The sequence below is a fragment of the Anser anser genome (assembly GCF_964211835.1).
Source record: "Anser anser genome assembly, chromosome: 23".
NCBI lineage: Eukaryota > Metazoa > Chordata > Aves > Anseriformes > Anatidae > Anser > Anser anser.
This window is the reverse complement of record NC_139744.1, coordinates 779,915-915,138: the sequence shown is the minus strand read 5'-3', so window position 1 is coordinate 915,138 and position 135,224 is coordinate 779,915. Positions and strand designations below refer to the sequence as shown.

At 57.3% G+C, this 135,224-nt stretch overlaps 7 protein-coding genes across 20 annotated transcripts in view; 4 read left to right on the top strand and 3 right to left on the bottom strand.

Annotated features, from left to right (window-relative positions):
• ARHGAP23 (Rho GTPase activating protein 23) overlaps positions 1-6,146 on the bottom strand; it is a 36,858-nt gene extending 30,712 nt beyond the window's left edge. For 2 of the 3 annotated variants that reach the window (XR_014574857.1, XM_083809092.1), the window contains exon 1: positions 499-707. Coding sequence is in view for 2 of the 3 variants with exons in the window: in XM_083809092.1 (XP_083665218.1) it covers positions 499-543 (45 nt within the window). In the remaining variant the exon portion in view is untranslated. Of the gene's footprint in view, positions 1-498; positions 708-6,045 lie in introns of those variants that run through there. The other variant, XM_083809094.1, reaches the window with a different exon arrangement.
• Positions 6,147-7,827: 1,681 nt separating this feature from the next.
• On the bottom strand, positions 7,828-28,174 carry SOCS7 (suppressor of cytokine signaling 7). Of its 3 annotated transcripts, XM_083809459.1 has the most exons (10): positions 27,176-28,174; positions 22,536-22,600; positions 19,865-19,969; positions 18,997-19,098; positions 18,022-18,152; positions 17,444-17,612; positions 14,720-14,848; positions 12,076-12,211; positions 11,632-11,789; positions 7,828-11,338 (listed from the first exon to the last, which is right to left on the bottom strand). In XM_083809459.1, exons 1-9 carry the CDS (start codon positions 28,096-28,098, stop codon positions 11,669-11,671), a joined length of 1,881 nt encoding a protein of 626 aa, XP_083665585.1. In that variant the 5' UTR covers positions 28,099-28,174; the 3' UTR covers positions 7,828-11,338; positions 11,632-11,668. The 3 variants fall into 3 exon arrangements, with proteins under 3 accessions (XP_083665585.1, XP_083665586.1, XP_083665587.1); XM_083809460.1 differs by lacking the exon at positions 18,997-19,098 and having other exon boundaries at positions 27,176-28,173; XM_083809461.1 differs by lacking the exons at positions 18,997-19,098; positions 19,865-19,969.
• Positions 28,175-29,444: 1,270 nt separating this feature from the next.
• GPR179 (G protein-coupled receptor 179) lies at positions 29,445-42,764 on the top strand. 6 transcript variants are annotated; one of them, XM_083809048.1, is made up of 11 exons: positions 29,445-30,404; positions 30,872-30,980; positions 32,031-32,133; positions 32,266-32,474; positions 32,667-32,735; positions 33,246-33,355; positions 33,431-33,669; positions 34,112-34,250; positions 34,421-34,526; positions 34,641-34,787; positions 35,144-42,764. In XM_083809048.1, exons 1-11 carry the CDS (start codon positions 29,608-29,610, stop codon positions 39,767-39,769), a joined length of 6,654 nt encoding a protein of 2,217 aa, XP_083665174.1. In that variant the 5' UTR covers positions 29,445-29,607; the 3' UTR covers positions 39,770-42,764. The 6 variants fall into 6 exon arrangements, with proteins under 6 accessions (XP_083665174.1, XP_083665173.1, XP_083665171.1 ...); XM_083809047.1 differs by having other exon boundaries at positions 32,031-32,474; XM_083809045.1 differs by having other exon boundaries at positions 32,266-32,735; positions 34,421-34,787.
• MRPL45 (mitochondrial ribosomal protein L45) lies at positions 42,274-46,704 on the bottom strand. The gene is made up of 8 exons (XM_083809050.1): positions 46,575-46,704; positions 46,132-46,327; positions 45,585-45,702; positions 45,109-45,207; positions 44,505-44,553; positions 44,111-44,260; positions 43,854-44,027; positions 42,274-42,933 (listed from the first exon to the last, which is right to left on the bottom strand). Exons 1-8 carry the CDS (start codon positions 46,620-46,622, stop codon positions 42,829-42,831), a joined length of 939 nt encoding a protein of 312 aa, XP_083665176.1. The 5' UTR covers positions 46,623-46,704; the 3' UTR covers positions 42,274-42,828.
• Positions 46,705-50,650: 3,946 nt separating this feature from the next.
• On the top strand, positions 50,651-86,890 carry NPEPPS (aminopeptidase puromycin sensitive). Of its 3 annotated transcripts, none has more exons than XM_083809456.1 (23): positions 50,651-51,093; positions 59,452-59,536; positions 66,452-66,529; positions 67,905-68,026; positions 68,935-69,042; positions 69,977-70,177; positions 70,647-70,743; positions 70,849-70,882; positions 72,329-72,443; positions 74,732-74,896; positions 75,290-75,394; positions 75,767-75,827; positions 76,618-76,727; positions 77,451-77,514; positions 77,925-78,064; positions 79,626-79,760; positions 80,944-81,163; positions 81,757-81,899; positions 82,492-82,548; positions 83,039-83,146; positions 83,367-83,522; positions 83,625-83,672; positions 85,508-86,890. In XM_083809456.1, exons 1-23 carry the CDS (start codon positions 50,971-50,973, stop codon positions 85,658-85,660), a joined length of 2,628 nt encoding a protein of 875 aa, XP_083665582.1. In that variant the 5' UTR covers positions 50,651-50,970; the 3' UTR covers positions 85,661-86,890. The 3 variants fall into 3 exon arrangements, with proteins under 3 accessions (XP_083665582.1, XP_083665583.1, XP_083665584.1); XM_083809458.1 differs by lacking the exon at positions 50,651-51,093 and adding an exon at positions 52,297-52,424; XM_083809457.1 differs by lacking the exon at positions 70,849-70,882 and having other exon boundaries at positions 50,725-51,093; positions 70,647-70,748; positions 72,306-72,443.
• A 3,380-nt stretch (positions 86,891-90,270) lies between these two features.
• Positions 90,271-113,528, top strand: KPNB1 (karyopherin subunit beta 1; the record flags this gene model as incomplete). Of its 2 annotated transcripts, XM_083808911.1 has the most annotated exons (22): positions 90,271-90,428; positions 90,711-90,769; positions 92,570-92,752; positions 94,491-94,691; positions 96,648-96,800; positions 97,896-97,955; positions 98,359-98,448; positions 98,886-98,996; positions 100,221-100,322; positions 101,433-101,657; positions 101,877-102,068; positions 103,316-103,446; positions 104,625-104,772; positions 105,047-105,118; positions 107,405-107,549; positions 109,233-109,315; positions 109,934-110,041; positions 110,299-110,442; positions 110,550-110,655; positions 110,997-111,111; positions 111,723-111,884; positions 112,441-113,528. In XM_083808911.1, coding segments are annotated over exons 1-22 (2,631 nt in total). In that variant the 5' UTR covers positions 90,271-90,388. The 2 variants fall into 2 exon arrangements, with proteins under 2 accessions (XP_083665037.1, XP_083665036.1); XM_083808910.1 differs by lacking the exon at positions 112,441-113,528 and having other exon boundaries at positions 111,723-111,888.
• A 4,863-nt stretch (positions 113,529-118,391) lies between these two features.
• TBKBP1 (TBK1 binding protein 1) lies at positions 118,392-131,677 on the top strand. 2 transcript variants are annotated; one of them, XM_083808917.1, is made up of 11 exons: positions 118,392-118,573; positions 119,408-119,639; positions 120,981-121,329; positions 121,407-121,529; positions 121,606-121,710; positions 121,975-122,128; positions 122,226-122,404; positions 122,480-122,529; positions 128,353-128,471; positions 128,733-129,472; positions 129,692-131,677. In XM_083808917.1, the coding sequence occupies exons 3-11, from the start codon at positions 121,108-121,110 to the stop codon at positions 129,818-129,820; spliced, it is 1,821 nt and encodes a 606-aa protein (XP_083665043.1). In that variant the 5' UTR covers positions 118,392-118,573; positions 119,408-119,639; positions 120,981-121,107; the 3' UTR covers positions 129,821-131,677. The 2 variants fall into 2 exon arrangements, with proteins under 2 accessions (XP_083665043.1, XP_083665042.1); XM_083808916.1 differs by having other exon boundaries at positions 119,408-119,643; positions 121,093-121,329; positions 129,692-131,676.
• Positions 131,678-135,224: the final 3,547 nt, after the last annotated feature.

Here is a 135,224-nt window from a genome sequence, read left to right as displayed (position 1 = left end):
CCGTTCGCCGCAGCAAGGGGCCTGCTCCCGTGCCCCCGCTCCCAGCGGTGCCCAGGGCGGTGCAGGGCACGCTGCAGACCCCGGGCCCCGGTGCCGGGGGCAGGAGACGAGGCTTTGCCCGCGGCCGGGCCGGCCTGCCCTCCGCCCGCCGGGATGCCGGTGCCGGCGCCACGCCAGCGGCATCGCCCCGCTGGGCTCAGCCCCGAGCCAGGGGCAGGATGGGGCCCGGCCGCAGGGACGTTTGGGGACCGAACCCCCCCCGGCCGGCGGCTCCCGAGGGGGAAGCCGGAGCCAGGCGCCGCGGCCCCGCCACGCCGCCGCCCTCGCCGGGCACCGGGGACGAGCCCCGCAGCCCAGCCCCGGGCTCTGCCCCGCTCCCGGTCGCGGTCGCGGTCCCGGTCCCGTCCCCGAGGCGCCCGGGCATCGCCAGCACCCGGCCCCGGCCCCGTTCCCGGTGCCCCCCGGTCCCTCCCGGCGCCCCCGCCCCGAGCCGCTCACCGCGGGCGGCGGGATCCCGACCAGGCAGAAGGCGATGCCATTCATCGGGGCGCGGCTCGGCCCGGCACGGCTCGGCCCGGCGCGGCCCAGCGAGTCCCGGTCCGGCTCGGTACGGCCCGGCACCGCGCGGTCCCGCTCGGCTCCGCACGGCTCGGCTCGGGCTGGGCCGGCCGCGGCCCCGGCCCCGGCCCCGGCTCCGCCTCCTCCGGGCGCCAGCGGGAGCGGGCGGGGCGCGGCGCGGCTCGGCACGGGATGCAGCACCGGGACCGCGACGGGCACAGATGGGGACCCGCGGGGGGCTGGGGTGGGCAGGGACCACCCAGGGAGCGGGACCGGGGACACCCGGGACAGAGGGACCGGGGACACCCGGGACGCGAGGACGGGGACCCGGGGCAGGGCGGTGCAGCGGGAACGGGCAGGGGGTGGCGGGACAGCGGGACAGGGACAGCCGCACGGCAGCGGCAGGGAGAGGCCGAGGCCGGGCGATGCGGAGGGACAGACGGACAGGAAGCACCAGGACAGAGGGGACGGGACCGCCAGGGACTGGCACGGGCCGGCACGGGGACGGAAACACCGGGCTGGGGCTGACGGAGGGCCAAAGGCTGACACGGACCACGGGGAAAGGAAACGGCCAGGACGGGAAACAGCGGGACAGATGGACAGAGCTTCGCCCAGCAGACAGAGGGACAGGGGACAGCCGGACAGGGCCTGGCACGGCTCCGACCATTTGGACCAGAGCAGAGCATCCTGAAGCCGTCCCAAAGCAGCCACCGAGCACATCCACCCCACGCCTCAGCCTCGGGGTGCCCACGGCTCCGCAGAGGCTTCAAGACCACCACGGGCTCGGCCAAGGCACGCAGGAGGGACCCGGGTCTGGCCCGGCCGCCTCCCCAAACCGGCCTCCCCCCCAGGGACGTGGGAAGGCATTTGAACAGCCTCGTGGGGGAAATTTAGCAGTTACCCTCCCCGCAGAGGGGGGAAGCCAAGCAGCTTTGCCAGCTCCTGCACCCTCGCCCTGGGGTGCTGCGGGGCGACGGCAGAGGGGAAACGGAGCCACACGTGACGGGAAAGCGGGAGGAGGCGCAGGAAGCCGGGGAGGAATGACGGCCACAGCCCGCGGGGACGCACGGACGCTGGGTGGGGAGGACGGGCAGAGCCACGGGGCTGGGGCTGGGCTTCAGCTGGGGGCAGCGGGGCTGAGCCCAGGGGCCTGGCACGGTGGTTTTGTTCTCCTGGTCTTACCACGGCCTGAGAGCAGCCCCACAGGGGGCGAATCACAGCAGCACCCTGCGATGGGGCCCCTCAGCTGCTGGCGGGTGCCACCGTCCTCAGCCCGGCAGGGACATCGCTCGGTGCCAGCCCTGAGCGCTCCCCAGTCCCCCCGAGCTGCGTTCCCTGCCCACCCCCCCGGAGGTGCCAACCTGCGCCCTCCGTCACACGCGCCTGGCGTGAGCACAGCCGCTGAGCGCGAGTTTTCCATGAAACAATGAAGAAAGTCTGCATCAACAAGGATTTCCTCTGGGCACTCAGCGAAACCTCAACACCACTAGGAAAAATAAATGGCCCAGACGTCATCTTCCACCTCAGAAGCCCCCGGATGTGGAGGAGCCGCCGCTCTCACCCCCAGGAACCCGGGGCTGGAGAGGCCATGGGGCCGGATCCTGCTCCCGGGCACATCCTGCCCACCCCCAATCTGCCCCCTGCCAGCTCCCCGTGTGAGCGGCGCCAGCTTCTTTGGGCAGCCACCAGCTGCATCCCCTCGCGGGGACAGGGCCCAGGAGCTGCCCCCAGCCGAGGGGAGGGGGCAAGGGGCAGGGTTTGGCTCCAGGCTGAAGCTTTTGGGACGCGGCCGGCAGCAGCTGGCAGTGCCAAGGCCACGCGGGGCCCCTGCCGTAGGGACAGACGTTCCAGCCCTTGGCACCGGCTCATCTGGCCGAGAGCCAGCCCTCGGGATGGAGCCACAGCGCCGCTAGGTGCCAGCGGGTATTTGGGGGAGCAGGGGGGACCCCTCCTGGGGGACCAGTCCCAGCACCCAGAGACATGAACAGCATTTGAGGGGTGTGTGCCAGCTCCAGAAGCACGGCAGTGATGCCGGGAGCACGGCCTGTGCCTGGCCGCAGTGTGGGCAGGGGGCCCTGGGCGGGCTGCGACGCAGCGGGACCCCCACTGCTGGGCGGGCAGCACGGATGGTCCCCCAGGAGCAAGGAGGGGACAGTGCCTCGGGACCCGTCCCAGCAGCCAGAGGGGACGGTTGGATGCCAGCAACAGGAACGCGAGGGGATGTTTCCACCCCGTGAGGGTGCAGCCGGACCCACACCCTGGAGCCGTGCCACAGCTCCCAGAGCCCCCCCCCGGACACCTCCCAGCTGAGGCCGCGGGGGAGCGGGGCAGGGTTGGCCAGCCCCGCGGCTCTGCCGTGGCCTCTCCCCAGGGACCTTCCAGGAAACCTCTCCTCCGAGCTGGGCTGGCACCGAGCACCAACCGGACTCCGTCCGCGGCCCTTCCCAGCAGCTGGCCCACGGGACAGAGCAGGGCAGGTCCCGGCCGTGCCCACCCACCCTGCTTGCACTTCCCATCCTGGGCGTCCTGCCCCCAGGAAACGAGGCCACATCCTGCCTGCAGACCCCCCCATAGCCCCCACGGTGGGGCCGTGCTACCCAGCCAGGAGCCCAGCACAGTGGACGTGCTGCCAGCAGGACTCGGACACAGACCCTGGGGACCCCGCGTACCCTTGCCAGGGCAGGGGGGGAGACCCAGGCTGGCCACAAGGGCCCTGACCCCCCCACACACACACCCTGCTCCATGCAGGGCTCAGAGACAGGGGAGGATCCTCAGGGAGACGCAGCCGCCCCCAGAAAGAGGTGGCCCCATTCTGGGGCGCGCAGCCTCGGGGGCTCAGAGGGTCCCCAAACACCGGCCCTGCTCCTGGCCCAGATTTTCCAGGTGGGTTGCCGAGGAGCGCCACCGCGCCCCCACCCAGCTGATGCCCCCCCCGCCAGCCCTCTTTGTCTCCCCCAGCACCGCAACCCCATCTGCAGGGAGGGGGCGGCACACACCGCCCCCGAGGGCACCCCCAAGCCTGGAGCTGCCACGGCCGCTCACCCTGCACCCCAGTTGACAGCGATACACCCCAAAATGCCCGTTCTGGCCCCAGCCACCGAGGCAGATGCCCTGCTCACTCGCTGTTGCCGTTTGCCCAGTTCATCGGGGCGGATCCGCCCATGCCCCTAATCCCCCCCCGGCCCCCGCCCGCAGCCCAGATCCCAGCAGCTGGAGAACCGGGCTCCAAAACCCGGCGAGAGCGACCCCCCCGCCGGCACAGGCTGCCGCTCCCTGCAGAGCCGCTTACGCGCCGCAGACAAAGGGAACGAGAGGGGAATCACAGCTGGGCGATATTTTTTTAACCTAATCCCATGAATTAAAACGAAGAAAAGCAACCGCAGGGCACAGGAGCGGTGCTGGTGTGGCTGGGGCAGGGCATGGCGCTGGCAAATCCCTTGGCCCCCAGCTCTCCCCAAGCCCGGAGCGGGGCCGTGCCCACAGCAGTGGGGCTGGGGACAGGGACACGTCCCTGGGGGACAGAGCGGGCTGGGCGCTGGGTGCCTCCGTGGGGCTGGGTCCCACACGGACCCCCCTGGCCCCGCACCCAGCTCCACGCAGGCACCTCCCGGCCAGGAGCTCCTCTCCCCCCGCAGCAGCCGCTGCTGCGCGAAGCCATCTTGAGCCGGCAGCAGAGCGGCGAAAGGGTTACGGCCCCCATCGCTCCGTCCCCGCCGTCCGCCTCCAGGTCGGGGACAAACAAGAGCCAGGCGGCTGCGAGCGAGCGATGGATGGAGGTGCGTGGAAGCCCGGCAGCGAGGCTGAGCAACGCGGGGCGGTGCAGGCTTGCATCGACATCCCCGCACCAGGGAGGGGCCGAAATCCTGCAGGGAGCCGGGGTACCCCGGAGAGCCCCGGTTCCGTGCACTGCCCCGGGCCCATTGCAACCGGTGGGAGAGCGGCCGGACGGAGCTGCCCCGCCGGCCCCTGCTATCCCTGCCCGGGTGCCGGCAGGCACGTGCCAACCTGCTGCCGATCGCAGCCTAAAATTACCACGGTGCCGCTGCCAATCAGGGCGGCGAGGGAGGCGTGCGGGCTGCTGCTCGGCAGCTCCTCTGCATTGCAGCTGGAGGTGCGCGAGGGGGGATTCTCCAGCGGGAGAGCGCACCCTGGGGCGCAGCGGGGCAGGGGTGCGGCGGGGCCCGGTGCTCACGGCCCCGGGAGGATGCAGCCCCCGCAGGGTCTCAGCGCATCACGTGCAGACCGCACGTTGGCGTTGGCTGCTCCGGCGGGGCGGATGTGAGCGAGGTCCTGGGGTCCGGCCGGACTGGCGAAGGCACCAGCAGGCACTCGCCCACGCCACGCACGTGCCCGCGCGCTTCCCCGCCTCTCCTGCCCATGGACCTGCCCCAGGCTGGGGGGGGGGGTCATAAGCACGCGGCCCCCAACGTGCAACAAAAGCTCGCCGTGCACTGAGGATGCCTCGTGCTGGACCACTTGGTGTGGCCCCAGGCCTGCCCACCCCGGGGGGGCACAGCAGCATTGAATGCTCAGATCTGGGCCGAGCCAGAAGGATGGCGCTGGTGGCAAAAACAGGAGGCAGAGCCTGAGGGGCTGCAGGGAGGGAGCAGAAGCCCCTCGCCCTGGTGTGCAACAGCAGGGCCAGGAGATGCTCAGTGGAGAATAACCCCTCCGGAGGGGGATGGGATGGGAAAGACCCAGAGCCCCAGCACGGGGACACCGCGAGCACCCACAGCCCGGGGTGGGCACCAGGGAAGGACGCAGCATCCCAGCACGATGGCCAGAACGGCTTCCAGAGGCGTTGGCTGGTAAATAACAGGGCTGGGAGACATGGAAACACCAACAGACGCAGCCTCATCAGAGCCCCCCGTGCTTTTTCCGTACCCAGGCAGGGGCCCCCTCCCCAAATCCTGCTGCTCGCATCCTTCTGTTGCGCTACTGGGAAACACCCAGGCACACCTGGGGCCGCAAAGGAGACCTGTGGCAGAGCAGGGACCGTCCCTCTGGCCACCCGCATCAGGTGAGGAGCCAGAAACCATCCCAGGGGCAAGCACCTGGCCAGGGCGAGCACCCATGGGTGCCCAGGGAGCTCACGCGGGGGGCCACGCGCCGAGCATTCCCGTGCCACAGCTGGGGGAAGCGCTGCTGTCAGCGGGGCAGGGATGGGACAAGGGGACAGAGGTGCCGGGGGGTGGGCAGGGGCTCGGCCCCGGGGCTGCCGACGGGGTGGGGGGGTTGCTCTGGGCAGAGCAGGCGGGGATGCTGGCGGGGGTCGGGGGGCTGCAGGCTGGGGGTCTCGGGCAGCGATGCTGGGCGTGGGAAGCAGCGATGCTGGGCAGCAGGTGGGGGCCCGGGGAAGGAGAGGGGGACCCCCGGCCGAGGCTGCTGAGGAAAGCCTCGTACCGGCCCCCCCCCCAGGACCGGCACCGCGCCCCCGGGTGCGGCCCCGCACCGGCCCCTCCCGGCCCGCCCCCCCCCCGCTCCTACCTGCTCCATGGGGCCGCTCAGGGCACGGCCGCGGCGGGCCGGCCGGGGGCCATGGGCCGCTCCCGGAGCCGGTGCCGGTGCCGCTCCCGGTGCCGGTGCGCCCCGGTGCGGCCCCGCTGCCGCCGCCGCCTCTCGCCGCCGCCGCCCACGCCCGGCGCCGCCCGGCGCATCCCGGGAGCGGCGTCAGCTGAGAGCGGCGGCGGGAGGGGGCCGCGCCCGGCCCCACCCGGGGCCCCGCCGCCGCCCGGCCCCCCCCGCATCCCCCCCCGCATCCCCCCCTTCCCCCGCCGTGCGCTCATCCTCGCCTCCATCACGCCGCCCGCATCCTCCCTGCCCCTCCCCATCACGCCCCCCCCCCCCGCCCTCCATCCCTCCAGCCGCCCCCCACCCAATTCGCCCCCCCCCCCCATCACAGCGCTCCCTCACCCCCCTCCCCGCTCCCTCCATCCCCCCCCCAGCCCCTCCCCAGCTCCCTCGGGACGCCCATGGGTGCCCGGGGGGGTGCCCGGGGGGGTGGCTGCTGGCGGCGCCGCCCCCCCCCCCCCCGGCCCGGCTGCGCCCCCGCGGGCGGGGGGTTCGCGGCCCCGGCGCGGTGCCCGGGTAAACGCGGCCTCGGGGCAGCGCCGGTGCCAGCCCCGGAGCCCCGCCAGTGCCAGGGCCCCCCCGCCCCCGGCCCGGCCCCCCCCCGGGCCTCAGTTTCCCTCCCGCGGCCCCGCACGGGCCCCCCCCCGCCCGCCGGGGAGCGGCGCGGAGGCGGCCCCGGGGGGGCTCGGCCGGGCTCGGACCCCCCCCCCCCCGCCCCGGGACCCCCCGGGACCCCCGGCCCCGCCGAGCCCGGGGGGGGGGCGGGCAGAAGAACGCGGCTTTGTGCGGGGGCCGCCGGCGGCTGCCAAGGAGCCATGTTGGGGCGCTGCCAGCCGGGGGCCGCCGCACAAAGGCGCCTTGTGGGGGCACGGGGGCGGCCCCCCCGGTCCCGGCACGGCCCCCCCGGCCCGGGGCTTCCCCGTCTGCAGCCCCGGAGGGCGACCCCAGACCCCCCCCCTCCCCCATCTCTCCCCCCTGCGGCCCCCCCGGCTCGGGCAGAGCGGGGCAGGGGGGTCCCCGCTGCCAGCCCAGCCCCCCCGGGCCGCCCCCCCCCGCCGCCCGTTGTCCCCACGGGCTCCCCCCGGGATTCCTCTCCCCCCCCACCCCCCCCCGCCCGCCCCAGCCCCGTTCTGTCGCTCCGAGCCTTTGATCGGCAGCACGGGGGCGTTCAAAGCGCCCCAGCACCGGGCGGGGGGGTGGGCACGGGGCCCCCATCCTGCAGGTGTCCCCCCCCCCAGACAGCCCCAGCCCCCCCCGGGACCCCCCCGTCGGGCTCGAGGCACCACGCAGCACCGAACAATTTCCAAATCGTTTTATTTCAAACCCCCGCTCTCTCCCTTCCCGCCCCCCCCCCCCCCCCAAACCAAAAACCCATCGGTCCAAACGACGATAAAAAGGAGTTACAAACACAGAGGTCAGCCCTCCCGGCCTGACAGCTTACAAAAACTGGGAACTTCACACCAGCTTCCCCACGGGACCTGCAGCAGTCACTAACGGCTCCACGCGAGAGGCCAAACATGCCTATTAATACAATATATACAGACAAACCCCCTCTGGAACGACCCCCAGGTACAGCCAGGCTCCCCCCCCCCCCCCCCCCCCCCCCCAAAAATAACCAAACACACCCAAAGTGCATTTGTCATGTTATATCAAAAAACATTTCTTCTTCTGAAAGATTGGCCTGCAAGTCTGTTCTTCTTTTTTTTTTTTAACCATTTAGTAACTTTTTAATATAGTTTATGAAAATAAATTATACAGCAACTATTTTAATAAATTAAGCGCGCACACACAAAAAAAAAAAAAAAAAAGGAAAATTAAGCAAAGCTGCATTTCTACTGGAGGTGGTTCCCGGCCGGGAGCCCCCCCGGCCCCGCGCCTCCTGCTCGCCGCGCTGGGAGCCGCTGCCCTTCGCTCCTCGCCCCGGCTCCGTTTCCACCTGGGAGCCCCCACCCAGCACCGGGCGCTGCCCCCCAGCTTCCACCAGGGATTTCCCAAGTAAAACCAGGGGGCGGGCACCCGGCCCCCACCCAGCCGCCGAGGGGCAGGCTCAGACCTCTTGGTGTAAAGCCACGCACGTGTCAGACGTTAACTGCACGGAAGCGAGGCCGAAGGCTGGAAGGTGCCTCCTCGGGGGCCCTGCTGCCGGGGAGCCCCCCAAAGGGCTCCCCCCTAAAGGGCTCCCGGCCTCGCACTGCCCCGGAGCATCACCGAGCCTCCTGGGGGGGGCACGGCCTCGCACTGCCCCCAGCTCCCCTGCCTCCCTGCACGTGCTCACACGGAAAACACTTCCATGAGAAAAACACCTCCGGGGTTTAAATTCGGACGGATGTGTGAGGTGCCGCGTGCCCGGCCGGACAGGACGAGGTTTCGGGGTGCTCAGCCCCCTTCTGCTCCCGCCCCAGCAGCACTGGGGCTCGAGGCTGCCCAAACCACGCCGAACTCTTCCCCTCCCTCTGGCCGCGAAAGGAGATCGATGCTGAGCTGAGAACGCCCACGCAAACACAGCGCCCTGGCACAAGGACAACCGCACCAGCACACCGAGGCAGCCCCGGTCCGTGCTTTTCAGGACTCGGGCAGCGCCCAGCAGCTGCCCTGAGCTCGCTGTGCTGTGGGACCATCAGCCCCCCCACACCCAGGGCGTTTTAGGGACACGGGTGGCACGGAGCTCCTGATGGACACATGGGGGCTCTCCCACCCTGCCGCCGCTGCGGAGCGGGTTTGTGCGTTTTTGTCCCCAGCAAGCCCAGCGAGGGCACAGCCGGCCCCATGCCCCATCCCAGTGCTGCTTCTCCCCCCAGGCCGGCCGTCCCCCTTCCCAAACCCAGGTGCCGTTATTACACCAGCAATACCCAGTCCCCCCCGTACCAGACCAGGGATGGAATGAAAATAATGCTGCCACCGCCACGCCTGGGAGACACCAGCCTGTGCCCGGCTGCAGCAAGGGGGCATTCACAGCTCCCCCAGGTCAGGCAGCTGGCCAGCAGGTCACAGCCACGAGGCCATCGCCTGCCCCATGCCATCGTGTCCTCATCTCTGGGGTCTCCTTTGGGGGGAAAGCTTTGCAAGAGACATTTGCATCGGGCACACTCTTGCTTCGCTGGCACGGTGTAGGACACTTGAGGCATCAGCCCAGCCACGGCTGTCGGGAAGATTTTCTGTTCCAGCATACGGATAAGTTGGAAGATTCAAATCCTCAGCACATGAGCAGCTGAGATGCAGCAGGGCCAGGTGCGCTGATATTCAGGTTTCTGATATTCAGGTTTCCCGTGCACAAGGACACGGGTGCTTCCCCCCGTTGTGCTGTGCGTTGGTCGGAGCAGCTGCACTTTCTGCAGGCTGATGGCTTGGAAGGAGCTGCGGGTCTGCAGTGGGGGGGGAACATGGCAAGGGCTGCAGAGGGACAAACGCAGCTCCCCTGCGCAGGGAGGACGCGGTAGCTGTAGACCAAATTAGTTCACATTTCACCATGGGCTGAGTGAGATATGCCACCCGGCACGGTGTGGGGCAGCCACCCCGTCCTGATACCCGACAATGCAATGCAAAGTCAGCAGCGGGTAGCGTCCGATGAGGTATTTCTACAGATTCTGAAGATTAATTATTGGTTTCATCTAGAAGCCAAATCTTGTAAAAACCTTTTTTTCCCAAGACTGAAAGCGAGGCCAGAGGTGGTGGTTAAGAAAGGGAGACCAGGATTAGTTAGCACCCTTTGCAGCAGCACTTGGCATAGGCAGACAATCAGGATTTTTCAAGGCTGCTTTAAGATCCACAGGACTGTGTCTAATTCAAGGACATAGATCATTCTGCGGGGCACGAACAAAGTCCCAGCAGCTCCCGAACAACTGCATCCGGCTCACAGGGCACTGACCCCATCTGCAGACCCAGGCCACACACAGCATCGCATTTTCAGGCCGCACGGTTGCAGGATGGGGTGTTTCTTTCGCCCAAGAACACAGCCATGTTTCAATACCAGAGGAAAGCTTGAGACTTCTCAGCATCGCTTCGGGCAAACTTTAAACTTCACCATGAAATGCAAACTCTTTGCAGTTGCCGTGACGGATGAAGCAGCAGACCAGGACTGAAAGGGACACGGGTGCTGCAGCCAGTGCTAAGCCCAGCAGCTCAGCAAGAGCTGCCGCCTCTCCTGGCGTCCTGTTCCTGAACCGCTGTGGTTCCACGGACATCCCAGGAAGAGGAAGCAGCGAGCTCCAGAAGAACCCTCGGCTGTTCCTTGCTCCGAGTCACCCCAGAGATGCCTCCGTGCCCCAGCAACCACCGATCGGGATCCTTCACGCCTCAGTAGAAAGCCACTTCATTCACAGCTTCTAGAGACAGCCAGCAGAAAGGCTCAAAGTGCACGTCCCAAGGCTCTGCCAGACCGAGGTCACTTCAAGTACCTTTGGTCCACAGGCTGCTGCCAAAGTCACAGCGACAGCTTTGCCAGTGAAATCTTCCAGTGTTTGCTCAGGGGAACGACGCCTCCCCAGAGGGGCAGCCCCTGCTCCCCGGTGCAGCAGCAACCACTCCGTGTGGCAGAAGGCTCCAGGACATCCAAACGGCTCGCAGGCTTTTCCTTCCTTGGGCCCAGCTTTACGGCCATCCTGCAAGTCCAGTAGCAAAGCTCAGCTGCCCAGGACGAGGCCCGGCCCTCTTCTCCAGATCCTAGGGAGCTGGGGAGCCGTGCCCCGTGCTCTCCAGAGGCTGCCCTGCGGAACTGCGTGAGATCCTGGCTCGGGCTGCCTCCCAGCAGCTCTCCGGCTGCCTCACCTCCGCAGAGCAGTCCCACCAGTGCCCGGAGCAGGAGATCTTCCCAGAGAGTCCCCTTCTCTCTCCTCACCTCGAAGTTTCCAAGGGAGGATAATAAAATTCAGCCGATGATAAGACAGTATTTCTCATGCTGAAAATAAACTCAAAAAAAAAAATGAAGACATAAAAAATAAAACTTTCAAAAACTCGTACATAGTGCCGTGACATTCTTTGTTCTGCAAGGAGTCCGCGAGCTGGGCTCAGCTGCCTCCGAGACCCCCTCGCCCTCAGCCAGGAGCCGAGACCCTTGGTCCCCTTCTGCTGTGCTTCTTAGGAGTCTTGAACCCTCTTCTCTCTACAAAAGAGCTTGAGAGCAGAAGTCACGCTGCAGAAGCAGGCTTCACCTTCACGTGCCTCGTCCCCACCACCGCCTGACTTGGGCTACTGGATGGCAACAACCAAATTCCTAGTGGGGGAGAGAGAGAGAGGAAAGGGATCAAACAGCCCGCCCGACGTGGCCGAATCTGCCCCAGAGCACTGGGGGTTTGGCACAAGAGCGAGCACAGGCCTGTGAAGGCACGAAACAAGCACAAGCAAGCGGCAGAAGCCTTGCTCGTCTCCCCGGAAGTAAAGGAAAAAAGCTGGTGGGAGCGAACAGCCTCCTTAGGGAGGATTTCGTCTTTCCCTCGCAATCAGAGGAACAGCCTGATTTAGGCTGGACCCCACGGGACAGCGCACGGACCAGCAGCACGCACGTACCATCAGTGACAGCAACACGATGGGCGAGCCGGCCTCGCTACGTAGAGGATTCGGTCTCCTGCTTCTGTTTGGAGATGAGCTGAGCTTCCTTCAGCGACAGGTACACCTCCTCCTGGGGGTCGTAGTAGTAAAACTTCCGGATGTAGGAGATCAGGGGCCTGGGGAAGGCACGGGCAGGAGCTTCAGCCCCGAGCCACAGCCACGCCAGCCTCCGCAAAGGAACGGGAGCCCGCGCTCCTGGCAGCGGCAGCGGCCGTAACACCTCACCCAGCCGCACCCCTGTGCCCCGCAGGACGTTCATCCTGCTGACCCAAGGCCAAAAGCAAGAAGTCAACCACTCCCTCCCACAGCCCTTGCTGCCGACACACAGAGGTCTTCTGCCTGCCACGGCGAGCGGCAGACGAAGCCAAAGCAAATTCTCCCAGCCCAGCCCTCGGGACTTACTTGGGCAGCGGCAGCTCGGGGATGTGGTCGATCCGGACCAGCTGCCGGATCCGAAAGCGGCAAAGGTGCTGAAGGGATTTGACATTGCTGAACCTGGAGACTGGATACAGGAGCTGGACAGGTGTTGGAGGGAGACCTTTGGAAGAAAGAATATTGGAGAAGAGTGTGGTGTCAGACACGAACTGCAGCCGGTCCCCAAAGGAAGCGCTGGTCCCTGGGAACCGCAGCTCTCTGCGAGGCTGTGCCCAGGCAGCTCAGCACTGGCCAGGCAAACACGGGCGATACCATGAGCTATCTCCAGCCTCCCTCACAAGGCTGCAACAGCTCCCTCCAGCTCTCCCCACAGGGCACCTGCAGCCACCAGTGGTACAGCAGATCCAGGACACTGCCTGCTCCTAACCGCCTCGCCCCCAGGACCAGTGGCGAAGAGCCCCCTTATACCGAGAAGCAAAGTGCTTTAGAAAGGACGCAGAAGAAAGCCAAAGGGAAAGGCAGGCAGCGTGACCGGCACGTACGCTTTGCTCTGCATAACCCCTTGGGTAGCTGTATCGAGGCATTAAAAGGCCGGGGATTTGGACAGCTCAAGCTGCGCAGGAGTTGCTCATTCTTGGGGTCACGAGGCTGGGCACAAAGGCAGAGGCGGGAGCAGCCTCGGCAGAGCCAGCTCCCCACGCAGGGAGCAGCCCGGCACGGCTGGAAAGGAGCTGCATCCGGCTGCCCCCCGCCCCACAACCTCCTCCCCCCAAGTTAAGAGCAACAATCAAGCCCACAGAACCAAGAGGTCAGCAGGAGCACCAGAAAGGACCTACGGGAGCTGGGCTCCTTCACAGCGTAAGGTTTTATCTGTCTTTACAGAAGGATTCAGAGCTAGTTACACTCTAACCCCCTCCTGCTGGCCTGTCTCTGAGGGCAGTGGAGTGAAAGGAGAAAAGGGAAAGCTCTTCACACTAAGATGGGCTCAGAACTGCTCCAGGCAGCTCAGGAAGCTGTGAGCCAGCTTTTGAGAAAGCAAAGAACAGGAATCAATTGAAGGCTGGGTTCCCCCCCCCCCTCCTTATTCTACCAAAAAGGAATTAGCCTCCGGGAGCGCAGCCAGCAGCTACAGGGACGCAGCACGAGCTCTGCACGCTGTGCTGGCTGCGTGCCCCAGCGCCAGGAGCCCGCTGGAAACATCCCCCTCCTCTGGGAGGCCGTTAGCGCTTCAGCAGGAGCACAGCACTAACGAGCACGCCGGGGGGATGCAGATCCTAAATATTCTCCCAGTAAAGATCAGGGATCAGCGTGAGACTTGGGTTTTCAGGGATCGAGGCTCAGCACGCAGACGGAGGGGCGCAGGAGCGGCCGCAGAGCCGGCCGGCAGCTCAGGGGGCTGGCACCAGGCGGCGAGGGGACCCCCCGGCAGGTGCACGGCGCCGCTCAGGGGGACTCCTTTTCTCTTTGAAAGATATTTTCTAGAGCAAATCCTTTCTACTAAGGCATTTGCTTGTGGAGCTGGCAAGTCCACGAAGCTCTGTTCTCAAGGGGAACAGGTCTTAGGATTGGGAAGGTAAAGTATTTTTGTATTTTGAAGTTGAAAGAATTTCTTGGAGGCAGGATGCACGGCAGCAGTAGCTTTGCAGCCTTCTCCTCCCCGAAAGCGTGGCCACGTCATAAATCAGCTTCCCAGTTATTGGCCATCTCTGCAGCAGGGGGCAACACTGAACAGGTCTGGGCTACGACTCCAGCTCTGCTCTGATCCCATGGGTGAGCCAGAGCCAGCCTGGAGCCAGGAACATCCCATCCCCTCCCCACCTGCCCCCACCAGGGCCTTGGCCATCTTCTCGATCCTGCCCCTCTCTGCTTCACCGCCGTGCCTTGCTTTACTGCAGCCGCGTTCCCTTCTGCTCTGGTGCTTTCCTCCAAGCATCACCTCTCATCCTCCCTCCAACTCGGGCTCCCCACTGCTGCTCTCTCCCAAGTAAGGGGCGTATTTGTTCAGCTGGCAGACTCTTCCCTCTCTTTCACGCTGAATTTTCAGCTAGCTTTCTGACATGCAATGACAGCTGAGTCAAAACCAGAAAAAAATTGATAAAGACACGGACCCAGTTGCCAGCCTGGCTCTCGCAGGAGGCAGATGTGAGCCCGTTCCGAAGGACCAGACTTTGCCGGATGGGAAAACAAGCACTCTGCAATTCCAGCATCATGCAGTCAAACGTGCTCCAACAAAGCTTCTCAACACTCCCTCGTGCTTGCAAGCACCTGCCTGTGGATGTGCCCTGGCACCACGGTCCCCCCGGGGACTCTGAACCTACAGCATCCATCACTCGAGGCTCACATTTAGCTCCCCACTTGGAAGCGCTCCCACACGCTCGGTTTAATGCCTCTCCTCTCGGCAGCCCCAGGTGGGTCTCAGCAAAGGGAGAACTGGGAAGCTGCAAAGCACGGAGAGGTTTCTCAGCAAAGCAGCCCCGAGACTGGGGGAGGGAAGGCAGCTGGGCTTCAGTAGCCAAGTAACTGGTAGAGGGAGCAGCTTTTTTTTTTTTTTGTAATAGCCAAGCAGCTGATTGAGGGAGTAGACAAAAGCTGAACTAAGCTGGCTCTCTAGAACACGCCAGCAGCTAATCACGGAGCAAGAGTCATCCCCCGGACCCAGCAGGACACTCACCTGGGACCCTGGATCGGAGGAAGTAAAGAAACTTCCCGTTTTTGGAGTGCATGATCGCTCTCTTTATGAACTCCACCACAGACTGGCAGCGGTCTTCGAACTTGGGATGGCACCACAGGCTGAAGGTCCCTTCCAACAGAACAGAAGGGTTTCACGTTACAGGGGTGCTGGTGGCAGGGAGAGACGTGGGACCGATGTTTTAAAGGCCAGGTGACAGCCGCCGAGAGCTGCAGCCCGGCTGGCACCGCCACCTGACGCAGGAGGCACTGCTCGAACGGCAAACCATGGGACTGGAGAGGGCAGCCCAGGGGAGGCAGGGCCCCAACCTGCTGAGAGAACCCTAAGTAGGTTAAAGCCTCGAGTCAGACTGCTCTCACGCTCTCGGTGCTGCAGACACTGCCCTTGTTGTACCGGAGAGCCACCCTGCCTGTTCCCCCGCTTGCCAGAGCGCTGCCCGTGGTCCCCCCGTCCCCTTCTGCCCACAAAACCTCGCCCAAGCCAGAACGCCCTCGTGACCGAGGAGCTACCAAGGGCATCAGGCAGTGCTTTGGCAGAACAGAGCTTCACCAGGAGGAGCCCAACAGGATCCTAGGAGCGATCCCACCAGGCCCGCAGGGGGCAGATCCCCGCAGCGGGCGCGTTGCATCGCTCGTCTGCGGGCACCCTGGAACCCGGAGCCACGAGGCAGCGAGCGACTTGTGTCCCTGCACCCACCCTCGTAAAGCACTCGTGCCAAGGAGAAGGTGTAGCTGAACCAGAGGTACCCAAAGTTGTGTTCCAGCCCAGGGACTTTTGGGATGAGCAGCTGCCCCAGCAGCGGCACAGGAAACCTAGAAGAGGCGGTGCTGGAGGATGTCCAGCAATCACGGCCCTCTGTGGGGTGGCCAGCAACCAGCAACAGAGGGCTTACACACTGCTCACAAACCTACAATGCACTTCCTCTCCCCACAGCTCAGTCTGGTAGGATTTACTGGGAAATGGCATCCTCTCAGCCCTACCAGGGACCAGTGTGAGAACCAGTGATCCAGGTTAGCACCTGCTAAACATTCGGGCACCAGCAATCTCTGATCTGAATGAGCCCTTACGAGTGGCAAGTAGATGCAAAGGACAGACGCTGGGGGGTTATTGCACAAACACCAGCCTCCGCAGGCTGCCTACTCAGCTCTCCTAAAAAAAGACAAAAATTATGTCTTCTTCCTCTCGAGTACCTGAAACCTGAAGGTCAAGCGTTTATCTCTACCATTCCCTCAGCCCCACCATTTGTCATCTTCACGGTTTATCAGAGTGCGCAGGTCTGCAGTTCTGCACGCTGCTGCAGCACATTCAGCACAAGGCAGGCAGCCCAGGGGCAAGCACAGAGCCACTGATGCAGACAGAAGCACTGGACCCAGGAATGAAGTTCCTGATGCAGTGCCACGGCTGGAAACGCTGCTCCGGGGATGGTGGCAGCACCAGCCTTCACCACGTGCAGCAAGAAATGCAGTTTGAGGGAAAGGAGGGAAGGACACCCGGCTAAGGGAGCTCTGAGAACAAGGACCCCAGCCCCAAAGCAAGAAACCGGACCGGCAGCAGCAGCGGTTTGATCCAAAGCTCAGTCATGAGCAAGCATCCTCTGTGCAGCCGACCTCACATCTCCCCCAGCTGGAAATGCTGCTTACAAGTTCTCTAAGGACAGGGTGATGAAAGCCAGTCCTCCTTATGCAATGGGCAGGACAACTGGCTCTCGACAGGCTACAATTAATGCTGGTGCACTTCCCACCGGAGGGATTCAAGACCAGAAACTCTGCTGGGTTGTTTAGCACTAGCAATGCTAACGGAGGGGGAAGACACAGCGACATCCCCAGAGTAAGGGCAAAAAGGTGGAACAGGTGAGCTGTGCCCTGAAAGGTCACAAACCACTGTTTTCTCCAGCAGACTGCCTGGGAAGCCTCAGAAGCCATTATCTGGCAGCACACCTAATGACAATGCTCTGCAGGCAGCTGTTATTACAGCCTGCCCACCGGGTACAGGGCAGGTGCCGGAGTCCTGATGATGCCCTTCCCTCCTGTGCTGAGCCTTCTCAGGCTTTTTGCTCGGCCTGAGGGCAGCTGCCTGCGCTGGGGTTCGATACGGAAAACCACATCTGAAGACGAGCAGAAAAAGCATGTGGGCGAGGTGAGACGGACCCCATGCACGACAGCGAGCGTGGCAGGAAGAAAGGGTGCAAACACCGCAAAGTTCTCAGAACAAACGCCCACAACAGTGGAGCTAAAACTTTCGCCTTGCACAGAGGGCAGCTGGCACCGCTGCTGAGCATCCCCCGAGCAGAACAAAGCAAGGTGACGAGCAGTGATGTCAACAGATCGCTTCTCATTTCACGGGGAGAGTTCAGTTTGGGGAATCGGACAGCTGTGAACGATGGCTCTCGCTATATCACACCGTCGTGATGCGGGATCTCAGATCTCCCCATCATCATTCTCTTCAAGTTCAGTTTTCCGAAGCAAGGCCTGAGGAGAGGCACGGGGAACTCTTCTATTCCCCGGTTTTTCATTGCTTTAAGGAAACTTGTGCCCAAGGCATAGATAGCAAGGTTAAATGCAGGACACAGAGTGAGGACACATTGCTGCTGCTCCCTCTTTTCTGCCGCATCAGCGCTCTGGGCAGAGATTTGGGACCTTGAGACCAGACTGCCCACAGCCACGGGCCCCAGCCGTCAGCACCCCCAGAGCTCCCCGTGGCTCTTACCTCTGTAGTGCTCCATCCTGGTGTGATGGGTGATGCCCTGCGACCGAAAGCTGAGGCTCAGGATGTAACGGGGATCAGAACTGTCTCGGACCAGGAAGGACCCGTCCGGCTTCCCTTTCAGCTTCATCTCCGCGTCCTCCCAGTTCATCGGCCCCCAGTACCACCCGCACTGCGGAAGCGAGACACGGAACGTCAGCAGACCACGAACAAGGAAGACTGCGTCACCAACTAAAGGCAGCAGTTTGCTATTGTTAATTCACTTTTAATGCCAAAATTTAAGTTTTTGGTTACATTCAGCAGGAAAATAGATGGTTACGACTCGGTGCTTTCTCTTCCAGGAGCAACATCACATCCAGCACCCAGAAGTAGTGAAATACCAGATCTAACCATGACAGTTCTTCCACGCATGAGCGATGCTGTTCTGCACTCACCAAAGACCTCACTGGGAAAGAGGCAGGTGGTTTTCTGGTCCCGCCTTAAACTTTTGTTCCTGGTCAGTCCCAAAAACCATGGCCTAGACCTGCAGCCTTCCCCTCCCGAGGTCCTGTGCTGCCAGCACCCCCCCACGAGGACGTTACCTTCTCCAGCTCCCGCAAGCTGGCTGCGAAGCTGCTCGAGTCCGGCCGGTAGAGCGGGCACTGGAGGTGCGGGGCGGGCTGGCTGGGCGCCGTCTCCATCGGCCGGAGGGGCACGATCCGCGGGAAGGCGTCTGCAGAGGGAGAAACGGTCCGGGCCACGGTCACCCGTCGGGAGCTCGCCCCAAAACCCAGCCGCCCCGTCCCCCGGCACGCCCGGCTCCAGAGGGCAGGGCAGGAGGAGATGAGGAAGCAGGACTGATGGACAGGAGGACAGCGTCCTCGTGAAGGACACGGCAGGAGTCACCACCTGGCTCCTCCAAGGTGACTCATTCGGAGCCCTCGTCTGCTATTTCCTTAAGCCAGCTTGGAGGGAAGCCAAGGGAAGTGCCAGGTGGCACCAGCTGGAAGGAATTAACCCATCCCAACACCTTAGTTCATAACAAGGGGGCAATTAAAGCCCCGCGGGTCCTGAAGGGCAGGAAACTGAAAACCAAAGGGGAGTTGCATAAGGAACATCCTCACGTGCTGTTCAGCTGGACTGCACAGCAGGCGGGCAGAGCCCGGGCTCCTGAGCTGAGCCCTGCTCCTACGGCTGCTGTCTGACACTGCTGACACGCAGAGCACACCCCAGTCCACAGCCAGGGGCCGTGCTTCTGCTGAACCCAGGAAGAAGCAGAGAAAATGGGAGATGCTGCACTGAGAATAAAGCTGGCGCAATTACAAGCTTCGGGAAAACAACTGGGGGCAACAAAAGAGCCACAGCACGTGGAAAAGAGACAAAGGACCAAGGCCAGGAAACCAGAGCCGTGACACAATGGCACACCATCAGTAGCACTGCACGTCCCTAAGTGGGCAGAGGAGGCAGCACTGCTGCTGTTAGAGTCTTAAAGTGCAGCCTTAAAGTTAACCAAGAAGAGCTGCAAAGTCCAAAGCCCCGGAGAACTAAAGCCTTGCTGCTGCTAAAGCTAAGCTGACCTGGGGCATGGGGTGGAGGAGGCGGAGGCAGAGGGAAAGACTGCAGGGAAGACCCCATCGGACCCACTAGGACAGATGTAGGCAGCGTCCCACTGATATCATCTAGGAGAGAACAGAGGCAAGAGACATTCAGAAAACAGAAAGCGAGCGAGCCCTGCACTGCTGAGCAAACCAGCACCGAGCGCTGCCTGGAGCAGGAGGTGGAGCTCTTCTTGGAGAGCTCACGGTGCTCCGCCGGCTCCTGAGAGCAGGGCACTGCTGCGGTGCCAAAGCGACCCGTCCTCAGCACGCTCAGAGGTTTGTGCGCACACACCTGGAGCGAAGGAGTTAGCTCTCCAGCCCAGCTCCCTCCATGCACGCAGCCTGCAGCACAAGACAGGCATTTACAGACGACTTCACAGGCACAACGCTGCCCCGGCACGCGGGATGCGCACGTCGGGTGCTGCTCACCGAGGCTGACTCGTGCTAAGCTCAGAGAGGAGCCTCCTCCAGAGGAGGGTGCCGAGCAAGCCGCGCCGGGCTCCCGGTGCCATCCTCCCCAAAGCCTCCCTGCCACAGACTGAAGCAGGGGAGGGAGCCGGCCTGGGCAGGCAATGGGAGGGAGTGAGGGATGTTTTTGTGGGCAGCCGTATCAGAGGAGACACCGCGAAATCAGCACATCACGTCCCACCTCGCACGGCTCCGCCACAACCCTCCCCTCCTGCCCGATCTACAAGAAACACCGACACCACCAGCAACAGCAAGAAATCCTGCTGGGGCAGGGGGAGCAGGCAGCGAGGCCCTGCTAGGGCTCAGCAGGGGCAGACAGACAGCTTCTGTGCTCCTGGACAGACACACGGACGGGCTCTCGAGAGGCACGGCGCCGTACCTAGCAGGCTGAGGCTTCTTCGCGGAGGAGGCGGCGGAGTTGGAGGGTGAGGGGAGGTCAGTCCTCGCTGGGAGATGTCCACGTCCACTAGTGACACTGTTTCACCTGCAGGTTGGCGGAGCGAGACTGTTAGTGCTGCACCTCCCGGGCACGCAGGGGGAGAGGGGAAGGGGCTGGGACCCCTGCCCACGAGGAGTAAGGGAGCGACGGACACCGGTCCAGCAGCAGGCGATGGGGAAGCACGGAGCTCCCGCAGCGCTCCTCACCGACGTCCAGCACTGGCACTTGATGGGAAATGGTTTCACAGCCCTACCCTGCTGATACACAGCTACGAGATAATGCGCCTATTAATTCCAGTTGGAGTTTGCCTACAAGCAGCCAATCTAACAGAAATACCTTTTATCCGGCAGGCCACGAAGGTGCCACCTGGACAGGCCTCTACATTAAATTGCTGGAATTCACCTAAAGGCTCCAGACCCAGGACACTGGTTTGGGAAAATGACGATGCAAACTGAGATGTCTAACGAACTAGTAAAGCCTAAAATTAATCTAAATTCATGGGAGAAAAATGAAGCCATGAAATCAAGGTTAAACCATCAGTATCAAACCAACACAGAAGTGAAAGGAAACCAGCTAACTCCTGAAGAGAGGACTGAGCGGTGTTAGCACAGCCAAGGAACTTTCCAAAATAAAAAGTCTAACCCAGCTGTCACAAACCACTAACCAACACCAGAGCACCACACACACCTGAGCCATGGTCCCAGGGACCACAGGATTCGGCTGTGTCAGGCTTCGACTCCTGGGGTTAGGGCCCCAATTCTGCCTCAGATGGAAAAACTTCCCCGGCCTCTCGGTCAGTACCTCCAGGTATTTACCGCACAGGGCAGTACTGACTCAGCTTCCTCCTGCCCGTAGAAGTCCTATCTACTAATAAGCCGCGTTACGAGGGTTATTTAGGCCGGGTTATTATCCGCGGCACCTTCTCCCTGGGGGACCGATGGGTGTGGGTGCACACGCATGCATGCAGCCACCCTTTCATTTCCACGCCCTACAAATGGAGCAGCCACGTAGGCTGGGAGCCTTCGCCTCGCACAAACAAAAAGCGACGGGACCAAGGCGGGCTGCAGGAGCCCAGCTTTCAAACCGTTCCCAGCACAGCAGCGATGGCAGCTACGTGCACCTACAGCCCAGCACGCCTGTGGAGGGGGCACGGAAGGCAAGCACCTCTGCTGGCCCCAGCTCGGCCCTCGCGCTGACCTGGAAGCAAGTCACCAAGAACCCCAAGCAAGCTGGGCCAGGCATTTGAGTCCTACTTTGGCAGCCCCAGCCTCAGAAATCCTCCACACGGACCCCAGCTGGGTCAGGCCGAAGTCACCAACAAATCAAAGCGATTAAAGGGCAGGCACGCTGACGCTGGGGATGCTGGCACGGCCCTCTGCAAAGGAAAAGCTCCTGGAGGACACTGCCACCACTCCACCGACTTGCAAAAATTGACATGAGCCATTTTAAGAACGTTTAATAGGATAAGCTAGCAATTAAATCAACCTCGCAGATTTGGAGCAGGAACTCGTCCACTCCATGCTCTCCTCTCTGTTAAATATTCATTTGAAGCCAAGACACTCAGCACGCACGGCCACGTAACGCCTGTCACCGGGAGGCACAAGAGCCACAGATCTCTGCCCGCAGCTTCCCCTAGTGACAGCTGACGGTGTAGGAGCAGCTTTTGCTTCAACCAGCCTCGATTTGCTGAATAAATGCATGTGACACACACAAAACCAGTCACATCTCGCAGGGAGCATCCTCCGCATGCCGCCCCGCTATCGGGACATCAGCCGAAGCAGTACGAGAACGGAGAAGACAGCGGGCACCGGCACGGCCCGATCGCCCCCGAACGTCTCCATCTCTGCAGGGCTGAAGGAGCCGCACGGAGCCACGAGACCCTGCAAGTCCTCAGCCCTGCAACAAGCCTCTCAGCGCGCGTTCGCTTTGTTCCTGAGCTCTGCGACACCGCGGTGCAGCTCTGCACACCCGACTAATGCTCACTTGTGCCCTTAGCCCTCCTCTCCGCGAGCTTTAAGGCAGGACTCGCCCACAGAGGTCCTGAGCCCCGCAGCTGGGGGGGCTCTCGCTGCCGGCCCACACCCACACCAGGCACATGACGGTGACAGAAGGCTCTCGGTATCAGCCGCCGGCAGAGCAGGACTTCCCCCTTGTGCCATTTATAAAGCAGCCAGCTTCCCCCGGCAGAAAGAGGAAGGTCAGAAAGCAGCAGGAAGCGGGGAGAGGGGAAGCACGCAGAGAACAGACGCTGCGCGGGGAGGCGCTGCCCCACCGAGCGGTTTCAGCCCCCTCGGGCCACCGGAGGGGAGCACAGGCACAGCCCCTGCCCCACAGGGAGCTCCCGAACCGCCAGCGCAAAAAGCCCCCGTGGAGGAAGGAGCCTCGCCTCTAGCACAGCTCAGACCTGTGTTTCAACAGAAGAAACTGCAAAGTGCTGACGTGAAACGTCCCCGTTCTCTACAGCTCCTCTCGGTTCGGGTTTGAGGCCACGCAGGACACAGGAGCTGCCCCCAGGGTCGCAGTGGAGGAAAGGGGCAGGCTGCCGTTACACGCACACTGCTCCATTCGTAGCAAAATGGCAAACCCAACCGTACACGACTCAATTCCTTACCTGTGAAGAGGGGGCTGAAAACAACCGGGGAAAAGGCACTTTGAGTTCTTGTCAGTCTGTGTTTCCTGTTGGAAATTAAAAAAAAAAAAAACATCATGAATAGGGATGGGGAGACTCGGTGCATCCCAGAAGAAGAAAACACCGTTTGATCTCCCAAACTGGGAGAGCCTTCACCATGATTTACAGAGGTTCGAGACAGCTCAACGCCGCGTGTTTATGCGACTCCTAGAGCAGCGTGTTGGCTTAAGTAGGACAGTCAACCAGTAAAGCTAGGTCTCCATCCTGCTACTAAGCAAATCTCTAACTAGGTAATTAATAAAGTCTTTGGAAAGGAAAAACCCCAAGCAAGTATCGTAACCGGAGCCAAGCGGCTGTTTCACAACAGGCACCACACCATTTCTCCGGACCGGGCATTGCCAAACGCCTCAGACAAACAGGTTGGGGCCCTGCGCAACCACGGGCTGTGCCTACAGCCAGCACGCCGAATGCCCTCGCGCGGCGTTTGGAGGATGCCGCCTCCCCGAAGCGTTCCAGGAGGCGGCGAAGGGCAGGGAAGCTGAGCCTGGAGCATCAAGGTGGATGGAAACGGCTGAAAAGGCGCCTCCGACGGGCATCCGAGAGCACCTGTAATTCCTCCAAAGCCTCCTTCCCAAAACAGCGATTTTATAACGAGGCTGGAGCCACCCCTGTGCTCTCCCCACGCAGGGAACCAGCCCTTCCAGCACCCTCCCTGCTGCAGCGCCAAAGGGCTTTGTACAGACCTGGGCAGAGGGAACGCCGGGGGGGGCACAGGGCACGGCAGACCCAGGGCACGAGCCCACAGCTGGGGCCAGCAGGGCAACGCGGCCCGCTGCCGGGCCTCGGCACGGAAAGCGAGACAGGAGCTGTCCGACCTCCGCTATTTCAACCCAAAAACGCCGCTTAGGGACCACTCCGGGGCTGGAAGCACCCTGGGGCCAGAACCTCACTTCCAGACGAGGAAAAGTGCAAAGCTGAAGGCAAGGGAGGCTCCGGTGCCGCCGATTCCTGCCCAGGGTCCTCCCAGCCCCCCGGTACACCGGGACGCGTCCGTGCTGGCTCGGACAAGGTCACCCCAAATTACACAGCACGGCCTCACTGAGCCGGCCGGAGGAACCGGTCCCACTGCACGCGGTTGGAGCGGGGACCCAGGGGAGCTCTGAGACCATCCCCATCCCCTTCGACGTCGTCCCAGCGGGCCCCACGCCCCAGCCCCGCTCCCGTCACGGCCTCCTGAGCAGGCCGGGCACGGCTTCAGGGAAAAGCAGCTCTGAGCAAGGGCTCGCAGCGCTCGGAGGGATTGCGCTGACCTGACACAACTCAGCCAGCCTGCAGGGAGCAGGAAGGCGAGCTCCGGCCCCGTACGGCCGAGCAGCACGGCGCCACGTGAGCGCACCGCGGACGGGTGCGCCCCGGCCCTTCGCAGGGCACCCCGAGTGCTCCTCGTCTGCGGCTGAGCTCCAGCAACGTCACCGGGTCACGCAGCTGTGAACAAACAAGTAACGCTGCAGGACTGCCAATAAAAGAGCTGAGAAAAATTCGACATCTCGATATACAAAATCCCACTGAAATGCCTGGAAGTGTTTCCATTTCAAAGCTCTCGCACCTACTTGAGGGGTAGTTTTTTCGCCCTCAAAGGAGAACAATTCACCAGTCACCAGCCACACGCGCTCACAAAGTCACACTGCGGGCTAGCAGCAGCTAACCCTATAATACAGCAACTGCTCTGCTCCCACATCCTAAAACAGAGGGGAAGGAGCACTGCCGGCACTCCGCTGTTACCAAAACAGCCACATTTTATGCCAACATCTTACGGCCAGTGACAGATTTCTGCGATTTCTCATTTCTAGCAAGCTCACATCTGCAGCAGGGTGAGAGCAAGAAGCAATTCACGTGGACTGAACACTCCACGGACAGACACGGGACCGGGAGCGCCTTGAGCGGCAGCAGACGGGGATTTCGGGGTCACCCGCCGGGCCCAGACTGCAGCAGGGAACACGCTGACGCGGCCCGTCCTGCAGCAGTGACTGCAGGCAGCCTTTTAGCATGTCACAGGTCTTGTCCACCAGCCGGCTACGTGCTACTTGAGGTGTATTATATGGAGACATTAATAAAACCAAGGTCAGGCCATCGATACAACCATGGATACACCACCACCTGCAGCTCAGGGCTGCCTGCCCTGCCCCCTGAACTGCTGCAACCCAGCACTGTCCCCCAACCCTCCGTTTACCTCTGCGGTACAAATTGCTTCAAGAAGAGCAGTTTCACAGCTGCAGCCTTGAAATCCTTACACCCTGGGAGGGAAGCCTCATGTTCCACGTTCAGTTTCCAAGCCTCTCGCATCTCAGAGCCCGGCCACTGACTCCAGCCAGCGGGGCCGCTTTGCTCTGAATTGCGTGTGCACGCAGGAGGCAGAGCTGCCCAGCGCTGCCTCGAGGCCTGGCACTGCGGGATGCAGCTCTGCACGCCGGGAGCTGGTTCTCAGCGACGCCTGGGCACAGCCAGACTAACCCACTGCAGGCCAAGGGCAACGCTCGCCAGCAGCACCCAGGGGAGAGCCGCACGCGGGGAGCGGGCGCTCAGCAGCACCCAGGGGAGAGCCGCACGCCGGGAGCGGGCGCTCAGCAGCGCAGACTGCTCCTTGCCGACCTTGTTCCTGTTAACAGGCGGGGGACGGCCAACGCCGAGCGCAACCTCCAGGTCCCACCAGTGCTCCGCAGAACAGAAAAAGCGTGGCTCAAGTAACCCGGACCTCTTCAGCAGGAGGGGGGCTCCCAAAGCTGGAGGCAGCGGAGAAGTCCCTGAACCACAACAGCTGCTGCATCAGGCACCTTGAACTAACCTTTGTTAAAATCCTAATTAGCACAGCAGTTCCACGACGCTGGAGCGTGAGAAGTCAGCACTTCCCCCAGCAGTGACCATGAAACTCTCCGACAAAAGGGAAAGCCCAGGCAGCGCCACGGCTCTCCCCTGCTCTGAGGAGAGACGTAACCGCCAGCCTTCCACCGCCCGAGCCCAGCGCGGGGAAGTCCTGAGGACTCCTCGCTCTTGTCGACGAGAAGAACAAGGACTGAAAAAACCACAGGCGTGTTAGCAAAATACTATGTCGTTACAGGCAACCTGGCACACCGCTGGTGGAGGCACGTTTAGGCGTTCGTGGGAAACGAAGCCGTGTATAAAACCAAGGCACCCTCCCACGAGGCAGGAGGTCACACTCGGATGCTCCGAGCAGCTGCGGGCCAGGGGCCGGTGCGGACGGGGCTGTCCCACCTCGGGAGCCACCTCCCCTGCTGCAACGGGGAGAATTTCAGCCTCGCTGCCCCCACAACGGCTTCACGGCCGAAGCACCCGGTGAGCACAGACCCGAGCTCGGGGCCCAGCCTGGCTCCGCGCACGCCTCGAGCCCACACCAGAGGCACGCTGCCCCAGGAGCCCCGCAGGAGGAACGCCAACCCCGAAGTGCTCCAGGTCCATTCAATCATTTAACGCTGCTTCCAGGCCGGCCAGAAGCAGGCGTGCAGCCCTCAGAAGGGTCCTTTCTCCCTGCCTCCCGCAAGGAGTTTCACGCCAGCTGCTGGAGGTGCTGCGGGCAGCAGGCTCTGCGGCAGGGCCGGGGCTGGCACAGCACCAGGGCACCTCGCCCTCTCCCATTGGCATCGAGCAGCTCACGGCCTCCGCAGAAACGCTCCCCTTCGGCCTGTGCCACCAGGCTGGAACCGGGAGCACACCACGGCCGGGCTCACACACCAGCGTGAACGACTCAGACCAACGCGATCCAGAACCCGCGCAGTCCCCACGCGCGGCAGGACCGAGCCACGCGCCCTCGGCGCCTCGAGAAATAGGGGCCAGCTGCTAAAAGCAGCCACAGGACGGAGGCGCTGCTGCAGAAGGTCCTGGCGGTGCCAGGCAGCGGCTCAGCGCCCCGCGCAGGGCCAGCTGCTGGCGGAGCCCACGAGCCTGGTGGCTCCGCCGCGCGGTGACGTGCCCTCCCGTGACAGCGCCCGTGCCAGCCTGTCGGAGGAACGGGAGCCACCGGCAAAGGGCAGCTTTCAAACCCCACGCTGGACGAACGCTGCGGGCTCTGAGCCGCGCAGCTGGAGCCAGAGCAGAAAATCCAAGCGAGAAGCCGCCGTAAAGCCCCACGGCGCGGCCAGCCCCGCACAGGGGTGCCAGGATCAGGCCCCCAGCACCTCCTCGGGCCTCATCCTGCACAGCGGGCTCTGCCCACCAGCACCGAGGCTGAAGCCTGAGTGCCGGGCTCGTGAGGCTCAGGAAACCAGCAGGGAACGGGGGCTGGCACCGGGAGCCCCCGGGCTGCGGCTCAGCATCCCCAGAGGCCGCTCTCGGGGTGCACTTCCCGGGGGCTGAGGTCCCCCACACCAGCACCGCCTCCACCATGAGCCCAGCCGGCCCGGTGCTGCTCCCCCAGCCCGAAGAGCCCCGCTCCCCCCCGGGCCCGCCTCTGTCCCGCTCCCCCCAAGAGACCCCCCCCGACCTCCCCGGTCCCGCAGCCCGGCCCGGCCGTGAGCACCGAGCCCAAGTCCCCTCCGGCCGCCACCAAACCGTCGGGAGGCCGCTGCCCGCTGCCCCCCCGGCCCGTCCCGGCCCGGCCCGGCCCGTACCTGCCCGCCTCCTGCTCGCGGCCGCGGGCCCCGCACACGTCGGTCAGGCTCCCGGCCGAGGCGGGCAGGTCCCCGGCGCGGCGGCTCCCGGTGGCGGCGGCGTCCCCCGCGGCCGAGCCTCCGCTGCAGCTCTTGGTGCGGAAGAGGCGGCGGAGGCGGACCCGCAGCGAGCCCTTCCTGCAGCCCGCCCCGGGCGGCGGCGGCGGCGGCGCGGGGCCGGGGCCGGGCCCGGTCCCGCTCCTCCCGTTGGCGCGGGCGGCTCCGCGCGGCGGCTCCTGCCCGTCGGGGCTGCCCGGTTCCTCCTCGGAGCCGCTGCCGGCCTCGTCGGGCTCCAGCGCCTCGAGCACCAGCAGCGCGTCGCTCGTCTCCTCGGCGGCGGGCCCGGCGGGCGGCGGCGGCCCGAGGCACGGGCAGCCCCCGGGGCCCTTGGGGCCCAGCCCCGGCGGCCGCAGCCCCAGCGCGGCCAGCTGCAGCTCCAGCCCGCCCGGCGGCCCCCAGCGCCCCGCCGCCGCCGCCGCCGCCGCCTTGGGCTCCAGGGCGCAGCGGTGCCGCGGGCACAGCAGCTCGGCGCCGCCCGCCGCCGGGCCCTCTCCGCCGCCGCCGCCCGCCGCCGGGCCGCCCTCCTCCGCCTCGCCGGGCCGCCCCTCGGCCGCGTTGCGGAACACCATCAGCTGCGGCGGCGGCCGGGGCCCCCGCGGCGCCCCGCCGCCCGGCAGCGCCACCGCCGCGGCGGGGAGGGGCAGCGGCAGCGGCAGCCGCCCCCCGCCGGGGCCCGGCGGCCCCGCGCCCGCCCCGCCGGTAACGGCGCCGCCCGCCGCGCCCGCCTCCGGCGCGGCCCCATAGCCCAGCAGGCGGCTGAGCACCCGGTACGAGGCCGCGGCCGCCGCCGCCGCCTCCCCGTCCCGCAGCTCGGCGCGCTGCATCGCTACGGCCGCCGCATGGCCCGGCCCGCAGCGGGACCCCGCCGCCGCCGCCGCCGCCGCCGCCGCCGCTCCCTCCTCCGCGGCGACGGCCGCCGCCGCCCCGCCCCCGCACTTCCGCCGCCGGCCACGCCCCCTGCCCTCCGAAGCCACGCCCCCTGGGTGAGGCCACGCCCCCTCGCGCCCCCGGCACGTGCAGGCGCGGCGGGAACGGGGGGGGGGCCGAGGCGGGTGCTGCGCGGGGGAGTGCGGGGCTGCAGCGATCTGCACCGATTTGCACCGATCTGCACGGCTCTGCACGGCTCTGTACAGCTCTGCACAGCTCTACACGGCTCTGCACGGCTCTGCACGGCTCAGTGCGGCTCTGCGTGGCTCTGCGTGGCTCCTGCAGAGCTCTGCGCAGCTCTGAGCAGCTCTGTACGGCTCCTGCACGGCTCCTGCACAGCTCCTGCATGGCTCCTGCACGCTGCTGCACGGCTCCGCGCAGCTCCTGCACGGCTCCTGCACAGCCCATGCGTGTCTCCTGCACAGCTCTCCGTGGCTCCTGCACAGCTCCTGCACGGCTCCTGCACGGCTCCTGCACAACACTCACACAGCTCCCGCACAGCTCTGCGCACCCTGCACGGCTCCTGCACAGCTGCTGCACGGCTCTTGCATGGCTCTTGCACAGCTGCTGCACGCCTGCTGCAGAGTTTTTGCATGGCTGCTGCACATCCTTTGCACAGCCACTGCGTGGCTCCTGCACGGCTCCTGCACGGCTCACCCAGGCACCCGGGACAGCCCCAGCCCCCCCCCCGCTGGACGAGCAGAACCGGGAGCAGCTCCCGTGCGCCTGCCTGGAGGCCAGGGAGAAGCCGCCCTTGCTTTGCACCAGCCTCCTGTGCCTCAGTTTCCGCCCTGCAGGCAGGCAGTGCTGCGTGACACCCAGGACACCCCCAAATTGGGGGAGGGAGTGAGGGGCAGGCTTGGAGGCACGGGACCCCTGCCCACTGGGACCCCCATGTGCCCCCATCTCCCTCCCTGCCCCAGGACAGGGACTTTGGGCTTCCTGCCGGTGGGAGCCCAACCCCGGCCCCCTCCCCAGGGCCTGGGGCGCTGCAGCACCGAGCCCCCGGGGCTACCCGGGGACCCGCGGGATGCAGGATGTGGACGCAGGATACGGATGCGGGCTGCGGATGCGGCTCGCAGCCCGGTTGCCATGGCTGCCCGTCGGGATGCGCTTGCATCACGGGCAGCCCGAGGGGCCGGGGAGCGGGGTCCCGGGGCCGGCCGGGGGCTCCCCGCAGCGGGGCCGGGACCAGCGGCAGGCGGGGGCGGGCGGGGGGGCTCCGGGCGGGCAGCGCCAGCGGCTGAGCGCAGTTTGGAGCCGGTGACGTCTGTCGAGGGAGGAAAACAGGCGGCGGAGCGCGGCTCAGCGCAGCCCAGCGGGCTCCCGGCCAGCTCGGGCGCCGTGCCCACCATGCCCCCCCCGGGCCGGCCGCGGGGTGCCGGGGGGCTGCGCTGAGCCCGGCCATGGGGCTGCGGCGGTGGCCGCTGCTCTGGTGCCTGCACGCCGCGCTGCTCCTGGGGGGGGCACAGCGGCCCCCGGCCTCGCCACCCCCCGGGGTGCCCACGTCGGAGCCAGGGGCATCGAGGGACGCCGAGGGCTCGGCGGCGGCGCTGGCCTTCCTGCGCTCGGGCGATGCGCAGCGCCTGGCCCGCGCCAACTGCAGCCGGGGCGTCGCGGCGGGGGCCCCCGGCCCCGGTCCCCCCCCGGCTCTGCGGGCCGCCCTGCGTGCCGCCCCCGAGGCGCTGGCCCAGGCCGCCAACTTCCTCAACATGCTCTTCCAGAGCAACGACATCCGCGAGGCCAGCGTGGTCGAGGACGTGGAGTGGTACCAGGCGCTGGTCCGCAGCCTGGCCGAGGGGCACCCCTGGGTGCGCCGGGCGGTGCTGGCCCTCGACGCCCACCCGCTGGCCGCCAAGCCCCGGCTGATGCTGCAGGCCACGGCGGGCGACGGCGAGATCCGGCTGCGGGACGTCTCCGCCGCCGCCCCCGGCCTGGGCAACCGCAGCTGGGACAACGAGTGGTTCAACGCCCTCCGCTCCCAGCGCAGCCCCCAGCTCCGCAAGAGGGTGCTCAGCAACGACCTGCGCAGCATGGAGACCCCCAAGTGGCAGCGGGGCGACAGCTACGTGGGGGAGCCGGGCCACGTGCGGTGGTCGCCGCCGTTCCTCGAGTGCCGGGACGGCAAGTTCCTGCCCGCCTGGGCCGTCACGCTCTCCTCCGCCTTCTACGGGCTCAAGCCGGACCTCAGCCCGGAGTTCAAGTGAGTGGTGCCGGCGGTGACGGGGTGCGGGGGGCCGGGGGTGCACCGTGGAGGTGATGGGTGCAGCTGGAGGCATCGCCCCCAGGCGTGGGGCACCGCTTGTGTGCGGCAGGGTGCAGGCTGTGGGGTGGGGGCAGCCCTCCTCCCTGCGGCGTGTGTGCGTGTCTGTGTGCGTGTTGGGGGGAATGCGTGTGCAGGCGTGTGCACGTGCGTGTGCACTTTTGCGTGTTCGTGCATGTGCACACACGTGCGTGTATTTGCACATCACTGCACCGCGCTGCTCCCCGGCCCCCTCGGCTGTCCGTGCCCCAGCCCTGAATCTCCCAGACCCAGCTCCCGGGGGCACAGCCCCAGCCAGCGTCTGGCACCACGAGTGTCCCCCCCCCCGGGGCTGTGCCCCAGCTCCCCCGCAGCTGCGTCCCCCCAGCTCCCAAATGTCCCGGGGCTGACCCCGTCCCCCTGCACAGGGGCGTCGTGCGGGTGGACATCGAGCTGCGGGACGTGGGCATCGACCAGTGCGCCAGCGGGCCGGGCTGGTTCGCGGGCACGCACCGCTGCGACCTCAACAGCACCCAGGTACCCGCCGCGGGCACCCTGCGCCCAGCACCCCGTTGGTCCCAGCACCCCGCTGGTCCCAGCATCCGTCCCAGCCCCTGGGGCACCGTGGGACTCCGTTCCCTCATCCGTCGGGGCTGGGGCTGCTCCGCTCCAAACCGTCCCCGTCCCTGTCCCCGTCCCCGGCCGGGCTGTCCCCGCCGCCCGTCCCTCCGTGCGGGATGAGCTTTATCCCCCGCCAGCCGCTCCATCTGCTCCGCTCAGCTGCTCTCGCACCGTGCCCAAGGTTTATTGTGCAAATCTTCCGCCAGCGCCAGCGCCAGCGGGGCGACCCGGCTGCCGCCCACCTGGGGACAGCGGGGACGGCGCTCCGGGGGCTGGGAGCCGATGGGCGCAGCATCCCCACGGGTGTCCCTCAATGCTCCTGCAGCTGTGCCCACCGGGAGCTCACGGCAAACCCTGCAGAGCCCCAGTTTGGGGCGGCATTCGTGCCGTGGAGCTGGGCTCTGGTGCTGCCGGGGTTGTGGGGTGACAACTCGCCGACCCCGTCATGGGAAACACCGGCCAAAAGCCGTCCCCTCGCAGGCGGCACCTCACCAGCTTCTATTTCAGACACTTTTCCTCCCTGCAAGTAACTCCCTCGGGAGGGACGTGACCTGATCCGTGCCAGGCGTCTTTCCAGCAACAACAATACCCAGAAAAGCTCCCGGCCGGCCTGGCGGCGCGGGCAGGGTCCGGCCCCGGTGCTGGGCAGGGGGGGATTAGCGGTGCTGCCGCGGCCGCTGCCGTCACGGCCGAGCCGCGCGGCCGGATTAGCGCGCTCTGCTGCATTAAGTGTCCATTTAGGTTTTAGGGAGGGATTTGGGGGCCAGGCTTTGGCTTTTAATTCTTAAATGTTTAACCACTGATTTCCAGGCCCAGGCGTGGGGGAGGACAGCGTGGGGTCAGGGAGCCGGGGGTGCGCTGGAGCCCCTGGTGCCAGGGGAGCTCGGGGCTGGGGGGAGGCCAGGGCCAGTGCAATGCACGGGTGCAGGGCGAGCCCTTCCGTGCACCTCTGCCTGTCTCCTCCAGTGTGTCCCCCAGGAGAGCCGCGGCTTCGTCCTCGGGCAGTACGTGTGTCGGTGCAAGCCGGGCTTTTATGGGGCCGGCGGAGTGGCCATCGGCACCGGGGCAGGTGGGTGCAGCACCCAGCTGGGGGCCCCCCCCCTCACCCTACGGCCCCCTGCAGGGTGCCGGGGCTGTGGGGGCTTTGGGATACCCAAAAGGGGGTTTTGGGGGCCTCACCTACCCCCGGCTCCATCCCCAGGCGTGGCGGGGAGCCCGGTGCCGGTGGATGGGGGGCCCCAGCTGGCGTGCCGCCCCTGCCGCGAGGGATGCGCCACCTGCGTGGACGACACCCCCTGCCTGATCCAGGAGGACCGGGCGCTGCGGGCAGCCGTCCTCTCCTGCCAGGCCTTCTGCATGCTGGCCGTCTTCCTCAGCATGCTCGTCTCCTACCACTTCCGAAGGAGCAAGGCAAGCGCCCGCTGGGCTGCGCCGGGTCCCCCCGCTGCTGCTCCCCTCGGCCCGTGTCCCCCCGCCCGGCTGCCTCCTGCCGGGGGGCTCTCGAGGGAGGGTGTTCTGGGGTGGGCGTCCCAGCCCTGGGCTCCATCCCTCCCAGCACCCTTGGGCTCCCGGCTGCGCCCTCACGTGGCCCTGTCCCCGCAGAGGATCCGGGCGTCAGGAGTAGTCCTCCTGGAGACCATCCTCTTCGGGTCCCTCCTGCTCTACTTCCCCGTGAGTACCCACCCGGCCCCGTGCTGAAGCCCCCCCTCCACGGTCAGAGCGTGCCGGGGCAGGCGGCCCCGTGGCCCCACGTTAAGCTGCGGACCCCAAATACACAGCCACGAGCCCCGGCATGGGGCTGCCCCCCACCTGCCCCCATCCCAAAACGTGGCGCCGAGCCCCGAGCAGCCGTCCCACCCATCCGGCAGAGCTGGCACCGGGCAGGGCACGGGCACGGCTCCACCTAATTGTTAATTGTGCTGGCACAGGCTCCGAGGGCTGCAGTACAAACCTTCTCAGGAAACCAAATCCCTTTTCTCCCGCTGGCCACCAGAATTAATCCCTACCCAAATCCCCTCTCCCTCCCGGAAGGTCTGCGGTGGCTGCCGCGGAGCAAGGGGGAGGCGGGGGGGCCAGGCTGCCCCCGGTCGCTGCTTCCCACGTCCCTGCCCTTTCCCCCCCCCCCCGTCACGGTGAGCGGGCCCCCAACGCCGCCACCGACGCCTCCCTCCCACCGCCCAGGTCTTCATCCTGTACTTCAAGCCCAGCATTTTCCGCTGCATCGTGCTGCGCTGGGTGCGCATGCTGGGCTTCGCCACCGTCTACGGCACCATCGCCCTCAAGCTGTACAGGTAGCGGGGCCGGGGGGCTGCCGGGACCACGCCGAGGACACCCAGCCCGGGGCTGACCCCCCCCACGCCTTGCAGGGTGCTGAGGGTGTTCCTGGCCCGCACGGCACAGCGCGTGCCCTACATGTCGAGCGGGCGGGTGCTGAAGATGCTGGGGCTGATCCTGCTCCTGGTGCTGTGGTTCCTGGCGGCCTGGACGGTGGGGATGCTGGAGAACATCGACAAGAACATCCCGCTGGTGATCCGCACCCAGACCACCCGCGGGCTCCACTTCTACATCTGCGGCCACGACCGCTGGGACTACATGATGGTGGTCGGTGAGCGCCGGCAGAGCCCCCCCGGCACCCCCACGGCCGTCCCTGCCCGCACCTCTCCCCTCCCTGCTCCCTGTATCCACAGGACCCCGTCCTGTTAAGACAGCAGGCAGGATTTTAGTTTCCTTGTCCATCCAATCGAGCCTGCAGCAGAGCCGGGCGTCCGAGCTGCCTCCCTCTCCCCGAGCACCCCCAGCTCATGCCCTGGCCCCAAGCGAAGCACCCAGCAGCAGCGCATCCCGCTGCCAGTGCCAGGCTGTGCCGGAGGATGCCGTGGGCCTCTCCTGGCTCCATCCGCAGCGCACACCAGCAGCACCTGGGTGAATGTGCTGGGCTGGATGCGACCCAGGGCAGGGAGGGCCCAGAGGGGAGCAGAACCCACCAGGAAGGTGTCCCCGCAGCAGGGTGTCGGGGCCGGGCGCTCAGCTCCTGCTCTCCCCTGCAGCCGAGATGCTGTTCCTGCTGTGGGGCAGCTCCCTGTGCTACGCCACGCGCGCCGTGCCCTCCGCCTTCCACGAGCCCCGCTACATGGGCATCGCACTGCACAACGAGCTCATGATCTCGGCCGCCTTCCATGTGGCCAGGTAGGGCACGGGGCTGGAAATGGGGCTGGAAACAGAGATTCCTAGCCCCGGCGATACAGAGCAGCAGCAGCAAAGCCCTGCAGCCAGCAACTGCCCACTGGGGTCCCCAGGAGGGGCCAAGGTCGTGAGTGCCCCCGTCGGACCCCACGCTGCCCTCCTGCCCCTTCCAGGTTCGTCATGGTCCCCTCGCTGCACCCCGACTGGACCCTGCTGCTCTTCTTCGCTCACACCCACAGCACCGTCACCATGACCCTGGCGCTGCTTTTCATCCCAAAGGTAACGCCCGGCCCTGCCCCTGCGCCGCCTCCCCCCTTGTCGGGGGCCCGGGACATGGGGCGGGGGCTCCCCAGGCTTTTGGGGCCCCTCGGCGAGCTCGCCCCTCGCCCCCAGTTCCTGCACGCCAGCTCGCCGCTGCGGGAGGAGATCGCGGCCGAGGTTTACGAGGACGAGCTGGACATGCGGCGCTCGGGCTCCTGCCTCAACAGCAGCATCGCGTCTGCCTGGAGCGAGCGCAGTCTCGACCCCGATGACATTCGGGTGGGTGGCACACTCAGGACCTTCTTTTGACGCTAGCTATGCAGCCCCACGCAGAGTAAGAGTTGCCTTTTGCAGTCTTTCTCCTGATGCAAAGCAGAGGGTGGAGAAGGGGATGCAGCAGCCGGGAGGGGGCACGGGGCGAACGGCCACGGGCCTTGGGGGGGGGGAGCCCAGCCCATCCCCCGCAGCCACCTCCTCGGGGGGACGGGCACCGGGCAGAGCAGCAGCACGGGGACATGGGCACAGCCCGGCCCCGTGGCTCCGGGGGCCAAGGTGGAGAATTGCAGGGTGGTCCCGTTGTACGTGCTCTCCTCTCTCCCTTCTCTCTGCCGTGTCCCCCGTCCCGCGGCGCGCAGGAGGAGCTGAAGAAGCTCTACGCGCAGCTGGAGGTGCTCAAGACACGGAGGATGGCAGCCAACAACCCCCACCTGCCCAAGAAGCGCGGGTCCCGACGGAGCCTGGGCCGCTCCCTCGTGCGCCGCCTCGCCGAGCTGCCCGAGGCCGTGGCATCCCGGGGCAGCCGGGAGGAGCGGCTCCGGACCCCCGGCAGCCGCCGCGCCTCGGCCAAGCGGCTCCCCAGCGCCGGCAGCGCCAGCCTGAGGGTGCGGGATGGGGGCTCCCGACACCACGCCGCCGCCCTGCGCAAGTCCCGCAGCTCCGAGAGCCCGGCGTGGGGCCCCCGGGGCGGCTCCCCTGGCCCCAGCCCCAGCGGGGACACCGTGCCGGGGACACCAGCGGCGACCGCGGCAGGCTCAGAGCAATCCGACAGCGAGTCCCTCGACGCCGCCCCGCTCGTGTGCAAGTCGGCCAGCGCCCACAACCTGTCGGGGCACGAGCAGCCCCCCCAGCCCCGCGCCCTCCTGCTGAAGTCGCTCAGCGTCGTCGCTGGTGCGCGGGATGAGGCCCTGCTCGTGGCCAGCCGGGCCGCACGGGACGGGCGGGATGCTGAGCGGGATGCTGAGCGGGATGCTGAGCGGGATGCTGAGCTGCACGCCAAGCAGCACCCGGCCGCGGGGCGCCCCACGGACCAGGGACCCCCTGAGCAAGCTGGGAAGCCTCAGAGCCCTGCTGCAGCCACTGGGACTGCCGGTGCCCCCCTGCCAGCTGGCTCCGGCCACACCGACGGGGGTCCCTCGTGCGATGCGTCCCCCCCAGGGGATGGCAAGGCGCAGAAACACGTCACCTACGCGCCCACCAAGAGCATCAGCGTCGACAGCTCCCACTTCTCGGGGCGGGTGCGGGTGGCGGTGAGGAGGACCCCGCCGCCGCCCCCCGTGCGGTACCAGAGCCTGGTGCACCACACTGCGGCAGCTGGGGACAGCAGGGAGACACTGGAGCCACCCGTGGGGACACCCGTGGGGACACCGGGGCGAGCATCCCCCACGTCAGGGCAGGGCCGGCTGCAGTCCGCCCGCTCCATCCCCGCGGAGGTTTGCCCCTGGGAGCTGATCCAGGAGGAGATTTTGAGCCGGAAGCAAAAAGCCACCGAGCCTTCAGCCTCAGGGACCCCTGGTGACACCCCAGTGCCCCCCACAAGCCTCAAGCCGTCCTCACAGAAAACCTTCAAGAGCCTGGGGCTGGCCATCAAAGCTTTGAACCGCTCCAGAGGGAAAAACAGCCTGAAAGGAAAGAAGGAGAGCGAGGGCAGCCTCAGGGCACGGGGCCGAGACCGAGACGGGGGCAGCAGGAGGGAGAGGCCCAAGCTGGCGGGGACACCCACTCTTTCTCCAGGGGGGAGCAGCCAAGGTCCCACAAATGGAAGCCCCAAGCCCAGCCCGCAGGAGGGGGACGCGGTGCCCTGCCAGCACAACAACAACGCCGGCTCCACGTCGGAAAGCGCAGCCTGGGGGGACAGCGGGGGAAAAGCAGAGGGACAGGAGGACGGCACGGCCGTGCACACAGGCGGTGGTGAGGAGCTGGCAGAGGAGCCCAGCGCTGCCGCGGGGAGCGCAGATGCCGGCGGGGTCCCGGAGATGCCCTGGGGGGCACACGAGGTCTCGCCCAGCACCAGCCGCCAGGACACCGCCGAGCATCCCCACCAAACCCCGGGGGCAGCCGGGGCAGCGCAGCCTGGCCCCCGGGCAGGGGCTGAGCCCCCTGCAGCGGGGCAGGGGCAGGAGGCCCCCAGGCGCCCCACCGAGGAGCCACCGCCGCCACCGCCACCACCACCTGCGGAACCGGGCACGGGCAGCCCCCGGGTCCCCGGGCACAGCGCGGCTGCTGCGGGGCCGAGGGCTGAGGTGTGTCCCTGGGAAGCCCGGGGTGCCCTCCGGGGGGCTTTGGCACTACAGGAGGCAACGGCTGCAGGGGGGGGCTCACCGAGAGGGGGAAGCCCCATGAAGGTCTTGGGGAAGGGGGGCAGCCAGCCCGGCCCCTGCAGTGCCAGGGAGGGACGGGGCACCGAGGGGCTCCCCGCGAGGAGCAGGAGCACGGAGGTGGCCCAGGCGGGTGGTGGCCTTCGAACGGAGATCTGCCCCTGGGAGGGGAGCGGGGGCGAGGCTGGTGCCCCCCATGGGGGTCCTGGCAGTGCCTGGCCTGGGGCAGAGCTGGGGGAAAAGCCCCCAGAGCTGCCGGCAGCGGCTCCAGGGACAGCAGGCAGGGCGGGGGGCAGGATGGCCGAGGTCTGTCCATGGGAGAGTGCGGAGGGGGAGACGGCCAACAGAGCAGAAATTTGCCCCTGGGAGGTGGGGGAGCCTCAGCCGGAGAAGGGAAAGGTGCAGCAGGCCGGGGGGAGGCTGCCCAGGGGGGGCAGGAGCATCCGCCCCCAGTCCCTGGGTCTGCTGAGGGCACAGGAGAGCGGGGGCAGGCAGCCAGCGGCCAGGCGGCCCTGGGGCAGCGCCAGCACCGAGCTGCCCCCCCCTCGAGCGGCCCCCGGCAGCTCGGATCTGCCAAAACTCACCTCCAAGAGCCCGGAGAGCGTGAGGGCCTCGGTGTGTCCCTGGGAAGCCGTGGGAGCCAGCAGCGACAGAGCAGAAGTTTGCCCTTGGGAAACGAGCACAGCCTTACCCACGGCAGAGAAAATAAAGGAGGAAAACGGAATTTCCCCAGCGGTTCCCCTGCAGACGGCAGCCCCGGGGGGCAGGAGCGAGCCGCCGCACGCCGCGGGCCAAGGGAGCAGCCAGCGCGTGTCCGTGTGCCCCTGGGAAGGTGCAGAGGAGCCTGGCGAGGGGCTCACGGCAGAAAGCCCAGCTCTGCCCAAAACGTCAACCCAAGCTGGAAACGCTGGCAGCAAGAAGGCCGACATCTGTCCGTGGGAAGCTGAGGAGGAGCCGCTCGCTAAAGCAGAAATTTGCCCTTGGGAAGTAGCCGCAGCTCCGCCGGGGAAGGGAAGATGGAGTCAGGACACGCGTGGGACTCCCCCAGCAGACGACAAACCCAGATCAAGAGAACCTGAGGGCGGCAAAGCAAAGCTGGCAGGGGAGGGGGGTCGGGCGGCTCGCAGGGACACCCAGATCTCCGCTAAGCTCTTTGGGAAGAGCCTGGAGGGGTCGAAAGCTGAGCCAAAGAAATCCCGGAGCACGGAGAGCCCGAAGGCAGAGGCCTGTCCCTGGGAGGCTCAGGGGCTGGAAGCCGGCAGCAAGGCAGAAATCTGCCCCCGGGAGGCGGCTGCACCCCCCTTCGATGAGCAAAAGGCAAAGCAGCCTCCGAGGGCAGGCCCGCGGGGGGAGAAGCGCATCACGCGCCAGGCAGCGCTGGCGAGCCCGGCGAGGTCCCTGGAGAGGGGCGGCAGCGAGGCCGCGCGCCCCTGGGAGCCCCCAGCCAGACCCCGCACAGGGAGCCCGGCGCTGCCCGCAGCGAGGGAATCCCAGAGCACCGAGAGCCTGAAGGCGGACGTCTGTCCTTGGGAGCTGGGAGCCAGGGATAAAGCCGAGATCTGCCCCTGGGAGGTGGCCGTTCTCCCCTCAGATAAAGGGAAACCGAGGCAGGACAAAGGCGGCCTGTCCAGAGGGGGCAGGAACACTTCTACGCATCAAGGTGTCTTGAAAGAGACCAGAGACAGCCCGCCTGCAAAAGCAAGCTGGGACCGTGAGTCCGTCTGCCCCCAGGAGGGCCCGGGCACAGGGGGCTCCTCCACGGGGGGCACGAAGAGCCCAGAGCTGCCGAAAGCTGCTCCCACGAAACCGGGGAGCGCCATGGCCGAGGTCTGTCCCTGGGAGAGCCCGGGCTCGGGGAGCCCAGCGCTGCCCGCGGGGAGCGCCCTGAGCACGGAGGTCTGTCCTTGGGAGGCTCAGGAGCTGGGGGCCAGGGATAAAGCTGAAATCTGCCCCTGGGAGGCGGCTGCGCCTCTGCCAGGGAAAGGAGCCTTTTCTGAGAGGACCGGGGCAGCCCCGGGAGAGGCGAGCCTCCGGCCAAAACACCGGGGTGCCTCCAAGGCGGTGGAGAAGGGGAGCAGCGAGCGAGAGGCCGTCTGCCCCTGGGAGAGCCCAGGCATGGAGGAGCCCCCCCAAAAACCTGGAACGGGGGGAGAGCCGCCCAAGAAGTCGGACAGCACAGAGAGCAGGAAATCCGACATCTGTCCCTGGGAAGCAGCGGAGCCCAAGGCCGTGCAGATCCACGCGCCCAAAGCGTGCCCACGGGGAGCCGATGGAGCAGCCCCCGCTGGGACCGGGGAGCCAAAGCCGGTGTCCACATCTCCACCAGCCCTGCGGAAGGCCGGGGGCTGCTCTGGGGGCCAGGCCGAGCACAAGCCCCTGCGCCGCGTCCTGCCGGGCTCCCAGCCCCTGCGGGCAGCTGCAGGGCTCCCTCGGCAAGCACATGTGGCAAGCAGCAGCCCCAGCACAGGTGCCACTGTGGCCGAGGTTTGTCCCTGGGAGGCAGAAGAGGGTCCCCCTGCCCCCGGCACCGAAACCCAGAAAGCGCCCACAGCGTGCCCGTGGGAGAGCACAGACCCCAGCCCGAGCCCCTGCCAGGCTGGGCAGAGCCCCGGAGAGGGAGGCACGAGGGGAACCAGCCCCGACGGCTGCCCCTGGGACCACGAGTAGCTCTCGCCCGCTCCAGCTGGGAGCCGGCAGCGGTTGTGCAGGGAAAGTCCCGAGCTGAAGCCCGCCGCCTGCCCGCGGGGGGACCCAAGAGCAAGGGCTGGGGACAGCCCACGGCTGCCTTCAGCGAGGGTCTGGGCTCCCGAGCACCCGGTACTGTGGGAATTCAGGGCGGGGGGAGCTGGCAGCCCCTGCGCGCTGGATCAGGTCACTCTCTCCATCGTGAGCCCAGGGGAAGAGTCAGGCCGGGGCAGCCACGGTGCCACCGGGGAGGAGAACAACCGTCCGGAGCTCCTGCAGCCCAGCTGAAGGCACCAGAGCTGCTGTCACCTGCATTTAATGACAGAGCGACTTCCATGAGCACCGCTGGGACCGGCCAGGTTCCGACGCCTGGGACAAGGCCGCTGTTCCCAGTCAGCCCCACGACACGTTTGGCTTCCTCCGGACATCACCACTTATTTCTGAACATCCTCTGAGGCTGCTGAGCCAGCCGCGGGACTGTCACGCATGCAAAGCTTCCCCTTCTGCTCCGCTTCAGCCCGGTGCTGCCAGCCCAGCACCTCCACGCTACGATGGGGCGATGCCCACCGCTGCCTCGCGTGCCCGGCTGCCTTTGCCTATCGCTGCCCCGGGTGGGACCAGCTCAGCCTTCGGGTCACTGCTGCTCTGCTCCTAGAAAGCTTTGCTTTCGTGACAGCAGAGAGAGGTATCCCCGCTACCGAACTCATCTCCGGCTGATTTCACAGCGCTGCTGCACTTCTCTTGGCAACTCAGCTGCAGAAGTGTTTGTCTTAATTACGCTATTCAAAACATCGTTATTACTGGTTATTTCTCTCGTACGCCTGTGTGCACATGTACACATTCACCATGTGTGCAGTGCCCAGAGCTCACCTTCCCATCGCAGGGGGGATTTTCCATCACCCTTCCCACCGGCACTCCCAAGCCTTCACTTTTACTGCCTACCTGTAGAAACACGGGATGCCTTTATCACCCCCCATTTCAACTTCTTCCTGTACTCACATTCCTTTTGGGGGCAGAAATGGAAACCAATTCCCATAAGACAGGGAAGGTGCTGAGGCCGTGGTGGCGCTACCACCTCCAGGGCATGAGGCAGGGCTGATCCCATCACCACAGGAAGAGCTGGGGTGCACGCTGCGGGCTGCGCAGGTCCCTCTCCCCCTGCTCCCTCCGGGCAGCACAGCACAGCAGTCTCCCCAGGTTTGTTCCCCTGCTCTGTTTGAGCAGAAGCAAATCAAAACCAGAGGCACAGAAGCAAACGCTTCTGTTCTCTCTGATCTCCCTGCAAGGCTGGGGCTCGGGGCTTGTCCTGCCGTTCCTTCGTCGTTTGCCTCCTCTCTCCTTAGGAAGTGGCATCGCTGTAGTGTGCTGTGATCCTCAGTGCCGAATGTCAAAGTCATCCAATGGTGTAAGTAAGTGTACATACAGAAAATAAAGTTGTCTTCAGAGTGCACGCTCGGCTGATTTATGGGCTGTGGGCAGCATACTAAATATACTTAAGGAAGAGCTACAACAAAAAGCAGTGAGGCCGTAAAGGAAACCCAGGAACAGCAGTGGTGTAGTCAGAGAGGCTGGCAAAGGAGATGGGGAGCTACACGCTGCTAGGCTGGAGTTAAATGCTGTGCTCCCAGAAAACCCAGCCACTGTCAGAAAACGCACTCCTCTCATTCAGAGCCTGAGCTGAAGAACCGTGTCCGTAGGAAGTGGCTGAGCAGTCACAGCCGCACACGCTTCTACGCTGCCTTAGTCACACCAGACACAAACCAGGCAGCTCGCTGATTTATTTTTGTTCCTACCCCAGCTCACATATGCTGGAGCACTGAATCTCTCTTCAGCTCATGAATGAAGCGTAGGCAGAAGGCTCGATATAGTAGGTTCTTGCAGGAAAGGCAGACAGATTGTGACACCCCTCTGATTTCCAAAGAGATGAAAGGGATTCCATCGCTGGCTCCTCTCCTAACTGAGCATAGAGATGATATTCTGCCCTTTCAAAGGAACATCATTCACAAGCAACACCGAAAACTCTGCAAGCATAAGGAGCCATAAATCGTACTGCGTGCTCTGTAAAATCTCTCTCAAGGAAGAAAAAAAGGCGCTCAACTCTCACAAGCTCTTGAAAATGGCTGAGTTAAAAAGCAGTACGAGGCTGGAAAAGGAAACGCTCAGTTATCTGACGACTAGCGAATTTTCTGCTCCGTGACTAGATGCAAATAGAAGCTACCTGAGCAAAGCAGAGCAAGAACAGATTAGCAGTGTACTGCCTTACTTGCAGCCATGGAAAAAGGTAACCCCTGGGTAGGTTTTCTGGACTCACGCAGCCTGCTAAACCAGAGGGCCTGATGTGAACGTCATCGTGTCCACAGGATGGTGCCAGCCGCTCATTAACAACATCCCATTGCTAAATTTGAGAGCATCTGTAACAAATGCACTGAAACCCATCAGCTATGAGAAATGCTGCCTTTTGACATTAGTTGACACAAACGCCGACCTCAGGAGTCAAAAAAATTTATTAAATTACCAGTGCTGTGCTACAGCTTGGCCGTTAACAAGCACCCATTCAGCAGGACCCACTCAGGAGAACTTGATTTAAAGTGTGCTTGCTGTTCTTGTTTTCTGTTAGGAAAAGAAGCCTGGGATTCTGTACAGACAGGGAACGAGGATGGGAAAAGAAAGCACCAATAATTACAGCTGTAAGTTTTAATGAAAGCCCACCAGGTCTACCATACGTCCCATGTCTGGACAGACTTGTGTTGTCAACGGCTCTCGCCACACAAGTTCAGCACAGAGATTAGCCCAGAGAGCCGCCCTGAAGCAAGCAGACTTCTGATCTGCACAGAAACACAGAGAGGGTTAAGACACAGCACATAGTCTATTTGGACAGAGTAAAGCTCTTAGAGCTCATCTGAATCCTCTCCCACGACTCTTTCACTCCTTTCAAGGCAATTTCTTAGTGACTGGAGTCCATTTCTGAAGCTGCTTTGCTTGTTGAAAAGCACAGCTACACCCAGCTGGCTACCTCCTCAGACATTCTCCATTTTGTTCCCTCAGGGTTGTTCATACTGCTGTCTCTGTACTTGCTCTGAAGTTTCGTATTTATTTTCTTTAACCTCTTGTGAAGGATCCAAGGTTGGGCCAGGAATCATCACCGTCTGGAACAGCAAGGACGAAAATCAGCACAAAATGGAGCAGCTCAGAACTGTTGTAACGAGAGCACGGGAAAGGGTGACCAGGAGGTGGTGGCAATGCAAGAGCCTCGCACAGGAAGATGACCAGATGGCAGCAGCATGGGGGAGGACACAGAGCAGGGAGCGGTATTACATGCATTGTACCACACCGCGCTTCTCACCTCCTGCCTCTCTAGGACCTGTTTTTAGTCACACAGGAGGACAGAGCACCTGCATCAGTTTGCCAGGCTACGTACAGGGAGCAGTGAAGCCCTAAATTATCACATACCTATCAAATACCATTGGTCTGCTATCACATCCTCCAGGTTACCCTAAAATATGTATTTATCTCTATATATTTTCCAGACGGAGATCTCAAACACCCTACAGACTTCAGTGAAGTCCTCTGTTACCCCTGAACACTAGGTACAGGAACAATCAGATGGCTTAAAACCCAACTCACTGTGTAGTTCAGAGCAGAACCCATGCCTGCCTCAAGTTACAGATTTGTCTTTTGCAGAGTGCTGCTGGCTCTCAAGTTTCTCCTTTAATCATAGGAAACTCTAGGCAATATACAACAATTGCGTGCATCAAAATGCAGCTGCAATCTGTCATAAAACCTCCAAAAGCAGCAGAAAAACGACTGACCTTAACTAGGACAGAAGCACACAAATTGCAAATACCTCCTGGGACTAAACCCGGTGCCCAGCAGTTGTAACATTCACTAGCCACCACGAGAGATGCTAGAGGCTGATAATCCCACGTTAATAAATGGGACTGCTTGCAAGTACATGCACCACCAGCCACTACAGGAAACTCAGCTCTGTTTTTGTACAAAATTATCTAGGAACTTATGTTTCAAAGCCACAGGCTTTGATGCTGGTGTCTGCTCTTGGTGGCATTACCTTAATGATGGGGTCCTTTGGCGGAGCCCACTCTGGAACAATCTTGCCATGCATCCTCCATGTGCCGTACGGGTTGACCAAATACCTCTCAAACACGACATACTCCAAAACATCCTTGGGCACCTGCTCCCCACCGTACATCAGCCGACCAAACCGGTCATAGATGGCCAGAGTCTGTAACAGAGCCAGGAAACACACGCTGGGCTGGCCCCAGGTTGGAGGCAGCTGGGAGACACAAGGGGGACAGGGGGACGTACCTGCCGCGTGTGCATCCGCACCGTCACCTGGCCGTACAGGTTACTTGGATTCACAATGCTGTTGCACCGAATATGGACCACTCTCGGAGGCTCCAGAGACTCCACAAAACTCCACCGGATGGTCTTGTACCTGTTGCCGCGGACCATGTCCTAAAAAGGAAAAAATAAGTCGGCACCAACTTAATTAGGGTGTGAATTGAAGAAGCGAACTACTACATGTAGTGAAGCATTTATTCGTTAGCTATTACTTAAACTTGTGGTTTGTCTCCCCACTGTCTTTGTTGTATTCAGGTGGGGAAAAAAAGAAAAGAGACAGGCAATTTCTCAACCCTTCCACACTCTTTAAGACTCTCTAAAACCAACCAAGGACACACTAACACCCAGACAAACTTACCGGATAGCAGCGCTCTGTCACCAGGGAGTGAAGTTTCTGCTTGTTAAAACTGCAAGTGAAACACACCCAGTTACTCAAATACGTGTATTGTAAAGAGGCTTACTCACAAATTCCTGCTTCTCCAGAAGATATATAATCCACCGGCAAAGCAGAAAAACAAGATTCTCAGCTGTGATCTTAACACAAAATCAGAACCTGAATGCCAGCTGGCTGACAAGACATCGGGGAAAGACATGACAACATCCCTTGGAAGCTAGTTATGGTCTAAGTGCTTTATTGATGTTTGGAACTGTAACCACAAATGATGCACTTCTGAAATCTGTTCTGTTCCTACACAGTGGAGCAAGTCAGCAGAGCATCCTTTCACATCCAAACCACTCCCTGCGGCATGATGCTGAACAGCAGCAACCACCCGCTCAGCTGCTAATAACACCGATTCCCAAACCTCCAATGCCACCTCGTCTTCAGAGAGATGAGGGCAGCAAAAGAAAGTACTTGTTGCAGAGGAGGCACGAGGGTTAGAAAGATAAGGAAGAAAACCAGAGCATATAAGCAAAAAGAAGCAGGTCCTACATAACCACACCAGTCAGAGACCAGGTCTTACTTTGCCAGGCAATTGTGAGCTTCAATGAATATCTCCTGGGCCTTCTCTGGGAAGGTTTTCGTGCTGAAATCCGGATCATGATCCTTTACCTTCCGGAGACTGAAAAGACAAGAAAAAAAAAAAGCTCTGCAGTAAGTAAAAAACATTTCAGTGTTTCAGGTGACAACAATCTTATCCAGTTCTAGAAGCACTTTTCCCCGGGGAATAACTGGGAACCAGAGACTCCCTCCCCACTGACACACAGTCTCTAGGTACTCATAAGAAAAACATACTTCTGCAAACCCCAAAAAAACAGAAAAAGCGAGTACACATTGCACCCCTTCGTGCCAGGACAGACGGCTTGTGTTCACTCTCACGCCAAGGACAGAAGCGGTACAAGAGCAACAACGTTATAAACAAACACACCACCTCACCACTGCGAGACAGAACTGGGCGAGACTTTGACACCACAGACTAATTAAAAGGAAGGTACATACGCCAGCTGGGAGGCAGCAGTCTGCTTCAGCTTCTCCACCCTTTGCTTCAGCCCATCTTTGGATAGGGAAGTCATGCGGGCATCGCCCTCAGGAGGGACATAAGGGTCTATAATATCAGCTGCATGAGAGAGAAGAAAGGTCAGGAGGCTCAAAAGCTGCCAAACGCTGTGTTCTGAAGGAAACAGAGAGGCAGCACCCTAGCTGCTGGAGAAGGATTCCTCCCAGAAAACATCTTTACGATGAAATAAGAGCGTGGCCACAAATGATAGGGGCACCTCTCACTGCGAACAAGCTGTGTTACACCATCAGCTCTCCTTCTCTTCCATGCAGCCCCAAGACATGAGGATAAGACACCCAGCAGGACAAAGCACGGCCTCCCATGCTAACGCTGGTCCCTGGGCATGAAGGGCCAACGGCCCCACACACAGCTGGTAGCAGCAGGGCCGCTGCCTTCACCCACCCGGGGCAGAGCAGGTCACGGAGCCTGCTGCAGGCGGACGCTGTCAGCACGGCCGCAGCGAACTGCCCCCGGAGAGCCCCGCAGCACCTGTGCAGGCCAAGAAGAAGGCGCGCTCCACGCGGTCCTCGGGCAGCGCCCTGGCGGCGGCGCGCATCCTGCGCTCCTTCTGCTCCGGGGACAGCTCCCGGGCCCACTCGGGCACGAACAGCCGCCGCTTCGTCCTCACCGGCACCGCGAGACAGGGCGGGGCGGCTCGGGGCGGGCGGAGCGCCGACCCCAAGGCCTGCGGAAAGGGAACGCAAGGCCGGGCGTTAACCGAGGGCCGGGAGCGGCCGGCACCGGGCGCTGCTTCCCCTCACGCCTCCGGACCGCGGAGCCGCCGTCACCGCGCCCAACGCCGGCCCGGGGCGGCCGCCCGGGACCGTGCCCGGAGGGAGAGCCTGCCCCCGGCCCCAACCCGGCCCCAGCCGCTCCTCACAGCGGCCCCGGCCCCCGTCCGTTCCCCCCCGGCCGCCCCCGGCGCCCCGCACCCGCCGGCCCAGCAGCCCCAGTCCCGCCGCCCTCATGGCGGCCGCCATCTTGGCGCCGCACGGCCCGACGGGAAGGGGGGCGGGGCCAGAACGGGGCGGGGCCCCGCGGTGGCGCGCGGAGGGGGCGGGGCCGTCGGGAGCCCGCGCGGCGGCGGCGAGTGGAAAATTCCATCGGCTGCGGGGGGGGGGCGGGGGAGGCTCCGCCCCCGGCGCGAGGCGGTGCGAGGCGCCCCCCGGGCCCCGCGGGGGGGGGGGGAGGGGAAGGCCCCCCCCCGGGCGTGACGCAGCGGGGTGCGCGTGCACGGGGCGGGAGCCCCCCTGCAGCACGGGGGGGGGGCGCGGCGCCCACCCCCATTGCAGCGCCCTGCGCCGTGCACGGGGAGCAGCCCCCCCTCACCCCCCCCCCCCCCGTGCAACGTGCACGGCTGCAAACGTGCAGGAGCCCCCCTGCAGCACGGGGGGGGCGCGGCGCCCACCCCCATCGCACCGTGCACGGGGTGCAACCCCCCCTCACCCCCCCCCCCCCCGGGAACATGCACGGCTGCAAACGTGCTGGAGCCCCCCTGCAGCACGGGGGGGGGGCCAACTCCCACCCCACTGCACTGTGCAAGGGGTGCAGCCCCCCCATGCAATGTCCTTGCGTGCCCCCCCCCCCGGTTCTGACCCCCCCCCCGGCCCCTCTGTCCGTGTCCACCTGGAAGTGGGGGGCTCCCTGCGGGGGGGGTTGCGGGGGCTCCACACGGGGCACCCGGCCCCACATGGCTGGGAAGGTGCTGGGGGGGGCAGTGCCAGGCAAGCGGGTGCAGCACCCGCAGGGCCCCCGCGCAACCCCCCGAGGAATGCAAGGGACGGTGCTGGGGGGGGGGGGTTCAGCCCCATCCGCCCCCCCCGGGGCAGCGCGGCCGCCAGCCTCCCAGCAGCTCGGCTCGGCTGGGCCCAGCCCGGTCCGTCCCGCAGAGCCGAGGGCAGCGGGGAGCAAAGCGTGGGGCCGGGGGGGCGGTGGAAGGCTCAGGGCTGCACTCGCCCCCCCCGGCCGTGCTCTCAGCCCGGGGACTGTTGATCTTGGCCGGGAGGGAGCCCCCCCGCCGGACAGCTGGTTAATGTGTAGTGACGGCCCTGCTGCGCCCGGGACCGTTGATCCCAGCCCACGCCGCTATTGGGGCCTGGCCCCCCCCAGTAGGGGCCATGACGGGGTGCACGGGGGGGGGGGGGGGGGTGCCACTGGGGGGCTCTTGCAGCAACCAGCGGCAGAGATCTGCTCCAGCGAGGGTGGTGGCCCCTGGAGATGCCACCTGACGGTGGCCCTGGCCTGCCCGTGCTGACCCCCCCACCCCCCCCATTTACAAAACTCCCACATTTTGCCCCGTTGGGGCCTTTGCCGGGCTTGGGCAGGACCGGAGCACCGGGAGGAGCAGGGCTCGCTCCCGGCCAGGGCTGCGCCGTCCTCCAGGCAGGGCTTTGGCCGCGTTGGCACCGTCCCCGCACCACGGAGGTGCTTGTGCAACGCGCCCCGGGTCTGCGGGGTGCAGGAGGGACAACGGGCAGGGCAACGGGCAGGCCGGCACGCACGCCACCGCCGCCACCGCTGCGAGGGGGGAGCAGCACAGAACGCTGCCAGCCCCCCCTCCTGCCGCGGCCTCGTGCTGGGGGCAGCCCCGGGGCCACCCCGCGGCTCCCAGCACCGTCCCCTGCTCCCAAATACCTCGGATTCCTGCCCTAAGCCGCGGCTGGACCTGCGAGGCAGGATTAGCCGGTGCCCTCCGGCTGCTCCCGCTCTAGCAGGGACGGCAAAAACCCATGCAAAAAGAGAAGACTCTCCAGGATCTTTCTTTTTTTTATTATTTCTTTTTCCCTCTTTCCCTTGTTTTCCTAATTAAGCCAGGGCACTGTCAGCAATTTGTGGCTGCAGGATCCGGGCTCATTACAGACCCTGGCAGCCACCGCGTCCGCTTGTCCCCAGGCCTCCCCGCGCTGGTGCGGCAGGAGAACCCGGTTTGCTCAGGACACGGCAGAGGCGGCAGCTTCCCCGGGCATCTCCTCAGAGGCTCTCCTTCTCTCCCCCTTCCTTTCTTCCTTTCTTTCGTTCATGATTCTTGCTGACAGCAGCATCTGTCATCGAACAATGCAGCAGCGCGGGCCAGCCGCCGCGGCAGGGAGCCCCGGGGGCGCGGCGAGGCTCGTCGGGCACCACGGCACACGAGCAGCGGCACCGAGCGACCTGGGGTGGGAGGCAGAGCCCCGAGACAACCCCCTCCTGCCTTCATCCCGCTGCTGACCCTGCTGCGTGCCCGGGGAGAGGAGCGGGGGGAAAAGTCATCCTGCCCCACCAGGTCTCTCCTGCTGGCCGGGCGGCCGTCTGTCCCACCGGTCTGCCCGTGTCCGTGTGTCCCCGCGGAAGGGGACGGCGGCAATGCCCAAAGGCATCGGAGGAGCCGGGGAGGGTGGCGGCGCCCGGAGCCCTGCAGAGCTTCCCAAAGCCCCGCACGGCCCCAGCTGCTTCCTTCTGTCTCCTTCCCTCTCCTCGGGGCACTGTAGCACAACGCGGCCCCGAGAAGCCCCAGATGAACCCATGCTCATCAGCTGCTTGGTTTTTATAATTATGTGCTAAGATCCGTCTGTACTTTCTCCATGCCCCAGTTCGTGCTGCAGACTCCTCCAGGTCTCAGCAAATCCCCACTCTCTCTTTGCTTGGCGCTAGCTTATATTTTAAACAGTGAGATGTCACTTTTAGCAAAAATAAACCTTTTTTTTTTGGGGGGGGGGGGAGAAGAAGAAAAGGAGCAACTGTGATACGCAGCGGCAGAAAGCAATTAACAGCCGAATGCTTTCCTGCCCCAGCGAGCTGTGCTTCCTTCCGAACACGAGGGAGGTTGTGGCCCCGGCAGAGCCGCGGCACGCCGCCTTTGGGGGGCCGGGGCTGAAGTAGGTCAGCGCTCCGCGCCGTGCCGGGTTCCCAGCAGAGCTGCGCCCGGAGCCACGGCTCCCAGGCGGAGCCCACGCAGGGCTGGGTGCGAGGGCAGGGCTGGGCCGCCGGGGCCTCGGGCGCAGCACCGCTCCTCCCGAGGAATTCGATTTTTCGCCCTTCTCTTTCCCATATAAAGTCTTTATTAAGAATTTTTAAACTTCCTGCTGGTGTTTGTCACGAAACCAAGCAGCCATCCAACATCACCCACTTGGGACATTTATTACCCTGTAAATACTGCTCGCTGTATTGTGTACATAGCTTTTTAAGACAGATTCCTGACATAGCATCTTCCACAGGCCCCAGCAGCGCTCCGCAGCGCGGCCGGGCCCCACGGGGCCGCGGTACCCCAGGGCAGGCAGCAGCTCGCCGCACCGCAGGAGAGGGCAGAGCAGCTCCCCTCTGCTCCACAGCCTGAGGTTTTTTAGGCTTAGGAGGACAAAATGGGAACGAGTGAGCGTGAGTCCGGCCAGGAAGCACCGTGTGAGCACCTCAAGCCCTGTTTATTCCTGGGAGTCCTGCAGCACCCAGGTTTGTTTCTCCCCCTGCTGCAGGTCAGGCTCAGGAGGAGGACAAGGAGGAGGAGGCGAGGAGCGGCCTCAGGGTGGCACAGGGAGCAGCCCCGCGCCCTGCAGCTGCCCGGGCAGGTACAGCGGGCCCGAGGATGGGACCAGCAGGCCCGAGGGCAGCGCTCCTCCTCGCCGCTCCCGTCTCCACGTACATGCTGGGTTTTGCTGCAGAGCACAGGTTTTTTTTAAGCTGCTGCCACAGTTCCGTAACTGGGGGGTCGGCAGCAGCTGGGGCTGTGCCCCAGCTCCCCGAGCGGCACTGGGCCCGGGGGCTAAGCGGCCACCGAGCCGCGGACAGGGGGCCTGCCCCGGGGGAGAGCCACCGGCAGCCGGGGGGCAGGCAGTGCCCCACCGGTACGGCACCGACCGGGCCCGTACGGAGCCAAGAGCCAGGCCTCAGGCCCCGCACCCCCGGGAAGACCCCGAGCAGGCCCCGAGCCGCGGCTGCGCCCCGCGGAGCCCGGTCCCGGCGGCCCCGTCCCCCCGGTCCCGTCACCGGGGCCGCCCCCGCCGCTTACGCAACGCGCTCGCACCGCGCTACGTGCGCGGCCGCGTGGCGCCGCCGCGCGCGCACGCGCGGTCCCCGTCCCTCCCCCTCCTCCTCCCCCCTCCCCTCCCCGGCCGCCTCGTGCCGGGAGCGCGCGCGCGCCCCCGCCCCTCCCTCCCGCTGCCGCCGCTCGCCCGCCGTGTCGGTGCGGGGCCGCCGCGTCGCCGGTTGGAAGCCCGCGGCTGCCGCTGCTCGCCCTCCTCCTCCCCCCCCTCCCCTCCTCCTCCTCCTCCTCCTCCTCCTCCCCCCGCCGCCGCCGCCCCCTGCCCGCCGCCCCGCCGCGGGGGGGCGCAGCCCCGCAGCCCGTGCCGCCCCGCCATGCCGGAGAAGCGGCCCTTCGAGCGGCTCCCCGCCGACGTCTGCCCCCTCAACTACGGGCTCTGCCTCAAGCCCGACCTCATCGACTTCACCTTCGAGGGCAAGCTGGAGGCCGCCGTGCAGGTGAGGCCCGGCCGGGCCCGGCCAACCCCCGCCCCCCGCCGCCGCCCCGAGCACCCCCCCCCCCCCGTGCCGGGCCGTGCCCGCGGGCAGCCCCCGGCGCGGTGCCGCGGCCGGGCAGGTGCAGGGCGGCCTCCCGGAGCAATCCCCCCCCGGCCCCACCGGGCGCCCCCCGCCCGCAGCCCGGCGGCCCCGCCCCGCCGCCGCCCCCGGGAGGGGCCCGGTACGGGGGGGGGGGGGGTGGCGGCATGTTCCCGGGGGGGGGGGGGGGAGCGCGGTAGAAGGGGGGGGAGCGCCCGGTGCCGCCCCTCCCGGCCCCGCAGCCGGTGCCCGGCCCCGCTGCAGCCCCGCGGCCGCTGCTCGGTGGCGCCGGGCCCGGCCGGGGGCTGCCCGGTGCGGCGCCGCGGTAGGCCGCAGGGCGGCGGGGCCCGGGGGCTGCCCCGCGCCCTCCCCGCGGAGCCGGGGCCGTGCCCAGGTCGCCCCCCGGCCCCCTCCGCGTCCTCCCCGAGCCGCCCCCCGGAGCCGCGGGGGCTTCCCGGGCGCTGCCGGAGCCCCCCGGTGGCCGGGCGGAGGGCCCGAGGCTCTGCCGGGGGAGCGCGGGCACGGGGCTGGGGCTGGGAGCGGGGCGAGGCCTCGGCCCGCGGCGGGGCAGCACCGGGGGCACGGCCGCAGGCCCCGAAGCGCCTCGCGGGGCCGGGAGGGCGAAGGGCCCGGCCGCGGCCTCGTGACGCCGCGGAGCTGCGGGGGGATGAGCAGGGATGAGTAAGGGCGACACGGGAACGGCGGCTGGCAACGGCCGGGAACGCGAACCGGCTGCCCGGCTCGTCACGGCTCCAGCCCTCGCCTTCGGGGGCTGGCTGCGGGGGCAGCCCCCCAGCCCGGCCGGCAGCGCCCGCCCGAGAAATTCCCCGTCCCTGCCCTCCTAATCCCGGCCGCCGCTCCTCAGCCCCGCTCCGGCTGCGGGGCCGTGCTGTAAACGGGATCGCTGCGATCATCCCGGTTAAAAATAACGCTCGGGGGGAGGGGAGCGCGGCTTTTGAAGCCGGCATCGCCGCGGAGAAGGGAGCAGCGCTGAAGTGCGGCCGCGGAAACTTCAGCTTTAATCCCGAGAATAAGGACGGTTCGCAGGCTTCCCGTGGAGGTGGCGTTGGGCGTGCGGATTTTCGCCCCGCCGGGATGTTTTAACGCCCCGCCGTGCGGGGATTGCTCAATCGCCTCCCAGAGCAGCGGGCGCCACCTGACAACGCGAAATCCTGGACTTTCCTACCGGCGGAGGGCACGAGGAAGAATATTGCTCCGGAGGGTTCAAGGTTGTAAGGAACGCAGTGCGCGTGGTGAGCATGGTGTTCCCATGGCAGAAATAGGCAAAACGAGGCGATGTTTTAAAATGTGCCTAAAATCTGTACGCTTAAATTCCTGGGTAACCCAACACCACAGACTGGGGAACCTTCGCGAGGCTGCATCCCCCGGTGCACGCACGCCGAGCGCAGGAGAGGTGCGGGGAGGTGGAGGTGGTGCCGGCGTGCCTCGAGCAAATCCGGAGGTTTGCTGGGGCTGCCGGTGTCCAAAGCGCGGCAAAGGCACGTGGCAGAAAACGAGAGGGTGACTTCTGTACCTTGGTGGAGAGAAGAACAAGCGGCCCACCCGCCGTGCTAGGTGGGCAGGGTGCTTTCCGTACAAGGGAACGGCTCGCTTAAACGTAACGTGCTAGCGTGTGCTAGTTGGTTGTTACTGGTTTGGGATTGAATCTAGAAAATAAATTAGTTTTGTGCTTTTTGATCTAATTGGTTCAGTTAGGGACTTGCTGGCTGTTGGTACCAGTACCTTCTAATAGGGTGGAGTGGAACTCATCAGAGAGGGGTTCTGTTTTCAGCATGCCCGAGAGCTTTGGCATGCATTGTGCACGCATCAAGGTAAAAGTAATTTAACAGTAAGACACAAACTTTGAATTGTCAAAATTTTGGGTAAGGAATTAAAGCAAGTATTAGATGCGTGGCCTACTCTTGAAGGTCCAGGTATCTTCTTTTATATATAATTAAGTATAATTACCCCCTCCAATATGATAGATGTCCCATTCCAATATGATAATGGCTAGACAAATGATAATTTGCCTCAGATAGTTAAAGGAGGGATGCTTTCCGACTTGCAGGGTGAGTACTGCAACTTTGACACTGGAATCAATCATAATTAATGACAAAATTAGGGAAACTTCATTATGTACTTCAAAAGTGTTTGCTGTTTTGCATATTTAATAGCAAACTGGAATTAGTGGAGGCTGCAATACTTAGTCAAGATATTACAAGTAAACACTTGATCAGTGAGTTTGTGTTTTTAATTCGCAGCCCTTAAGCAGGATTTGGCAGCTTTCTGTGTAGAATTTTGGTAAGTCTTTCAACTTGAGCACCAAGCCCTAAAAAAATGTTAAATAGCCTAATCTTGGCTTTGGGGCAGTACACTTATGCAGGCTTTTGCATGTATGAATAACCTAAAACGCTTGGTCTTTTTGCCACAGTAATAAATGTTGCACTTCCTATGTGTTGTCTTCGAATAAGCTTCAGAGGGTAAAGCCCTTCATGATTCAAAAGATAAAGCTGTTGCTTCATTGTCAGCAGTGGCCAGGTTGGTTTCAAAGGCTTAAAAAGAAATAATACCTGTTTGTAGTTTATTGTGGTACTTCGAGTTTTCGGGTTAGGGGATTGGCCCTCTGTCTAGTGTTTGTCATTCCTTGATAAAGGAACAATACAGTAATCTGTCTGTTGATACAGTTTAATTCCTTAGCTTTTGCAGCTGAGCTTGTTAAGTATTTGGTAGCCTAAATACTGCCTGGTTACCTGAGATTTTAAAATAATGTAACTCCTGGTCATACAAACGTTTTGGAAGTCAGTGGAATTATGTAGCAATTACATAAACTGCTAATTTATCGTTGCCACTTATCACAGTTTAAAAACCAAAAGTCCTCGCAGGTTCCCTGTGAAATCACTCATTTATCACGGCCAGAACCGAACGCGATGTGGTTGTGGGAGATCAGACGCTGCGTGTCGGTTGCGGATCTGGAACTGAAATAGAGCTGCCCGTACGATCCTGTGACCGGTCTGTTGGTTAGGTTGTCTGCTGGGGTCCGAAACTGCTCTCTTGGGCTTGTGTGGGTGCTTCTGAATGAGCACAATTAAGCTTTGGTGTTTTGAGTGGAAATGGTTAATCTACTTTATTCATCTGTTAGCTTGAGATTTAATTATTACAGCCCTGATTCTCGGGGTGTAGTTATCAGTGCAGCGCACTCGTATTACTCACTGCCCGGGTCAACGCTTCGCTATTCTGCTCTTGACTCCTGGAAGGCGTAAGTGAGGGCTGGAACAAAGAGGGGATGTGCTGCCCTTCTGGTCTTCGGCATCGTGCTGCAAAGGCAAATATGAGTAACTCACATCAGGAGCAAACATCTAGCTCCCAAAGTTCAACATTTGTTCTAAGCTTCTGAAAGGAAGCTCTCGGTGCTGTCACGGCCCCGAACAGTCACCTGTCCGGCACAGGGTGTAGCGGTGCAGAGCTTGAGAAAGGTACAGGGCTGCGTTCTGACTTCCTGGTATTAACCACTACATAAACTACCATCTTTGGAGAGGGTGGTGGTGATTCATTCCTTACAAACGGCAGGGAGGTGTTCCTCGGTTGCAAAGCAACCTGTTTTCTGCGGGAAAGAATTTACAACCTAAGGTGGATGGCTCTTTCGAGTATCTTTCCCAGTCCCTTTAATGTGTCTTAGAGATACTCTGTTATATTTAGCAATGTTTAACCTGCGTCTGTTGCTTTTTATAGGTTGATTATGCAGTATCTGCTAGGCTAAAGATGTGCAGCCTTCTGATCTCGCTGCACGCCAGTTAAAGATTGATTGTGACACTCGTGTATTCAAACCTTGAAAAAATTAACCATTAATAGGTGTAGTATTTGTGGTCAGCATCTCCTGAGGCGGGGGGAGTTGTTCAGTATAAATACACGGCCGTGTTACCCAGCATAGTAACTTACATTTGCGGCGCATTAAATTAGGTCTGAGTTTGAGTAATCCGAGCGCTAAAGGTGTCCTGCTGAGTGTTGGAGTCTGCTCCTTCGCAGCCAGGAGCTCTGGGCTCCGTACCCCTCTGCCACCAGCTTCAAAAGTAGGAATGTCTTTGCTCCTCTCCCTCGCAGAAAGGGCCCTTTCAGTTCTGTAATTCACAAGGCTAAGATGATTGCATTAATCATAGCTGGAAAGGGATTTACTTGCCTGTGCGAATTCTACGCTTCTGAGCTGTGTGTGGCTGCTGCGGGTGAACGCGGTCGGATGCTCCTTGGAACGCAGGGAGGTGCTCCAGAGAGCCAGTCAGTCTTGGCATCGGGAAGCGTACTACTCGGCTACCATAATTTGCTCTAGATGCAAATTAATGCAACTTTTTTTTCTCTTTGCATTTAGGAATTCTTAAAAAAAAAAATCCTAGGACAGAACTGAAGTAATCTTAGTTGACTTTTTAGAGAGTAAAATGCTGCAAACGCACGTGCTTGTTATGATGCTACGTTAAGGGAAGCGTTCTGAGGCTGAGAGTAGCAAGACTTTAATGACCTCCCTCGTCTTGTGAGCGGCTCCGCAGAGTAGTCACAGAAGGACTGAGGTTGGAAGGGACCTCCAGAGATCGTCCAGTCGTGGCTGCAGCAGGTCTTTCGGTGCTCCTCGTTCTGCGCTGCAGGGAGGCTGGCGTTGGCTGAGGCCATTCAAAATCCTGTTTCTCATGTCCTAAAACCATTTTTTCCATCAGGTCGTTTCCTGATCTGATAACTAGTGAAAATAAAAAGCTGTACAGCATCTTTGAGTCATATTTGGCAGAGTTTTGAAAACCTCTTCATTGTTTCGTGCTTTGAGAATAATAGCTTAGGTGAGACCGCGCTGGTGGCTCCTGCCAGCGAGCTTCGTGTGTCCGCAGTGGGAAACGTAACGTGGAGGTGAGCGGGGAAAGGAGCTACGTAGCACTAAGGTGAGAGTGATTTCATCTTTTGTAGTATGAATAATAGTCAGATAATTGGCCTTTTTAGCTCGTCTCCTGTTCTGAATGATATTACCTTGGAAAGCTTTCAGGAGGAACTTAGGCTGTGGGTCTCCCGTTGGGTGAGATTTTCCTTCTCAGAAGCAAGTGCTGAGCATGAAGATGGACAAGAAGCAAGTGCTGCGCATGAAGATGGATGCGCAGGGGGTGGGAAACAGAGGTCGACAGCTTGGGGTCTGCTGGCTTGTCGCAGGGCAGCCCTGCCTCTGGTACCTGCCTCGGGCTGATCCTGGCGGGTGTCCGAGTTCTGACGGATGCCGCTGGAGCTTCGTGGGAAGCAACACGCTCGAGGTTTCGAAACTGGTTCCTGCGTTCCAGATACTGATCTTAGCTCATCTGCTGCTCTTAAGCATGTCAGCCTTATGGCAAAACTGCTTCCATTGTGGCCATTTGTAGGTTGGCATTTATTACCTTTTCCTTCTTTTACACTAAATTGCCTTGATTGGCCTCCTCTTGCTGAGGAGTGGGTTTATTACGTCGCAGAGCAAGGTGAAGCAGGGGGATGGTTCACGTCTGTGCAGTTTCATGAGTGCTTATACCTTATGCAGCGAGGTGCTGCTTTGCCTCTTAAATAGATGGCGTTCATGAAAAACGCTGCGTGAACAGAATATCTGCCTTCCAGAAAATAATTTTCTCAGAAATGTAAAAGCGGCTTCAAGGTTCACTCGCAGTAAAACACGTTCATTCATCTTCCTGCTGCACACGGTGTCCCTAAGATCAGGCTGCAGGTTCTCGTGAGATAAAATGGTCATAGGAGAGGTATGCTGGGCGGTTCGTGGTTTTGTTTTGGTTTTGCTCTTACAGGTGTGTCTGTGCTTCATCATTTTTGTGGATCAGAGGGAGGAGGCGCTTACGCTAGGGCCTGTGTGCCAATATGAAAACTTTTTTTTTCTGCAGTTAAATTATGAGAGGCTCAGAAGTGTGCCGTACAGTACGTGGTCAGCATTCGTATCCATGCGCTGAATTTTGCCCTACATCTTTCAGAGCTGGAGGGTGACCATTTTTCAAGCTACTGGCTCACTGAGTCCCGTTAGTTGTTTTCTAGCTTGTTGTGCTCCTTTGTAAAACTGGCTTGGTATTTGTAGGAGGTAAGGAAAGTCTAAGAATAGGTAATTGCCTTTCTAAGGAGCCTCTGAATTTGTCTCTGCTTAAATGTAAACTTCTTATTTTGCAGGCATGGTCTATGCTGAAAATTCTTCTGTCCTCAGAAGAGTTCATTTTTTGCAGATCAAGCCTATTGTTGAATCCAGTATTGTCCGCAGTTTGGACGACTACTGATGCATCTTGAATTCTTAATCCAGAGAGATTTGGATTTGTAGATTGAATAAAGGTCTCTGCAAGTACATTTATAAAAAGATTTTCTCATCCTGATTTTCTGTGTTTTGGAAGACCTCCTTGAAACCCCCCAAACCTTAGTGTTGTGATGAAAGCCACTGGGCACGGACCTTTGGTCTGGGAGGTGTTGCAATCCTGTGCTTGCACGCACCCAGATGGAGCAGACAGATCAGACTGAGGCTCTGGGCTGAGTGTCCAGCCCCAGCCCCTTCAGCTGTCAGTTTGTTGGTTCCTGCCTGCCGGGTACGTTGTACCCCCGCTGCAGGATCGCACCGAGATCCTTAGGTAACGTTTTTTTGGTTTTATGACCCTGAAGAGGCAACGTGGAGAAAACGAGCGGGGCTGCGCCGCTGCGTGCTGGCAGCGGGGCTTGGGAAGGTTCCCCGCACTCGGCAAAAACCGCAACGCCGTGCCTGGTGTTTGTTGTGCAGACACTCTGCTGTTAGGAATGGGCCATAAACGTTTGCTTTAGAAGCAGAGTTGGTGACTGAGGTTGTGAAGAGACTCCCCGAGGAGCCTCGCCTCTCACTGACCGCCCTCGGGGGGGGGGAGGCTTTCCGTGGAGGACCTGGTGCTGGCAGGTGGGTTAACAGATTGCTGGGTTAGGTGGGCCGTTCTTCTGATGTGGGCACTCCTGTCAGGTTACACTTTCAGGTTTGTTAAGCCTCTCGTCGCTGACCAGGTTCAGATTTGTTTCTTGTGTACACAGTGACTAAGGAACCGTTCTTCAGCGAGCCTGGGCAGAGCAGCTTGGGGCCGAGTACCCGCCTCTGTTTGCTCACCCCGTGTAGACACCAGCTCCTCTGTGGCAGGAGGAGATGTTTTCCTTTCGGCTGTGACACTTCACATGCGGAGGATGCAGCTGCCATCCTCTGGTCCTGCAGGACGAGGAGCGCTCGGTGCTTGGGGCCCGTGCCCATCGCAGGCCTTCGGCCTGGTGGGACGTGGGCAGCCAGGGCGACAGCACGGGTGTTAATGGGGCAGCTTTAGGTCGTAACAGTGAAAAAAAGAAAGGGACGTGAGTCCGTATGCTCCAAGGAAAGAACCGTCTGGGTGGGGAGCAGGTTCTTCGTGGTACGTTAAAATGCAGTTGGCTGTTACAGAACTCCTTGCTCTTCTCTTTAAGGCTCTGGTATCGCCTACTGCCAGAAATTGTCTCCTGGCCCAGCAGGAGTACCAGCCTCACCCAGTGTGGTGGTTCGGGTGGCTTCAACCATAAGTTTCTGAGTAATTCCTAGTTTTGTTCCCAAATATTTTGCCCCTTTGTAATTAGTTAATTTTTAATTTGAATTCCTCTGTATTCAAGCTCTTGCGTCCAAACAGAAAGCTGGCACGTTGAGGCAGTTTATTACTACGCTGGGAGCTGGCCACTTGTTAAATAAAGCAAAGAATGTGTAGCCAAGAGCTGGCAGAAGGAAAGCTTTCAGGAAAATGTAAAGGCGAATTTCTTGGCAGATGTTTTTAACCTAAAAAGTTCCTATAGTGTCAGCAGCTTAGAACGCTGTACTGTCGTGTTTCTTCTGGTCTCTGGAAGATGTAGTTTTGTGTTCAAAAGCATTCCACTTGCACTACGGTCTCCTGAAGGTCGTCGCTAAAAGGCAGCCTACAGCTCTCTATCTATTTTTATTGGTCTTGGATTCCCAGGCATGTACAAGGGCCCTATTGTCAGGCTTACATACCGATTTTTAACAGGCAGTCCATTCCCTTAAATAATTTACGGTATTGATAAGTAGGTCTAGATGGCTGGAACATGATTCGAGTGCGCATGTTCCAGGAAGAATGAGAGCAGTCAGTGGAAAATCCTTTTCTTTTTTGCCAGTCTGGAGCCCTACCTTTTATTTCAAACACTTGGTGATGCAGGGGTTGTAGATTAAATGGAGGCTGGGCATGCCTACCTGAGGGAGCACGGAGGAGGAGGGCACACCATTTCTTCCTGATGCTGATACAATTTCTCTTACAGGTGAAGCATGCAACCAACCAAATTGTGATGAACTGTGCTGACATTGACATTATTACAGCTTCCTATGCGCCAGAGGGAGACGAAGGTAGGACTGTTTTTTTTGCTGGTGTTTTTACATGTTATTCCGTTTCATTTTTGATGTGTTGTTGCCAACAGGTAACTTCAATTGCAAAAATATGTAATAGTCGGAGAAGGTAATCTACCTGTAAAGCACAGAATGAGTTATTTAGCCTTCGTTCTTTTCTCATCCCTACCGTCTGCATTATGCTTCAAAAAAAGTTACGTCACACTTCCACAAAGTCTGTTGTACTGTCACCTCTGTGCCTCACAGGCAAACGGATGACTATTTTGATGTTGTTACTTATTTGTATAGCAGATACCGTCTAAAAACATGATCTGTACCTGTGGACATGGCAACACTGAGAAAATCTGCACCAAGGGCTCGGATAAAAATGTACCAGTAGTGGCTTGCAGTGGGAAATACTCGTTGTGAAGGGTCTGCAAAAGTACAGAAAACACTTAATTGACATTTAGCAGCATTTCCCTAGTGTATGGCAGCATGGAAGGAGGTGTTTGTGTGTAGGAGACAGTGTTTGGGTACAGTTCAGTGAAAGACTGGAAGTTTCTGGAAAAACAAAAGCAGCAGCACCTATTTGTAACACTTTCGGTAGTTGATGTCATCAGCAATTGCGTTTAGAGGAGATTTATCAGGCACAAAAGAAGTTTCAGCAATTAAAGCATGAGAAGATTAAGATCTGGAAAATCAGCTCTTTGAAAGCGAGCGACGTGCTGGAGGTGTGCGAAGTCTTCTTGTGGTGCTGTGGAGCCTCTGCTGCTTCGAGCCTGGCAGCTCTGTGGTCCGTGAGGCACAGCTGTGTGTTAAATTCTTCAGACAACAAAAGGCTCTGCAGTTTCCTTTCCGTGAGGAAAGCGCTGCAGTGGTGTCACGAAGCGGTGTTAAACCATGACTGTGACCTGCAGGCATGGCCGTGGTGACAGGTAGGAGGAGGGTGTTCCTTTGGGTAGGTGAAATGTCTCCAGGACGGTGATCTCAGAGCTGTTTCTCTCAGCACCCAGAGAAGAAGAACCTTACCTCTCCGGATTCGGTAGGGACCGTTTGGTTCTTGTTGCAGTGCTCGCTCACGGCGCTGTCCTGTGGCTGATGGGTTTTACCTGGCAAACGAAACATCTGCAGTGAGTCTTTGCATTTAAATTGCTCTGACTTTCTTTTAACGTACCATTACAGTAACAGGAGGGCTCCCTAGGTGCAGTTGTGAGCAGCTGAGCCGTGCTCGAGCAGCCGGGGACCCCCACCCGAAGGAAGCGGCGTTGGGCAGGCGTGCTGGGGAGCAGAGCTGGCAGCAGGAGGAGCCTCGGCAGGAGGTTTGGGCAGCGAAGGAGCGGGGTGCTGGCCGTACCCCTGCTGCTCCCAGCTGCTGGCAGGGGGCTGTGGGCACTCCCGGAGCTTTTTCTTCCATGGAGTAATGAGGAGATAACGAGAGAGGTGGTAATAGCTGAGCGTGTCTGCAGTCTGGTCCAGCTGCCACTCTGCCGCAGGCCCAGACCTCCTTTTAATTTTTTATTTTATCCCTGAGAAAATGAAAATGAATGGGAAAAAGTGCCTAGGAATAATCTCTTTCTGCTTGAGTCAAGGAAGGTTAACACACACACCCTCTCTATTTTATTATCTTTTTGTTTTCAGAGCTGATTTTCCTCTCCTGCAGGGTCTATTTTTATGTTCTTTAACAGCAATACGCTCTCCTTGTAACTTTGAAGTATTAATAGCAGAGCTTAAGGGAGACTTTTTTTTTTTTTGCCCTTAAACTGAGTAAACTGGAAATAAATTTCTGTGGCCTCGGTTCCTTCATTCTGATCTTCAGATAGGCTTGAATACGGCGCTGGGCACGGAGGAATACGAGTACAGCACCCTGGCTGTGGTAAAGGCACTCACCTCTCAAACTGCTGTAACGTAAATGGTTGAGGTGTAGTCCTGAATGTTTTCTATAACTACACTCTGGCTTCATGGGGTTAAAACATATCTTTCAATTTGGTAAGCTGCCAACTAGTATAATGGCTTTGGAAGTAAAATTGCATGAAATTGGCAGACTATTTGCTGGCACCTGTTGATACAGATCGAGTCAGTCTTACTAATGCTTCTATTGTGCACAGCTTTTGGATGGTAATTTTATAACTGGTCTCAAAAACAGAACACGAAATGTAGTCCAGTGAAGCAGCAGAAATCAGCCAGATCAGTTGGATTTAGTTACTTAGGTGCTTTTTCATGTTGCCTGCGTAGGATATTTGAAAGCGAGTTAATGTTCGTGACGTTTCCTCCTTAAAGGCTCTGGTGGGAAGTTGTTACCCCGTTTACTTTTGCACCTCCGTGGGAAAGAGAAGGTAATCGGTCAGCTCTCTTCTTTCAAGTGTGGTTATGTTCTGAAAAGCAGCTGTGTGAAGGAGAGACCTTGTTCACCAGATACCCTTCCTTCGTTTGTGGAGCTGTCTGTTGACTCTTGTGCAGGAGAGTTTATTCTTCTGCTAATGATTCTTGGTAGTTTAGAGTGCACTGTGGTTTGTGCGACAGCGCAACTCCTAACGGGAGCTGTGGGCCGTGTTTTCCTTCTCTTCCTATCCATTCTTCTAGAGACGAATACAGCAGAGGGTAGGACTTGGTCTTCGGAATTTTAATGTAGATTTGCCAGGAAATCAGGTTATTTCCCAAAATTCAACAGGAAGCTGAGGAACAATTGCTGAAGCTTTAACGTCAAAGTGAAAATTTTTTGCTACATAATCCACGGTTGAATGTTAGTGAAGAATAAACCAAGAGATTGATCATGCAGTACTTTGGAATAGAAAAACTCCCTGTTTTGTTACCAAATTAAGTGCAGTGACGGTAACTGAAGGATGTGCGTTTGCCGTTTGTGCCAGTTATGTTGTAATGGAACAAGGCTACTCAAAAAGATTGAGTTTTCTTCTGCTGAAGTTATGATTGGCTTCTTCCGCTAGTCATAACAAGCAATTATTTTTGTTTTTCAAGAAGCTAGTTTTTAGCATTTGTAGTCAAATGTTTACAGTGCCGTCCTAGTGGCTAGGTACACGTGTGCTGTACTGCTTTAGTCCACATGGTTGACTTTGTTCAGCTGAGTGAAGAAGCGAAAAGGCATACCCAAGCAAGTTGCTTTTAAAGTTAAATTTTAAGGGACTGAGTTTCATCCCTACTGGACGTTATGCAGTTTGAGCTTCCCATGAATCTCCATCAAGGAGCTGTGGAATTGTGGTGGAGACGTGAGCAGTGTATTACATTGTCTTTGTTTAGCTTGGATAATCTTTCAGATGCTGGGAGATCTAAAGCAGTTTCTTAAATTTAGAGATGCTTAGGGAGTAGTAATTGGCAATTTCATATCGAAGACTACAAGCAACTGTAACAATGTTTTTTTTTTAGCAGAAATAATCGAGTGAACTTTGATTTGCACTTCATCTTTTAAAAGGTTTTAAGGCCAGAGCCTGTTTTATTTTTTTTCCTTCATAGGATTGCAGGGACTTGCCTGGATGCTAGTGCTTAAAGCGGTGTGGTTACACCAGAGCCTCAGCTGATTTTTAAAAATGACAACAAAAGATCCCTAGCGCTTATCAGAAGCTAAGCAGTGTGGCCCAAGTGCATCTAAGCAATGCATCCCCGTGGCCTGGGATCACTGCTGTTCCACCCCAATGTGAGGTGCTCTAAAACCGTGCTGCTGCGGGAAGGGGCAACGAGGCTTGTCCTTCTGTTGGCATTAACGTTCCTTCTGCAGAACAGCCACGTGGGTGAGGAATCTGCTCTGCCTGAAAACTGCCTCTACGAGGAGGAAGGGAAAAAGGAAAAAGGCAGCCTGGAGACAGATCACCTTCCTGATCGTGGTGGTTGCGTGAGTGCCAGCGTAAGGAAGGGAACGGGGACATGCAGCTGGGGCCAGGTGGGGAACGTGAGACTGCCATCCCTGCCTGCAGCAGACTGGGTTTGTTAAGCCAGTCGTGAAACCTTTCTTTGCTGTAGAAAACCCCGTTTTCATCCTTTCTTCTGGAGAGGAACTTGATGTGACACAGAAATTTTAATGGTAGGTTATTTAAAGAGGTCTGGGCTGCGCTGGCATAGTTTGGGAATATCAGATAGGTGAGAATATTTCTGGCTCCTGTAAAGGATTTTACAACCACTAGTTTGAGACCTGCGGAAAGATGTGACAGCACTTGAGAGTGTTCTCAGGAACGGCACGGGCATAGTTCAGCGCTAATGCAGAAGGATAGCGTATGACACGTCAGCGTGTAGATGCTTTAAGCTGAAGTGTTTAATTTGCAGGTAGAGTAGGCAAAGAGAGAACGCAGCACCATCACAGCAGCTCAGCTGATGAGTACAAGTTCATTAAGCCACCATACCTTCCATTACCAGTGACAAGGGGGCTGCTTGGGGGGAAACAAACCTGCCTGTGTAGGGCAACATTTTTTACAGTCAGCTTGATTTCTGATATTTATAATTCCATCATTTCCACTTGGCTTTGTCTTCGCTTTGTAATACATGTACATTTGACTTTGGTTAAAACCTTTGGCTAGGATCCACGTTTATAAGTATGTAATACAGAAATTGGAATCATTAATTGATGTATCCGTCTAGTTACCATGAGATTTCAGGAAGTACTTTGTAGGACTGTAATTCGTTTAAAATGCTGTTGTAAAACTTGATACTTAGTGCCCTGAGTTAGGGAGAGCTGCTAGGTCTGCTCTTTATTCATTTTTTCCAAAAGCATTGAGCACCAGCAGCTTTTTATTTTCTCATGCAACTTGGTCCAGACTGTGCAGTAATGTGCTAGTGATTAACTTGCAACCTTGCAGTGCCAAACTCTCCGGAGTTAGTAGGCTGCCAAAATTGTGTTGTTCTCTTCAGGAGCTTTTGTATTCAACAGTGTTAGGAATTCAGACGGCCTTTTACTGCAATTACATCTTTGTTATAAGCAGTTCTCTCAAACTACAGAAAGTATCGCTGATGGTTTTCTACGGTTCTTTCGCTGTGGATTAAATTAGCGCTGAATAGTCGGTGTATCTTTGAACCTTTTGTTTATATTCTACAGTTTTAGAGCACAGCATCTCCCAGGAAATGGTTGCTTCCAGCCTGTTGGAGCTGTAACTTGTTTAGTTGTCATTTGACCTTCGAGCAGCTGGGATCTAGCACTATGAAATGAGGGGGGGAAGCCCTCTGCAGCTTGCAGCGTGTGTTAATGCGGCTTCTCAGGCTGGTGGAAGGGGGGGAGCTAAAGGTCTTCACCTTCATCTTGTGCTCACGTTTACCTGTCGTTCCTATGGCTTTCCAGTGCCGGTGAGAAAGGTCTTAAAGTAGTGGAGCTACAGATTCAGCTCCGCTTATGAGGACTTTGTGTTCGGGAGGGGAGGAGGGAGAAGTTTGATATTCATTGTCAATGTTTGGCGGAAGATCTGCGTAATGCGTGTTGTTCCCGACTTCAGTTTCCATGGGTTATAACCATGGTCCCGAAATCCCGGTATTGTTTGTCTTTGGTATCAGATTGCTTCTGGTAGAAGTTGTAAAGAGATACAGACGTTTTGGGGTTGCCCTAAGTACTTGGAGGGAAGTGTTTCCACCTTCTTGCACTGAGCTGTCTCAGGAGGTACTCAGGCTTGCTGGCATTTTGATGGCCGAGGCACGTATTCAGTGTAAATGATGTGTCCCATCCCACGTAGAGCTGATTTAAATCTTGCGACTTCTCAGTACAGACTGTTAGTCTAGAGTTCTCAGTCCTGTACAGATATTTTTCTCTTGAATTTGTGTCTGTACTGTATGTCTTTAGAGCCAGAAGTGTTTTATTGCAAGTATTTGTATTAAGCACCCTACAAGGGTGCGTTGCTGTGTCTGAGATTACCCAGCTCGTTAGTCCAAGGCACTGATGTGTGGTAGAAAGCGTTGTTCTTCCTACTAAGCTGTTTTGATTCAGGTTTGTATCTTTAAGGACAGCTAGTCATTGCAGTGGTTAAGTGTTGGTGGTTAAGTGTCGGGTGATGAAGATAGCAGGGCTTTGCGCAGCAAGACCCTCTGCGGCTATTTTAGGTTTCTGGTTGAAGGAGCCTGGTTGTGCATCACTTGGGACGCAGCGATGGCACTCGGTGAGTTAGGAAGGTGGGAGCAACACGAGGTATTCTCTCTTGGCTCTGCTATCCCTACGCTGCAGGACAGTTTAATTTCTGTATAATGATTCCCTCCCCCAGCTACCCAGCTTGGCCTCATAGTTCAGATGTTTGCATCTACAAATAGATCCAAATGCTGTGTAAATGCCGTACTGCTTAATATTTCAGTTGATTTTGGATGCCCTTGCTGAATGGTATACAAGCTCCAAGGTAGGTCCTTGGTTCTGAAGACAATTTTTAAATAAAACCAACATTGAGTTTTTCTTAGTGGTTAAAACCAAACGAAAACACCTTGCTGTGGCTATTGGTGTGCTTTTCAAACTGAGACCCACAAATTACTTAAATCGTGAGCGTCCTGTTCAGAATAATTAGCGAGAATCCTGCCGCAGGGCTGTAGTGGTTGTTTGCAGCTTTCTTGGTGTCGTGCAGGACGCTGCTCTTAGCGCCAGCTGACAATCGGGCAGCACAGATTTCAGCACTCACGCAGCAGCAGGCGTCCCTCTGCCAGGTAGGAGGCAGCGCTGTGAAGGCGGTACGTGCCTCAGGGGTGGACGGAGCGTGGAGGTGGTGGTTTGAGGCTGTGGCTTCGTGCTCTGAAGTAAATGTGCTAAATTTAGTTGTCTGAAGCAAGGTAACATGAGGTACAACTCCAGCAATGGCTGGCGTTTCTTTGGCTGCTTGAAATTATCATTCTGGATTATTCAAAATCTCCTTTGATTTGGCCACTAACTGCAGCATGTTGTTGGGTTCAGCTGATTCAGTTCGTTTTAAGCGCTCAGGAGTTACCAAACACCCCTGGGTGTTATTTCAAACAAAGTCTGTTTCTCTCTTTCAGAGGTACACGCCACAGGGTTCAACTATCAAAATGAGGATGAGAAGGTTACCCTCTCCTTTCCCAGTACCCTTCAGAAAGGTAAGAGGTATTCAGGTGCTCTTGGCTTTTGACCACGTATTTAAGGAGTATTTAAGGCCCTGAGAAGCTGGGGCCGTAGCTCTGTCTTCCCTTCAGTCACTGGCTGGGAGCACGGTGCTCCCTCGGGGCTCTGCCCACTGTAAGTCAGCAGGAGGCTGAAAGAGGGGCACTCTTAAATATCGGTTGTAAAAGTAGATTGAAGTTCATTCTGAAAGGAGTTTAAAGTTGGGCTTCCCTTTTCTAGTACAAATAATGTGTTTCAAGTAAGTGTCATAAAAAATTGCTGTTCTTCTGTCTGCCTAGGAAGCGCTTTGCTTATATTTGACTACTCAGTGCATGGGTAGCACCAGAATGGGCAGTGCAGGTTAGCTCCTGACATAGGAAATCTTTCCTGCAAGGTTCCTTTGATATTAAAATCATTAAGACTAATGGGAAATGGAGGTGATAAAATCACTTTGACCGTGGGTCTCTGGAATTGAAGAGGTTGTTTCGTTAGTGGCGGCGCTTGCTTCTAACACCTGAAGTGACTCTATTTGCCTGCTCCTGGGCGTTAGGCTCACGAGCTATTTATGTCACATACTGATGATCTGTTCTCCTCTTACTGAGAAAGAGCTAATCTGAATTACCGCAGTGTGTTCCTAGGCATGAATGCACTAAATCTTTTGAAAGTACTGGGTTTTGCTCTACAGAGTTTGTGGACTGAAACTTAGCTCCTCAGTTTGAATAAAGCAGTTTTAGTTAATCTTTTCAAATACAAATGTAAAGATTCTAGGGTGATAAAACGTTAATGTTTCATTCTGTGTGATATTGGCATGCTGCCTTTCTGGTCAAGATCAGGTTTCCCCTTTTACGCTGAGACATCGAGGGCAGAATAAATCCTGAGACTAATTGACTTAGAAGCTTGAAGGCAGCCAGTGCTCCACTTTGGCCTTCGCAGTAGATTTCAGAGGATGCTATTACCACTTAGTAGCTATCCGATATTTTTTGCAAACTTTACTCGGAGGTAAGAGTTGCAGGATCAGAGTTTTCAAGTGGCTTAAAGTAGGTGTCTCCTGGTTGCTGTGTTGTATGTAGAGGATGAGAATGAGCACTGCAGGAACCTCACAGGAATTTAACCGTCAAGTGCCAAAACACCATGATAGGGCTGGCTTTGCCTGCATTGTGATGTTTAGCTCTGCTGCAGCTTATTTTTACGTAAGGAGGGTGAAGGGTTTGAGGGAGGCTGGCAAAAAAGTCATGGGTGGAGATGAGTTAAGGAACATCTTACTGCAGAGGGGCAGTGGGCCAGCTGAGCAGCCTGGCCTGCAGGTCCAGACCAAATAAATGCGCTGTTTGGCACGTGCAAATAACAATGTCCCATCTGTTTCTGTTTCAGGGACAGGAACGCTAAAGATAGACTTTGTAGGGGAGCTGAATGATAAAATGAAAGGTTTTTACCGAAGTAAATATACCACCCCTACTGGAGACACACGCTATGCTGCTGTCACTCAGTTTGAGGTACGGGCTATATTTTTGTTTTCAGAGAATGTCATCCTTAGTATAGGATTTGTTCTTAAAAGCAGCAAAGGCCTCGTTTCCTAGCTTTAGCTCTACCCTCTGGGCAAACTTCAAAAATCCATTTTTTGCTTCCTGCCCTGAGTGTGGATGGATAACACTAAAGGTATCCTTTACATTGTGTCTTCAAGGTCAGTACATTCTGGGTCTGGCAACTTCCCCAGCCAGGGATCACGCTGATGTGTGATGCGTTGTATATATAAAATAGATGTTTTTAAACATTGCATCTATTTATTTAGAAGTGGTCAAACACATCTCTATAACTTGCCTTTGTGAAATATATTAATTTTTAATAGAACATTCAGATTTAATCTCAGCATCTTAATGACATCCAAAAATGTGAGCCAGATAATGCCTCAAACGTTATGTAAACCCTGGTCATAATGACAGAATTTTATACCATATTGTAATTTCATCTGCCTGGTTACATAAAAACTCAGAGTACTTACCTAATACAAATGGAACATTTCTTGGGTGCAGTATAGTGATAGAATATAAATAGGTGGTCTTGTGTGCACTGTCTGTGAACGCCTGGGTGCCCTCTCTGCTTTCACATGACTGAGCTTTGCTCCTGTCATGACTCTGCTAAATTTTACTCAGACTGTAGAATTCCATCAGAGCGCAAAGAGCATTAAAAAAAATAAAAAATAATAATAAAAAAAAGGAAATAAGCTATCACAGTAACAAAACGCTCTAATGCAGGGGTCAAGGGGTATCAGTGAGGACACTCTACACCAGTGACTAGCCATCAAACATCCAACTTCTTGCCTGTAAAATATGCTGAATTTTTGTGCGTTCTTACTGCAACAGTATCTCGTGATTTATTTGGTTAATGTTCTTGTTTTCTTCAGGCTACTGATGCACGCAGAGCTTTCCCTTGCTGGGATGAGCCTGCTATTAAGGCAACATTTGATATTTCATTGGTGGTTCCTAAAGACAGAGTAGCTTTGTCAAATATGGTAAGTTCTTAATGCACAAGCAAACTGTATTTTAAATAAAGCTATAATAAAGGCAGCTGACTGTTTGAAAGGTAATAATATGTTTTGGGACTTAGGAATATAGTCTATCTTGCTAGCTATTACTAAGCAGCTCTAAATTGAGATAATTCTTAAAAAGATATTGTTATTTCAGATGCTAACACAGAATCGAAACAGACCATGCAAACCACAGCGGTGTGTGTTTCTTTTTAAAAAAAAGTCGTAGCATATGTCAGGCCACGTGCTGCTTGATTAAGAGTGACTGAAAAAAAAAAAGCCTTTGCATGTTTATATAGCTGCTATAACTTGAGATAAATAAGCATGTTTTCTGCCCTAGAGAATTTCTGAGCAGAACTAGGGTAAAATGTGCAAGTAAAAGTACTTCTGTCACAAATACAAGTGGGCATTTTCAGGCTGCTATTTTAAATAGGATACAAATATTTCTGGAAAAGAGCAAGTGAGTTTTAAAGTAGATTTAAAAATATATATGTATTTAAGTTCTAGTAACACTAACCTTCATAGTTGCCTGTAAAGTCTAGTTTTGCCCACTGACCATGTGGTTACAGGTTTTTTTTTGGTATTTTAGTAAAAGTCTTGTGCCTTATTTGGAATTGGGTAATATCCGCGTTGGAGAACAGCAGCTGATAACTTGCATGTTCAGCTGCCTTTCCAGTAATAGAATATAATGTGTCTGTGTGTGTGTGTGTGTGTGTATATATATATATAATAAAAGCACACCCCCATATATGATGGGGCTTTTTGTAGCTAGGCAGGGACCTATGGTATGGTCTGTATTTTATAATCAGAGATCTTTCATGTTAAATGTGTGACTCTTAATGACGCAATAGTTAGTCGAATGTGTTGCATAATGCAGTTTCAGTGCCATGAGACTAACCGATTCTCTTTCGTGTTGAAGAACGTCATTGACCGCAAGCCGTACCCGGATGATGAAAATCTGGTGGAGGTGAAGTTTGCTCGCACCCCTATAATGTCGACATACCTGGTGGCATTTGTGGTGGGCGAATACGACTTCGTAGAGACCAGGTCCCTGGATGGCGTCTTAGTGCGTGTTTACACTCCCGTTGGCAAAGCAGAACAAGGAAAGTTTGCATTGGAGGTAAATGTGCTCAGGGTGATTTCGTTACTGCTGTTGCGACCTCCAACAGGCTGGACGTACCTCTCTCCTCTGCTCGGTCACGTAAATGTGCCCAAAGCTTGTGGGGGTGTTTTTCACTTTAATAGCTCGGGGAGGCTGGCCTCGATGTTAAACAAAATTTCACTTGTGGACAAACTCGTGTCTTTAATGACAAAAGTATGCATTTTACTTGAGTTGTTTTGATTCAATGGTGTAGACTTTCATCCGCAGACAAGGAGAAGTGCTGACGGGTTGGCTGCAGCCTGGGAGGAGAAGGGAAGGGGAGTCTTCCAAACCGCCGTGCTCTGGAAGCTGGGAATTCAGCTTCTGGAGGAAAGCTTGTGTCTGCTGTTTTCTTAGGCTACTTTCAGCCGTAAAGAAATTTTCAAGTTACACCAATTGTTCCAAGTTCACATAATATTTACTAAGTTTCCCCTCTTATCTCTTACAGGTTGCTGCTAAAACTCTGCCTTTTTATAAGGACTACTTCAATGTTCCTTACCCTCTTCCTAAAATTGATCTCATAGCTATTGCAGATTTTGCTGCTGGTAAAGTAACTCACTTTATTGATGAACTGTATTTTATTTGAATTATAAACATTTAGGAAGAGGTGTGTATCAATATCAATAAACCTTTGTATTTATTTTATAAAGGTGCCATGGAGAACTGGGGCCTTGTTACTTATAGGTATGCTGTTAAAATACTGTCTTTCCCCCTCTTTGTTCACTAATTCTTGGAAGTAACTGGATTAGTTTTAGGGAGCTGCTGTCATCCCAAATAAGACTGAGTAAATACCTCCAGATCTTGCTTCAGTTTGGATAATTTTGACTTCTGCATAAGCGTGCATTATTATACTAATCTTAGGAAGGCAAGATTGAGCTAGCTATATGACTACTGTCCAAGGGTGTGAGGATTTTTAACTGTCTGGCAGCACTGCCTGTTCCACAAGAGAATTTTCTTGGCTGCTTTTTTTCCCCATAAAAGTTATGTACTTACTGACACAGCTGGAAGGGTTTCTTACTTTATGTTGTAGGCAAGTTGGTAAATTTAGCAACCACATTATAATCATGTAAATCAAAAATACTAACTTGCCTTCCTTTTCAGTTTTTTATGTTCATCTGATCAAGTTTTTGTACCTTTGCTCGATACTCTTACATTATCTGTGCTCATTGCTAGACTGATTTTCTTTCATTTTGTGCAAGATTGGACTTGCAAGCTTTGGACTTAAATCTGAAATCATTTGAATTTCTTCTGCTAAACTGTTGATTTGGCCTCAAAAAAGCTGTAATGGAAATTTGAACCTAGGTTTAAAATCAGCTTCTTGTTGCAATTTGGATGAAACCTGATACTTTATTCCCTGTGGGGAAAAAAAAAATATTTGTCTTGAATGAGCAGAATTTTTGGAAGCCTTTCTTAATTTTGCTGTTAAATTTTCCCCCCCTTGCACTCGGCTTGGCACGCTTGCTTTATCCCTTTGGGGACAGGAGGTCGGCATAATCCGCAGGCACCACGTCTGTTTTGAGGTGCCCGTTTTTCCCCTCTGAGTCGCAGCGGTCCAGAAGCCTTTTTCTGGCTGACCCACCGTGTCCTGACCGCGACGGGGGTGTTGATAGCGCGAGGCCGTGTGCCTGACCTAGGGAGCACGTGCGTGTGTGTGCTGTGCGTGGAGAATCCCGTGCACCTGCAGCGGCGTGTGTAACACAGCCGGCCGTGCACTTGGAAGGGCTGGAGTTCCTCTGGGGCTGCGGGAGGCAGAGGAGGTTTGCTGTGCATAGAGCTTGCAGTGCAAAGGGAGTTACAGTTAAGGTGAGATTTGCCCTCTCCTCCCCAAATCCCCCCTTCCTAGATTACGTAGGTGAGCTATTGCATAAATAAAGGGTAAACTTTCTTGTTCCTGCTTGGGTTTTTGCATTTGTCTTCTTGCATGCCGTGAGGAACTATTGCTCCAAAGCATTCCAATAACCATGGAATTTAACAAAACAATTTTGTGTCTAAACTGAAATAGCTCTTGTTTTTTCCAGTTGTACTGATCACTTTTTAGCTCGCTTAGGTAATTTAACCTACTTGTGATTGTGTTTTTTTTTCTCTAGGCATGTGCCACTCTGTTCAGTTATCTCTCTCTTTTAAATACAGGGAGACTGCATTGCTCATTGACCCCAAAAATTCCTGTTCTTCATCTCGCCAGTGGGTTGCTCTGGTTGTAGGACATGAACTTGCTCATCAGTGGTTTGGAAACCTTGTGACTATGGTACCTAACAGTTACAAGTTCTTCTAGTTTTCTTTGAAATGTGCTTCATATCATGTGCTATTTAAAGTGTCCCTTAATAACACCTTGGGCATGTTATGTTATTTTATTTTTTTTAATTTATAGCTAGTGCTTTATTATCACTCTCTTCTTCACCGCTGTGTTCTTTAAAAGTATTTTTAGACTTTCTCTGTGTGAAACGTTGTTCAGTTGTTTGAATACTGTTCTAGTTAGAGTTGTGCCGGTGTTCCATGCAAATGATTTTGGCTAGTCAGATTACTCAGAGGCAATAATCCAGTTTTCCTTTCAGGTAGGAATGATTCACTCATCAGGCTTTCATACCAAGGCATATCTGTGCCAGCTCAGCGTTGCAAATCACTCTAGTCCACTAGCTGAGAAGGTGCTCAGTAGTAACTTACGTGAATTGTTTCAGGTATATGGGAAGCCAGCTGTCTGAATGGTTTGATGTTTAAGTCATTTTAGTGGGAACAGAAGCATTATCTGAGGCAGCAAGACTGAAATCTGTAAATAAACTCCATTTAGTGCTAAAAACTGAAAGCTGTATCTGTCAGAGTTTCTGCTGTTAACAAATAGCGTCAGCTTACTCTGTTAATTAGATCTGACACTCCTTATCCCCAAACCCCACAAACAGATGTTTGAATCCAAATATTTCACAGGTTAGGAAGCTTCTTGTGTCGCTAGAAACCAGCGTGTTTGGCAAAAAAAGAACATCGCCTCTGGAGCCCCAGATCTGCATTGTTCTGGCTTTCAGGCTGCTTAAATGAAGTGTGAGTGGGTGGAAGAAAACCACCAATATAAATATTAACGCTCAGCAGAGGTTCTCAAACTTCTTCACAGTGCTGTGCCTCTTAAAATCTAGTCAGCTGTGTTCTTCTTGTTTGTGATAGCACAGGTAACTTCCATGTGAGAGCAATGCAGAGCAATTTCTCTTCTGTGGTGTAGCCGTGAAAAGTGAAAACAGATTTCAGTGTTACTTCCAAGTTTCTGGAAAGTCAGCTCTTTCTCCTCTTATAACCTGAGATGATTGCACCAGCCTCAGCATCACTGGTTTAGTTTGCCAGTACCAGGTCTTACTGGGCAGTACAATGTACCAATTCTTCTGCAGCAAATATAAATGAGATCAAAATACTTTCAGGGGAAGAAGTCGATTCTTGAGCAATTAGGTTGCAAGTGAGATGAGGGAGAAAAATGGGAGTGAAAAGATTTAGATGTCCAAACATCGCTTGAGAATCTGTTTTGCTGTTGCAGTAATCCTTTGGCACCAACCTTTGTATTAGAACCTTGTCCAGGAAATGGATGCAGTCAGAAATGTAAAAGAAAATGAGGTAGTCTTTGCTCTTAAAATAAAGCTGGGCTTATCTGCGTAGAGTTCCAGTAACAGCTTTCCTTACTGAAATTCCACTCTCCCTGGGGTAAAAGTCTCGTTCATCGTAGAAGCAGTAGTGCTTTGTAGAACAGCTTACTGGGTTGATGCTACGTCCTGTTTAGTTTATTTACTTAAGGGTCCATATCGTCATAGCCGCGCTCTTCTCAATTAAGCAGCACGCTTAGGTTTATACGATGGTAAGTGTGGTTATGAAAAGGGTGTTTTCGTCCTTGCTATCCATAGCTTGTTTCCTTATCTCTTCTGCTTCAGTTACATATCAGAAATGAAGGGAAAAAATTAAATGTCAATGTAACATTCACATTTTAAACGAAGCCCATCTTTGGCTGGGTGAAACCACTTTTAGCTATTCAGTAGATTTCAGGTTTCCATAGTCTGGAACACTTCTGGACTCCAGGTTTTCTACTGTATGTAAGTACATTCATTAGCAACAAATAAAAAATAGTTTTCTGCAGCTGATCTTATTCGTTTTGAAGAAGACACTGTTGTGTTGCCCACAGTTCTGCTGCTTTGTGGAACCGTGGCCTTGCATATCACTGACTCAGCTTCCTAACCTAGATAACATTCGTAGCAGTCATTCATGACAGTTCCCTCAGTGGCTCTGCTCTGACCTCTAGTCTAGTCTGGGAATTTCACTCGTACCTGATGCAGTTCTCCATGCAGAATTCCTAGAGCTTCAGACAGGGGAAGACTCTGCTAATCGCTGTTCTTGGGTTGCAGACTTCTTTATAGGGAGGAATTCGTGTTTACATCTGTTACCTTTTTCTGATTTGTGCTACACTAGGCTGTTAACAGCTTACCTTTTCTGCAAAACTCTTGTTGATTAAGTGATGTTCCTGGAATTTTGTTGTTAATTTTATTTTATTTTGCCTTCTCATCTTTCCAGGAATGGTGGACCCATCTTTGGCTGAATGAAGGATTTGCCTCCTGGATTGAGTACCTATGTGTAGATCACTGCTTCCCAGAGTACGATATCTGGACTCAATTTGTTTCTGCTGATTACACACGAGCTCAAGAGCTTGATGCCTTAGACAACAGCCATCCTATTGAAGTAAGATTTTTTCTTTGTTCTAGTCATCCCCCTTTTTTCTTGTCAGCCGGATGTGAGTTTTTTTTCCTCTTGAGAAAAGAGAACTGTGCAGTCATTCATAATGCAAAGGAAAATCTGAAGTTGCATTTACGCTTTGTGGCTTTTGCTTTGTTAGAACTAGTATTTCAAAAGTGAGGTTTGAGGGTTTGACGATGGCTTCTTCAGGAGTGTTCCTCCTCTACTGACTTGAAATGGCAAAGTGGGTGCAGAGATTCCACTAAGGCAATTTGGGGATGGATATATGTGTGCTTTCTTCAAAGAGAAAAGTCAGCTCCTTAAGCGATAAAACAAGCAAAATCAAAATCTTGTGGCAATTAAAATTGTTCTCACTGTTAATTACCCTATTTACCGCAGGTTAGTGTTGGCCATCCATCCGAAGTGGATGAAATATTCGATGCTATTTCTTACAGCAAGGGAGCGTCTGTAATCCGAATGCTACATGACTACATCGGTGATGAGGTAAAAAGATTGTTGTCAAAAACCTAAGCGTAGGTTGCCAAATCTTTTTACAGTAAAAAAAAACTTTCTACTATTAAATTTATGTATTTTATATTTTGAAGGATTTTCTCCAGTGTGGTTTCTGGGCTGTATTTGAACTTAGCTAGGAGAAATAAGATAGTTTTATTTCTGTATTTTCCCCACTATTTCAATACTAAAAGTTGGCTAACAAAAATGTTTTAAGGTATTCTTTCTAGTAGCATAGTTTAGGTCGAAGTTAGATGTGCATACTGATCCTAGGATTGTTTGGTTGATTCTTGAATATAAATGCAGTGCGGAGGGAGGTAGGGACGACATTCTGGTGCCATTACCGATTCAATTGTGTGTTCCCAGGACTTTCGGAAAGGAATGAATTTATATTTAACAAAGTTCCTGCAGAAGAATGCAGCTACAGGTAACTGATGATTATTATATGCTTAAGAAAACTGATTTCTGGAGACAAAATTTTTCTTGCTAAATTGATGGATTCTTACAAAGGTGGTTTTCCAACTGAGATAACTGAAATGCAAGGAAGTATTTGGCTTGTTTTTTATACACTGTGTCACCTACACAGCCAGAATTCAGCATCCTGTAGGGATTCTGTATCTCAGGAGTGTGTGGATGAGGTAATCTGAAGGACCTGCATTTACCATTGACAAGCATATCTGTGTGATAATTTAATTTAGAAGTAGAGTATGGTGGTTTGCCATGTAAGCCTTTTGCAAGCTTCCTTTTGCAGTATTGATTGCGTGTATGATTGAACAGTTCAAAGTCTGGTCTAACATCTCACAGTGCTTTCTTTACTTAGACCTTTTTTGTGCATCGGTCACAAATGCGGAGGTGGAACATCGTGCTCTGTCAGCCTTTAACAGCCCATGTTGTTCAGTTGGCTCTTTGGCATAGTATGTGAACAACCTGAGGAAAAGATGCTTCTGTTTATCATTTTGAATATACAGTGTGTATTGATTACATTTTGTAGTTGTAATGGAGTTTTCTTCCTCCCTCTCCTCACCTGTGAATGTTTTAAACGATTTCCTTTTTCTTGCCCATCATCAGTTACAATTTGACAAAAAGGCAGTCAAAAACACGAAGGGCAAACTGGAGTAATAACGTAGCCTCCCACCCTCCAGTGCCTGCGTGGTGTCTGTAGTCATGTCTGACACGTCAGGGCTCTGGGGGACCTCAGTCAGACTTTTCTTCTGCAGAGGACCTCTGGGAAAGCCTGGAAAAAGCTAGTGGTAAACCTATTGCTGCTGTGATGAATACGTGGACCAAACAAATGGGATTTCCGCTCATTTATGTGGAAGCTGAACAGGTAAATTGTATAGCAATTCCCCATATAATAACTCTGTTTTTCAGTACTTCAGATCAAATATTTTGCGTTTAGCTGTGTTTAAGATCAAATTCGGTAGTATCCAATCAAATAATAATAATAATAATAATAATCTTTGACCAGGAGACATCACAGTGAATTGCTCTGTGTAGTGACAGAGCTGTTTCTAAAGGGAGGGGAGAGCAGCTCACTTGAGGAACCCAGTGGAAAGTGATAATGGAGTTTATCCACAAGCGCTCTGGATCACGTGCTGGGAGTTTGCTGACATCGCCCGTTTGCTCTTTGTGTGTGAAAAGGGGGGAGGAAGGGAATATTTGACTTAGGTCCCCTTGCAGCACAGTTTGCTTCTCACTCCAGTTTGATTATGCTTACTCTACAAGATTGCAGACTGAGGATTAGTGGCTAAAAACTGAGGTCAGACAAAAGTCTGACAAAAAAAAAATCAGTGGAGGGTTAGGGGTATGTATGTTTTAACAATAACAGTGATTAATAAACTGGAATGAATTCTTGTGGTTAGTTTCTATTTGTGGAGGAGAATGAAAGTTACTCCAAGTTTAAAAGTGCACAGAAATAAAGAGCGATATACAGAAGCTGAGATTAGATGCGCTGGTAATTCCTTTCTCCTTTCGTTACATGAATATTGAAATAAGTTGCAACTCTTTTGAAATCTGTTTTTTTTTTTTAATTATTATATTTTATTTTTAGCAAGAAGAGGACAAAGTGTTGAAGTTAGTCCAGAAGAAATTCTGTGCCAGTGGACCATATACTGGTAAGATGAGTGCTAGGAGCAGGCGCGGAGTGTTTGGATGCTTTTGATGAATGCCTGAAACTGATGTCCAGTTTAAGGTCAATGCTGCTATCTGAGGAGCTCTGTAAGCTGCTGGTTTTATAGTCATGAATAAATAAAAATGCCTCGTATGGAAGTCAGCTCTGTTTTTAAGATACAAATTCTGCCTACCTCCTCTGCTTATGGAAATTAAAGTGTTTGGCTTCAAAGGTGATTTAGATTTTTGGCTTTGGAGTCTAGAACTGCTCTTTTCCTTCAGGTTTTTGTTCATTTAAATTTAAGCAGACTTACTTAAACTGCTGCTGAAACTTGTTTGAGCATCAGGCAGGTTTCTCAGTGTTTGCATACCTTTCTTCCTTAGGCCTTTTCGTTTTTTTGGTTTCCTCTTTTAGGGGAGGATTTTCCTATGTGGATGGTCCCCATAAGTATTTGTACAAGTGATGACCCCACCTGTGCCAAAATGCAAATATTGATGGACAAACCAGAGCTGACCTTGGTTTTGAAAGATGTTAAACCAGACCAGTGGGTGAAGGTGAGTTGTCACAACGGAAGAGAACATATTCCTAGCAATAAGCTGGATTGTCACTGTAATGTGCCCCTGCATTTCAATTTCCTCTTCTTTTTTTTTCCTTGCAATCTTGTATTTCTTGTGGAGGGCCTTTCTGTGTTGCTGTTGGATATTGGCTGCTCTCTGTAATGCTTGCTTAGTGTGGTCCTTTCTCTCTTGGAAGTTTTGCTTCCAAGAGTAGTCCAGACGATGTAAACCGGAACGTTTTAGGAGTGCAAGCCCAGAAAAACAGAGCACCGTTAAGTAGAGGCAACTTTTGATTTGAAATGTGGTGGCTTTTTCAGTATCCTATGGCAACCACAGTTTAGTTCAAGTCCGTCCTGAGCAAAAATAGTCCTGTTTATCTTTCATTAAGTGTGAAGGTTTTCAATGGGCTATTACCAGGCGAGTACAAATCTGCAAGTGAAAAAATTCACTGTTGAGATCTGTTGCAGACACCAGTCAGAAACAGAATTTAAAAACTGAAAGACAGCAGCTGACTGGGATTATTGCCATATGAACTAATGAGGTTGAAGAATAATTGTTTCTAAGCTGGAGCTGTACTCCGAGAGGTGACTCCATGAAATAACAGTAAGGGTTAGTTTCTTTTTCATTCTAAATCAAACCTTTCCATTTAACTAACAGGAATATTGCAGCTGTCAGACCTGTGTATTCCCTTGTATCACCATATCTATCTGCTTCCCCCTGGTGATAGAGGGACATGTAATGAACAACCCCGAAACCCACCTGTCCAAACAAGACCGAAGATTGCTACTGCTGCCTGAGAAGGCAACAGTTTGGCTCAGTCCAAGGTGAATTTGTAGGACTGCTGCCTGCAAGGGTTGTCAGCCTGACGTTTTTAGTTAGTGCCATTGTCCTGAGGACTGGCAATTGGACTGACCAAAATTGTAGCACCAGCAAAAAGGGGGGTGACTTCCTGATGAGCTCAGCAATGTTTCTGGTTTATGTCTGGTACGGTTGTTCAACCAACCAAAATATTTGACTGCCTACACTGAAATACCAGCAGGTGGTAGCATGTAATCCATCAAACTTGCTGACCACGACTTGCTTTTATGCAGGGCAGAGGTACTTGTTCTCCTTTCTTAACTTTGATAGAGAACCATTTTCTTGAATTGAGCAAGTTGAGAGTGAGGTTACAAAAGTTAAGATTCTAGCACCAGCAGTCCCCTGCATTTTATCTTCCCAGTACATGACTACCCTTACTTCAGTTAGGGGTTACCCGTAGAAGTTTCTCTTCTCTCCTTGCTCCTAGCCTCTGTTTCCTCATGACAGCTCCCTCTCATCTTCTGTCTCTCTTAGAGAGCATTCCTTATTTAAAATTTTAGCGTGCCCTCCCCCCCACCCCCACCCCTCCCTTTATTTTAAAATTTGGTTTAAATGACTGACTGACTTCTCTGAACTGCAGTACTTTGAGAAACGTCTCATGGTACAAAAACAAAACAAACAAAACACACACACAAACACCAAAACACCATTTCATTTTTGTTCCTTACTTCTAATTTTTTACTCTTTTGGTACATTTCAGTTAAACCTTGGAACAGTAGGGTTTTACCGTACCCAGTATAGCCCTGACATGCTGGAGAACTTAATACCAGCGATCAAAGACCTCTCCCTACCCCCTGTGGACAGACTTGGCCTGCAGAATGATCTTTTCTCTCTGGTAAGCAACCTTTGCTATTCTGTCTAATAATGAGAGCTATAGTAGCTGCAGAAAGCAGTGCTTGTCAGTCTCCATTTCTGGAGGCAAAGCGCCTTTGGGATTACCGCATACATTTAACTATTAATTAGCTCAACAAGTTCTAACTTGTATTACAAGACTTAAATCCTGTGGAAGCAGTCTGTCTATAACTCCCATTTTATCTGTAGGGATGTATTATTTTATAGTCTTATAAAATTAATTATTTCGAGAACTTGCTTTCTTTTAACTCCTAAAAATAAGGATATTTATAAATATATAGGATATAAAGGATAATAATAAGGATATAAAATAAGGATATTTTAATTACCCCCTCAAAGACTTTATCCAACACTTTATCAGCACCATGCGTTTTACCCAGTAGGGCTTGTTAAAGCTGGAGGAGGTGGCTGTTGGGGATTCCTACTGTTTAAAAGCAAGTTATTACCCCAAAAGCAGATGGTACTAGCTCTGAACAATTAACAACTGTACTATGTATTTCGAATTGCACTTTCTTATTCTTGCTGGTTAGCAAATATATATATGGAAGCTTTAAAAATGTGTTTTTGATACCCTGTCTCTCTAACTTGGAGATGCTCGCTGTAGGTATCATCAACTGTACTGAGCACAGAAGTGTTTTCATGATGCTCTGAATCATTTTGCTGGCAGAGGTGGAAAGGCAGTACTACTTGTACTGTTTCACGAGTAGCAAGAAACAAAAATGATTTCTGCAGTTTTACACTCTCGATTTAATGAAGAACAAAAATGAAGCCTCTAAATCTTCACAGTTTTTAGTTAAAATAAGATTTTGGTGGGTGTAGTATCTGGCTGAGAATAACTCTGTAGGTTTGTTACCTCTTGCCAGCATTGCTGCAGTTTTGTTAAGTCACTTAATCTTGCTGTCTGCTTCCTGTTTGCAAAATGTGCTTATAATTACATAGCTGTCTCCTTGTGAAGTGCTTGCCTGTGTATGAGAAGCATGGTGTGCCCTGAGCAGACAGCTAAGGTACTCTGACCAGTGTCAGCTCACCTTGGCAGAACCTCACAGGAGAGTTGGTGTGCAGGCTGTGCAAACTGAACAGAAAAGACTGTTAAATAAGGCAATGAGCTATTAAACATCTTAATTCTCTTTGGAAGTAAAACTAACCTGTGTCTTTTCCTCTCCCAGGCCCGAGCTGGAATCATTAGCACTGTAGAGGTTCTAAAAGTCATGGAAGCTTTTGTCAATGAGCCCAATTACACCGTGTGGAGCGATCTCAGCTGTAACCTGGAGATTCTCTCAACTCTCTTATCCCACACAGACTTCTATGAGGAAATCCAGGTGTTCGTGAAAGATGTATTCTCACCGATAGGGGAGAGACTGGGATGGGACCCCAAACCTGGAGAGGGTAGGAAAACTTACACTGTGAGATCCAATGGTGGTTTTGAAATGCTTCTGTGTAACTAAGCCATCGAGACTTTGGGAAGGGCAGAAAAGGAAGGAAGAAGAAGGTCTGAAGTAGGCATTTGGGGGTATTTTTATACTTAAACAGCCAAACCCCAAAACAATCCTCTTTCTCAAGTGCAAGCTAAAATAGTGAAACTTTTCCCTACCTGGTCACTGATTGAGTGAAAATTCTCTGCTTGTCAGACTATAGGGATGGGAAGCCACATACATGCATGCTTACTTGTCGTAGTTAGTTCTGTTGTAGACTCAAATGGTTATTACTACCAGCCTAGCTCAGATTACAGGCATAGCCTGTTGTATTTGCTCCAGAATTTTCTGCTCCTGACCCTCTTGCCGTAGGAAAATCAATGCATTCTTCCATTGGCACCAATGAGAGTGGGAAAAGTCCTAGTTTCTTTAGGTATCCCCAAGCATGTGGAAGGATTATTATACAGCTCTGCCCTGATCAGTCTACATGGAATTAAAGAATTACATTCATTAATTTAATTGCTGAATTGTCTCCAAATAATTGTATTTTATCCTGCTACTCATTAGGTCATCTTGACGCCCTTCTCAGAGGTCTGGTCTTGGGCAAACTAGGAAAAGCTGGGCACAAGGCAACATTAGAAGAAGCCAGACGCCGATTTAAGGACCATGTGGAAGGAAAACAAGTTCTCTCAGCTGATCTGAGGAGTCCTGTAGGTTATCGTAAATTTTGATTCCCATGTTTTGTGCACATTTACTGATGCAGAACTGTGGTCTCTAGGTGGTGTTGATTTTGGGGGTTGGGAGACTGTTCAAGTGCAGTGCTGAACCTGAGCTGACTTCTATTCATTTTCATTTGTTTATGACCACCTTACATCCTCCAGTTTTAAAAGCAATGTGGGAAATTGTGCAGGGATCCTTGAAGAGCACTACAGGTGTCAACTTGGCCTTGCTGAGCACAAAGTCCAGCTGTGGTGGACATGGATTGGGTATATATGAAGTACTTGCTAGCTATTGCATGGTACAAAGATTCCTTGTTCTGTTGTTTTGCTGTAGTTGAAATTACCCAAATTATGCTGAAACTGAGGAGGAGGCCAAGCAGTTGATGAGTCTTTAAAATTCAGTGTTAAAACGAAAGGTGTTGGTGCAGGTATCTTCCAGATCTGTTCGCCTGTCAGAAGTCTAGCCTAAATACGTAGAAACTGATAGTTGTTGTAGAGCCCTTTCATCCCTTCTATAAGCTTTGCTTTGCATTTCTAAAAGCGTGATTTGTGAGGGACTTCCCTTGTTTATGCTCTCTCTTAGGTATATGTAACAATTTTGAAGCATGGAGATAGTACTACTTTAGACACCATGCTAAAGGTGAGTGCACACCCTTTTGTTAACACTGCCAGCTTATGCAATGAAAAGCTAAATATTCTACCCCACAAGTTCGTCTTAAGACGTAGTTTATCTGCAGACAGGCCCAGTTGGATGTTATACAGATGATGTGAATGCTAGGACTTGATTGCAGTTTTCCTTGGTCCTTGTGTAGCGTGAAATTGCCACCTAGTGGATTGTTGCATCTCATTTTAGGATTATTTTTCATTGCTCAGAGGCATGGTTCTACTTGACCTTATATAAACGGCGGTGAAGATCAGTTTATTACTATTGGTACTTTCTGCTGATGGATGTGTAATGAGGTCTGTAATGTAGATAGCTGCAGGATTATTCACGAACATCTTCCATTTGTCCACGTACTACGGTTGAAGACTAATCTGGAAGCTGTAGTGTATACAGCAACTTCAGTAGTGCTAGGTGAGAGGAAGTCATTTAATACCATGCGCTAACATTGTTCGCTCTGCCTTTGAAGCTTCACAAGCAAGCAGACATGCAGGAGGAGAAGAACCGAATTGAGCGCGTTCTTGGCGCCATCTCCCAACCAGAACTGATTCAAAAAGTTCTCACCTTTGCACTTTCAGTAAGTTATTGGAAAAACCTGTTGTTTCCTTACATAGAGCACTGTACTCATATAATGAAGAGAAGGAAGAATAGTTTCAGCAATTAAGTCTGATTTGTATCTTAAAGTTTGTGGGGAAAAAAAAAACACTATCCTGGATCTTCAATGTAGAAATGTATAAAGCCAACATGCTGTATTTGTTGGAACAATATTGAGTATTTGTCCCCATTCTCCCCTTCAGGAAGAGGTACGTCCCCAGGACACAGTATCTGTTATTGGTGGAGTAGCTGGAGGCAGCAAGCAGGGGAGAAAAGCTGCTTGGAAATTTGTAAGGGACAACTGGGAGGAACTTTATAATCGATACCAAGGTGGATTCTTGATATCCCGACTAATAAAGGTATGTGTGGCTATGAGGAAAGTCCTGTTCGTATAGCAGACCAAAACTTAAGTTATATCTGAAATGTTAACTGCCTACCCTTGGTTGTTTCTTTTCCTTCAGCTAACAGTGGATGGATTTGCAAATGATAAAATGGCCGCAGAAGTTAAGGTAAGAATTTTACTTAAATAGATCATTAACTTCATCTGTGACAGATGTGGCATGCTCTGGACTGTAAGCACCTAATGGAAGAGCCATGAGTTCCGTGTGCTTTTTGGTTTTGAACTGAACAGAAGCTCTGCCTCTGACTCTATTGACTGTTGTGTACTCCCTGAATCGTATTGCTTTCGTTTGAGTTATTCTATTGAAATGTCTTAAATTAGTATTTTCACAGACTAATATGGAACTTTTAATGATTCATATTTCATTAGTCTTACTCATTTAAATTTTTATAAAATGCAGCAGAGTTTGTGGCATGGGTTTTGAGACTCCTTGAAAGATAGCCTTTAAAGATAACTCTGGTAAATTCCATAGTTGTTACTGCTTCTGTAGTAAGCCGAGGCTTACACCACCACTTTGTTCCTCCTCAGACTGACATGGCACATGTTGTGCTGACTGCACTAGCACACAGTGGCTCTTAAAGGAATTAACGTGTTAAAAATTAGCTAAATTCCATATTGTAATTCCAAGTTTTGTCGTCATTTGTGCTGTGTATGAAGAGCAAGGCTTTGACACAAGACAGACTCACGTGTCTGCAGAAAGCCTGTCGTGAAGTTGGTGGCCCAAGGTGATGTGATGTCACTCATGGACTCGAGCATCCCCTCAGACTTGGGAGTGTAGGCACTGGTCTTGGTAGCATTTTAAGGATGTGTGGGAGTTTTATTTGTTCTTTGCCTGCAGTTTTACAGGGGCTCCTTCTTGGAAGAGAAAACTTTAAAATGTGGCCCTTGATTATCACTTTGCCATTAGGAAAATGTTCAGGAAGAATTCATATTTCAAAGATATTCTGAGCCACAAGCTTTGTCTGTCTTTTGTCATGTAGTGATCCCTTCCCTTAGAAAAGATTTAGTAGCATAAGTGATTTTACAGGGAAACCTTGCACTACAATTCATTTTGTTCTTAAAAAACACTTTGCAAAACATTTACCAGAGCAACTTTCCATAACTAAATCATAACTAGTTTCCAAGAGAACTTCCTGAGACATGGTATACCTAGTTTTTCTTGCTGGAATGCTTACTGTGCCCGAGTCTCCGTGTCACCCTGTGCCGTACGTTAGTGTAAGGGGATCTGCTAGACACAGGGAAGGTATGCTGAAGCAGAGATGAAGGATGACTCCCTGCTGTGCCAGCTTATTCCACCCTTTAACCAGTTGCACAGTGCAGAGTCACAGAAGCCTCTGGTGCACTTTCTTCAGCCCGAGCTATTTGCAGGTGATCGATGCTGTTGATTCTGGAGGAAGAAACCTGAGAACATCCAGCAAAACTCTGAGAGCTGCTGGTGCCTGGAGGTCACAATGCAGTTTGGACAGAGGCCTCCTTCAGTCCTGAGAAATCTGATCTCTAGACAAATGCTTTTGCAAAATGGCCTGAGGCTTCAGTTAGTGTCTTCTTCCAAGTGTCCAGAAATACACACTTGATTTGCTGCTCATTTGTTGCCTCCCAATGAGGGACTGAAATCATCATTCAAGTGCCGCTTGCTGTCCCCGGCAGCGAGGTCAGGACAGACAGGAGGCAGCGTTTGGGCTGGTTTGTAGAAATGCTGCCGTGGCTTTCCTCTAGCAGAGAGATGGAAGCCTTTTGCTGTTCCTGGTCTGTACCTGGGATTATTGTCTTGCAAACTCAGCAAGCGCTCTGCAGATTTTTCAGTCTATGAAGCTGGTGGGAGCAGATACGAGCACAGAGAAGCGTAGTTTGTTTCTGTACAAACCAGGGAATCTGGGGACTTAAAATATAACCTTGTCTGTGGCTGTTTACACCCTTATGGACGGTTGTGTGCTTTTTGTACAGGCCTTCTTTGAGAGCCACCCAGCTCCATCGGCAGAACGCACTGTCCAGCAGTGCTGTGAAAATATTCTGCTGAATGCAGCTTGGCTGAAGCGGGACGCCGAGAACATCCACCAATATTTTCTGCAGCGCAAGGCCCCCCCAGCCACGGTGTGAATCTGTGCATGCCACTGCTGCAGTCCTGCTGCCTCATCGCGGGGAGAGGGAGGAGCTACCCAACAGCTGATTCATATGCCAAGAATTCGGAGTCTTTTTCTCAAACGGATGGGGATTGGACAATGAATGTAGTTAACTGGTTCCTGCTCACACTCCAGAATTAAATTCTATTAAAATTATCAGCAATTCAACAAAAAGAGAAAAAAGAAAAAAAGAAATCTGTAAATATGATAGTAATAAAATAGAGCATAACAAAACTGTGAAACTTCCTCAAGCCTTGTCAGTGGTTAAAATATTTAACGCCCTCCCCCTCCTGACACCCTTATTGACAGATGTTCTGTTTTTTACACCCTCCCCCAGCCCTCCCCCCAAAAAGAAGAAACCAGCGGTTTCTAGGTCAGTGGAATTTTGTGGAGAGCCTGGGGCAGCAACGGGGCAATGCCTCTGAGGGCGTTGTGTGGAACAGGTCCCTCGGCAGGGCAGGTGGCTGGCGCGACGGAGGGTCTGCGCGTCATTCTGTGCGAGGTTCTGGGGAGATGTTCCCGCAGTCCCCCCCCAATCCAAGGAGTAGGTTTCCCTCCCTTTTGTGTTACCTCTCAGCAAAAAGAAAAATGTTCTGTCGCTCTTCGGTTTTCTCCTCGGTTTCACTCGCTGATGTCCTTCTTAGAGATAATGGAGTTGTAAGGAAACATCTTTCATAGCCACATTAAATAAGAGAACGATTCATGCAATATTTTTTTTTCCTTACTAAATTGCACCCTCAAAATGCATGCAAATGAGGAGATAAGTACTGTGTGACTGGTTCTCCTGGCTGCTGTTAGGGCAGGGCTCTTCTCTTCAAGACACCGTTACTTGTCTAAAAGATCCAGCTTGTTCAATCTCCTCATGGCCGTAGCAACACTAGCTTTTCGTTCCTTTCTGTGATGTTGATGGTAATTTGATTCAGAAGCCTTAAATTAGTGATGACTGGCGTGATGATGAAGTCTAAGCTGTGTGCCATCATTTACTTCACAAAGCAGCGTGGTCTACTAACCAGGCACAACACCCTCTAATACAAAGGTTGAGCTCCATTTTTTTTTCTTTAACAGGAATTCGTATTTGGTGTGGCTTAACTGTATTTCAGAAGGTCATCAGACTAACTGTCAGACTGCTTCCCTGAAACATTTTTGTGCTATTGTTTAAAAAAAAAAAATTAAAACAGTTGGCGTTAATAAAAATGTCAATGTGAAATTCCTGTCCTCCCCTCGTGTTCTGTTTGAAGCCCGGGAGCGTCGCAGCTTTCCAGGGACGTAAATCGGAGGCGGCAGCAGTGCTCACCTGCCGACGGCATCTTTAGCAGCCCGAGGAAGCCCTGGTCTCGGCCCTTTCCTCTCCTGCTCTCAGCGCTAGGTCTTAGGGCAGCTGAAGGAGCGCGACAGCAAGGAGATCTGTGTGACCTTGACAAAGGTTGTACCTGAGCGCTCAGGAACTAGCCGGGACGGAAGTTGTGAAGGTAAAAGGTGGAAAAGCAAAAAGTAAATTAGCAAATTTGTACAAAACGCCTGAAAAGCTGAGGGGGCGTGCAACCAGGTTTGGGCAGAGGCTGCTGACAGAACCAGGGTGAGCCCGGGCAGGCGCCGCAGCGCTCCGGAGCGGTACCGCGGTGGCCGGGATCCCCAGGGCTAGCGTGGCTACGTGGCCAGAGCCAGCCCGGGATCCTTTTTGTCCTGAGTCACTTCTGCTAAGTTTACTGATGGTTTTTCCAGCTGTCAGCACTGCGGCGCCAATACAATTTCAGAAGAGTAAGCTGGTTTCTCTTCTGCTTCTTGCACATTGACAAAATAACATGCAAAGCTGTGATTCTGGCATGACTGGTGATGTATGAGAGAAGTACTGCGGCTGCGAGTTGAGGTGGTTTTGTTTTGACTTTAAACAATGCAAATGACATGCAAGCAGTTGAAGGAAAGTGACAAAAATAACGAGCTTGTGGTCAGTGAGCAAACTGAATGGTCTCGGACAACTGCCTGGGCCTCGTCTCTTCTGCGTGCAAAGAAAGTAATTTTAGTTTTCATGGAAGTGTGGGATTTGTCCACTTAGATGAAATGTTGTATAAGAACGTCTTATAAGAAACAGGAAATGTTTCTTCACTAGAGACAAACTGAGGGACGGGTCAGCACAAGAATAGCAAGAGGCATTGAGGATGAGGAAAGCGATGGAAGCAGCAGAGCTGCAGCTGCAGCAAACACGATGACGAGCGAGGGCATTGCCCCTACGAATGAACTGCGTTCCCCGGGGCTGTTCGGGGCGCGGTGTCCCGGCACACGGCCGGGGTACCCACCTACATGGAAACTGGCTTTGAACAAGGGCCCCGCTGTACCTACTCAAGTTAGACGTGTTTAAAGAAATTGATGTATTCTTTCTCCACTCTTGGACACTTCGGCTAATTTCTGCGTCAATTTTGTGACACAATTGTCTCACATTATGTGACACAACGTCAATATTGGTCTGACCACGCGTGGATGGATGCAGCTGGTTGTGAGTTGGGTTTTGTCTGGGGAGCTGCCTGCCAGCCCTGCCAACGCTGCCCTCTGGCATTTCGTTTTCATTGCTCCACTGCCAGTCTCCTCCTTGGGCTGATGGCATGGGCTCATTAACCCTTCTTTTACAGGGACCCAAACTGGGAAAGAAAAACGAGGCTCTTTCAACTCTGAACACCCTTGGAACATTCTACCTAAGCCAGGAAGGCCAGGTGAGTGCCTCTGCTCAGCCTTGTGTAAGTCGCTGATCTCTGCCGGCTGCCCAAACTGGATTTCGTCACCCGTCCGGTAGGAAAACGCATCCCGCGTGTCCAGCACGTAAAGCAGCCTCGGGGCTGCTCCAGCCGAGTGAGCGAACGCTCAGATCTGCCATGCTGCTGCAGCTCAGCACCGGGGATGCCGAGCGCGAGGCCGCCTTCGATGCTGCCGCTGCGGACGGGCTGCGCCTGCTGCGTGTGGCGTCCCCCCCGCGCTGCCACCTTCGTGTCCACCTCCTGCTGGGGGCCTGCGCTGGCCTCCCGCACCCGGCGCCGTTCGGCTCCGTTTGATTTGCAGGAGCTCCCCAGAGGTTCCCGTGGCGCTCCAGGCTCTGGGTACGCGCCCATCACAGACCATTCCCGTCCCTCGAGGTTTCTCGGTGTAGGATTTTCTGAGAAACCTGAAGGCACCGGAGGGAACCTGCCCACCCGGCCCTGGTTCTGGTGGTGCCACCCGTGGAGGCGCCGGCACCGTCCCCGCAGCTGTTCCGAGGGCAGCACATCGCAGCAGTTCTCTCCTGGTGGCTGCAGGCACTTCATGGGAGTGGGGGCTGACACAGAATCCCAGAACCCTCCAGGTTGGAAGAGACCCCCGAGATCACCCTGTCCAACCTCTGACCTAACGCTACCAAGTCCTCCACTAAACCGCATCACCGAGCTCTACGTCTGAACGTCTTTTAACCACCTCCAGGGGTGGTGCCTCAGCCACTTCCCTGGGCAGCCCATCCCAGCGCCTAACGACCCTTTCGGTAAAGTTCTTCCCAATATCCAACCTAAACCTCCCCTGGCGCAGCTCCAGCCCATTCCCCCTCGTCCTGTCACCGGGCACGGGGGGGCACAGACCGACCCCCACCTCGCTGCGGCCTCCTTTGAGGCACCCGAGGCCCCGCAATGCGAGCACCACGGGGCCCGGTTATGGCGAAGAGGCGTGCGTATGAGGCATATCCCCGCGGTACCTGCCCCAAGCTCACGGCCGCAGCCCCCCCCCGACTGCACAGCGGGATTGGGGGCCCCCATCGCTGCCCGGGCCGGACGGGTGCAGCCCCCCCCGACCCCCCTCTGGGTGTGGGGGCTCTGCCCCGGGGCTGGGACAGGCCCGTGCCCGGTCGAGCCCCGCAGCGACCGGGAGCTGCCCCAGGCTCTGCCCGGCCCCGTCCCGGGGAGAGAGCAGCTGCCAGAGCCCCGATTTCACCGGATTTCACCCCAAAAGCTGCTGGGGGGGTTCCCGGGGAGCTGCGGGGCGGGGTGGGCGATGCCGGGGCCGGTGGCTCCGCGCCGAGCCCGCCCCTCCCGGGGCCGCCCGCACGTGGCGCTGCCGGCCCGGCACTTCCGCCCCGCACCGGGAAGCGGCGGCCCCGCCCGGTCCCGGTCCCGGTCCCGGTCCCTGCTCCCCCCCCCAAGCCCTGCCCCCCCCCCGGACCCCCCCCTCCCGCGGCGCGGCCCCCACGTGGCCGCCCCCTCCCCCCCCCCCCGCACCGCCGCTGCCGCCGCCGGGGCGCCCTTCTGCGGCGCCGCCCAATCAGCGCGCGCGCCGCCGGAAGCCCCGCCCCCTCTTTTCCTCCCCGCCGCCCGCCAATGGCCGGCCCCTTGCCCGAACGAACCAATCGCGACGCGCGCCGCCGGCGGGCGCCAGCCAATGAGCGGCGCGGCGCGGGGCGGCGGGCAGCGCCTGGTATCCCTCCGCCGCCCGCCCCGCTCGGTGTGCGCGCGCGCGCCCGCCCCGCTCGCGCGGCCCTTTTCTCCCTCCGCCGCCGCCGCCCGCAGCAGCCGGAGCCGCGCCGCCGCCGCCGCCGCCCCCGCCCCGCCGCCCCCCCGAGGCCCCGCGCGGGACCCCCCCCCCCCCCTTCCCCCAGCCCCCGGCCGCCGCCCGGGGCAGGCTCCTCTCGCTCCCCGTCCGCCGGCCCCCGCCCCGCCCTGCCCCGTCCCGCCGGTGCCGGAGCCGCCACGCCGCCGCCATGGAGCTCATCACCATCCTGGAGAAGACCGTGTCGCCGGGTAGGGCGGCGGCGGTGGGGCCGGGCGGGGCGGCGGCCGCGGGGCCTCGGGCGGCGGTAGCGGCGGCGGCGGGGCCGGGCGGGGCGGGGGCGGCGGCGGCGGCGGCGGGGCCCGAGGGGGGGAGGGGGCCGGGCCGGGGCCGGGGGGCTCGGAGCGGAGCGGGCCGGGATGGGCCGGGCCGGGCCGGGGCCGCCGCTCGGGCCCGCGGTGTCCGCCCGCGGGCAGGGCCGGGCCGTGCCGGGCCCGGTGCGGCCGCCGCGTGACGCCCGCTTCCCCCCGCAGACCGCTCGGAGCTGGAGGCGGCGCAGAAGTTCCTGGAGCAGGCGGCGATCGAGAACCTGGTGAGCGCGGGGCCCCCGGGGCCGCCCGGCCCGGCCCTGCCCGGCCCTGCCAGGCCGCGCCGCCATCGCGGCGGCCCCGCTCCCCCCCCCCCCCCCCCCCCCCTCGCTCCGCGCCCGCTCCGCGCCCGGCCAATGGCGGCGCCCCCCCCCCGCTGCCCGCGGCCAATGGCGGCGCCGCGCCGGGGAGCGGCCGGGCCATGTGCGGCCATCGCCGCCCGCCGGGCCCGGGGCGGGGGGGAACGGGGCGGAGGGGGGGGGGGGCTCGTGGGGCGGGGGGAGGAAAATGGGGGGGGGGGGGAAGCGGGCACCGCACGTGCGGCACCGGCGGGACCCGCTCGGTCTGGGCGCTGCAGGCCTCGGCCCCGCGAGGCCCTGTTCCCCGGGGGCACCGGGAGCCGCGGGCGTGGGGCAGCGCCCGCCCGGAGCAGCACCGGCCCCAGGCCCCGTTCCGTGTGCTGCCGGTGGTGCAGCCCAGGGCCCCCTGCAGCCCCGCGGGGTGCCCCCGGCTCTGTGCTTCGGGCCCCGGGCCTGAACGTCCCCCCCTCAGGGCCCGGCTGCCTCCCCCCACTCCCACCCCCGCCCCCCTGTCCTGTCCCCCAGCCCCCCGCTGTGCAGCCCCCGCCCAGCCCGCAGGGGAGCCACAGGGGGCTCCTCGCCCGCCCCCCGGGCCCCTCACCCCCCCCCCCCCCCATCCTGGGCTCCTCACCAGCGCTTCCGCGGCCGCGGAAGGGCTCCTGTGGGTCTCAGGCCTGAAAGACTTCCTTTTTTAGCAAGATCTGTTCCTGAAGCTTCGTGAGGATAATTGGAGAGGGAAACCCAAGGACCCTCCAGCTCCTAGGGCGTTAGGACTGATTCCTTCCCAAAGGCAGCAGCGCTCCCATCTCGTCTTTTGAACAGCTCCCCGCTTTTAATCCGTTATCCCAAAGCCAGATGTAAAACGGGAGCATTTCTGATGGACGGGAGGCGTTGTGGTGGTGCGGGGCGCTCGGGGGGGGTTGCCTGGAGCAGGGACGTTTCAGAGCAGTTCCCCTGCCTCGCGCTCGCCGGCCGCAGTTGCCCCACGTGTTTCTCTTTCCCAATTCTGCATTTCAAACCTTGGGAGCACTGCGCAGCCCAACAACGGTTCGGTGAGGAGGAGCACTTGATCGCTCAAAAAGTGAAGTCCAAGATAGTGGAGTTACTCTTTTTCTGTTGAGCTTTCGGAAGTTAAGCTAAATCTTAAAAGGAGCTATTTTTGGTGCCCTGAAACCTTCCCGTGTGCCGTACGCCCCGTTACACGGACCTGGCGATGCGTTGGGTGTAGCTGCCTGTTAAACGCTCTCAGGAAAGCCACGTCCCTGCCTGGCACGAAGTGGTTTTGAGACCTGCGCGGCTGTCTCCAGCCTTTCCCAGAAGGTTTCCTTAGCAGGCAAAGGCTTCACACGGCCAGCGGGACGCAGAGGTTTCAGTGCTGAGGCTTCAGGTTGGGTGCTTGCCTCGAAGCAAGGCAGCGAGCGGCTCCTCGCCGCGTTTGACACCCACCCAGGGGACACAAACCTCGGCTGGAGACCCGGGTCGTTCTTTAAAGGAATACTTCAGGCAGGCCCTGGTGTGGAAGGTGGCGGCCCCTCGGGTGAGCCGACGACACCCAGCGAAGTCGGGGCCTGTTCACGCCTCCTCCCAGCGGCTCTGCTCAGCAGCTGGGCTCCTAACCCCGGGCGGGCGGGGGGCTCGTGGCCGGGGGGGGGGGGGGGTGCTGGGCGCTTGGGCTGGGTCTCAGCGCCCTCCTCCTCCCTCTCCTCCTCCTCCTCCTCCTCACAGCCGACCTTCCTGGTGGAACTGTCCAGAGTGCTGGCCAACCCCGGCAACAGCCAGGTGGCGCGGGTGGCGGCCGGGCTGCAGATCAAGAACTCCCTCACCTCCAAGGACCCCGACATCAAGGCCCAGTACCAGCAGCGGTGGCTCGCCATCGACGCCAATGCCCGCAGAGAGGTCAAGAACTATGTGAGTCCCGCATCTCCCTTCTGTTCTGTTCTGTTTTTCTGGTTTTGGCCCATTGGTTTCTCCTGGGGGGGGGGCCCAGTGATGAAGGTCTTCTCCATCATTTTCCCCCCTAAGTCTCCCGCTTGCTGGCTGCTCCCCCTCCCGAGACCAGTAACTTGACTTCGCTTTGGTGCTCCGTTGCTTACAGCCGGTGTAACCTGTAGAAGCGTTAGGGGGAAAACCAAAGAGGTGTGAGGCTGCTGCTTTTCACATTGTCGCATGGAAATGTTTTTACAGAGGGGGTCCGAACAGTCGGGTGTGATGGCTGGAGCTGGTGGGCACAGCTTCCCCGCTCTGTGGGTTCCGCTGGGTTGGTTTTGTTTTCTCTTCTTACACCTGAGCAGCTTCCTCAGCTGTTTTCCAGTCCCTCGTGAACACCTTTGAGGCGCTCCATGTGTGTGAGCGCACACGTGCGCACAGGGCCTGGCAGATTTTACATCTCAGAGGAAGGTAGCCATAAACAGGCAGGTTCCACGTGGGGAACGGGGAATGGTTAAACCTTGGCCCAGGTGAGGGATCTGCCCGAGGACCCCTGGGCTCTGCACGCGTGGTGGCTGAGCTCTCCTGCAGGAGCACAGTTGTGCCTGGGTGTGCGCAGCGCTCCGTGTCGTTGACGCAAGTTGGCTCTGCGCTTCAGCTAATTGTTCTTGTCTTAACAGGCAGCTTTGAGTCAGTATCTCGCAGAATGAGGTTGGGTCGCTGATTACATGGCCTGTTATTTACGTTGATGATAGGATCGTGGCGTATCCCGTCACCAGGAGCTGTCATATTGCCGCGTATTAAAGCTACCAAAGCCGCTTCATTGCTGCGTTTATGTCAAACTAAAGCAAAGTCCTTATGTCTTATCGTGCTGTCACGTTTGGTGCTTCCCCTTAACAGTTCCCCTCAATTGGCCCTTTCCTCAGCTGTGAGGATTGCCGTTACTTCCACCGCCGTGTGGAGGAGCTGAGTGACCAATTAGTGCGCGTTGATTAGGCGGCAGGGAGTTGGCAGGGCCTGGTCCTCGTCCCGTGGTGAGGCTGTGTGGTCTTCGGTGCCAGCCAGTGCTCTCAGCCCAGAGCCTTGGTCCAGGGCTGGGGTGGGGATGGGGAAGAGTTGTAGAGTCTGGGAGAAACTCAAGAACACGAGGAATGGGGTGTTTGTTGGGCGGGTTTGTGGGAGGCCGAGGTGTGCCACCAGAAATCTGACACAAATCCGTGCCCCTCCCTCCTTTGGGTTTCCCTAACAGTTACTGAGGTGTACAGAAAAGTTACTCTTCTGATCGACTGCAAGCAAAAAGAAATAAAACTTAGTCGTACTGAGGTCATCTTGGCGTCAGCGGTGTTTCGGGTGGATTTTAAAGCACGTTAGCTTAGCTTTTGTCAGGCCGCTCCGCGGTGCGAGCGGGGAGGGACGTTCGGTGAGTCACCGGCGCGCACGGCGGTGTGCGGCGCCGCGCATGGGATGCGGAGGATGTGGTGGCAGCGTGCGCGATCGCACAGCTGTAGCACACTTCCTGCAAGGGGTAGCCCTGGCCAAGTTCATCTCAAACGGCGCTTGGCTGTGGTCAGGGGCCTGTTTTTGCAGAGGGAGAAATGAGACGAGCGAGCCGCTTTACCGAGGAAGGGGCGCAGCGGTAATAGCACCCGGGGAGGACCCGGCTGCGGCGCCCATCGCCCTGGGTGCTGACCCGAGTGCTTGTGCTGATCTCTTCCCGCAGGTCCTGCAGACGCTGGGCACGGAGACGTACCGGCCCAGCTCCGCCTCGCAGTGCGTGGCCGGCATTGCCTGCGCCGAGATCCCCATGAGCCAGTGGCCCGAGCTCATTCCCCAGTTGGTGGCTAACGTAACAAACCAGCACAGCACAGAGCACATGAAAGAGTCCACGCTGGAGGCCATCGGATACATCTGCCAGGATATTGTGAGTATGTTTGAAGTGTGCCGAGCTGCCCTAACCTCTCCCAGCACATCTTCTCTTCCAGGCTTCCATTCGTTACACCTCTCCCCAGTAAGCTGCGCGGCCTCCTCTCGGCTGGCTGTTCGTGCTTGTCCCGAGGATCTCTCAGCGAACAATGACAGGCAGTAAACAGGCAGGAATGGTGTCTGAAAGAGCTGACCTGCTTTCACAGCGGAAATCCAGGTCACCTTTCGTAAGGTGCAGGCTGAAGTCTGTGTCGCTGTGGTCGTGAGGTGGGGAGGGGTGCTGCCAGAAAACTTCAGCCTGTGGCTGGTTAGGTAAAGTGCTTCAGATGAGCAGCGAGCGCTCGGTTCCTTTGGGCGTTAGCTCCATCTTACACGAGGAATCTCTTTTTTGATAACAAAGGAGCACAGGCAAGAATACCTTGCTCTTTGGGGCACCGTCTACAGAAGGTCTCGAGGTTTTATGAGCGTAGTTTGCAGTATCACGACGTGTCGTCAGGTATCGGCTCTGAACTGCTGGCAAAGCCCCTGCATGCTGCCAGACCTACCGCTGAAAAACAAAATGGGCTGCTGCGGTGCGGTGCCACTGAAAGCGTTTGAGAATGCAGATCAGCACATTGCTTGTTGAACTTTGGCGTGGGGAGGCAGAACGAGAGATCTTCTGTTCGGTGCTTCTGTCAGGCTGCAGGGGACTGGTTTACTCGTGAGCAGGTTTGGTTGCAGATGTTCCCGTGCCTCTCCTTTGCTGACTGCCGCTGCCCCAGGCAGGCTGCCCGCAGGCAGAAGGACGCAGCGTGGGCATCGCAGCCGCCTCGGGGGCAGGCGGGGAGCTCCGGGGCGCGTGGTGTCTGCAGCAGGTGCCCCTCTCGTGGAGGACAGGGAAAAGGGGGTGAGGGAGGCGCTCTCGGGCAAGGTGAGGAGCAGTAAAAGATGACCACGGATGGGTAGTGACAGAAACAGGCGGAGTAGGGAATAGGGAAGGAGCAGTGGGAGTCAGATTTTGAAAGCTGCCTGAAAAGGTGCGTGCTTGTCAGCATGCTGAACGAGCAGCTTGTGCTGACCGATGCCACACAAAACAATGAGAAGACAGCAAAGTGCAGGGGGACAGGCTTAGGGTGGAGGTCGGTTGCTTCTCGGAGGCTGAATGAAATAAATCAGGAAATGTAGGAGCTCACGGGAGGGCTGCAGGTCCAGCACGATCTGTTAGGAGATCCTGCTGGACTCGAGTGCAGGTTAGTTGGTTGTTTGGGTGGTACCTATTGTTAGCCTTAGGATTTTTGGAGACCCTGGTTTACTGATTGGGTATTTTGTAGCCAGGATCTCTGCACTACGTTTGTGTCAGTCGCATCGTGACACTGTACATGATCCCCCTAGTTTGGGAATCTACAGCTGGATAAATTCGGATATAACAATTAACACAAGTCTTGTAGTCAATTTACAATGAAGAAAAACTAATCTTTGGTCTGTGTTCACAACTTGAATATTGAAGCCTTGAATGCTGAACAGGTAGCTCTCCTTGCTGCTGACCCATGCTGTATGTTTTCATCCTATGTCTAAAGAAGACTGACAGCTTTACCGATAACAGTATCACAACTGCTGTCGTAGAGCTCTGCCCAGCATGTAATGGGACTGGAAAAAAGTCAGCATCCTTGACTTGCTAATTGGAGTAGTAGCCTGGAGCTTGTTGGCCCATAATTTGAAACAGTGGAGTTTGACTTAAATACCTGGAATCTCCATCCTCAGTTCAGTCGTCTTTTCTGTATCAGAAGCTGTGAAGATGTGCAGGTGCACGCATCTCCTGTATTTGTGTTCTGGTGCTCCCAGTGAACAAAAGATTTCTTGGCCTTAACGTCTTAACAATTTCTGCTTGTAGATTTTGCGATCAAACTTTGATGATACTTTAAAATACAGAGAAAGTTGTTCAGCTGGCAAGTAACTTTATCAACACCTCTTCTAGGACCCAGAGCAACTTCAGGACAAATCCAATGAGATCCTGACAGCTATCATCCAGGGAATGAGAAAGGAAGAGCCCAGCAACAATGTGAAGCTAGCAGCTACTAATGCACTCCTGAACTCTTTGGAATTCACCAAAGCAAATTTTGACAAAGAGGTAAGGGGGACAATAATAGCGATTCTTGGCCTAAAATGCAAGGACTGAATCCACGGTCTATGATGAGAAATCATGCACCACGCTGAGTTTTGATGCATAACTCTACAACAGCTGAGACTTGGATTCGTTTCCTTAAATCCAGGGTGTTCTTGTTGTAGTGCAGAAACACCGTGGAAGTCTTCAGAGAGGTTCATCAATGGAAAGGAGGCGGCATTGACTTTTTTAGGATAAATTTGAACTGACCTTAGAGCTTAGCCTATTAGATGCTCTGCTTCCTAATCAAACTCTAGTCTGTAATACTGCTGTAAGCGTCCAAGCTTGGATCAGCACTTTCTTTCAAGTGGTGTGGCAGCAATCCAGATTTAACTTTGCCTCTGGAAATGGCTGGGGGAGGAAGGCCTGTAAGAGCCTTCAAAACAGGGGCATCTATTGGGTGTTTGGTTTTTTTTTTTTTTTTAATTTCCCTTTTTTGGATAAAGTATGTTCTCTAGGTCCCTACCAGGGGGAGTATGGAGAAGATCATATATTGAACCTTCAGCTTAGAAGGTCTTTTAATGAAAACTTTTCATAGGCAACTATTCATCAGGTGTTGATGGGGATCAACTGGAGTCCTTCAAAATTTGAGATGCAGGTGCAGAGTGTTCCTGTTGGGCTTCAGGGCTGTAAATAGCCTGGGCCTCTAAGTCTGTTCCTTCCTACTAAAATGCAAAACCATCCAGGTACTGCCCCAAGAAATTTTTGTCCTGACTGAGTTTTGAGCTTTCTTGAAGCAATTGCTGAAGTAGTTGATGAAACAGTAAGCTTTTTTTGTTTTGTTTTGCTGTCTCAGAATATGTAGTATCTTCAGTTCTGCCTTATCTTTCTATTTTGGACAGCTTACTAAGCATCTTTTAAAGTGGATTGGGATTCCGCTTTGAGAAAGAAATTAATCAAAATACTGCAGTGAATAGTAACCTGCACCATTCCTTGATGTTTAGAAGTGTTCTCTGAGTGCTTGTACTAGCTCTGACCCAAAATACATTCGCCATAGGAAGGCTTGCAATGACTTCAGTGCATTTGTAATACAGTTCTAATGTTCTTTTATTTCTTCTTCAGTCTGAAAGGCACTTTATTATGCAAGTAGTCTGTGAAGCAACACAATGTCCAGACACAAGGGTGAGTGAAAATGATACAATGCGAAGGTGGGTGGAAAAAAAGTGCCCTGATCTGCCCCTGTTCCTTTCTTGGGCAGATGACTAGAATCTCTGGCATCATAATAAACAATTTAAAAGTGTTACATAAAATAAACAACAGTCTATTAAGAGACTGGTGCACGTGTAAATTCTCAAACACAGTGAATTTTATGCTTAAAAATAGTAAACTACCAAGAGGATTTAAGTTGCTCATGGTGAAAAACCTTACTAGGCATGGAGTAAACTAAATCAGTACAAGGCCTGGGAGTAAACCAAATCAGTACAAGGCCTGGGTTGTTAGCCTGTGGTAGTAGGCTACAGCTATGCTTGTTGATCAGAGCGCTCAGGGAAATGTCACATCTTTGATCCATTTTGTACTCTGGCAGGTACGAGTGGCTGCCTTACAGAATTTGGTGAAGATAATGTCCCTTTATTATCAGTATATGGAGACATATATGGGTCCTGCTCTTTTTGCTGTGAGTACTCAGGTTTCTTATATGTAATTGATCTCTGCTTGTACTTCCTTGTCTTCTTAATCTGAGAGGAAAAGTTTTCTTACGGTCTTAATTTGTTTTTCTTTCTTTGGATGTAGTTCTGTCTTTGAGTGCATGCTGTGACTACTTCTCTCCTAGCAAAATCCATAAAGCCAACGTTGGGTGCCTCAGACTTGAGGCTCCCAAGTGTTAGGACAGTGCAGGCTGCTTGATTTGCTCTGCAGCCCTCACCAGGTGCTGGTGACTGACAAACTTGTGAGTGATGAGTTTGTCTTCAGGAACAGTAACTCAAACGTGGCACATAATTTCAGACAATCTAGAATCTTTTACCACTTGGCCCAAAATTGGGGAGCATATTTGAGGAGAAATAACATGCTAAAACATTCTGTTTTCCCTTCCTTTCTTTTGTGTTTCTAAAGATAACTATTGAAGCAATGAAAAGCGACATAGATGAGGTGGCTCTACAGGGGATAGAGTTCTGGTCCAACGTCTGCGATGAGGAGATGGACCTCGCTATAGAGGCATCAGAGGTGAGCTTGGAAATGACCACTGAAAAATGGCAAGTGCCTGTGAGCATCTGTATGGGAATGTTTTTAAACCACATCGGAAGTGCTCCTGTTCTTCAAAACTTCTGCTGCTGTAGGAGAGCCAACCTGAGCCCCTCGTGTGACAGTTCTGGGTCTGTGATGAGACACCATGCACCACTCTGATGCTGCGTGATGCATGTCTGATACAGAAGCTGAGACCTGGGGCTGCATGAAGCCCACAAGGCTTGTTGGCTCTGCGGGTATCGGGTGTGCTGCAGACAGCAGCAGTGTGGTGGTACCCAGCTTAGCTGTTAGCTGCTAGCTTGGGTGTTGGCAGCTGCCTTAATCAGGGCTCAGCTATGACTGATTTATTCTGCCGTTCAAGGTAAACGTGAAGCTTGTAGCTAAGGTTGCACAGAAGCCACCATTAGTAATATCTTTGAGCTGTTGCTTCATTAAGTTAGCATCTTGAATTGCTGAAATATGTTCCATGTTGAAGGGAGAGTGTTTCTCGAATTACCTGCTGTGTGTGAGGCCTGGTAGCGTCTGTGCTGTGCTGATGTGTAGGATTTCTAGGGTCTGTTAGAGGCACGGGCAACTTAGTCCTATCCTGGTGTGCAGAAAGACTGATCACGTTCTATATAATACATTATTCATGAGTTAAGTTTAAAATTATGGTATGCAATAAAACTAATCATTATCCTTTACAATGGATGGGCTGGAGATGAATTTGGGGTATTGTTCTGCATGCAGATGCTGTTTGCATAAATTAGTTGCAAAGATCAATAACAAACTTTGAAGAGCTCTAGATGAATCATATCCATCTTTAAAAGTAGCTAAATATATATTTTGTGTTGCCTGCCCAAAATAGCAAGGATAAAAGGACAGTAAGCATGTAGGTTTAGTCTGTATGCAGCAAGGCCTCTTGCTTTTCCTACTTGGGGTCACTTGTTAATTATACGTAACTGCAAACTGAAAATATTTATATTTGTACCATGCGAGGAGGGACACAATACATGTATGGAATGGCAAATTGAACTTGCTTATTTGAATATTTAACTGGGCTTGGTGCAGAGTGTCCTTGAGGTTCCTGTGTGTTATGGTAACTTAGTTTGTGTTGGGAAGGAGAGGAAAGCATGCAGAAGGGAATCCCTATCTACTGCAGTTCATAACTCAGACTTCATGCCTATATAGCCACTGAGAACCATTTTATAACCTTCTTTCTAGGCAGCAGAGCAAGGAAGGCCTCCGGAGCACACTAGCAAATTTTACGCTAAGGGAGCGCTACAGTATTTGGTCCCAATTCTAACACAGACATTAACAAAACAGGTGAGTTGCAAAATGCCTGCTGCATGTGAAAGTGGTCATCGCTCGCTTGCATAACTGACTTCTTGACAGGCTTGGTCCAAAAGGTGCTTTAGGTCCCCTCGGGCAGTTTATAACCGTGTGCTTGCCCTGAGCACCTGTAGCAGCAGCCCTTGGTCCGTGATGAGGCATTGTGCACCACCCTGACATAATGACGCATCGTTCTTTAGGGCTGAGACTTTGACACTGCATGGACTGTCGCTTTTATGCTGAATCCCATTAAGACACATCTGTATTTATGATTTCTGAAGAGGTTTTATAGTTACCTGTATTCCTCGTGAAATGTTTGTGAAATTAAAGCCAATACAGAGTCTGAGCAGCATTTGAGATCCAATTTCTGGAATTCCTGAGCTTTACATGCTCAGCTGTGAGGTCCATGTTTATTTAGTAGCTATTAAGCGCTTCACAGGGACTTGTTTGGACTCTGTTTCACAGTCTAATAAAAATTAATGGAATCACTTGCTACAGCAGGTCTAATTATAAAATAAAACTGTTAATTAAGCTATACAGGATGGAGTTCATTTACTTACTGTGATGAACTGGGAAAGTGGTTGGTGCTCCTAGTGAAACCAGAGAATTGTTTCCCTGTTCTTGTATTGCTGTCCGCTTGGGTGCGGAGAGTTAAATTGCAGGAGGTTCTGAAGTGATTGTTAAACCAGGGAAGATAAAACAGATAATAGAATCACAGGTACACAGCTTCAAAGGAACTTGGCTGAGCTAACAGCTGGGGGGAAGAAGCTATTTAACTGACTGCATCTAGGTACAGTGGCCACTCTGCAAGGCAATGGCATGGATCAAAAAACAAAACCACAAAATCTCCACCTAGAGGAGAGAGAAGCGGTTTGGAAGATGTGTGAGGCTGCTGTAGGCCTGTCAGTAAGGAGCTAGGAGTCTTACACCGAGATGGAAAGGTACCGATGGTGCAAGGAACTCAGGCTGTTTCTCTAGCACTTCCAGACCTGAATGAACACCTGGCCACAGGGCGGTGTTGCAGCAATGCCAACGGGGTGCCACTGCCTTGGAGTGGTAAGAGAGATTTTCTCCCAGAGTGACAGGGTGCTCTTCTCCTCCTAGGATGAAAACGATGACGACGATGACTGGAACCCCTGTAAAGCAGCAGGAGTCTGCCTCATGCTCCTGGCGACCTGCTGCGAAGATGACATTGTTCCTCATGTGCTGCCATTTATTAAAGAACACATTAAAAATCCAGATTGGCGATACAGAGATGCAGCTGTGATGGCTTTTGGGTGTATTTTGGAAGGACCAGAGCCTAACCAGCTCAAACCACTAGTTATACAGGTAAGATTATCTGTGTTTCTTGGAGGCTTGTAAAACAGAAAACTTGGATTTATGTGGAGGACACATGCTTTGCATGTTGCTCTTCTGAGGAGAAGCAGAAGGATGTCTGCTTTTCCTCATTACCATAGGTAATACGTTAAAATTAGAAACAGTGGCCAGTTCGTGTTTCCCTATATTGCATATGATCACACCTTTCTCTTGGCTGGAATTGTGTTTTAGGCAATGCCAACTTTAATAGAACTAATGAAGGACCCCAGCGTTGTGGTTCGAGACACAACAGCATGGACCGTGGGCAGGATCTGTGAGATGCTTCCCGAAGCTGCCATCAATGACATTTACCTCGCTCCACTGCTGCAGTGTCTGATTGAGGGCCTGAGTGCTGAGCCCCGAGTGGCCTCCAATGTGTGTTGGGTAAGGCAGTCCCTTCGCTGTTTGGTGTGTGATAAGTTTCTATTTAAAAAAAAAAAGGCGAGGGGAGCACAGCTCATACACATATATATATACACACACACATATATATGTGCTCACACGCTTAAATGGGCTTCAGAGGTGATTCATGACTTGGTCGTCCAGCAAGCACAGCTGTTAACTGTAAGTTATCTCAAGTCTGTTTAAGAAATAAGTAGTTAATATTAGCAATTTTCTCCTTTAAAACTAAGCGTAAAGTTACCTTAAGTTTGAAGATGCTGTGGAAGCTGTTCTTGATAGCAGGTGTGATGGGTGCTTAGAGTAGGCATGCTAGGATTTTTTTTTCTTGGGGGTAGCTGGATTCCCTGCTTAATCGTGAGGGAGACACAAGATACCTTGTTTCCCGTTACCTAAGCCCGCTTCTGAAGTGGCTTCAAAACTAATTCGAGGAGCATGAATTTTTTTGTTCCCTTACAGAGCTGCAATCCCTCGGGTTGGCTTGCTAACGTCAGCTGTATCGTCTTGATGAATGTGTACTACCACGTAGCATATCTGATCTTTCACTATAAAGAGGATGTGTCCCTTACTGCCTTTTAACAGAGCTGCTAAATAGGAGTTCAGCTAGAGATGAGTATTTGCACGTCAAAACAAGTTCTAGAAATGACAAGATTCATTCTGTCAGTATTCTAGAGATTTGAAGGCTTCTAGTCAGCGTGGAAGCTTCTCCCTGATCTGCTGATCCTGGCAAAAGTCCATGTAGCTGTGGCTTTTGTCTTCTGAAGATGATGACTAGTATGCGTCTTTAGATTGAAGTGAAAATGAGGAGGCTTTCAGCTTTTTTAATCCACGTGTCTCAGAGCTCAGAGTTGTTCTGCAGTTGGGAATTTGAGCAGCCTTGTCTAAACCACGATTTTAACTTGCAATGGTAATGCCAGGCAGTGGGTAGAGTCTGTTAATAGCCTGTGTAGTTCAGGCAGTCTGCCTTTATTCAGTTGTTGGGACCAGCAGCACTCTGCAGATGTGTCTGTGGCAGCGCGACTGCCTCGCACGGTGATGCTTACGTTGAGTCTTAGAAACCTTCGTCACTCTTGCACCAAAGTTCAGTGCACTAAACCGTTACCAGCTCGTGGAGGGAACTGTTAATCCTGCACCTGGTTGTTTTGTTAGCACGAGAACTGTTGGGATATGTGTTTCTGGACTTGCAAGAGTAAACTCACTTAAATAACAGAAATGGTTGTTCTGTGTTTCAGGCCTTTACTAGTCTTGCTGAAGCTGCCTATGAAGCTGCAGATGTAGCTGATGATCAGGAAGAACCAGCAACCTACTGCTTATCCTCTTCATTTGAGCTTATAGTTCAGAAACTTCTGGAGACCACAGATAGGTAACATTAACCCAGCTGGCTTAAGCTCTACAAAGATGCTTTTTTTTTTTTTAAGTAAACCAAAACTTTAGGCTGTTGGTCGTCTTTCTCTTGCAGCTTAGAACTGAATGATGTTTTATTAGATGGGGCTTTTTGACTTCATGTGAAATACAGAACACGCTTCCAGAGGAAGAACACCGTTAATAGAGAACAATTTCTCAGAGTTTTGCCCATACCTGCTTCTAGTAAGCCTGGGCTTTCCCCCAAGAGTGCCTATTCCATGTTTTCATTTGAAGTTGTGGACCACAGTGTAATACTGTGCAGATCTTTGTACAGTATTTGTAAGACTCTTAAAGGTTGGCTAGAAGGCCATTGAATAATAAGGATCGCAGCAAGACATAACTAGTTTACTGTGACTGTTCTGTGCCGTGGTTGTTGCTGCCTTGTTAAATCCATTTACGTTAGCACCAGGTACTCCCAGAAGAGTTGAGGGCTTAGTTAGGCTTGATACTGTCCTTCTCCCAACGAAGCTGAAATATAGACGAGGCAAAATATTTTCTCAGTTCTGCAGAGGCAAAAATAAGGGTAGTGAAGTTGTATTCTGCCTTCAAGGTAGTATAAAGAATCTTGACAGCTCTGCAGTTCAATTCTTGGATCAGTTCAATCCTCAGTTGAAGACTTTTGCTGCAGGATAACTTCTTAAATGGTGTCCCTGTCTGAACAATTCAAAGTCTAAACTCTCTCCTGTCTCGTTCTCTTCCAACCAGAAGTGTAGTGTCTCGCTCAAGGCTCTGAATTCCGTCTTAGCATAGATCTGTCTTTGTTTCAAGCTTAACACCCTCATTGATGTCTCAGAGGGATGTCAGAGAGGTAAAATGTATGCCTCTCACCTCTTGAGACCATTTCTTCCCAGGCAGGGTAACAGCACACTGGAAGATGTGGGTTTGAAGCGTTTTCTGCTCCTGAGCTTGCTATCTGTGACTGAAGATATTGGAAGTCATTAATAGCAAATGAAAAAAATGGTCCAAAAATGGCTTCAGAAATTTCATTTACTTACAAGTCTTGGAATACAGAAATATGATTTGCTTCAGCTTGTCACAACACTAGAATTTAGCTGTTACCAATTTACTAAAAAAAAAAAGTCTGTTTCTAAGCAAGCCTGAGCACTGGGAGCTGCAAATACATTCCTTCTGTTACAGGCCTGATGGACACCAGAATAACTTGAGGAGCTCTGCGTATGAAGCTCTGATGGAAATAGTGAAAAATAGTGCCAAGGACTGTTACCCTGCTGTCCAAAAGACAACTTTGGTCATTATGGAACGACTTCAGCAAGTTCTGCAGATGGAGGTAGGTGAACGTGATGTTTAAACCCCTGTTGTTTGGCTTCATCTGGAATAGAAAAATGAGTGTTGTTGCTGAGTGTATATATCATGGTATAACATGTCCTTGGTTTTTATAGATAGTAGATATATTAAGCTCAAAAACAGCACCTCTCATCTTAAATTTTGAAGAAACAAATATTTAAAATTGATTCTCTGCAACTTGAAGTGCTGTCAAAATCTGCTGGATTTTCATGGACTGTGAAGAAGGCGTTCTATATGTGGGGTTTGTTCTTTTTCAGTCTCATATCCAGAGCACTTCAGACAGAATCCAGTTCAATGATCTTCAGTCTCTTCTCTGTGCTACTCTCCAGGTAAGTTCCTGTTTCCTGCTTTGCGGTTTTGGGAAGAGGTGGTTTAAGGGGTGTCCCTGTGCCCCCAGGGATGCAGACTTAGCTCCGGTGTTGATCTCTGAATGGGGAGCTCCCACCTGTGGGAGGTGGTGCAGGGTTCAGAACGCTTCACCCCTTGTAGCAGAGCGCAACTCACAAAGTTGAAAATAACTTTTTTTTTTAAATAAAGTACCTTGTATGTGGCATGTTAAGAACTGTATGTATGTTCAGATTGGCTCTTATATTGGCTATGGACTGAACAACTGCTCTGGTTGGCACAGGCAAAAAAAAATCTCCGTAACAGCTTTAATTTGTTCATCTGCCTCTTGTGGCTGGTGTTCTTATTTAAAACGGCACTAATTAAAATGCACTAAGTGTCCTTGAAATTAAACATCTGGTAATGAACAGCCCACGTGACTTGGAGCACTAGCACATTTCAGTTCCTTGCCTGTTCTTACGAAGTCTGCTGAAAACAGCCACCTCTTTTTCTAAAACCGCTCTGGACATTGATCAGACCATCCACATGAGATACGGGGTGTTTGATACCGAAGCCTTCCTGTTTGCGCTGCAGGAAGAGCGGTGCTGTGCTGTCATGCCCAGCTTATTAAAAGTTACAAGGTGCTGCTTTAGAACTGTATAATAGACGTGGATTCAGCATCAGCACAGCTCTATGCGGCTCACAGAAGAAAGGATTTTCTCCTGGAGATGTAGCTGAGTAGCATGTAATCTGAAATAAAAGCAGAGTTCCGCATCTCTCTCTGCTCAGATTTATTCCTTTGTTCTGTTTTGTTACCCACTCTCTGGAGTTTCTTTCATTTCTGTTAGCTGAGGAGACCGAGCCTTTTCCTCACCTGCGGGTGAAAACCTGCCATGGGTTTTCATGGCCATGCCTGCCATGGCCATGGGTTTTAGCTTCCATCCTCTTAAGTGAGGTTATAAAATCTCCTGGGCATTGTCTTCAATTTGGTTTGAGAAATTTTGACTTACTCCTTCTAATTCAAGACTGTAGCATTAGCTGATATTTTGGTCCTCTCTGATTCTTAGGGTAATTTCTCAAATAAAAGGTAGATGGAAACCATCTGTCCTAGTGGTGGGATTTAGTGGGGAGACCTCGGTCACTGAGGTCTTTCAGGACACCTCTGTTCCCTTCTGGAAACTGGTACAGATAGCACACGTGGAATTAAGCTGCTAGTTTTAATTTGCAGACGCAGCTTTCTTCGTTATCACAAAATCTGAGCTTTAAGTATTTACAGTAGCTGCAGCAGATACTTAATTCCATTAAGTAAAAATTAGCAGGAGAATTTTTTCAGTGTTACTTAGTAAAGCGTGCCATTTTGTTGCATGGTATTTCCAGCAGGAGAGAGAAACCATTAAATCAAGACCTATTATTTGAACAGTCAAACTCAATCTCTCTGGAGTGACGCAGTTTAAAGAATCAGACGTCGAATAATTATTTTCCTGTGCAGGTTAAAGGATCAATCCTTTTCATAGGAAGTGCAATTATATTGTAAATAAGGATAAGTCACAATTGTGTTCTGTAGTCTGTACGCCGAAAGGGACGGTCAGGGCTGTACAGTGGGAGCAGAGGAGAAGCTCAGGTATTTACCCGGGGAGCCTCCTGCTCGCTGTGACGTGCTGCCGTGCTCCCCAGGCTGCTCTCCTGCTGTGCTGGGCTGCCTCTGCTCCCTTCAGAAATCAGTTTTGCTTTTCAGATGCCTCAGTGCTAAACATGTTCATGTAAACTAATGCATTTTGCATTGTTTCTATGTTAATTTATTCTCTGCTTATCCCAGATAGGAGAGGTTTGACTGCAGTTAGCAGTAGACAAGCTTGCATCTCAGTTTAACAGGCATTATCTCTGCAGTTGAATTCTTTGGTGCAGAAGCAAAGCTTCCATGCAGCCTCTAATTGGCAATACGAGATTGTCACGTTGCTGTGATGGAAAAAGGGCTTTTTTTTGTAGGGCCAAATTTGGGCTGGTCACGTTTAATGCCAGCTTACAAAAGGAAGGCCTGGAGAACAGCCTATGCAGCAGGAAAGGTAAATTCGGCTTGTTCTGTAGCTGGGAAATGGAGTGCAGCCGAAATGAATGGGACTTTGTGCTCGCACTGACAAAGCATATTTCTGCAGCGGTGGAGTTCAAACAGCAGCCTTGCTTTTAGCAGCCCAGTGTGGTCCTGAGTGTTCAGAGGCAGCACAGATGTGGAGGCATAATTCAGCCCAGCACGTGCAGAAGCAGTTACAGTCTCTTTCCCCTTTCCTGCCTAGAACGTCCTCCGGAAGGTTCAGCACCAGGATGCGCTGCAAATCTCGGACGTGGTGATGGCATCGCTGCTGAGGATGTTCCAGAGCACGGCCGGCTCGGGGGGCGTGCAGGAGGACGCCCTGATGGCAGTCAGCACCCTGGTGGAAGGTCGGTGCCGTGCTGCGGAGCTGGGGGTGCTGGGGGGAGCGGGACTGGGGCAGAGCCCGAGCGCTTCCTTCTCTTTTTGACTATCTGGCAAAAAAACAGCATTGGTTCCTGCCTTGCTTGAGGTACGGTTTTGACCGCACAGCTCACCACATCTGTCACTGAAGCCCTGAGACTGCCTGATTATGCTAGACTGTGTTTCTTGAATGAATAGCTCGTTTTCCGTTAATAACGTAGTTACAATGCAAATTTTGCCAGGAAAAAGAGCTAGCGCTACCCTGTGCAGTGCTGAGCACAATGGGAACCTGCTGGCTTCGTGCTGCTGCAGCACCGGCTGAACGTTATCTTAATGATTCATACTTGCCTGCTGCCTGAGACCCGTTGCTGTTTTGGGATGTTTTGTCAATGGCTGATTTATAGTCATTGTTCTTATTTAAAAGAAATCACACCGGCAAAGAGCAGCGTTAGAGCGAGTCAGGATTTGTGAAGTTAAATAAAATTTGGGTTGTGGCAGTCCAGGCAGTTGGAGCTTCGGGGTTCGTGTTCAGAAGCTGGTGTCTGGAGCTCCAGGAGCAGTGCTGCCGAACGCTCCGTCCGTGGCTGTGGGAGTTGAGGAGCTGCTGACAGCCTGTGTGTAACCTCGGTGCCCTCTGCTGCCACGGGTAAAAGCCCCGCGTGGTTCGGACACGGGTCTTCAGAGAGCATGGCTCGGGAAGAGGTTCCTTTGGATCTTCCTGAGGCTGTAACTGTGACTGGGTTGTTCAGGGCCTCTTCAGGTGACCAGATGCATTTCCAGCAGCAGTACGTGCCCATTGCTCCAAGAACACAGGACAGCTTGTAAACACAGCCGTTAGTTTGGGCTTTTTGGAGCAGCCCCTTCCAACATTTCAGAGAGCAGGTCTGTGACCTCGGCGGGTGCCCCACTGCAGAGGACAGCTTTATGACTGCTCCTGGGTTTGTCTGAGGAAGCTGGGAAGTGAATGGGCAAGTCAAGGGGGAGGATTGAAGCTAGGCAGCAAGCAGAAATGGAAAGCTGTCCCCGTGAGACAAAGGCCTTTTCCCTTTGGATAGATGTTTGCACGGGCGACCTTAGTAATGCAAGTGTCCTGGGGAAGGCGGGAGTTGGAGAAGAACAGACATAGCATAAAGGAAGTCTTTCACTTCAAATATTTAATATCTCCTAAACACAAACACACTGGGGAATGCTCGAACTGCACAGCCGTGAGGTGAAGAGGTTGAGCAGCCGTTTCCAAAGGGAGGATGTTCCGGCTGCGTGGCAGTAAAGCAGAGTGACAAGGCTCCGTTTTCAGCTGGTGCGGAGCTGGGCAGTGGTGCTCCTGCTGCACTGAACCCAACGTGCAGAGCCCTGCCTGAAGCGTGCTGCTGCGTCTGCCGTGCTCGGTCAGGGAGCGCCCGGCATCGTTTCTTAGCGCGGGGCGGAATGGGTTGTTTATCTTCAAAAGCCTGCGAGGAGTTGGGCTCTGAATCATTTTAGTCCCGACGGATGTATTTCACCAGTGCTCAATTTTTGTCTAACATCTAGTGGAGAATTGATTTGCTGTGCTTCAGTGGAAAATACAGGTACTGGTTTGGGGTAGAACATGTTGAGTTTCTGTTTTTGGTGAGTTCCGTCATATACGTAGTGGGCTGGGAATTTTTTCTGACAAGAATATTTTCCATGCACAGTCTTAGGTGGAGAGTTTCTGAAGTACATGGACGCCTTCAAACCGTTCCTTGGCATCGGACTGAAGAACTACGCAGAGTACCAGGTGGGTCAAACCAGGCCGCCCTGTGCTCGCAACCTCTGAATTTCTCACCTGCTCTCAGGTGCTGAGTTCAGCGCGTGTGCATCTGTAAAACACCACAGCTTTTGGTGATGAAACAAAAATTGGAGCCCCATAGATTTTTCTGTAATTACTGTCTGCATGCGCAAACTTAGACACTCTTCTACTTAATTCAGCAGAAGGCCTTAATTGGCTTTACACCTGGGTTTTCCCAGTGGCTGCATATTAGTTGGCCTTGATGAGGAGAGAGGTTGCTACTGGCTGTGAATTTCCATTAGAAGGTCAAGTCACGGTTCTTGCTGTGGGGCAGATATTTAGGCTCTGCGTTTGGTAGTGGTGGTTCAGAACAAGTACCTGTCCCTTTGCTGGCACCTGGACCCCTTGCCTCCCCTGTTGGTTAGGTGTGGTCAGCTTTCAGGGCTTTATGTAAGTGGTAACGGCAGCTGCTGAGCCCCTGCTTTATGCGAGGGTCGTTCCTGTCAGTGACTTCAGTGGTTGCAGACTTTCACCACTACTTAGCGCTTGAATCAGCTGAAGCTGTACAGATAGAGTGTGGAAGACTGACTCACTGGGTGGGTGTTTGACTCGCTGTTCTATTTGCAGGTTTGTCTGGCTGCAGTGGGCCTGGTTGGTGACTTATGCAGAGCCCTGCAATCCAACATCCTGCCTTTTTGTGACGAGGTTATGCAGCTGCTCTTGGAGAACTTGGGGGTGAGTGTTTACCTTCTCATTAGCTGGTTAGTAACAGTTGGCTTGCACATTGAGAGGAAAAGTGGGAGGTGGGAGAAGCAGAAGTGTTAGGCATGCTCTGAAGATCCCGTGTTTGACAACTATGTCGCTTAGTGTTTGAATTGAATCCAAATTTATTGAGGATAAGGATTTACGTTTCAAGTAAATGTCTTAATTTATTAGCTCCTCCCCTCTTAGAGAAGTGCAGCTGAATGTGATGGTGCTGAAATCTCTTTCAGAATGAAAACGTTCATAGGTCTGTGAAGCCACAGATTCTTTCAGTGTTTGGTGATATTGCCCTTGCTATTGGAGGAGAATTTAAGAAGTACCTGGACGTTGTACTGAATACCCTCCAGCAGGCTTCCCAAGCACAGGTTGATAAGGTAAGCCAACAGTGTGCTCTGCAGTTCGTTAAAATCATAAACGAGTAAGGGCTGTGCACACTTTATCAAGGGCACTGCTCATATATGCTCTCTTGCTGCCTTTTTAGTCTGACTATGATATGGTGGATTACCTGAATGAGTTGCGGGAGGGCTGCCTGGAAGCTTACACTGGCATCATTCAAGGATTGAAAGGAGACCAAGAAAATGTGCATCGTGAGTACTCTGTCCTGGTGTGGTCTTTCTGTGGCTGAAATGACAGGGAAATAGGAAGAGCTCTGTTTGGATAAGCTGTTTCACGGTAGTTGTCACATCCACAGGCACATTCTTGTTAATTCACTTCTGTGTGGGAGGGAATGCTCGCTGTCATGAGCAGGGAATGGGCTCAGAAACACCACAGCGGAGGGCTCTTCCTCTGGCATGCGTTGTTCTTTGTGTATCAGAGTGGTTTTGGGGTCGAATTTTGGCTGTCTGGGAGTATGCTGGAAGCCCTTCTGAAAGGCAGACCGTTAAACGTGAGCTGTGTTTCACCCTGTAATGAAGCTGTTCTCTTTCAGCGGATGTGATGCTGGTGCAGCCCAGAGTAGAATTTATTCTGTCTTACATTGACCATATTGCTGGAGATGAGGATCATACAGACGGAGTAGTGGCGTGTGCTGCTGGACTGATAGGGTGAGCATCCCGATCCCGTCTGAAAACTTACAGCCCGCTCATTAGATAGAAGTCTCTGTGCAGCAGCCTTAGTGTTTAAAGCTGCATTTTCGTGACTGTCTGAAGCATTTGATGTCAGTTTGGGATTTTTTTCAGTCGAGCATCAAAAATTTAGCTGAACTTGTCAAGTGGGTAACACAGGTGAGGTCCTTAACTGGCAGGGTAAAAAAACTGTAGGTACGAGAGAAAGTTGTTGAAGTTACTGTAACATGCAGATCTGGGATTTTTCAAGGGTGATCTGGGTTTAAAAGCCAAAAACCCAAACCTTCAATTGCTTGGATATGGAAGATCTCAGGCCAGGGCATCTTAATCTTTTCTGGGGAATTTAGGTGGAGAGCTGATGGAAACATTGGGGAGATCAGTCTTTGGACAGGAGATTGAATGTCTCCAGTTAGTCACAATTCCAGAAAACTGTTCAGCTCTCCTACTGCTGAAATTAGTGACCATATGCAGCATTTTAAAAAGGACATTAGCTGTGAGTCAGATTTCTTTTAGCTAGGAAGAACTGATCGGAGCGGTACTGGCACATCTGTTTGTGGCACTCAGCCTCAAAGCCTCTCTTGCTTCTGCAGGGATTTGTGTACAGCATTTGGAAAAGATGTACTGAAATTAGTAGAAGCTAGACCCATGATACATGAACTGCTAACTGAAGGAAGAAGATCCAAGACGAACAAAACAAAAACCCTTGCTACCTGGGCGACTAAAGAACTGAGAAAACTGAAGAATCAAGCTTGGTAAGGGATTACACCCACCTCCTTTTCATGTTGCATAATTATGAAATTGGCTGAACTCCTGAGTCTGAAAGAGATGCTACACAAAAGCCTTGTTCTATGTAGAAGGTTGTTTTTAATTTATTGTTCTGTAAACAAGCCCCATCTGTGGTCTTGTATATCAGAACAAATACAAACAGGAAAACAGAGTGAACTGCGTGACTTTGACAAGACCAGGTGCAGACTTGAGGGCTTCTTGCATTGTGAAATGCTTTGTCCTTACCGGGCTGGGACAATCCTGAACTACTCCAATGCAGCAGAGTTGAAGTCCGTTTACTCTGCAGTCCTCCTGAAGCACCTTGTAAAAGGAGCAGGTTGTTGAGGGGCAGGACAGTGTCTGCATTTGGGAGAATAAGCCTGCTACAGCTTTCTCACCCTACTTTGAGAATTTTGATAATATCCCCGTTATTTCTCTTTTCTTTCTGTGGAGTCGACTTTTTCCACTCGCTGCTAGTGTCTCGTATCGCCTGGCCGTGGGATCTTGCGTGTGGCTTTTTTGACCAGCCCTTTCTGCTTGCAGATCTGTTACCATTGGGATGACACCTGAGACCCCCACTGGAAATCTCCAATCTTTTGAAAAAACCCGGAAGTGAGGAGTGTGCACGGATGCTGAATGTTTGGGAATGAGAGGATGAGTGAGTGAGGCTTGGAACACACCACATTGAAAATCCCGCCACAGCAACAGCAGCGGCGCTGTTAGCGAGCTGAGCACTGACTTGCGTCGGCAGCCTGGCCTCGGCCACCTTCGGGAAGAGGGGACGACCGGCTCCTGCTGGGGAACGGGCAGCCTCTTCCGACAGACCCGGGCTGGCGTCCCTGGAGCGGCCGGTCTGGAAGAGGAAGCAGGGCTCAGCCGGGGCGCGCTCTGCCCGAGGTCGGCTCTGGCTGCTGGGAGAGATGGAGCCCGGGCCTCCAGCCGCCCGCGGCAACCTTGGCCACACGCGATGCTGTCGGTGCACGGGATAAAAGGAGGGGTGAAGGATTTTCAGTCTAAGAGTGAGTGTGTGTGAATGAGGCGGTATCCACATTCTCAACTTCAAGTCATTGCAGTTTATCTTTTCCCAAAAAAGGGTTAGCTGTTGCATTTCATAAACTAACCGAAGTTCAGTCTACTGATGCAGCATAAGAGATGTAAAAAAGAAAAGAGGAAAAAAAGGAAAGTCGCTCTTTAGGGCTTTTTATTTTAGGGAAACACTGACGAATGTTCAGAGCTCCCGTTCTGAGTGACGCTTTTCATGATCTCGTTTCATCAAAGCGCCTTTCCTTCCTTAATATTGTTCAACTGTGAATGTAGAAATGGGGGAAAAAAAAAAAGAAAAAAAATTAAAAAAAAAAAAGCAAACTCTTGCGTTAGAGGGTATAGAAGTAAATTGTCAAACAAGATTTCAGGCTTACAAACAAAAATATAAGCGTTAAGTGCTCCGAATTGGCAGTGAGAACGCAAAGGGAAAGATCTCTCCTGACTTGTACTGTAGCAGCCCGAACACCCACAAAAATTGTGCCAAAGAGTTGAAAAACAAAATAAAACTTCAGGTAATATTTTGGATTGCAAAATGAGGATAAATTCAATGTTCAAACAAAATCTGATAAAATGCCATTTGGAAACTGCTTGGCCTTTTGTGCTCTTTATTTGATCAAATCTAATGTGGTATTGGTCTCTTGCTGCACTTCAAAAACAAAAAAAAGGAAAAAAGAAATTTATATAAAATATATATATACTGACTTGAGCTTACACAAGACGGCACTTGTAAAAGGTTATATTTTTCCACTGCAGTTGAAGATTAATAAAATGGTGTCAAACATTCCCCAAAACTTCCTTTTTGTATTCTTGGTCTTTCCAGTAAAAGGGGAACCCATTAACAATTTTTTAATAGAGTAGTAACAGTCTGATGGGCAACTCTGAAATGAATTGGCTGCTTACTACTTCCCTAATCATGCGATGTCTTACTTTCACATGAAGGATCAGAATCTCGTTTCTTCTTAAATGAGACTTTTGCTTTTGAGGAATAGTCCCTTGCTTATCCTAGATTGTCAGCAATAAGCCAAGAAAAACGGAGGAGGTGCAGGGCTTCAGACTATTTTTCATTTCATTTTTCTTAATGCAGCTGTTGATACTACCAGCATTTGAATCTGCAGTTTAACGTGGACATTTTTAAAAGCTGCTTGTGGGAGGGAGAGTAGAAAACCTTAGCCAGTATTTTGTTTGTTTCCTTTTGCTTTGTTTCTTTTTTTTTTTCCAGGAAGCAGGTGGCAATCTGCTTTATTCCCCAACTTCCTTTTCCCAGTCTGATCCTTGGACCCGCTGTAATGGAGTCCACTTTTGTTGCCCATCTGCACTGCAGCATCCACAATAGCTCTTGTACAGGGTATCAGATATGTGCCTTTCAGTGCTGGGTTCAGATTGCAGTCGAAGTGCCGACTTTGAACCAGTGTACAAAAAAATAAAACCTCCCAGGTGCTGAGGCGAGGAGGAGCTCCGCTGACCGGGAGCGCCAGCCAGCTCCTGAGCACGGGTAGCGAGAGGCCTGGGCCACGTCTCGAGTAATGCCTTTTCTTTTTATTTTGTTTCTTGAGGTGGGGTGGGATTTCCTTTAAAAAAAAAAAAAAAGCCATTCCTGAAGTTGGGGAGGGGGCGTGGAGGGAAGAAATCTGATCATTCCTCAGTGCTACCTGTTTCTGTCCTGTGTGGCTGTTCAGCTGTAGACAGCAGGAGAATAAAGTACACTGAGACAGTAGTGGAAACAAACCCGTGTCTGTCCTGTTTGTTTGGGGCTCTGGGGGTTTTGTTCGCTTCAGGGAAGCAGCCGGCTCGGAGGGAGCACGAGCACCTCTTTGGCTTCCTTCAGGCTCCTGGAGAGCTGCTTTTGGTGCAGCGGGTAGAGCCCACCCCGACGTCTCCTCTCCAGGGGCCGCTCCAGCAGCGGGTCGGGATATGCCTGGGGCTGTGTCCGGCTCCTTGCCCTGCCCCGGTGCCTTGGCAGGGGGAGGTTGGCCTCAAGGGGTGCCCAGCCGGGCTCCTTCATGAACGGAGCTCTGTCGTTTCCTCGGGCACGCCGAGCGACGGAGCCGGCGCTTCCCCCAGCAAAGAGCTGATCGGCTGCGACACCGGGGCCCCGTTACCGCGCCTCCTCCCCGCTGCGACGCGTTAACGGCGCCTGGAGAGGACCCAGCCGCTAACAAACCGGTAGGCCCGATTTATTTACCTTCTAAATAAAAGCCGCTTTATTTTGGTTTTCGTTACTTTTTTGCTGCTTCGTTTGACAGAGCCGCTGCTGCTCCCCCCCCCGCCAGCCGCGGCCCCCGCGGTGCTCTGAGACGGCGTGGGTGTGCGGCGGCCGCGCGCTTCCTGCGGGGAGCCGGGGGGTGACAGCGGCGTGGCAGCGGCGTGGCAGCTGCCATCTGTGCCACCGAGCGCGCGGGGCCCTGCGCGACGCTTCCTGGGGACGGCGCTCGGCCTCCTCCCGGTGCTCGGCCCCATCCGCGCTGCCGGGCTCGGCTTCTGCGGGCGCCAGGCCCCGGGGAGCAGCCGAGGGCAGGAGAAACCCAAATCCTGCGCGGGGCTGGGAGAGGAGTGAGGCGAAGGCGCTCGGCTTTCTGCTCCCGGGGGTGACAGCGGGGCCCTGGCCCCTGCTCCAGTGCGGAGCCACTGTCTGGCACCCGCTGGGCGCAGGGCCCGGTGGCTTCAGCGGCTGGCGCTCGCTCCCCGGTGACACCGCGCTTTGGGCTGAGCCGTCCCTCGTTTCACCGCTGCTTTTTAGCCCTGTTGTTCCCGAGGCGCTGGCTGCGAGTGCAAGCGAAGCAGGAGCTCAACGCGCAGCGGTGGGAATTTGGTGAATCCCCTCGGGTCGGGTACCCGGGGCCCTGGAGGAAACCGCACTGCAGGTGCCCAGAGCCAGGTGTGGGTGGGCTCCGCTGGGCCCGGGGGGTTCTGTGCCCCCCGGCCGTGCGGTGCGGCCCTCCCCCAGCCCCTGCACCCTCCTCTGCACCCAGGGGGGCCGCAGGGCCTTACCTGAGCCTGAGGGCAGCATGGAAACCACAGAGCTGTGCTGGTGGATGTCCGCCGCTGCTGCCCTTCTTGGTGTGAGCTGTGATGGCTTGACACAAACGTGTGGCTGCATCTTAGTGAGGTTTGTGCGCGTGGACGAGGGGACTCAGGGTGCGCAGGGGGCTTGGGCACCCTCCTCCACCCCCCCTGCCCCGGCCCAGGGCTCTCCTGGGGATGCAGAGGGGCCAGAACTGGGCGATGCCCCCAAAGCACGGGAGCCCTGCGTGGCAGGGAGATGAGCTCAGCATCGGCCTCTCGAATGCCTGGTGCTCTTCTTTCAGACAAGTGCTGCTCCGCAACGGGCACAGATAAGCCAAGTGGAAAATGATCTGAGGTTTTCCACTCTAAGTGGCCATGTGGCAGAGTGATTAGGTTCTCTGCACAATGATGCATCTGCGCTGGTCTAACCTCGCTGCTTAAAATAGCGCTTCTACCAGTGTGTCTGTGGCTGCCGGTGTAAATTGAGTTTCATAGCCCTGCGCTAGACCCTTGTGAGCGAGCAAAAAGCGATGGGCAAATTACTGTGCGGCCCAGTGGCAGCGGCCCAGGCGCTGTGCGAGGCTCTTCCCAAACACACGGCAATGGCCTGGGCCCAAGCTCTGCATGCGGCCCCTCTGCGGGGCTGGGGGGGGCCTCAGGCTGTGTCCCCCTGTGCTGCCACCCCTGAGGGCTGCGCAGCCCCGCACAGCACCTGCCTCCTTTGCACACACGCATGGGCGAGGACTCGCTGTTTTCTTTGCGTCAAAATTAACTTCAAACCTGATGGAAAACCTTAATTTGCACTTCAAAGCGCTCTGCAGCAGTCTGTGAGCATGAGCAGAGCCTGAGCTGGTGCTCGTTTTTTTTCTGGGCCCTGTTTGCGGCACAGCCCGGCCCCGTGGCTCCCGCTGCCCCTCACGGGGTGACCGCTCCCGGGCTCGCCAGGGCTCTCCTGGGGCACCCCCAGCCCCGGTTCCTCCTCTCTCGGCCGTGCACCAGATGTGACGCGCTGCTTCCCTGGCAGAAATTCAGATGGAAATGGCTCTGCTCCGCTCGCAGCAGCCCATTAGCAGCCTGATGCCTGTCCTGGCTGCAGGGCAGCGTGAGCGGGGGGAGGCAGCAGCAGTGCATCAGTCTCCAAAAACCTCCCGGGCCCAACGCTGCGATTTTGGCTCGGGAAGGCCCGGTGCTGTGCCCAGGTTTGGCTCCAGCCCTGGGGCTGCCGCAGCGTTCCCCAGGGGACCTGCTGATGCGGGGCGGCGGGGGTCCAGCCCTGCTGCCAACCACCCCTCTCCCGCTCCAAGAGCGAAGCTCCCGGGTGCCGAGTGACGTCCGCTGAATCACCGCCGCGCTCTCACGGCGCAGCCGAGCCGCCATCCAGGCGATGATACAGCTGCGCTATACATAGCACCGGGAGGGGGGTCTGCGGCAGGGGTGCAGGATGGGGCCCCACGGGAACGCCTCTGCCAGGGGCTTCGCTGCTGTTGGCTCTCTGTGGGGACGGGGCTGCCATGCTCAGCCCAAAGCGCGGCGTGCTCCTCGCCGCTTCCCTACCCCGACGCCTCTTCCCCCAGCCCCGGCACGAGCCGTCGCGTGTTGGAGGCCGATGGAGGGGCCGGGAATCGCTCCCGTGCTGACGCCTCCATCACCAGCGCCTGAACGGGAGCGGAGCTGCCCAAGCCATGCGCTGGGACGCGGCTCCTGGGCTCCATCTCGCAGCCGAGGGCCTTGGCAAGGACTTGCACGCCTGTGGGGCTGGCGGCACTGCCGTGGGTCCGTCCGCGTGGTGCCGTGGGTCCGTCCGGCTGCTCCCGGCTTCCAGGCTGGCACCGGGCCCCGCTCCCCGAGCCGGGGGCTGCTGGGGTTTGCCCCCAGAGCGGGGCTCAGCTCGCTGGGGGAGCCCTCGGAGGCAGCGGCAGCGGCAAAAGCAGAGCAGCTATTAATAACCCATGTGCAGCAAAGTGAAAAAAATGTAATTCCATAATGGAAGCGGCTCCGAGGGAACAATTCAGGGAATAAAATGTTCTCCCAGCCCCCACAGCATGTGGCTGCGGCTCTGCTCAGCCCTCGGCCCCACCGCGACGGGGCCGGCGATGGGAGAGGAGACGAAAGGAGCCCCCCCCCCGCCCCCCCGGCTCTCTGCCCCAACGGGGGCCGGGGGCAGCCCCGGGCACTGCCCGAGGGCTCCGGTACCGGGGCTCCGGTCCCCGTGGCGCTGCTCAGGGGGGAGGCGGGGGGCTGCAGCGGGCGGGGGCTGGGGCGCGCCGGCCCCGGGGGGGCACTGCCCTGCTCCGGCACCGGCACCGGGACCGCGGCCGGGCGGGGGCGGCCCCGGAGCGGAGCCGCGTCCCGGCGGGCGGCACCGGCGCGGCCCGGGGCGGTACCGGCGCGGCCCGGGGGGAGGGCGCTGGCGGCCGCCCGGTGCCCACGTGGTTTCGCGGTGTCTCCGGAGCGGAAGAAACGGCGGCCGGGGCCGGGGCTGCGGCGGGGGCGGCCGGGACCGGGACCGGGACCGGGGCTGACACCGGCACCGACACCGCGACCGGGGCCGGGGCCGGGGGAAGGAGCCGCATCCCGGCGGGCGCCGCCGCCGCAGCGCCGCGCCTCCCGGTGATCGCCGCCCCTCCCGGTGAGTGCGGGGCCTGGGCCGGGGGCGGGCAGCGGGGGAAGGAACCGGAACCGGGCTCCCCCCGCCCAGGCCGGGCTCGCCGCAGCCCCGCCGCTGCCCGGCGGCTCCCGGCCTCCTCGGGCCCGGCCCCGGCCCCGGCCCCGCTCCCGTCCCCTCCTCCGGCCCGGCCCCCTCCCGTTCCCGGCCCCTTTCCCATCCCCGCCGCCGTGTCCCCGTCGCCATCCTCGCCCGCCCCCCCTCGGGCCCCGTCTTTGTCCCCATCCCCGTCCCCTTCCCCGCCCCGCTCCCCGGCTCGACCCCTTCTGCGCCTTTGTCCCCGGCTCCATCCCTGGCCCCGGCCCCCCCCGGTTCCCCCTGCCCACCCCCCCCCCCCGTGCCGTGCGGGCTCCCCGGGCAGCCCCGGCGGGGGGGGGCTCGGGGAGGGGGGGGGGTCGGGGCCGAGCCGGGGCTCGGGGCGCGTTGCCGGGGGCGCCGAGGAGCCGCAGGCCCCCGGGGTCGCGGGGGGTGCCCCCCCCCCAGCCTCGTGCACACGCACGTGCACGCCGCCGCACCGGGGCCTCGTGCCCGCCGCGCCCCCGGGGCGCTCCCCGGCACCGCACCGGGACCCCCGGGCTCGCCGCCTCGCCGGGGCACTGCCCGCGGGGCCGGGGGCGCGCCCCCTGCCCGCCTCGCTGCTCGCCCCCCCTCGTGCTTGCCCGGCCGCCAGCCCCCCCCGCAGCCCCCCAGCCGCGGGGAGCCGGGTGCTGGGGCTGGCACCGGCCCTGCCCGCTGCCGTCCCCCCGGCGCTCCGTCCCCACGCAGGGAGCTGCAGCCTCGGTTTTGCTCTCTTTAAAGGCGCCCGCAGGCCTCCAGGAGGGGCCGGCTGCTGGGAACCAGGAGGGAGCGAAGCCTCGCGGAGCCTCGGGGACCTCCTGCGTTGCCCCCGGAGCCTAATGCCAACGCCGCCGCCGCCGCCTCTCGTGGCCGACCTGCCGAGCTCTCGCCTCGCTGCCCGCGCCTGAGGCGCCCGCGCCGCAGCCCTGCCCAGCCCGCACCGCCTCGCCCCGCGCCCGGGGCCCGCTGCAAGGCAGGTGTCACGAGGGGTCCCGCCGTGGTGCACTTGGGGAAACTGAGGCACCGTGCAGGGGGCAGCAGGGCCAGGCGCCGGGCTCGGTACCCCGCTGGGAAGCTTGGTTCCGGTGTCCCCATGCCCTGCGTGGTGCCCCCCAGGGCACCCTCCAGCCCCAGGACTCTTGGGTCTTGCTTTGAGGGAGCCCCCAGGGACTTGGGGGGGTCCAGCCTTGGCTTTCGCATGATTTTGGGTGCCTTCTGTTTCCCCACAGGGGAATGATGATGGTGCCCTCCCTGCCCAAGCAGGGGGGGATCTTGGGGTGCCCCGTCCCCTCTGTCACTGCCCTAGGGCGTGGATTTAAAGCCCTGAGGACAGCAAGTGGGGACAGATGAGGGGCTGTGGTGCTGGGGGTTTTGTCTGCGTTTCGTGATCCCCATCCCAGCAAAGGCTGCAAAGCTCAGCCCAGGGCTGCCCCCCCCCCCCCCCCGGCCTTCCCAGGAGCTGGGGGCACGGGGAGCAGCCGGGGGTTCTGCACCCAGGGCTGGGGCAGCGAGAGCGCCGGGCTGGCCCCAGGCTGTCCCCGCCTGCCACCCTGCAGAGCTCGCCTCCCTTTCCTGCCTGCTGCAATGAATTATTTGTGTGGCCGCGGCTCCCGGATGAGGCTGCGCCGCGCCGCTGCCTGCGGGTGGGATGGGGCGAGCTGCCCCCGCTGCCTCCTGGCCTGCTCCGGGCGCGAGCTCCCTGCAGGCTGGGTGGCCGCTCCGCCACACGCTGGGCCGCGGGGGCTCCCGCTAATTGCATGCCTCGAAATAGCGACCAGCTCGGGGGGGACAGCTCCGCTGCCAGCAGCCTGGCCCCCGGTGAGTGCGGGAGGGCACTGGGCAGCAGAGCCTTTCAGGAGCCTCTTCGGCCCCAGCACCCTGCTCACAGGTGGCTTTGTGACTGTTGTTCTGGGGACAAATCCTGCCGTGCTGGGGCTGAGAGCTGGCCAGGCAGGATCAGGCCTCGCTGGGGCTGTGCTGTGAGCCAGGTAGCTCCTGGGGGTGAGCGGCAGCGCCGGTATATAGGGCACTGCGCGGGCTCCGTGCCGCGTGGGAGGGCGGAAAGCAGCTCGCGTGCGTTGCGGGGTGGGAGTCGGCGGCACCGGCCGCTATTTCTGGCACTCGCTCCCTGGGGGACGTTGGGAAAGTCACCGCGTCCCCCTGGGGCTGCTCCGCCGGGATGCTCTCTGCCGTCCCGGCTCCCTGATGCCAGCTTCTGGCATCCTCCCCAGTATCTTGGGGTGCTGCTCGTACCCTGCTCCCTCCCTTCTGTGGGCAGGAGAGGTGACACATGGCCCGTGTCCCCCCGCTGCAGGGACCTGTGCCCTCCGGCCTGCCCGGCGGCCCTGCAGCTCCGAGGGCGCCTGAGCTGCTGCGGCCGCATCTGTCCCCGCCTCACCCCGGGGTGCTCGCGTCCCCCCAGGCAGGACTCGCGCGGCGCCATGGACTCCATGTTCGAGGACGACATCAGCATCCTGACGCAGGAGGCGCTGGGGCCGGACGAGGACTGGCTCGACAGCCCCAACACCGACCTCTCGGGTGAGATGTGCTCGGCCTCCCACTTCGCCCTCATCACCGCCTACGACGACATCAAGAACCGCCTCACCGGGCTGGAGAGGGAGAACTCCACGCTCAAGCGGCGCCTTAAGATGTACGAGGTCAAGGTGAGGGCCTGGGGCCGTGGGCTGGGGGGGGCTGGGGGCCGGGGGTCCCCGCTGACGGCTCTGCCCCGTGGCCGCAGTACCCGCTGATCGGCGAGTTCGGGGAGGAGCACATCTTCTCTGTCTACGAGGCCAAGGAGACGTCGCTGCTCAAGAGCGAGAAGGCGTCGCTGCAGCAGCAGCTCAACCAGTTCCAGCACGAGGTGAGCGGGGTCGGGGGCACTGGGTGCTGGGGGGGGGTCCCCAGGCTGTGTGCTGACCCCCGCCCCTGCCCTGCAGCTGCAGAAGAGCAAGGAGCGGGAGGAGCAGCTGGATGAGATGATCCAGGCCTACGAGAAGCTGTGCGTGGAGAAGGCAGACCTGGAGTCGGAGCTGGGCGAGATGGTGGGCGCCTGCGGCTGGCAGGGGCACTGGCAGGGGAGGGGTCACTGGGGTCCCCTTCCCCATGCTGGGCAAATCGCTTCTCCCCCAGCGAGCTGCGGTGGCCTCAGTGCTGCTGTCAGTGGCACCGCCGGGACTCGGCGGGGATGCGGTGACGCAGGGCCGGGGGCTGGCGGATCGGGGTGCCAAGCTCCGGGTGTGCAGGAGGCGTGGGGGCAGGATTAATTGGGGGGCGGTGGGGCTCACCCCTCTGCCCCCCCCCGGCAGCGGGTGCTGGTGGAGACGCACCTGAGCCGCATCCGGAGCCTGGAGCAGCAGCTGCGGCAGCGCGACGGCGGCGCCTTCCCCGGCCTCGGCGCCCCGCTGCCGGGCCAGGAGGTGCCTTTCCTCTCCCTGCACCCCAACCCCGCGCTGAGCCACGGTGAGCCCCCCTCGCACGCACCACGGCTCCCCCCCCGGGGGCCAGCCTCTGGCAGGGCCCTCCGCGGCCGTGGTGCTGAGCCGTGCCCTGCCCGCAGTGCTGGATCGGCCCGCGGGCTGGCCGAGCCGCGGGCTGGAGGCCCCGGGCCGGCTGGAGGCCGAGCTGGAGGCCACGCGGCAGGAGGCTCAGCGCGCCCAGCACCGCGAGGAGCACCTCAAGGCCGAGTGCGAGCGGCTGCAGGCGGAGCTGAAGCACCTGCAGGACACCCGCGAGCAGGTACGGCGTGGGCAGGATGCGGCCGTGGGGACGCGGGATGGGGGCCGGGGGCTCACGGACGTGCCCTGTCCCCAGGAGCAGTCGGAGCGGGACATGGCCTGGGTGAAGAAGATGGGCGACGACCAGTAAGTGCCCGGGGGTGCGTGGGGTGCGGGCACGGGGGGGACCCCGGGAGGATGAGGGTACGGGGGGGGGACACGGACACGGGGGGTGCTGGGTGGGCACCCGCTGCCCCATCGCCCTCCCTGGGGGCAGGACGGGGGGGGCTGCCCCTTCCCCACCGCTTCTCTGCCTCGTTGCGGGGGGGGTCCGGGCGGGGGGCGCCGCGCCGGGGGGGGGGGGACCGGGGGAGCGGGGACTGCCTCCAGAGGGCGCTGCTGCCGCGCAGGCACCGCGCCGAGCCGTGCTGTGCGGTGCGGTGCGGTGCGGTGCTGCTCCGTGCCGAGCCGTGCTGTGCTGCTCTGTGCAGAGCGGTGCGGTGCTGAGCCGTGCCGTGCTGCTCCATGCTATGCTGTGCCATGCTGCGCTGTGCCATGCCGTGCTGTGCGGTGCGGTGCCGAGCCGTGCCGTGCCATGCTGCGCTGTGCCATGCCATGCTGTGCTGTGCGGTGCCGAGCTGTGCCATGCCATGCTGTGCTGTGCCGTGCTGCTCCGTGCCATGCTGTGCTGTGCGGTGCGGTGCCGAGCCGTGCTGTGCTGCTCTGTGCAGAGCGGTGCGGTGCTGAGCCGTGCCGTGCTGCTCCATGCTATGCTGTGCCATGCTGCGCTGTGCCATGCCGTGCTGTGCGGTGCCGAGCCGTGCCGTGCCATGCTGCGCTGTGCCATGCCATGCTGTGCTGTGCGGTGCCGAGCCGTGCCATGCCATGCTGTGCTGTGCCGTGCTGCTCCGTGCCATGCCGTGCTGTGCGGTGCGGTGCCGAGCCGTGCTGTGCTGCTCTGTGCAGAGCGGTGCGGTGCTGAGCCGTGCCGTGCTGCTCCATGCTATGCTGTGCCATGCTGCGCTGTGCCATGCCGTGCTGTGCAGTGCGGTGCCGAGCCGTGCCGTGCCATGCTGCGCTGTGCCATGCCATGCTGTGCTGTGCGGTGCCGAGCTGTGCCATGCCATGCTGTGCTGTGCCGTGCTGCTCCGTGCCATGCTGTGCTGTGCGGTGCGGTGCCGAGCCGTGCTGTGCTGCTCTGTGCAGAGCGGTGCGGTGCTGAGCCGTGCCGTGCTGCTCCATGCTATGCTGTGCCATGCTGCGCTGTGCCATGCCGTGCTGTGCGGTGCGGTGCCGAGCCGTGCCATGCCGTGCTGTGCTGTGCCGTGCTGCGCCGTGCCATGCCGTGCTGTGCTGTGCGGTGCCGAGCCGTGCCATGCCATGCTGTGCTGTGCGGTGCCGAGCCGTGCCATGCTGCTCCGTGCCATGCCATGCTGTGCTGTGCCGTGCTGCGCCGTGCCATGCCGTGCTGTGCTGTGCGGTGCCGAGCCGTGCCATGCTGCTCCGTGCCATGCCGTGCTGTGCTGTGCGGTGCCGAGCTGTGCCGTGCTGCGCCGTGCCATGCCGTGCTGTGCGGTGCGGTGCCGAGCCGTGCCGTGCCGCTCCGTGCCGTGCCATGCAGCTGGCAACGCCAGCGGCACGCCCGGGCTGCTCCCGCAGTTACCGTCTCTGCACGACCCCCGCCAGCGGTTTTTTGGGGATTTATTTCCATTCGCACCGGTGCAGCTGGGCGCAGAGCCGCCGTGGTGCCGGCAGCAACGGGGGGGTCCCTGCTCGGAGCCTCTGCCCGGCCTCCCCCTTGCTGCCGCGCTGAGCCCCAGAGGCACCACCCGGCTTCAGGAGAGGGGCCGGGAACCCCCGGCCTCGGGGGGGTCGGACCGAGGCACCCCCGGGTTTGGAGCAGGCCCAGGGGAGCTGTCGGGCTGGGCCAGGCCAATGCAGGGCACGGTGCGGCGATGTCCCCCCGAGCAGCCCGCTCCTCTCTGGCAGCAGCCCCGTTACGCCGCTCCCCTCCTCGTTCCAGCCCCAGGCGCCCGTCCCCACGCTCGGGACGCGGTGGGGGCTCCGTTCCCTCGCCCCCCACGATGTGCAGCAGGCGGGCGCCGCGCTGCGTCTCCTCCGGGCGGGCGGCGAGGTGCCGGGGCCGGCAGCCGCGTGCGGCCGCGCCGAGCTGTGGACAGATAAAAGCTGACGCGCGGGACTCGTGGGGCGCGGGGACGGGAGGGTGCCGGGGTTTTTTCTCCTCCTTTTTCTCGCCACGACGGATGCTTCTGCCGTTTCTTGTCTCCCTGGAGTAAATCAGCGCCTCGGTCGCAGCGGGGCCGTCCTGATCCGCGCTGATTTCCCCCCGAGGCTGGGGCCGACCGAGGGCTGCCGCAGCCCCGTCTCCCCGCCTCGCGTCCCAGCAGCCGCCCTTCACCCCCCGAGCTTCCTCCCTTTAATTCGCTTTGGTTTTGGCAAAGCTCAGCCCCACCGTGGCTGGGAGGGGCAGGTGTGTCCCCCCCCGCGGAGGGTCTCTGCCCCTGCCCTTGCCATCCAGCATCCAGCCCTCCCCTGGAAACAAAGCCCCCAGTGCGTTGTTAACGATTCCCAGACCCTCTCCAATTGGGGTGGGGAAACTGAGGCACCGCAGGCTCCGTGCCCTCTGCCCACAGACAGCAGCAGAGCAAACCCCACTTTTTGGGGCACTATAGCCCCTTTCCCAGGGCTGGGATGGGGAATAAGTTTTTCCTCCACGGCGCTGTCTTTTCTTGTAAATAAGGCTCTTTTTTGTAACCTGCTCCTTTCCACCACTTTTTTTTTGGCGTGAAGGGCACGTTATCTCTGCTTTTCATCTTTGGGTGACTTTTCTTTCTTTCTTTTGCCAAATTAGTCAGCCTGCCTCTGTAGTGCGCCCGCAAGGGCAGGACGGGTTGGGGTTTGACTCACTGCCTTCGATGGCAGCGCTTGCTTTTGTTGTGGAGGCGGCCACGCGATCGCCGCTGCGGCGCCTGCTCCTTTTTTGGGGGGAAAGGAGACTTTGAGCCAATTCCTGGTGCAGCCACGGCAAAGCGTCTTCGGTGACCTCAGCAGCGTGGAGGGAAGCACCGACCTTTTCTTTTTCCCTCGATTTTGCCTTTTTTTTTTTGTCCCTTCCCAGCTCCTGGCCGCTCCCACCTGCACTAAGGCCCTTTCCCAGCCAGGTGCGGGGCGGCCAGCGCAGCCCCAGGGGTCGGGGCTGGGTGCGGATGGGGTCGGCAACACCTGCAGCATGGGGCTGGTCCTGGGGGGGGGCAGGAAGATGCTGGACAGTGCCACAGGACCTGGGGGTGTTTCGTGGGATCTGTCCCGTGTGAGATCTCCAGCGGTGGAGGTGCTGAGAGCAAGGGGTGCTGGCTGCGGGCTGTGGGGGGCACATCCCCGCTGCCCTCCCGTGCCGCCGGCTTCCCCGCTGCCACGTTAATTTTAATGGGCTTTTGTGGGTTTTAATGAATCTCAAGGGCCGTCTCCCTGTGCAGGGTGGGGTGGGCTGAGCACACTCCCCTCGGTGCGCAGGGGCACGGTGGCACCTTGGGGACGTGCCCAGTGGCTGCAGGCTGACGCCAGCCCCCCCGTGGGGCCGGCAGCCGGTGCTCGGTCCCGGTGTGACCCTGTGCACCCACGGGTGCTGCTGCCACACCTGCCGGCCTCCACACCTCCTGCAGCCGCGGCAAGGAGCCTCCCCAGCCTCGCTCTCTGTCCCCGACGTCCCGCAGGCCGGCAGGGTGCGGAGCCAGGAGGGGTGCAAGCAGGAGGGGAGCAGGATCTGTCCCGCGGCCCCTGGCTTCGGTGGCAGTGCCGGGATGTCCCCGCGCCCCCTCTCCCAGGCAGCAGCTCCCCGGGGCCCCGTCCCAGTGGCGGGGGGGCAAGAGGTCGGTGCCCAGCCGTACCCCCAGCAGCCCTGGTGCACGCTCTCCCCTGCCCACCCCCTGCCCACGCGCAGATGCCAGATAAGCCTGTGGTTTGTGCTTTTATTTAAGGGCTCCTTCTTGTTTACCAGGCGTAACTTGCTCGAGGTCACCCCTTCCTCCCTCCCCAAGCAACCGCAGGCCCCATGTGGAGGACGGGGCCCCCCCCGTGCCCAGCACCCCCTGCCTGGCTGGGGGGGGGCACGTCCTGCTCCTGCACCCACCAGCTCCCCAGCGAGTGGGGGGTCTGTGCTGACCCTGGTGGCAGGGAGGAGCCCCCCCACGCCCGGCTGGGGCTGGGGGCACTGGGGGGCACCTTGCGGCCGGGCGGGAGTGAGGTGATGTGGTTGGCAGCGCTGCCCCGTGGCGGGGGAAGTGGCACTGCCCCCCCCCCCCCCCCCCCCCCAAAAGGCCCCACCGCAGCGCTGGGCAGGATGCGGGGTCCCTGTCCCCATGGGGCAGCTGGGACCCCAACCTCCCCCCCCCCCCCCCCCAGGGCTGCGAGCGCCCCTGCAAGTTGTGTGCTTTTATAGGGGATGGAAGGGGGGGCCTTAAGCCCTGGCCTCCCCCATATTTCACCAGCCACCACCTGGGGATCGCAGCTGTGCTCGCAGCCCTGCACCATCCCGCCCTGCCTCTCTGCCACCGCCGTCCCCAGCCCTCTCCTGGCCGTGGCATCCCTCCAGGGACACCAAGGGACAGCAGGGGCAGCGGCGCGGGGCAGGAAAGGTGGCAGGGGGCACGCCTGGGCCAGCGGGAGCCCCGCGGGATCCGGCTGCTCCCGCCAGAGCAGCGTCGCTCCCCGGCACTTCGGGGCCTGTGGGCGGCTGGGTTTTCGGCAGCTGTTTTGTTCTCACGTCTTATCTGCAGTTGCGTATCAAAACTCACATTTTATCCTGAAACAGCAATTTTTCAGGGTGTGGGGGAGCTGCACCGATCCTCCCCAAAAGCCCGGTGGCTGCCCTGGCTCCGGGAGGGACCCTCGGAGCCGCTGGTCGCCCCCCGTCCCGGTGCTCTGGCCGGGCTCCGGGCTCGATGCGGGGCTGGGGGCTGCTCGTCGCCCCGCTCACCCCGGCGCTGCGCGCTCCTCCACCCCAGCGCTGCGGTTTTCACACTTCCTCCCTGCGCTGCAGCGTGACTTTGAGAGGAGCGGGGTGGCCCCGGGGCAGGGGGTGCTCCGGTCAGCCAAAAGCCAGCACCGGAGCCGGGCCCCCGCTTAGAGCTGCGGCTGCCGTGCCAGCGCTCCCCGGGCTCGAAGTTGGGTCAGGAGCACTGAGGGACCCCAGCGCTCCGCAGGGGGAAACTGAGGCAGCTGTACCCAGGCACCGAGAGCCCAGCCCCGGGTGGGGGCACGCACAGCACCCGTGTCTCCTCTGCTTCTTGGGGGGGGGCGGATGCAGGGCGGGAAGCCGTCAGCGATGCCTGGCCAAGGCAGTTTGGGGAATGTCCCATGCGGCCCCCCCGGAGCCACCCAGCAGGGCCGTGGGGCCTCTGGGGATGTGACACGGGACCGAGCTGGGGAAACTTCATCTTTTCTTTTCCTTTTCTTTTCCTTTTCTTTTCTTGCCCGTGATAAGATCGCAGGGGAGGCAGCGCGGGGCAGACCTGTCGGCTGCTGTTACGAGCGGCGTCTCCCGGGTCCCGGGGGTGTCACAACGGCTCAGTTCAACTCGCCGTGCGCGGCGGCGGGCGCGCCGAGCCTGACAGCCCCGCGGGAACCTCAGGAGATGGGTTCTCCCTTCACATCACCCGGGAGAATATGTTTTTTAAAAGTGACACCCAAGTTGGGGGAGAATTGATGACTTTGTCAGGGCCTTTGAAAGCTGTTGGTGAGCTCAGTGCCCACCTCCAGCGCCTCGTGCCTGCGCTCCTGCTCCTCCCGGCCCCTGGGCAGCAAGGCATGGCTGCAAATTTCCCTTTTGAGTCACGGAGCCCGGTTTGGGGTCGTTTTGGGTGCGCCCACAGTGCCTGGTGCAGGGAGGGCGCTGCTGGCCTGGGGGACCAGGGGTGCTCTGCCCTCGGTGACGCGCTGTCCCCGCCGCAGGGTGAACCTGGCGCTGGCCTACACGGAGCTGACGGAGGAGCTGTGCCGCCTGAGGAACCTCAGCTCCCTGCAGAGCCAAATCCTCCGCGCGCTGCTGCAGGAGAAGAGCCTCAACGGCGGTAAGAGGGGCCGGGGGTGCTGCAGAAAATGAAGAGCGTGATGACTGCCCTCGTCCTCTGGGCTCTGCAGCGCTCCTGTGCGTCCATCCCAGGAGCACCCCAGGGATGCGTCCCGGGAGCATCCCTCCTGGGAGCATCCGTCCCGGGAGCATCCCTCCCACCGGCTCTCCAGGGCCCCCCCATCCATCCGGGGTGCACACAGGTGCCGCCGAGCTGACGGGGGCATTTTTTGTGTCTCCCCCCTCCCGTTTTGCGTTGCAGGCCAGCGCCACTCCCCGCTGTCCCAGTGCCACTCGCCGGCCCAGCAGCGCCGCTCGCCCGCCCCGCAGTGCCCCTCGCCCGCGCCCGGCCGCTCCCCGGCCCCGCAGTGCCAGTCCCCGGCGCTGCAGCGGCGCTCCCCGGCCCCCCAGTGCCAGTCGCCCGCCCAGCAGCGCCGCTCGCCCGCCCCGGGGCCCTGCCAGTCGCCGGCCCAGCAGCGCCGCTCGCCCGTGCCCACCTCCAGCCCCTCGCCCGCCCAGCAGCGCCGCTCCCCGGCCCCGCCGCCCTGCCCGTCCCCGGCCTCGGCGTCCCCGCACCGGCTGCCTGGCGAGAGGATGGAGCTGGGCTACGCCAAGCCCTCCAGCCGCCACATCAAGGCCGGCTTCCAGGGCCGCCGCAGCTACTCGGAGGTGAGCAACGTGGCCCTGTACCAGCAGAGCCGCTCGCTCTGGCTGCAGCCCGAAGCCTCGACGCTCCCCAAGCACCGGCCCTACGGCGAGGTGTACCTGGGGGGCACGGGGGCCCCCCTGAGCGCCCGCGAGCCCTTCGAGGAGCACGTGCGCTTCGAGAAGCAGTCGTCGGACGAAGAGGACTGGGCGGTCCCCAGCCCCCCCAGCCCCGAGGTGGGGGCTGTCCGCTGCGCCTCCTTCTGCGCCGGCTTCCCCATCCCCGACGCCGCCGCGCACCGGGCAGCTGCCGCCTATGCCAGGACCGAGCACGCCCAGTCCTGGCCCTCGATCAACGTAAGAGGGACCCCTGCCCGCCCCAGGGCCCGGGGCGGTGGGTGGGGGCAGGCAGGGGCCGGGACCCCTCCTCCTGGCAGCCCTGCAGCGTGCCTCGGTTCCCCCCGCGGCTCCCCAGCCCGCGCCCAGCGAAGGAGCACGATGGTGGGAGGGGGCTGGGGGCGAGGATCGGGCCCGGGCCCTGCGGAGGTGGGCTCAGGGCTGCCCCTGTGCCCACAGCTGCTGATGGAGACGGTGGACTCGGAAATCCGGAGCTGCCCGCTGTGCCAGCTGGCCTTCCCCATCGGCTACCCGGACGATGCTTTGATAAAGCACATTGACTCGCACCTGGAGAACAGCAAGATCTGAGCTCCTCCGCCCGCGCCGCCCTCCTGGCTGCGGGCTGCCCCCTCCCCGGACTTTGGATGCTGCATGAGAACACAAGGAGTGACACGGCTCCGAAATACCTCCAAGTATTCAGTAGCTGCGGAGGGACTGACCCCACAGGAGCCCCAGGCCCCTCCTGGCCTCGCGTGTAAGTGGGTTTTCCCCACTCCCCCTTGCCCAGTCCATGCATCCACGGAGAATTTGGATGCTCGAACCAGGATGCTCGGGGTGCTCTGGGCTGGGTCTGGGGGCTGCTGGTGAGGACCCGCCTGCACCCATGGGTTTCTCTGCTTGATCTCAGGGAGGATTTGAGGGACTGGGTCCTGGATCTGGCCCCCAGAAAGCAGGTGAAGGGAAGGGGCTGCCCCTTTTGGGGCCCACTGGGTCAGAATTGGTTGGGGGGGGGGCTGCTTGTTCTTGGTCCCCCACCTCTTCCCACCAGTTCAAGCATCTTTCCAGTCTTTTACATTAAAAGCATCGCCCCCCCGCCCCCATTTCTCCCTTCTCCCCACAACGATGCTGCTGAGAAACAAACCCCACGGCCCATGGCACAGCATGGACGTCCCGCACCACTGCACTGAGCTCTGCGGCTGCCGGCACCCCTGGTCCCTGCGGGGCCGTGTGGCCGCCTGCCCAGGCCCCACGCCCCTGGCCCCCACCCGCACCCCCCACGTTCGATCTACCTCAAAGCCGCCGAGAGGCCCCCGACGTCGGGAGGGGGGGTCTGCGGCACCGTCCCCCCGCCGCCGAGCCCCTCCGCGCTGCATGCCCCCCCGTGCCACGGCGCGCACGTCCACACGCACCACCCGAGGGCTGGCCGGGGTCTGGCCCCTGCTCCCTCGGGGTCCCCGCGCAGGGGGACCCGCGCTCTGTGAAACGCCGCCGAGTCCAATAAAACCCTTCCCCAGTGCCCAAAACACTGCTGGGAGCCAAAGCTGCCACCTCTCTGCTGGTCCCCGGGGAGGAGGGGGACAGGCTGCGGGTGTCCTGCAGTGGGGCGCGCGCTGCCGTGGTGTGTCCGGCCCCGGGCCCCCCCCCGGGCAGGGTCCCCTCACGCTGGTGCCCATGGGGTGACCGGGTTCGGGGTGCCCGTTGCAAGTAACCTACTAAGATGGCCCCGTTCCCAGCACGGCGGGATGTTTCGGGTTTACTGCTGTGGCAGGCAAGAAGAAATAGGACAATCTAAAACAAAACAAAACCGCCGTGAACCCTGGGGGTGATGGCACGGACGAGCCCCAGCCCCCGGTGCCAGCGCTGACAGCAGCGCTGGAGCTAGGCCAGCGCCCACGGGGTCCCCGTGCAGCTGGGGAAATCCTGCCCTGAGCCTGCCCCAGGCCTGGGGGGGCTGTGGGTGCGTGGGGGGACTGGGGTGGGTGGGCGCGTGGGGTCGGTGGCACGAAACACCAGCCCCAAGCCCCCTCTGCTCCTGAGCCGCTCCCTGTGATGGTGCCGAGCGTCACCGCCGTTCCTTGGGGAGGGTAAAATGGGCATGGGGGCCCCCAGCCCCGCCGGGACCCCCCGCTCCGAGCAGCTCCGCTCTGCCTCGTCCCTGCGGTGTGGGACAGGCGGAGGGGGCGAGAGAAACGCCCGCAGCTCAGGGGCGAGCTGCGAGGCCCCGGCGCGGCGGGGCCCAGACCGCAGCGGAAGCCGGCAGCCGGCGAGGTGCCGCTGAGCGCAACGCGGCTGGGGCGGGGGCGCACCGCGGGGCGCAGAGGGAGGGGGCACCCCTCGGGCATGACACCGGGGAAGGTCGCCAAGAGTCCCCGACGGGCACGCTCGCACCTCTGCCGCTTGCCCCCGGCTTTGATAGCGGCCGAAAGGTGCCTGCGAGCCCTGCCCTGGGGTGGGGGTCGGGGTCCCGGGGGGCAGCAGCCGTGGGGGGGGGGGCAGGTGGGTGCAGCTGCAGCCAGGTGGCTGAGCACCCAAACGCAGCGCTCGGAGGAAGGGGCTGCCCTGCGCACCGGGAGGCTCTGTCCCTCCCAAACCTGCCCCGGTGAGGCCTGCAGCCTCCCCATGTGCTGTTGGGGGGCATGGTCCCGGGGGGGGCTCTCAGCCAATTCTGTGCCCCGCAGGGTGCAGCAGCTTGGAGCCAAGACACCCGAAAACCTGGCTTGTCTCGGGAAAGCCCAGCCCGCCAGCCCCGCTGCGGTAGGGCCCAGCAGTGCGATGAGTTGTGGCAGTTCCCAGAGCTCAGCAGGGAAAATTTGGGGGGGGGGGGGGGGGGGGGGGCTCTCCATCCCTGCTCCCCACAGCTCAGCGTCAGCGGGGCGAGAGGTGGCCCCGGCAGGCAGCCAGCTCCGGGCTGTGCGAGCGCAGGGCTGCGGCGATGGTGTGAAGCAGATACGGGCTCCGCAACGCCTGCGCCCGAGCGGCAGCAGCTGCGCCGCGCGTTATCGGGGGGCTGATCTCTGCATCTGGCGGGGGAAGGAAGAGCAGCACCTGCCCGGGACGGGCCGGATCCTGCCCCCATCTGGCACGGGCAGCCCCGGCGCCGGGCAGCGAGGTCGCGGTGGCTCCCAGAGGGATGCGCTGCTCCGGGGAAGGGTCCCCAAAGGAGCCAAGCGGGGTGGCTGCCCCCACGCAGGATGAGGACTGATCCCCGCCCGGGGCCACGTCGAGGATGCCCAGGGCTGGCTGTCACAGCCCGGCTCGGTCCCCAGTCTCCCACCAGTTTGTGCTGGGACAGCACTGGGCGGGGGCTCCGCGGGGCACAGGGCCAGGCGCAGGGGCTGCCCCCCCCGCCCACTCTGCCCCCAGCTCCTCTCTCTCTTTTTTTGAAATCACGTGATAAATTTCAAACGGAGCGAGCCGTGCGGTTACTCATCCCGCGGCCGATTCCTCCGGGGGCGGCTGCCGATGAGTCAGGGCGCGAGCCTGGGGGGGTCCGGGGTCCCCGGACCCCTTCCCAACGCCCTCCCTGCTGCAGCCCCCCCCAGGGCCGTGCCGTGCTCCCGGGTGGCCACGTGCCCCCCCCAGCCCGCACGAGGCCCCAGAGCCGCTGCAGGCGACGCTGCCACGGCTCCTGCTCCCCCTGCACTGCTCTGGGGACACGCGGGGCAGGGGGGCACTACAAACCTCGGCGATGGCAGCGGCACTGCCCTGCTCACGCTGCCCTGCTCGGTGGCTGTGCCGTGCCTCCACCTGCAGGGCCGAGCTGCCGGTGCCGTGTGCGGGATGTGAGCGTGTCCCCCCCCCACCCCGCACCCCCTGGGGCAGGAGCTGTCCTTAACCCCAGCTCCCCCCTTGGCACAGGGCAGCCGGCCCCGCTGTGCCGCCCGCACCCCGGCCACCCCGTGCCTCAATTTCCCCAGGCGCAGGGCAGGGGGCGGGGGGGGGCAGCCCCATTTCCTCTGCCCCCCCCCCCAGCGCTGCTGCCGCCCTGGCAGCTCGCAGCAGGGTGCTGCAAACCGCAGCTGGCTGTGGCTTGGGGCTCTCCCTCACCCTCCAGGGCTGCAGCGCTTCCACCCGCACCCCTCCCCGGCCCCTGCCCACCTCGGCATGGGGGTCCCACAGGCAGTTGGGGGGCACAGACCCCATGTCGGGTTGTGGGTGGGGGTCTCATTCCCTGGCTCCTGACCCCCGCTCGGACCTGCAGTCAGGCAGCGCCCCCCCCCCCAGCACCGGTTTTCTCCCCCCAGCCCCGGTGGGATTCACGTGGCTCTGTGCCGTGCCCACCCCGCGCCACTGTCCCCAGCCCCTCCGCCCGCCGCCCTCCCCAGCCCACGGTGGGTCTCAGCTCTGTGTTTCCTATGCAGCAACTTTCTTTATTTTCCCACCAAAAAACCCCTCTTATTTTGGGCCGGTTGAAAGGTTTCTTTTTCCAGCAGGCTTTCAGTTTTTTTTTTCTCAGCATTTCTATCGGTAAGGGGAAAAATGAAGCAATTCTTGCTGCTTCGCTTCTCTGGTTCTCCTGCCAGGGGCTGGCGGCAGCTGGGTCCCGGTGGCACGGGGGCGACGGGGGCTGGTTCCAGGCGGGGAGGGCGGCGGCAGCGGGGCCTGCGCCATGGAGGGGCCGCGCTGATGTAGTGCGGGGTGAGCTGACACCTTGCCCTCACAGCATCCTTCTCTCTCCTCCAGCCGGCCGCCTCAGCGTCACATTTGTCACCGATGACCCAAGGGCTCCGTGAGCTCCTGGGGATCAGCCCTGCGCCCAGGGTGCTCCCCGCAGGTGCACTGAGGATTTTGGCAGCCCTGGGAGCAGGGCCCCACGTGCCCCCCGACCCACCGCAGGGGCTGCAGCGGCAGCCGGGCCCCCCGGCCCTGGGGCAGGAGGTGGGAGCCCTGCAGGGCACCTGGCCCCGGCTCCCCTCCGCTGGGTTTATAGGAAACGGTGCTGCGAGGAAGCGCCCGGCGCTCCTGCCGGGGTGAACGTTTCTTTCCAGCCGTGGGCGCCGAAAGGCCCCTCTCTGCCACGGATCCGGTGTGAGTCAAAGCCAGAGCCCTGGGGTTTAACCACAAGCCCCAGAGCTGCTGTGTCACGGGGGAGCACCACCAGAGGCGTTTATAAGAAATGGGGGGGCTGCCCAGCCAGGAACGGGACCCTGGCCAGCGCAGGGGCTTTGCCCACATCGAGAGGAACCCAGGGGATGTGGGACGACCAGCATGGGCACGGCGCACAGCCCATCTTCTGCACAGCCACCGGGGCTGCTGCATTTCGGGTTCTCAGCCCAGCCCCGTCCCGGGGTGCCCGGTGCCCGCACCGCCACGGGGTGCCCGGCCCCCCAGCCCCACGGGCAGCACGGCCTCGCCTCCCCTGGGTCCCGCTGCGCCCCGTCGCAGCTCGCTGCTCGTCCCTGCCCCAGGTGTGCCGGCAGCTGCCTGGCCCCTCGCAGATGTTCCTCCTGGAGACCCAGAGCCCCTCGCACGTGCCTCCCCTCCCGGCCTCGGGGAAGGCGTCCGCAGCCCCAGGGAGCTCCCTCCGTGCGCACTGGAGCCGGGTGCTGGGCACGGCCAACCCTGCCACCCAGGGGGGAGGTGGCGCGTCCCCCCCCCCCGACCTTCCTCATCACACAGAGGGATCGGCTCCTCATCGTTGCGCTACGGTGGGGACCCCCCCTCCCTGCTCCCCAGCACGAGGGGGGCAGCGACCTCAGATGACGGCGGGGGGGCGGCCCTGGCTGCCATGTGCCCAGCGCCGTCGCGGATGCTGCGGAGCGACAAGTGCCACCGGGCCCCCGGGGGCCGGCAGCCGGCCCGGCCCAGCACACGGGGCCCGCGATCTTGCTGCGGGGAGGTGACGGAGCCAACGCGCCGTGACAAGGGCCTCGCGCCCCCCCGCCGCGGCCAGCGCCTCGGCAGCGCCCGCCGGGGGGGGACTTCTCGGCTGTCACAACCGATCTGCATTGGGGGCAGCGTCTGCCGGCGCTGTAAGTGGGGTTAAATTCGG

Bases quoted from the DNA above. Each gene is read 5' to 3' on its own strand.
- SOCS7 (XM_083809459.1), bottom strand. From the start codon at position 28,098: ATGCAGCGCGCCGAGCTGCGGGACGGGGAGGCGGCGGCGGCGGCCGCG. The intron at 22,601-27,175 runs GTACGGGCCGGG...AATTTCCAACAG, and splicing joins CGCGAGCAGGAGGCGGGCAG to GAAACACAGACTGACAAGAA. The intron at 14,849-17,443 runs GTAAGAGCCACG...TTCTGTTGGAAG, and splicing joins CAGGATGGAGCACTACAGAG to GGACCTTCAGCCTGTGGTGC.
- GPR179 (XM_083809043.1), top strand. From the start codon at position 29,608: ATGGGGCTGCGGCGGTGGCCGCTGCTCTGGTGCCTGCACGCCGCGCTG. The intron at 33,670-34,111 runs GTGAGCGCCGGC...TCTCCCCTGCAG, and splicing joins GGACTACATGATGGTGGTCG to CCGAGATGCTGTTCCTGCTG. The intron at 34,788-35,143 runs GTGGGTGGCACA...CGCGGCGCGCAG, and splicing joins TCGACCCCGATGACATTCGG to GAGGAGCTGAAGAAGCTCTA.
- MRPL45 (XM_083809050.1), bottom strand. From the start codon at position 46,622: ATGGCGGCCGCCATGAGGGCGGCGGGACTGGGGCTGCTGGGCCGGCGG. The intron at 46,328-46,574 runs GTGCGGGGCGCC...CCCTTTCCGCAG, and splicing joins TGGGGCTGCTGGGCCGGCGG to GCCTTGGGGTCGGCGCTCCG. The intron at 42,934-43,853 runs GTAATGCCACCA...TTGCTGTTCCAG, and splicing joins CAAAGGACCCCATCATTAAG to ACGGTGATGATTCCTGGCCC.
- NPEPPS (XM_083809456.1), top strand. From the start codon at position 50,971: ATGCCGGAGAAGCGGCCCTTCGAGCGGCTCCCCGCCGACGTCTGCCCC. The intron at 76,728-77,450 runs GTAAATTGTATA...TTTTATTTTTAG, and splicing joins TTTATGTGGAAGCTGAACAG to CAAGAAGAGGACAAAGTGTT. The intron at 79,761-80,943 runs GTAAGCAACCTT...TTCCTCTCCCAG, and splicing joins AGAATGATCTTTTCTCTCTG to GCCCGAGCTGGAATCATTAG.
- TBKBP1 (XM_083808917.1), top strand. From the start codon at position 121,108: ATGGACTCCATGTTCGAGGACGACATCAGCATCCTGACGCAGGAGGCG. The intron at 121,711-121,974 runs GTGGGCGCCTGC...CCCCCCCGGCAG, and splicing joins AGTCGGAGCTGGGCGAGATG to CGGGTGCTGGTGGAGACGCA. The intron at 122,530-128,352 runs GTAAGTGCCCGG...TCCCCGCCGCAG, and splicing joins AAGAAGATGGGCGACGACCA to GGTGAACCTGGCGCTGGCCT.